At 42.1% G+C, this 144,179-nt stretch overlaps 1 protein-coding gene and 2 pseudogenes across 9 annotated transcripts; 2 read left to right on the top strand and 1 right to left on the bottom strand.

The window, feature by feature from the left end:
• The first annotated feature begins 49,486 nt into the window (after positions 1-49,486).
• LOC308563422 (nuclear nucleic acid-binding protein C1D pseudogene) lies at positions 49,487-49,903 on the top strand (annotated as a pseudogene). The gene has a single exon. The product of its transcript is annotated as a nuclear nucleic acid-binding protein C1D pseudogene (transcript).
• Positions 49,904-50,368: 465 nt separating this feature from the next.
• Positions 50,369-143,236, bottom strand: MFSD14B (major facilitator superfamily domain containing 14B). Of its 7 annotated transcripts, XM_081151486.1 has the most exons (13): positions 142,974-143,215; positions 120,363-120,458; positions 106,475-106,537; positions 91,771-91,912; positions 91,212-91,339; positions 88,700-88,814; positions 70,034-70,252; positions 68,484-68,597; positions 57,606-57,677; positions 56,164-56,276; positions 54,698-54,795; positions 52,740-52,882; positions 50,369-52,044 (listed from the first exon to the last, which is right to left on the bottom strand). In XM_081151486.1, the coding sequence occupies exons 5-13, from the start codon at positions 91,298-91,300 to the stop codon at positions 51,823-51,825; spliced, it is 1,185 nt and encodes a 394-aa protein (XP_081007612.1). In that variant the 5' UTR covers positions 91,301-91,339; positions 91,771-91,912; positions 106,475-106,537; positions 120,363-120,458; positions 142,974-143,215; the 3' UTR covers positions 50,369-51,822. The 7 variants fall into 7 exon arrangements, with proteins under 7 accessions (XP_081007612.1, XP_081007606.1, XP_081007611.1 ...); XM_081151480.1 differs by lacking the exon at positions 91,771-91,912 and having other exon boundaries at positions 142,974-143,236; XM_081151485.1 differs by lacking the exon at positions 142,974-143,215 and having other exon boundaries at positions 91,829-91,912; positions 120,363-120,389.
• LOC308564019 (large ribosomal subunit protein uL11 pseudogene) lies at positions 127,834-129,757 on the top strand (annotated as a pseudogene). The gene is made up of 2 exons: positions 127,834-127,851; positions 129,278-129,757. The product of its transcript is annotated as a large ribosomal subunit protein uL11 pseudogene (transcript).
• Positions 143,237-144,179: the final 943 nt, after the last annotated feature.

Below are 144,179 nucleotides of genomic sequence, written 5' to 3'. Positions count from 1 at the left end.
AGTTGATTATTCAGGATGGTTTTTCTCTATTTTAGTTGTAATTCTAGTTTGGTCCTGGGAGAATATAAGTGTAGCTTCCACTTAATCCACCACCATCTTGGAATCCCATGTATGGCCTTCATTATGTTGAGGTATGTTCCCTATATTCCCATTTTTCTGAGAGTTTTTATCATAAATGGGTGCTGAATTTTATCAAATGCCTTTCTCTGCATCTATTGATGTGATCATGTGATTTTTGTCCTTCCTTTTGTTTATGTGATGTATCATGTTTATTGATTTGTGAATATTGTACCAACCTTGCATTCCCGGAATAAATCCCACTTGGTCATGGTGTATGATCTTTATAATGTATTGCTGGATTTGGCTTGCTAGTATTTTGTTGAGAATTTTAGCATCTATGTTCATTAGGGATATTGGCCTATAATTTTCTTTCATTGTAGTGTCTTTATCTGGTTTTGGAATTAGGATAATGCTGGCCTCATAAAATGGATTTTTTGGAATAGTTTGAGAAGGATAGGTGTTAGATCTTCTTTGAATGTTTAGTAAAATTTGCTGTGAAACTATTTGGTGTAGGACTTGGGAGGTTTTTGGTTACTGCTTTGATTCCATTAGTTTTAATTGGCATATTCAGATATTCTGATTCTGTTTTTGAAGATTGTATGTTTAGAAGAATTCATCCATTTCACCCAAGTTTTTCAGTTTCTTGGCTTATAGTTGTTCATAGTTTTTTCTTAAAATCCTTTGCATTTCTTTGGTGGCAGTTGTTACTTCCCTTTCAATTGTAATTTTATTTATTTAGCTTCTCTCTCTTTTTTTCTTGATGATTCTGGTTAGTTATGTCAGTGTTGTTTATGTTGTTTATTTTTGCAAAGAACCAGCTGTTGGTATTTTTTACCTTTGGTTTTTTAGTTTTTGGTGGGTATTTTTTTGTTTTTTTGTTTGTTTTTGGTCTCTCTGTCATTTATTTCAGCTCAGATATTTATTATTTCCTTTTTTGTATTTACTGTGGGCTTTTTTGTTGTTGTTCTTTTAGGTGTAGGGTTAGATTTTTTATTTGAGATTTTTCTTGCTTCTTGAAGTGGGCCTGTAATGGTTTGAATTTCCTACTCAGGACTGCTTTTGCTGTGTCCCTTAGATTTTTTATTTGTTGTGTGTTCATTTTTGTCTCCAGGTAGCTTTTGATTTCTTCCTTAACCTTGTTGTTAACCCATTCATTGTTTAATAACATGTTATTTGACTTACTTGTGTTTGAGTATATTTCTGTTTTTATCTTGTCGTTGATTTCTAGTTTCACACTGTCATGGTCAGAGGAGATTTTTAATATGATTTTAATATTCTTAAATTTATTGAGACTTGTTTTGTGTCCTAACATGTGATTTATTATAGAGAAAGTTCACTTGTGCACTTGAAAATAATATATATTCTGCTGCTTTTGGGTGAAATGCTCTGAAAATATCAATTAAATATATCTGATCTAGTGTTCATTTAAGGCTGCTGTTTCCTTGTTTATTTTCTGTCTGGAAGACCTATCGATGTCCATGGGGTGTTAAAATTCGCTACTATGATTGTATTACTGTCAATCTCTCCCTTTATGTCCATCAGGATTTATTTTATATATTTAGGTGCTCCTATGTTGGATGCATAAGTGTTTACAAGGGTTATATCCTCTTGTTAGATTGCTCTCTTTATCATTTTGAAATGTCCTTTGTCTCTTAAACACTTTATTTGTTTGTTTGGTTGGTTTGTTTTGTTTTGTCTTAATCCCTACCAAGGATAATTTTTTCCATTGCTTTTCAGAGAGAGAGAGAGAGACATTGATGGGAGAGACACTCATCAATTGGTTGCCTCCCACTCAAGCACTGACTCTGGCCAGGGGTTGAACCTGCAACTGAGGTACATGCCCTTGGCCAGAGTCAAACCCAGTATCCTTCAGTCCAAGGGCTAACGCTCTAACCACTGAGCAAAACTGGCTAGGGCATATCATTTATTTTTTAATTTTTAAAAATATGTCTTTATTGATTTCAGAGAGAGGAAGGAAGGAGAGAGAGAGATAGAAACATCAATGATGAAAGTCATTGATTGGCTGCCTCCTGCTCACCCCCGACTGGGGATTGAGCCTGCAACCCTGGCATGTGCCCTGACTAGGAATCGAACTGCGATCTCCTGGATCAAAGGTCAATGCTCAACAACTGAGCCATGCCAGCCAGGCCATATCCTTTTTTTTTAAAGTCTATTTTGTCAGATACAAGTATTGCTACCCCTGCTTTTTTTCTTCTGTGTCCATTTATTTGCATGGAATATTTTTTCCAACCTTTTACTTTTATTCTGTGTGCATTTTTTTGTTTGTTTTGAGGTGGGTGTCTTGTAGACAGTATATATATGGGTCATGTTTCCTTTTTCTTTTTTAAAAGATTTTTTAAATTAATTTTTAGAGTGGAAGGGAGAGGAAGAGCGAGAGAGAAACGTTGATATGAGAGTGAGACATCTATTAGCCAATAGACATCTATTAGCCTTCCACACACACCCTGCCCTGGATTGAGCTCAAACCCTGGGCATGTGCCTTGACCAGGAATTGATCCAGCAACCTTTTGATGCATGGGACAACAGCCAACCAACTGAGCCACACCACAGAGCTGGTCTTGTTTTCTTACCCATTCAGCTACCCTATGTCTTTTTATTGGAGCATTTAATTTTTCTTTTACCATTCAGTCGTAGATTTGCCTTTTAAAAAATTACTGTGGGTTACACCATTGCTGCTTTCTTTTTATTTTTTCTCTTTTCCCTTAGTGCTTCAAAATTGTCATCTAGTTATGGCCTTATTTTATGATCTCCCATGTCTACAGTCTAATTGTGGACTTTGAGGGTACCATTCCCTACACTTGGGGACAGCTATTTGCTGTATGTTACATTAGTAATTATACTTACTGACATTCTGTTCCCTCTTGATCAGTATATTGCAACACTGACTTGGTCTTTCTGACCAATTCATTTATTTTGATATTTTACAAAAACTATTTGTACCCTGTGTGCAGGAAATTGAGTTAATTATAGTTTTCAGTTTGTCTTCAATGTTATCATCAATGTGCTTCAGATAAGATGGTCATTTCTTATTTATTTTTATCCCTTTTACTCGCCACCCCTCACACTCACTGTCATTCTCCCCAGAGGATAAATTTGCTCTGATACATGTGATATGGTTGCCATTTATCCTTGAATTTGTGAGGTATCTGTAAAATTTAAATTGTTGGTATTTTTTTTATAGAAATGGTACTGTGCTATATATTCTACTCAGTTTCTTTTTTTTCCCTTAACACTAAATTGATATTTCTGGTTTATTCTAACTGATGCCTCACTCCCTAGTGTGGAGGTACACCACATTTTACTCGTCCTGCTTCCAGCTGCGATAGTCAGTCCTGCAATAAATTCCTTCACAAACCATTTTCTTGTAGAAAGTGAGACTTTCTTGGACAAGAGTGAGGTTGCTTTATTACTGGATGTACTAATACTTTGTTTGACTAAGTATCACCACATTATTTTCTCAATTGGATGCACCATTCTACAACCCTCTCAGTGCACAAGGTCATAAAATTAAGTTCTTGAATTTATGTGATAGGGCAGAGGATGTTATTTTGCTGTGTTTCAGAAGGACTTAAATTTTTTTCTACTAGGAGAATTTAAAAGGGCCAATAATTGTAATTGGAAAGGGAAGATAACTGCATGAAATGTTTAAATTTGGGGGCTTTAAGCATTTGTTGTGGAACAATCTATGCCAATTAAGCATAGATTAAAATATCCAGCCTTTGTTTTTTTCTTTAAAGTTAAAAGAAATGAGAGTCTCCCTAGAGGTCTGCTGAGACGTCAGATTTGTTTTTAGAGCATAAAGCCCTAAATGACCCATGAAGAGCAACAGATTTTGAATAGGAACAGAGGATCAGAAATAGGAAGCTCAAAGGGAAAAGGAAAAAAATGTATCTTTGGATTCAGTAATAAAACAGACATGACTCGTGGAAGGACAGCTTGCATACACACATATCATTGGCCTGTTACTCTTTATTTTATTAGATGAGTAATTGAATCAGTTGTGACAGAGGCATTATATATAATAAATTTTTATCACAGGAGCAACATTTTTACATTGAACATTGTTGTTAGTAATGTAAATAATATCATATATAACAACAGGCTTATAAACCAAAGAAAGCTAAAGGTTGCAAAAAATCAAAATTTATGTTTAGAAATCCAGTGTTAGATCTATTAGGTGCCATTAATGTGTGTGATTAAAAATCTAATGTAACAGTTAAAGCATGCATTTAGGGATAGGCAAACGCCTTAGAAACAGAATGAAATAAATATGAGGTTGGACCGTGTGTTCAAGAACTCTAGTAGAGTAAGATAATAGTCTAATCTAGTTTTTACATAAATATGTACTGGGAGTTGATTACAGGATTGGAATATTAGTGGTTCTTATCTGGGCAAGAATGGTGTATTGGGGTAAAGCCAGGCTCCTGTCACTAAGAAATGTGAGAGCTTACTGCCCATGGTCCAGGTATGCTGGATAGCTCTGCTTCCTGTAGCCACTCAGGGGCAAAGTTTCTTGAAAGCTATCGCATCATTGCCTAGAGCAAGGACTGGCAAACAGATCCAGAAGTAAATACTTTTAGCTTTGTGAGCCATGTGATTGCTGTCATAGCTACTCAGTTCTGCAGTTATAGCCCCAAAGCAGCTGTAGACAAATGCATCACTGAATGGACATGACTGTATTTCATTAAAAACTTTGTAAACAGCCTGGCCGGGCGTGGCTCAAAGGTTGAGCGTCGACCTAGGATCCAGGCGATCGGGGTTTGATTCCCGGTCAGGGCACATGCCCGGGTTGAGGGCTCGATCCCCAGTCGGGGGCCTGCAGGAGGCAGCCGATCAATGACTCTCATCATTGATGTTTCTCTCTCTCTCTCCTTCTCCCTTCCTCTCTCTGAAATCAATAAAGATATATTTTTTAAAAAAAACAACTTTGTAAACACACAAATTTGATTTTCATATAATTTTTGTGTGACATGAAGTATTATTTTTCTGTTGACTTTTTTCAACCATTCAGAAATATAAAATCTAATTTTGGCTTTTGGGTGGAGGCCTGGAGTTAGCCTGAGGGCTGTAATTTTATGACCTCTGCCTAGGGCATTGCCAGCTGCTTAGAACTGGGTGCTGCCACTGGGAAAAAAGAAAGGTAGGGGAGATGCACCCAGTTTCTTAAGATAATGACCTTGTCACAACAAATACAATTTTTAATCCTATTTAATTGATGAGAACTGAATTATTTGGCTTCACTCAATGACAAATGACCTGCTGTTGTGAGTCAGCCACGTGCTTGAATGAAGGGAATAGATTTTGATGGACAGCTTTTAGTCCCTGCTTCTGGTGATTTTCCTCTATTATATGCTTCTGATTCGATGCATGTGTCTCTACCCCAAACCAGGGGCAAAGAGTTAAATCACGGACATTTATTTACTATGTGGCTGAGGATTACTGAAGTTACAGTAGTTTTACTATACATAAATAAATTGGTATTTAAGGAACAGTGGTTAATTTTTCCCCAGGAAGATTGGCAAGGGTTTACAGATCAAGATAATAATCTAGACTCAGAAATATGTCTTTTCAGCCACACAGTTTGTCACCTTGTTCTGACACCTTCCTGTGTGGTTCTGCTACATACTTGGAGCTGACGGGCTTCATCCTCCCTAATTACTAAACATTCAATTTGAGCAAATTACTTCACTCTTCTTGGTTCAGTTTACTTGTCTATAAAACACAGACAATAATAATAAAACAGTAAATTGTTGCGATGATGTTTAAATGAATTAATATATAACTTAGAATGATTCCTTGAACATCTAAATGTAATATCAGTGCTTATTTTATTGCTATATATTATTATATTACATATAAATAGGTCACTATGCATATGCTTATGTGTATTTCATATATTTTTATATATTTGTTATATTTACATAGAACTCTCATTTTCTGGCTCACGCTGAATGAACTCCATATTCTATTACTCCTGTGATCTGTTAACTGTTCTTTGTGTGTTTTATTTTTCTTTCTTTTGCAGATCAGGATATTGGTTCTGAAACTTCACAACAGGGAATGTCTGAAAAAGTTTCAATCAAGTCTGAGAGAATTGATCTTTTCACAAGAGATAACTCATATTTCATTTTAGAATTGTGGCAAGATAGTGAACAGACAGGGAGATATGAGGAAAACCAGAACAAACCTTTAAGTCACACTGTCTTCATCAACAAAGAAACACTAGCTAGTGAGAAGGACTATGGATATAAGGACATTGTAAACACCACACACACTTTAGTCCTACAAAAAAAAAGACTCTATAACTCATTTGGAGAGAGTTTGAAGCCTATTGTAAGCTTATGCAATTATAATAGAAACAATGTAACAGAAAGTCTTGATCAAAAGATTATTGGATATGGTAATATTTTTACTCATACAGATTCTTATACAGAAATGAATGCTTGGGAATGTAATCAATGTAAGAAACTTCTCAGTCATAAGCAAGCTCTAATTCAACATCAAAATATTCACACTGGGAAGAACCTTTATGGATTTTCTGGTTGTGTAAACATCTTCACCCAGAAGTCACACCTCTTTGCACATGATAATATTTATACTGAAGACAAACAGAATGATTGCAGCAAATGTGAGACAGTCTTTACTCAGAATTTCCAACTTGCTATACCTCAGAAGGTTTATACAGGAGAGAAATCTTATATATGCTCTGGGTATGGGAAGGACAGTTCCCTCAAGTCAAACCATGAGAAAAGTCATACTGCAGGAAATTACTATAAATGCATTGAAAAGCCTATATTCAGAAGTCAGATCTGTTCAGATGTCAAGGAATTCATTCTGGAGAAAAACCCTATAAATACAGTGAATGCGGGAGAAACATCTCTCAGCAGTCAAACCTCAATACACATAAAAAAAGTCATAGTGGAGAGAAACACTTTGAATGTACTGAATGTGGGAAAGCCTTCACAAGGAAATCAACACTGAGTATGCACCAGAGAATTCATACAGGAGAAAAACTGTATGTTTGCACTGAATGTGGGAAGGCCTTTATCTGGAAGTCACATTTTATTACACAGGAGAGAATTCATACTGGGGAGAAACCTTATGAATGCACTGACTGTGGGAAATCCTGTATAAAGAAGTCACAACTCCATGTGCATCAGCGAATGCACACAGGAGAGAGTCCCTTTATATGTTCAGAGTGTGGGAAGGTCTTCACCCACAAGACAAATCTCATTATACACCAGAAAATTCACACTGGAGAAAGACCCTGCATCTGTAATGAGTGTGGGAAGGTCTTTACTGACAGGTCAAATCTCATTAAGCACCAGAAAATTCATACTGGAGAGAAACCCTATAAATGCAATGACTGTGGAAAATCATTCACCTGGAAGTCAAGGCTCAGAATACATCAGAAATGTCATGCTGGAGAGAGACACTCTGAGTGCAGTGAGTGTGGGAAAGCATTCATTCAGAAGTCAACACAGTATGCACCAGAGAATTCATAGAGGGGAAAACCCTATGTTTGCACTGAATGTGGGAAGGCCTTCTTCCACAAGTCACATTTTATTACACATGAGAGAATTCATACTGGGGAGAAGCCTTATGAATGCAGGGACTGTGGGAAGTCCTTTATTAAGAAATCACAACTCCATGTGCATCAGCGAATGCACACAGGAGAGCGACCCCACGGATGTGCTGACTGTGGAAAGGCTTTCACTGACAGATCAAACCTCTTTACTCACCAGAAAATTCTTACTGGAGAGAAACCTTATAAATGTAGTGACTGTGGAAAAGCCTTCACTCAAAAGTCAGGCCTCCATATACATCAGCAGTCTCACACTGGAGAGAGACAATATGAGTGCAATGAATGTGGAAAAGCCTTTGCAAGAAAATCAACGCTAGTTATGCATCAAAGGATTCACACAGGAGAGAAGCCCTATATTTGTACTGAGTGTGGGAAGTCCTTCATCCAGAAGCCCCACTTAAATCGACATTGGAGAGTTCACTCTGGAGAGAAGCCTATGAGTGCCGTGACTGTGGGAAGGCCTTCAGTGAGAAATCACAGCTCCATGAGCATGAGCGACCTCATGCAGGAGAGACCACGCGCATGTGCTGAACGTGAAGGGCCTTCACCATCAGATCAGATCTTATTAAACACCAGAAAATTCACACTAAACAAAAACCCGATAAATGTAGTGACTCTAGGAAAGCCTTACACTGGAAGACACAACTCAGTATACATCCGAAATCTGGTACTGAGGAGGTGGAGTGCCCAATGCCACAATCGTGGTGTGGGGATAAAACGCTGTGAGGTGCTATAGCTTCACTAAGAAGCAGGCGGTAACCAACGCCACCTTTCCTCTAATCGTCAGCACAAATGTCTGGATCACACTGCTGATGTAGTTACACTCATGGGGAGAAACTTTAGAGACAGTGTCTAAGCAACATATAATGGTCTTGCTTGGCTAACGACAGACTCTGGCATCGTCAAGCTCCTGCAGATAAAGGTAAACATGTAGGAGATTGCAGCATTCTTTCTTGTTTCGCATTTTGGATAAACAGCTTGATGAATTCAGAGCTGTTGAGTGTTTCATGCCCTGGGTAGCAAAAATACTTAGGTATTTTAATTACTAAGCACCCTAAAGACACTGAGATCAAGGCAAAAGTACAATTTAGGTCTGTAATAAAGAGAAGCCAGAAGGTTCTGTGAAAATTGACATTAAAGCCTCTACTTTCTTTGGGAAATCACTATTTTTTACTGTAGTGATACTAATAGATACTAAGAAAACTTTAAATATACACTTTGGCTTGAGATTGGAAAACCAGAACCCCAGGCTTACCTGAATATTTACAGACATCTTTGTTTATTTAACCCTCAAGAGAGGATACTTTTTCCTTTGCTTTCCGGAGAGAGTGGAAGAGGAGGTGGGGAGGGGAGAGAGACATCAAGACATCAGGTGGTTGCCTCCTGCACACGGCCTGGGCCAGGGTCGAGCCTGCAACTGAGGTATGTGTCCTTGGCTGGAATCGAACCCAGGACCCTTCAGTCCACAGGCTGACGCTCTGACCACTGAGCCAAACCATCCAAGGCTTTCCAGGCATCTTTAGATAACCAATGTGTTCTCTCATTTATTAATTCCCTTCATGGCAGCAGGTAACTCACCCCCAACCGGTGTAAAGTGCTCCCCGACTATATTTCAAAAGTGACCAGTTGTGTAAGCCATTGACTACCTGTCACCTTATAACTGCCCTGAAATCATGGAACTTAACCACAGGTCACAGATCCAGACATGGGCACTTCACATTCTCAGCCTCATCCACAGAAACCTACACTTTTTTCTTTTTAAACTGATTCCTGTTCAAAAAAGAGACAATTTAGGAAAATGGCTCTGCCCCAGCCAGTGTGGCTCAGTTGGTTGAGCGTCGTCAACCAACTTTCATTAATGCCATCTTGGCAGTGGCCACGTACGAGTTCCAAACCCAGGCGTTGCCAGGCCCAGACTGAGCGTCACCCACGCACCAAGAGTCACTGTCCTGATTCCTGATCAGGTGCAGGGGGCAGCTGATCAATGTTTTCTCTTTCTCCCTCTCCCTTCCTTTCTCTCTAAAAATCAATAAAAACATTTTTTGAAAAAGAAAATAGGTTTCAAAACCCAGAATTCTTACCTTCCAATTTTGTTAAAACATTCTTTACATATTCATTACATGCTAGGTTATTATGAGAATCAATTGTTTTGAATTCAAGCGTGTTTTTTAATAAGATGTTAACAGCTGCACATTTGGAAGAATACTCCTGCTATCCCTTCTTAATCTTTACAAATCAATATTATTTAATTGTGTTTTCAAACCCTCTATATCTTTTGTTTCTTACTCCATCAGACACTGAAGTGTCTCATAATCTTTCAGAATAATCATGAATTTGTCTCTTAGATCTACCAATTTTGGCTTTACATAACTTGAATCTTCGTTTTTATATACATTTAAATTTAGAAGTTTTCCTTTTTTCTGGTTAATTGAAGCTTAATCATTATGAAAGTCCCTCTTTAATCTCTAGTGATGCTTTTTGCCTTAAAATTTACTATGTCAAATCATAATATTATTACAATATGAATACTTATTAAATTAATATTCACACCATTTTCTGAACAAGGTAATAAGTTAGAACATTAATTCCATTTATTATCTTTTTTACTTATATGGTGTTGATGTGATGTGTTTGAATTCTGGATGTAGTTGATATGGCCAGCCATTGTTTCAGAGTTAACATTCATTTAAATTAACCCACATATTTACCTTTTCATTAATTTTTTATTCCTTCTTCTAACTTCGTCCAGAATTATTTTTCTTCTGACTAAAGAACGTCCATTAGTATCTTTTTTTTTTTTTTTTTTTAACCCTCACCCGAGGGTACTTTTTTCCATTGCTTTTCAGAGAGAGTGGAAGGGGGAGGGAGAGAGTGAAAGATGAATGTCAATCAGTTGCCTCCCGTTGGGTGCCCCAACCAGAGATCAAACCTACCACCTAGATATGTGCCTTGACTAGTACTCGGATTCACCACCTTATCGGTGCAGGAGAAGGTGCTGCGACCAACTGAGCCACCTGGCCAGGGCTCGCCTCCACTTTTGAAAGACATTTTTATAGGTATAGAATTCTAGGTTGGCAGTGATTTTCTATTAGTATTTTGAAGATATTTTGTCTCTCATTGTTAGTTGAAAAGTAAGCTTTCAGTCTAATTATTTTTACGGTAATATGCCCCCCCCCCATTATTTCACTCCTTTAAAATTTATGTCTATGCCTTAGGCTGTTAGCAGTTGCACAGTGACATGCGTTGGTATGATTTTCTATGTATTTATCCTACTTGGGGTTTGCAGTATGTTTTTAAATCTGTAGATTAGTGGGGATTTTCTTTTTGCACATTTTTGGAAATTTCTAGTATTTATTGAAATTATGCATGTGTCAGACATTATATATTAAAAGTTGTAGAGCCCTGGCAGGTTAGAGCATCAACCCACAGACTGAAGGTTCCCGGGTTCGATTCCAGCCAAGGGCAGGTATCTCGGTTGCAGGCTCGATCCCTGGCCCAGGTCAGGGCACGTGTGGGAGACAACCAATTGGTGTGTCTCTCTCACATGATGTTCCTCTCTCTCTCTCTTTCTCCCTCTCTCTCAAAAAGTTGTAAGTTGGATGGTCTGGATGATATCATCTTCCTGAGAGAATTTACTTTTACTTATGACCTGACTAGGCTAAAAACACTAGCAATTCCCAATTACCTTTATCCAATCATGTGCTGAGATTATTGGAAATGGGGCTTCAGTCCCTGTGAAGGTTTGTCTTTTTTATTTTTTTTAACTTTTATTCCTAGGGGATACTCTTAAGGTTTAGAACTTTGAAAGAATTATCAGTCCCATCATTGGAAGGGCCTTAATTCTAGTATTTGTCCTTTTAGTCTCATAAGTTTGTTAAAAACTGTCTTAACCCTCTCTTGCTCAGTATTTAAGAATTTGCTTTGTAATAAACAGTCTTAAATCCCAGAGGTTGTATCTCTCATCTTATCCCTGCAGTGTTTTACTTTCTTGGTAGCTCTCCAATGCCATTGCTAAATTAAATGCATCTAATATTCTCTTCCCCCTGTTTTGTTCTCTAAGGGAGGACGGGTTTGTACCACTGGCTCTGCCATTAGCAGAAGCTTTCAGTTCACTGGGATAGATGTTCCTATTTAAGGAATGTGAAGTCCAGAAATATGTATTTTTTAATTACCCAAACTTTCCTAACTTAAATGTGAAAATGCTCTGATTTGCAACATTACTCTATTCCCATTTTTTGTTGCTAGAAGTTAAGGCATTTACTCTTTTGTTAAAGACTTTATAAACTTTGATACAGAAGAGAAAATTACTTCTGGTGGTGTCAAATTTTATTATAGTAGCTGCCAAATTTTAACAAAAGGAGATTGACCTACGAGCCTTTCGGATGTCTTTTTTAATCGTATGTTTTTCCCCCCTTTGGGTTATTTTTTTAAAAAGTTAATGAAGACTGGTCTAAGAGCCCACGGGTTTGAAATAGGAATCAGAGGTCACTTTGGTAGGATTACTGAGGAGGTGCTTCTCAGCCTTTTAATTCTAAGGACAGTTTAAAAATATAATTCTTCGTAACCAAGCCACCACCCCCCAAAAAATGAGAAAAGAGAAACTTTACCTTCTTTTAAAATCCTCACTGGAAATTTTTTTTTAATTAATTTTTTAAAAATTGGTTTGAGAGAGAGGGCGAGAGAGACACCGATGTGTGAGAGAGACATCGACTGGTCGCCTCCTGCACGTGCCCCAACCCGGGATGGAACCCACCACCTCTTGGTGCACAGGGCGGCGCTCCAGCCTCACCAGCCAGGGCAAGAAGCTTTACCTTTTGTCAACAGTTTTGATCTGTAGGAGAAGGGAGACCTTTTTTGTGTGGGCCTCTATATGTTTCAAAAGGCACTTGGGAGTTGGCTGAGGAACAGATAATGGAAAATTAGAAACTGACTAGGAGGCTGTGCCAGTTGAACGCCAAGGTCACCATAAATTGGAGGCACATGGGGCGTAGCCTTTACTGGGGAAAGTGAGTGCCCTGTCTTTTTATGCCAGCAGTGTGACAGTTCGTTTGTATTCACAGCAAAACTATTTTAAGTGTCTTGCAGTTTACATTTTTATTATTTATTGTTTTCATTCTAAGCTTTTTACTTTATTATAAAAGTCATGAGATGATTAATGGACTTTTTATTCTGTTTTATGAAACCATTTCTCTTAGGTAAATCCATACCTCAGGAGAGTTTTCTGTGTCCCAGCAAATCCTGTTTGGCCCTGGACACAGGCCTTCAGTCCCAGTTTCACAGCTTTTCCCCACTGATGTGCCCCTCTGTGTGTACCGCTCCTGTGGCCTGTACCTGTGTGTTCTTTTAAATTAAGGTATTGGGGTGTCATTGGTTCATGAAATTATATAGGTCTCAAGTGTACAATTCTACGATACATGCTTTTTAAATTAATTTTTTAAAAAGGAATCTCATTCTGTGAATTCAGTAAATATAAGAAAACCTTCACTCAAACCAACCAGAGTTTAATTATATATCAGATAATTCACTGGGGGAGAGAATTTTCCGTTTTAAAAATGTGGGTAGGAATTTATTCACAAATCACTGTGTTACATAGCAGAGAGGTCATGATGCTGGAGAGAAACCTTATGAATACATGACTAGAAAATCATTCATTGAAAAGTCAACTCCTTAACAGCAAATTCAGACATGAGAGAAATAACAGTCAAATCTCATTGTGCACTAGAAACTCATTTTGGAGAGAGAAGCCTACAAAAGCAGTGACTAGAAAACTCTTTACCTGGAGCTATTTTTTTAAATTCCTAGAAGGAGACAAAATATATGCACTTCATGTGGGAATAACTTCATTCAGAAATCAAATTTCAGTATTTATACATGAGTGAAATTGTGTATTTCCTGAAAGTGAGAAAGTCTTATACAAATGAGCACCAATCATAACTTATTCCTACTACAGAGAAGTCCTGTAATTATTGTATATTATATGTTGCATGTCAAAATATCTTTGTCCATGAATGACCCCTTACATCAAATTAATGACTGAGAAGAATATGCCGTCTAACAATTTTCTTAAAATGCCATAAAGTTCATACTGGGAGGAAACTGTAAATTTGATACAGTGGGGAAGAGTCTTTTTCTATAGAAGCAAATTCCAAGAGTAATATAATTCATTTTGTTCACTGGTTTATTTTCATGCCCGTGTCTTTAGAACCAGCGGGGACAAATAGACCAGTGAAACAATTGCCTTTCTTTTAATTAAAGAACACATATTTAAACACACACATATAACTTCGTATGAATGTGTTATATTTTATTTTGTGAAGTTTGTACTTTCTTCATTCTCGTAGAAACTGGGGCACAGCCGTTTGTCAGCCGATAAGCGACGCTAATCAGCATCGCGCTTCCCTTCCGCTCAGCCCCCGTGAGCTCGCCGTCTGCCCCCGCGCGCGAGCGAGCCTTCGGCGGCTCCAAGTGGAATTATAGCAGACACGCAGCTTTTGACCAGCTGAAGAGTCCGTGATTTGGATATGCCACAGTTTTTCAACCACTTTGCCAGTGTTGATTCACATTTCATCACGGAAACGAGCCGTCTGACAGTCACCCTCAGGGGTGGCACGTGTAATGGTTGGTGGTTAGGCTCAATCATGCCCTTACCTGCTGGAGTTTAAAAGGTTTTCTATAACATACTTCTAGACATGAGACTGATGGATCGAACTGTGTTTCCCTTTTTAAATAGAGGCGTCAGATTTCTTTGGAGTAAGACTAGCATTTCATATTTCCAACAGAGCATAAATGTACCCCTTTCCCTCTACTAAAAGCAGTGCTTACCCTAACCTTGTTAAGTTCTCTGATTTCAAAGTGATAACTAATTTAATTTACTTACTAATGTGCCTCCCTAAATCTTCGTTATTCTGTAAGTTGCCTTTATAAACCATTTCCTGCTCTGGCTTTTGGGATCTCCGCCAGGCAGGGGGATCGTTTATTTTCTTGGGAGGCGACATCTCCCCCGTGACTAAGTCGCCTTTGTTCTCGGGACACCATCCCCAGGGGGACTGCGGTTTCAGAGCCCGTGAAGGCCCAGCGCGCCCCCCACAGCCGGCTGCCGGCGGTGCAGCGGCCAGGGGTGGGGCGGCGGGGCGGGCGGGGGCGGCCGCGGCGCCGCCTGGGTGGCTTTGCCCCGCGAGAGCGGCTGCGGCTCCCAGGGCCCGGCGCCGTGCTCCGCAGGCTCGCGCTCCTCGCCGCAGCCCGCGGTCCGGAGAGGCGGCCGGCCTCCCGGCTGGAGAGCCCTTCGCGCATCTCCGCGGCGCCGGCCGGGCCGAGCGGGCAGCCCGGCCGTCTGCTCTCCCGAGCCCGCGGCCTCCGTGCCCGCCCGCCCCGCCCCCAGCTCCCGGCACTCTGCACTCGCAGGTGTTCAGCGCCCGGACCTGGCTCGCTGCTGTTGAGCAGGGAACCCTTGCGGCCTGTTTCCCTTCAAACAGTTGTAACTCAAGAGCAAAGACCAGGGGACCGGTCATGCCGCCGTTTATCTGATGTCACGTGAAATCTGTGTTTCAGAAACGTACCCGACCCTTCATTATTTTGGGAGGCGGATAAGTAGAAGCCCGCCTTCTGTTTCCCGTACGGAGTGCTAAAGCAGGTTTTACTTTCTCTAACCCCGGCTGGGGTTTCTGGAATCTGGGGTGGCGTCACCTACACTGTGGAAAATACCCCGAATTCTTGTGGGAGGCGGGCCTCTGTTGCGATGAGGTCCCCGGGGTCTCAGGGCTCCACCCCCAAGGGGCAGGGGGGGTGATGGGGCTTCAGGCTCCTGATGTAACTAAAAGCTGCCAGGGGTGCTGTCCTGCTTGAGACGTCCCAGGCGCGCCCCCGGCTTCCCTGGGGGGGGCAGCTGTGTGTGTGCTGAAACCGGCCCGCCTGCTCCCCAGTCCTCGGGGGCTGCAGTGAGCTCCGCGAGCTCTGGGCTGTGCCTGCGGCACTGGTTCTGTCCTCCCCCTGCCCCTTCCGTTTGCTTACATACACCTACCTTTAGATGCTTCAGTGCGAGGGTCTCTCAGACGTGTCTGTGTTGAGCAGGGAATTCTTTGTTGAATTACAATTGTCCAGTTTGTTGGAACTTCAAGGGGAGAGAGACCTGGAGGATGTCTCACACCGTCAAGATGCTGACGTCACTCCATGACAGCTGTGTGCTTTCAAAACTTTAAATATATTAATTTAAATATAAATGACTTTCTATGGAAAACAGTGTGGAGGTTCCTCAAAAAATAAAAAATGGAGCTGCCTTTCGACCCAGTGATTCCACTCCTAGGAATGTATCCTAAGAATCCTGAAACACTGATCAGAAAGAATATATGCACCCCTATGTTCATAGCAGCACAGTTTACAAGAGCTACGATCTGGAAGCAGCCCAAGTGCCCATCAGCAGATGAGTGGGTAAAAAGCTGTGGGACAGTCACACCATGGAATACTGTGCAGCTGTAAAGAAGAAGGATCTCGTACCCTTTGGGACAGCATGGAGGGACCTGGGGAATATTATGCTGAGTGAAATAAGCCAAGCAGAGAAAGACAAACATCACATGATCTCACTTATACGTGGAACCTAAAGAACTTAATAAACTGATGAACAGAATAGATTCAGTGACATGGAAACATGGATCAGACTGACGAATGTCAGAGGGATGGAGGACGGTGGGTGGGTGGAGGGGGAGAGAGTGACCAGAGAATTTATATGCAGATATACACAACCCAAGGACACGGACAATGGTGGGGAGAGGGACTGGGGAGGGGAAAGGGATAGGGTGGAACGGGTCATTGGGGAGAAAAAGGGACATCTGTACTACTTTAAACAAAAATAAAAATAAATAAAATTAAAAAATAAATGAAAAATAAATAAATTGTGACCCCCCCCCAAAAAAAATGTAAATGGCTTAAATGCTCCAATCAACAGACATAGGGTAACTGAATGGATTTTTTCAAAAACCAGACCCATATATATGCTGCCTACAAAAGACCCACTTTAAAATATAAGACACACTCTGACTGAAAGGGAAGGGGTGGAAAAAGATATTTCATGCATATGGAACAACAACAACAAAAAAGGCAGCAATACTTATTTTGGACAAGATAGACCTTAAAACAAAGGCTATAATAACAGACAAAGAAGGACATTTTATAACGATAAAGGGATCAACCCAACAAGAGGGTATAACCCTTGTAAACATTTATGCACCCAGCATAGGAGCACATAAATACATAAAGCACATCTTGATTGACATAAAGGGGGAGATTTACAGTAATACAATCATAGTGTTTTAAATGATAGCCTTGCTGATTTAAGTGGTCTTGGTTGTATGTCCTTGCTTTTCATAAATGTGAATATTTCATGCCAGTCCCTTCTGGCTTGAAATATTTCTGTTGAGAAATCAGCTGTCCTTCTTGCCCTGGCTGGTTTGTCTCAGTGGTTAGTGTTGGCCTGTGAACTGAAGGGTCCCGGGTTCGATTCCAGCCAAGGGCATGTACCTCGGTTGTAGGCTTAATCCCCAGCCCTCGTCGGGGCCCGTACATGAGGCAACAAATCGATGTTTCTCTCCTCTCTCTCCTTTCCCCTCTCTGAAAAGCATGGAAAAAATATCCTCGGGTGAGGATAAGAAAAGAAATCAGCTGACAGTCTTATGGGAGCTCCCTTGTGGGTAACTGTCTTTCTCTTGCTGCTTTTAAGATTCTCTTTTTGTCTTTAACCTCTGCAGTTTTTTTAATGATGTGTCTGGGCATGGGCCTCTTTGAGTTCATCTTGTTTGAGACTCCACTTCCTGGACTTGTGTGTCTTTTTCCTTCACCAGATTAGGGAAGTTTCCAGTCATTATTTCTTCAAATAGTTTCTCAATCCCTAGGTCTCCCTCTCCTCCTGTTGCCCCTATGATGTGGATGTTGTTAAACTTCATGTTGTCCCAAACATCCCTCAACTATCCTCATTTTTCTTAATTCTTTTTTCTTTTTGCTGCTCTGATTGGGCGTTTTCTGCTATCTAGTCTTCCAAATTGCTGATTCAATCATCTCCTTCTTCCAAACTCCTGTTGATTCCTTTTAGTGTATTATTCATTTCAGACTGTATTCTTCATTTCAGACTGGTTCTTTTTTATGATTTATATTTCCTTTTTCATGCTGTTGTGGTTCTTACTAAGTTCTTGGACCATCATTATAACCATTGTTTTTAACTTTACAGTGATAAATTGCTTGTCTCCATTACGTTTAGCTGTTTTTCTGGAGATTTCTTCTGTCTTTTCATTTAGAGCAAGTTTCTTTGCTTCCCCATCTTAGCTACCTTTTTGTGTTTGTTTCTATGTATCCCTGTCTTGTTAGGTGGCCTTATGCAGTATGTGTCCTGGGGGACCCAGGAGCACAGTCCCCTTGATCACTTGATCTGGGTGTTCCAGGAATGTCCCTTGTGGGGTTTATGTGGGCCCTCCTGTTGTATGTGAGTCTTGATTGCTAGTGGCCTGTTTGTTTGTGGGATCAACCCTCAGGCTGCCTGACTGTAAGGATCAAAAACTGTAAGGAGCAATCACAGTTGCTTTTGTGTAGGCGATGACCACATGAAGCAGAATTCACACTAACAGGGTCTGGTGCCTGCCAAGATCTCCCTTTGGATATGCCACAAGTGAAGCTTATTGGATCCTGCTCTGATCTTGTCTGAAGCTCACCAATGGATGTGTTGGTTCTAGGGCCTCTTGTGAGGGACTGTGGTGCAGGCCAATGTCAGACACTGCCTGTGACTGGCTTTGGGCAACCTGTTTGAAGCTACAAAGCGATCCACAGTTTGTGGCTGCTTCTGCTGGGCCTTGGTTGTGTTGAGAGGGACCAAGCTGTGCACCAAGGGTAGATTTTACCAGCACTGGAAACAGGGTCAGGTCATAAGAAGTCCCAAGGCACCACAACATCTGCCTTCACCTGCCTCCTCCTTCAGGCTGCCTGTTAGGTTCAGTCACTTGAAAGAGCCTCTGAGAGTACTCAAATTGTCTCAGCTTAGATTCTCAGTGAGTCACCAGGTAAGGGCGAATGATATTCACAAGACTGAATCAAACTTGGTGCCAGTGCTGGGTTTGAAGCCACTGAGCTTCCAGGGTATATCAAGGATAGCTGCCACACATTGGGTGCTCTCACACCTTTGTGGTAGAGCAGGGTCTCAGGGAGTTGTCAGGGCGAGGCCAGGAGAGTTTATTAGGCCCAGTTTTATGTAAATATGGTCCAGAATACACAAATATTCTTTATTATTGTGTTTTTTCAATCTGATATCCAAAATAAATTATCTTTTCACTTCCACATGAAACAAAATGAAAGTACTCAGCTGCCACTGTACCTACCAGCACAGGGTATTATTTTTCTTGAAAGGTCCTTGCTAATTTGATAATTAAAATGGGCACACCAAAAAAACTTTTTGAGGTATGTTCTTTAGATGTCTAAAGAGACTTATGCTTAGTAAATATTTGTTGAAGACTTATCTTTTCTGTCATTTAGACCACATTTATTAATCCCCTGTGCTCTTCCATTCAAGCATGGTGCCAACCTTCCTGGAGCACCTGTGCCTGTTTAATTTTGGCTGGCCAAATTGAAATGAAAGCAAGGCATCATATTTAGGCTCTTCCCTGAAGAAACTCACAGTCCACCAGAGACAATCCAGCAGCAAGGACATCAAGGCCTTGGGGAAGCTTCAGCCAAGTGGCTTATAAGCCAATTCCTACAGATGCATACACAACCAGTCAGAGTTGGGGGGGCATTCCAAGAGAACAATGCGTAAAGAGCTCCAAGCAGGAAAAGGCCTGGAGAGTAAAGATAAAACTCAAGAGATGAGTTAATTGCAGGAGTTGAAGCTAATGCCAAGTGAAAACCATGTCTGTCATTGATGAGCCCACCAGCGCACAGCTGTCCTGAGGAGATGCTGAATTTTACACTACTATGGGATGACATCCAGGACACCTACTTTATATCTCCTTTTTCCAGAGCTGCTAGGAAACTAAGGGCAAAGCTTAGTGGTTTCCTTAGCCTGAGTTCTGATTCATCCATTCTTCCCCTCTCTCTCACACTTTGGCTTCCTCCCACTGTCCCCTCTCCTCGGTCTCAAATTCTGGCAGGACCTTTCTTGAGTTGACTTTAAAAGTTGTGGAAGGTAAAAAGAGCATATCAGTGACTTCTCCTAAAATGGGGGGAGGGGGTTCTGTGGAGGCAATCATTGTATCACTCTCATTATAAAGATGAGGCACCTGGAAATCAGAGTGGTCTCAAGTGAGACAACCTACTATGGCCATGTCAAACTCAAACTCAGGTCTGTATAATTCTTTATCCAACAACTTTTACTTTTCATCACTGCAAATGACTGTATGCAAAAAACAGGGTTGTGATTGTGGGTAATACTAAAGAGGAGGAAACACACTGCATGGGACTATGAAGAGAAAGATTCTGGCTCCATCAAGGAAAGACCTAAAATCACAGTGATCCTCAGGGTTACTATCTGTTTCCTAAGGGAATAAGCTTCTGGTTCAGAAGGAATCCAGACAAAAGCTGGGCAACCATTTACTTTCACTGTGGTCCCGAGATCTCCACTCTCCTTGGGCCTACTGAATTTCTGGCTATCCTGCTGGCTGAATGCTTGCTCCTTACTGTTACCTCAGATCAGCTGCAGTGTTGTGATTCTTTGCAACTATGATTGCTATTTTAAACTACAACCCTGTGGACTCATTTTTTCAAGATTTAGTTCAAATCAAATTATTCCCCTCTAGCAGGGACGCTACTGATAAACAAGGCCCTGCCCTGCCTTGATATAACCATTGCATCACAGAGCTGGCCTTTGGTATAAATATCCCCAGGCTAAAATGTCATTAGCTCCCACTTTGTTCTTGTTTTTTTGTGTTTTTTTTTTTAAATACATCTTTATTGATTTCAGAGAGAGGAAAGGAGAGGGAGAGAGATAGAAACATCAATGGTGAGAGTCATCGATTGGCTGTCTCCTGCAAGCCCCCAACTGGGGATCGAGCCCACAACCCGGGCATGCTCCCTGACCGGGAATCGAACCCTGATCGCCTGGATCCTAGGTCGATGCTCGGTCTTATTTTTTTAGATTTTTTTGTTAATCCTCAACCAAGGATATTTTTTTTGCGATTGATTTTTAGACAGTGTAGAAGGGGGGAGGGGGGCAGAGACAGAGACATCTATGTAAGAGAGACACATCTATTGCTTGCCTCCTGCACAAGTCCTGACCGGGGCCGAGATTGAACCTGCAACATAGGACGTGCCCTTGACCGGGAATCAAACCATGACCCTTTGGTGCTTGGGCCGACGCTCCAACCACTGAGCAACACTGGCCAGGGTGGCTCTCACTTTTCTTCATGAGTTTCAGTAGTATTTCTTGAATAAATGACATTCAATTTGTTGTATGCACTTTCCAGGGCCATGTAGTGGGTTGTCCTGGATTGTTCGTCCCAGTTTTGGGAGAGCTGTTGCTGTGCTCCTCAGCCATCAGGAAGTCCCACCTCTAGTCCTCCATTTGGGCCAGCATGTATTTGTTGATATCTCCACTTCCACTTGCAAAGTGCTCATACCACTCTTTCCAGGAAGTGCCTGAAATCTTAGTCAGTTGGGGCTTTGAGCTCAAGGTCCTGAATTTCTGAGTAATGCCTGGTGGTCTCCACATCAGGTCCAGATGTGGCTTCTCTTTATTTGTAGGTCTGTGAACTACAAACAAACAAAAAGTCTGCTCCCCCAAATTCCATTTTTAACAGTAAAAAAAGGATAGCCAGGCTAGTGTGGTTCAATGGTTGAGCATTGACCTCTGAACGTAGAGGTCATGTTGGATTCCTGGTCAGAGCACATGCTCAGGTTGAGTCCTCCATCCCCAGTAGGGAGCGTGCAGGAGGCCGCAGGTCAATGACTCATCATTGATGTTTCTCTCTCTCCCTCTCCCTCTCCCTTCCTCTCTATGAAATCAATAAAGATATATTTACAAAAAAAAAAAAGATAAAGCAAACCTGGGTGGGTTTTGATACATAACTTGATCCAGTGGCTCATATTTTGTTTGGGATTTTGACATATTTCGTACTTATCTAGGATTGCAGAGACTATAAATTTATTTTCTTGTATTGCCCTTATCTAGTTTTGATATCTCAAAATTTTGTTAAAATTACTTTTAGAATTATCCAAACTGGTGTCGGTTTTTTGTATGTAGATTTTTTTTTTTTTAATATATCTTTATTGATTTCAGAGAGAGGAAAGGAGAGGGGGAGAGAGAGCTAGAAACATCAGTGATGAGAGAGTCATTGATCGGCTGCAGCCCGCAGCCCGGGCATGTGCCCTGACCGGGACCGAACCCTGATCGCCTGGATCCTAGGTCCGCGCTTAACCGCTGAGCCAGGCCCCGCCGGGCTGCATGGAGGTTTTAATTACTGCTACAAGTTCTTTAATATTTTTAAATTTCTTCAGTGAGTTTTAGTAACATTTTTAGGGTATTAATCATTTCAATCTAGTTTCTAAGTTATTTCTTATTGTATCATTGATAGTTATGTCCACATGTTCATTTATATGTATTTGTGCCCCTTTTTTGTGTAAATTAATCTCAGCAGAGCATTATTCTTTTTGTTAGTCTTGCCAAAGAAACAATTTTCAGGCTTTATTGAAACTGTGCAGTCTCTTTTAGTTTATTAATATCTACTCTAAATTACGGGGGGGGGGGGGGTTCTTTGCGGTTATACTTTTTAAACTTCTAGCTTTCTCCTTGATTTTCAGGCATATGTGTATGTATTTGGAAACATTTCCCCTTAACATCGCTTTCACTATGATTTCCTCTCACAGGGTTTGATATGTAACTTTATTTATCATCACTCAAATTTGTGCTCCTAACTGCTCATGATCACACAAACCAGCGGCGCAGAAAGGCCCGGGGACCCCGCAGCAGAGCCGCGCGGGGAGGGAAGAGGAACTGGGATCAATCGTTTTCACTGTGGGGGCCGCCTGAGCAGTAACGACGGGGGGCGCTGGGGGGCACAGAGCCCGCGGCTTCCCACGAGCGCCCGCGGGGGGCGCAGCCGGGCGCCGAGTCCCCGCGGGGGGCGCAGCCGCCGTGGCCGGGGCGCCCGGCCTGTCCTCTGGACTCTGCGGCTGGGGCCGGCTGCTCGGAGGCCCCGGGAGCCGCGGGGGGGTTTGCTCTGGTTGGGGCCTTGGGAGGAGCAACATCTCCCCTGTGACATCGGAGTTTATGGCCTTTCATTGGGCCAGTCACTTGGGGACCTTGGTCAGGGAGCCGGCTGCCCTCGGGGCGCAGGACGGACGTCGGCGCCGCGACAAGGACAGGCTGGGACTCGCGCCCGCGACGGGGACACGCTGGGCCCGGGGCGACCGGCGCCAGCTCCCGGGGGCAAGCCGGCGGCCGCGGGGAGCGGGCCGTGGGCGCGGAGTCGGGCGCATCGCGGCGGGCGCCCGGCTGGAGGGAGAAGGTCGCGGAGCCCGACAGGGAGAGAATTCGACGGAAGCTCGCTGCGGGAGCCCAGACGCTGGAATTTCTACTAGAAACTTTAAATCGACTCTTAACTGTGCTCCACGAGCCCAATAAACCCGCAGGCGAAGAGCGGAAGGATCAGGGGAGGGCGTGCGAACAAAATAAGAAGATTGCTACAGAGATTTCAGAATTAACACAGAAACTCTGGAGGCGGACGTTACAGTAACTGAAGTAAAAAAATGAATGGGTTTCGACCAAATTCGAAGACGCTACAAAGTGTCCAGTCTCCGGGCAGGAAGCCGTCTAACGGGGGAGGGGCGCGGGAGACCCCCCCCCCGGGGCTCCTGGGGAGACGGACGGCGCCCGAACCCGGGGGACGCGGGGCCGCCGCCAGCAGGACGGGGGGGCCCCGGGAGGCCCGGGTCGCGGTCGGAACCGGCCGGGGCGGATCCCGACGAGCAGCAGCGGGACTCACACGGGGCCGAGGCCGGCGGGAGAGGGGCGGGAGCGCGGAGAAGCCCCGAGAGGCGGGGGCGCCGCAGCCTTCAACCACCCCGTTTAAAACTGTGTGAAATACATGACATGAAATTCACTATGTATTTATTCAACGTTACTTATTAGGGTTTCACAGTGTTGCGGAACCACCGCTCTCCGCTCCCGTGACTTGTCTGCAACACGCCCCGCGCCCCCCCGCGCCGCAGCCCCGCTCCCCCACCCCGCCCCGCCCCGCCCCGCCGCCCCCGCCCTCTCCCGCGCCGCCCGGTCCGCACGTCTAGGGTTGACGCGGGCCCGGGGCCTCTGCCGCACCCGAACCGTGCGAGGCGCCGAGCGTTCCGGCCCCGCTCGGCTCGGCGTCGGCGCGCACGGGGCGGCCTCCCGGCGCTTCGGCTCCGCTGCGCCTGCCCCCCCCCAGGGCCAGGAGTAACCGTCGTCCCGACTCCTAACAGACTTTCCTGGTTTTTAACTTTCTCCACCTGGAATCGCTCCGGCCGCGCCCCTGCGCGGTGACGTCTGAGGCTCACGCGGTCCCGGGCTGTCCATCCGCCCCCCGCGCCCCCCGCGCCCCCCGACGCCGCGCGGCCCGGAGGCGCCCCTGCTGCACGTGAACGCGCGTTTCTCCCGAGTTCATACCTAGTAGACCTGCTGGGCCTGAAGGAGCAACAGTGGGAAACAGCGGACGCTCCCAAACAGCTTCTCGGAATAGTCGCACCAGTGTTCACTCCCAGCGGCAGCGTACGAGGGCGAGCTGCTCACAGCCCAGGGACACTGGGCACACTTCACGTTTCATTTTAGCCCTTCGGTGGGTGTGCATCTTTGAGCACATTTTCTTATGTTTGTTGGCCATTTGGTTATTTTGTTTTGTGAAGTGTCCAAGTTTTTGTCCATTTTTTAAATTGGGGTGTCTTTTTGTTAGAGATTTTAGGAAATTTAAAAATATGTATTTGAATATATTGAGAAATCCTTTGTTGGACATATGTATCCAGTCTGTGGGTTGCTTTACTGGTATCTTTTGATGACCAGAAGTTCTTATAATCTGGTCCATTTTATTGTTTTTCTTTATGGTTCGTGCTTTTTGATTAGGGTGACGGCCCTCAGACCTCAGCAGGGAAGCCAGCGGCTTCCTCCCAGCGCATCCCTGTGCTGTCAGAGACCCTGAGGGGCGCTCCCAGGAGGTCGCACCAGATGCCAGGGCTCGAGTCATGTCTCCTTTCCCCTGGGAGGCTGCTCCAGCAGGGACATGCCAGCAGGGCTTGGAGGGAGAGACCAAGGCCGCCTCCTCCATTTGGGGTGTCTGTTGCCTTGGGGGTTAGAGAGCTGCTCGCCTGCTCCTCCCTGGGCAGTGCGGTGCCAGAGGCCCTGTTGCGGTGCTGCGAGTGAGTCGGGTCTAATGTCCAAGCTCTGCTTTACGTTCCCTTCCTCTATAGACAGGGGACTAGCACTGCGGGGCCGGCAGAATCTGAGGGTGCTCATCTAACCCACCCTTGGATTGAGGTGGCCAGGTTCCTTAGCCCAGGACAGGGGGAGGAAGCTGCTCTCCCGTTAGCTCCACACCAGAGCTCGGGCAGGGCAGCTCCTCGGGTCCCACCGGATTTCACAGTTCTGATTTGTGACCCGTGTGCCCTGTGAGACTGCACCTGTAGGACGGTACAGGTAGGGCCTGGAGTAGTAGATGGAGGCTGCCCCCTCTGCTTGGGGTGACGCTGGCGCTTGTGGGGGTGGGAGAGAGCTTGTCGCCCCCCATCCCAGCAGCTCACGCCAGAGGCCCTGGTGAAGGCCTTTGAGGCGGGGGCTACAAACGTCCCAGTTCTCGTTTGCGTTTCCTTCTGCTGTGGGTCTGCCCGAGGGTGGTGGTGCTGCAGGCCTGGGGCCTGGAAATCCAGGCAGGCCTTTGCTGGGAGCGCTGCAGGTCCGCAGCAGGGTGGTCAGACACTCACTTTCTAGCGTGGCTGCTCCTGGCCAGAGGCCCTGAGCTTGCAAGCGTAGCTGATGCAGCCTGAGGCCCCGCGCAGGGCGCCTTCCCGCGGGGACTGCACCCACCTAACCTGGGGGGGGGGACTGGCTCTTGTTCCGCAGCCACTCAGTTCAGTGTTCGTCTAAAGCTGTCTACAGTTTCTCCGATGAAAAAGCACTGTTCAGGTCCCTTTGGGGGACAGCCTACAGTTCTCTGTGCCAGACTCAAGCCTGGCAGGGCGTGTCTCCAGTATTTGGAGGACAGGGTTAGTGCACTTCTCCAGCCCGTGCTGTAAGAATGGAAGTGGGAGTGGCCTAGGAGAGGGCACCTGGGACAGTGTGGGATGTTAGCTGGGGACCTCAGAAGCCTGCCTTCCTGAGCTCCGCGCTCTGCAACCCTGATCTCCTCTGGCTTCCATATGCCCTGAGCCTCCTTCCCTCCCCAGAGCCCCGGGTGAGTGCCTGGGAGCCAGTCCCCGTGCAGTGGCCTCTGCAGAGACCGCCGGGGTTCAGGCAGACTCCCTCCCCTTCCGGTGGACAAAGGCCTCACTTATTTTTGCTGCCAGGTGCTCTGCAGGCTCTCCTTCCCGCCCGGTGTTGTGGGTTAGGGTCCCGGCATGGGATTGAGACCCTCTTTCCTCTGGGGGGCTTTTGCTGCCACAGTATGTCTCTGGCTTTACAGCCGCTGTCCCTCGGTGGAGCAACCAGCCCTTTCTGTGCCTCCACCCTTCTTTTTATTTATGTATATATTTTTATTGATTTCAGAGAGAGGAGTCATTGATCAGCTGCCTCCTGTACGCCCCCTGCTGGGAATCGAACCCCCAACCCCGGCATGTGCTCTACCGGAAATCGAACCATGACCTCCTGGATCCTAGGTTGATGCGCAACCACTGAGCCACGCACGCTGGGCTGTGGCTTTGTTTTTCTAATTTCAAGGCGTCATGGTCAGGGATTATGCTTGGTACAGTGTCAATCTTCCTGACTTTGTGGGTGCTGGTTCCGTGACCCAGCGTGTAGTCTGTCCTTGAGAATGTGGCGTGTGCCCTGGAAGAGTGTACAATCTGATGTTCGGGGATGAAAGGCTCTGTGAATGTCAACTCTGTCCATTTGGTCTAGAGTTGCACTTAAGGCCGATATTTTTTTATTGATTTTCTGTTTGGTTGATCTGCCTGGAGCTGTCAGTGGAGTAGTAAGGTCCCCAACTATGATTGTGTCTTGATCTGTTTCTCCCTTTAGTTCTGTGAGCAGTTGCTTTATATATTTCTCCATCTTTGTCTCTTGTTATCTTTGTTGTCTTGAAGTCTGTTTTGTCAGATATAAGTGTGGCTGCACCTGCTTTTCGGTGGGTGTTATTTGCTTGGAGAATCATTTCCCACCCTTTCACTTTGAATCTACCTTTGTCTTTGCGGCTTAGCTGTGTCTCTTGTAGGCAGCATAAGATTGGGTTTTGTTGTTTTTTTGATCCGCTCTGCTACTCTGCCTCTCTATTGGTAAATTCAGACCATTTACATTTAGGGTGATTATTGATTATGAGGATTTCCTGCAGCCACTTTATCTTCTGTCTTCCGGTAGCTCTGCACCTCCGCTGGTTCTTTTCCCTGTGCTTCTGTTGTTTTGCTTGGTTGTCGTTGCTGGCATCCCATTCTTCTTTCCTCTGTTTCCTCTTTTTTGAAAGATATGTATATTTCAGTTTGGGGCTTTCTTGCATGTGTGGGTGCCATTAGGGTTAGAAAAGGGAAGTTTCCTAAACACAGCAGTCCTTTTCATCGAGTCAAATCTCCACCCTCTTTCCAAATTCAGAACTTTTCCTCCTCCCCTTTTATGTTTTTGTTGTAAAAAAATTACCCCTATTTACACTGTGAGTTTGTTGGCGATCTTACTCAGAGTTGTGTGTCCTTTCATTCTTTGTTTCAGGTACAATAATGCTCTCGAGTATTTCCTGTAATAAAGGTCTTCTGGTGATAAATTCCCTCAGCTTCTGTACATCTGTCTGGAGAAGACTTTATCTCTCCTTCGTATCTAAAGGATAACTTTGCTGCATATCTTATTCTTGGAAGTAATTTCTCTCATTCAGATGTTTGAGTATTTGGTTCTACTTTCTTCTAGCTTGAGGAGTTTCTGCTGAGAAGTCTGTTGATAACCTAATGGACATCTTAGAGAAGGGGTTTTTGGATTGAGGTAACTAGGTGTTCTGTTTGCCTTCTTGGATTCAAGGATCTAGCTCTTTTCATAGGTTTGGGAAGTTCTCATCCACTGTTTGTTTGAATAGACTCTCTGTTCCCTCCTCCCTCTCTTCTTCTTCTGATACACCTATTATTCTAATATTGCTTTTTCTGATGGAATCAGAGCATTCTCATAGAGTCCTCTCACTGCTTTTATGTTCAAGTCTCTTTCTTCTTCCATCTGCATCATTTCTAGATTTCTATCTTTGATATAACCAACTTTTTCCTGTATCTGGTTAGCTGTATTTCCTAAGCTCTCTAGTTCATTCACCTTTTTTACTGAGGTCTTCATCTCCAGGATTTCCATTTGGTTCTTTTTAAAAATTTCAATCGCTTTGGTTAGGTACTTGTTTTATTCGCTGATACTGTTTTTCAGCTCATTAAACTGCCCGTCTGTGTTTTCTTGTATGTTGTTGAGTTTTTTGAGAACTGCAATCTTGAATTATGTCATTTAAATCACATACTTCCATGTCTTTAAGTTTACTTTCTAGAGATTTTTCATTTTCTTTCTGAGCCGCCTCATTCCTTTGGTTATTCGCAGTATTTGATGGATTCCTTTTGTCTGGGCATCTATGTATGAGTGGCACCTCTCTAGTAGATTGATAAGAAGTATTTCTATTGTTTTCCAGCAGGTAGTACTGAATCATGCCATTTAGCTCTCTTGCACTTCTCTGGCTTTTCAGATCTCCACAGGGCAGTGGAAAATGGCCTTTGTTCCCTGGGAATGTGGGCGCCTCTCCTGTGATCTGCTTGCCCAAGTCCCAAGGTACTAACTCTGCAGGGCTATGCAGTGGGCAGTGGGGCTCCAAATCCATGAAATCTCAGTGCTGTCCTCTACAGTCTGATGCTGCCGTCAATGCAGCTGTGATGCATGAGGTGTGGTGACCTGGGGGAGCCCGGCTGCCTCCTTTATTGCTTTGCCTTCCCAGAAGTCTTGACTTGTGGACCTCCCGAGAGTCCCCCTTGTTCCTCCACCTGACCCTGGGATTAGTCGCAGGGTGTGCCTGTTGCTCAGGAAAAGTGTTTCTGTAGTAGTAGTTCTCGGGTTTGTGGATAATGTGTTCTATAAGCAGACATGAAGGGTGAGCGGAGGAAAGCTGTTGGGGAGGTGGCCAGGTTCTGTGGCTTTGTTTCTCTGTCTGGAATGCCAGTTGCCAGACAGCCAGGCCCACACCTTTTTGCTTCATTCCTGAACAGGTCCCTGGGCTCAGCTGCAGCTGCCCACTCCTGCTCATACTGTTCCCTGAATCTCTTTGCTGTGCCCAGCTGAATGGAGTGACAGTCACAACCTGATTCCTCCCCTCTCTGGCTGAGCCCCACAGTGAGCTCCCAGCTGCAGGGCTGCATCCCTGGCTCATCTCAGCTCTTCTCCCTTTACCTTCCCAGTTTGCTCCCACTCGTCCACCTTCAGATGCATGGATGTCTTAGACATGTTTGTGTGTTGAATCCTGTGTTGAGTTATAGCTGTTCAAATTGTTGAAACTTCAAGGGGTGAGACCAAAAGGATCTCCCATGTTCTTCTCTGTATTTCATATTACCCTTTTCATATATTTGTATAATAAAAGGGGAAAAGTAAGCTATTGGAAAGTCATTAAAAATTGTGGTATTTTCAATGTCTACTCAAGGATGTAAAAAAAGACAATATAAATACATGGTAATGTAGACTGTAAAACTGTAAATATGTATGAACATATGCTTACACATGAATTAAAACTACATTTGAATGAACTAAAACTACATCACAATGTTTAAAGTAGTTATATTTGCAGTTTTGGATTTTAATTTTCTTTGTTACTTTGTATCTTTTCCAAATTCTCTAAACAGGTATGTAATTTTTTATAATCAGAAAAAATACATTCAATAAAATAGACAAAACAGGAAAAAACTGAGACATTTGTGAAATTACTACCTGAATATTAGGGGAAGGTGGGTCACTGGGCTCTTTATGCTATCCTCTCCCCCAACATTTTTTCAAATGCTAAATACTAAAACCAGGTCACTTGATGGGCCTAAGTCAGGTGAAAAAAATTCAGAAGGAAAGCATCAAGGCCTGGGGGAAAATTATTACACAAAAGAAAACACAAATCAAAAAAGAAACACACACCAAAAAAACCCAAAAATAAAACAAAACACCAAGCTCCGCTGTAAGTGGCTTTGAGATGTGAACAGCCATTCCTCCCTCCTCTGGGCACCTCTCTTGTAGAGGCTAGAACTGGGGAAATGGAAAAAAGGATTTTCTTGCATCAGACTGACCAGGTTTGAAACTAACCACAGCCCCAGCCCCTACCCCAATGCCCAACACACAAGCCAGGGAGTCTAGGATCTCTCCAAATCCTGGTGTGCAGGAGAGGCCAGTAGGGGCCATGGGAAGCAGGATCCTGATAGCAGGGGTTGGAGGGACAGGTGCACATCACACCCATGCCCCCACAGGACCCACACCACCACACCACACAGTGTGGTAAAGGATCACAAACGGCCTGGGGCAGATGCAGCACCAGCCAAGCACATGGAACCACAATAATACACCTCGATCATGCCTCCTCACAGCAATCAGGACACCTACCTCCAACCCCACCTTGCACTGCCCCAGGACTCTGGAAGTTCCAGCTTTCAGCCTCCTCTGGGCCTGTTACAGAAGACCCAAACTGCCCTGGGGATCTGACAGTTTGTGCCCCAGAACCATCTGCCCAGGGAAGCCAAATTCTCCCACTAACTACAAAATAAGCACCAAGACCCTGTGGTAACAGTCGCTAGGACGCAGAGCCTAAGGAAACAGTACAGAGTGGGGCCAGTAACTCAAAAACTTGACTCAGATTATAATTTAAGCCTGATCACAAACTGCCATCAAGGCTGACCAGTTTACCATGATCACAAACCATTTAAAGATTTATTTTCCTGTTGTTTCACCACCATTATTTTTCACCTGATAATAAATCATAGAATCCAGTAGGGTAGCTGGGAATAAAATTATATTGATGGCATTATTAAAACAGCACATAGAATTCACCAAAAACCTATTAGAACTCATAAATGAATTCAGTAAAATAGCAAGATACAAAATTAATATTCAGAAATTGGTTGCACTTTTAAACATCAATAATGAACTATCAGGAAAAAAATTAAGAAAAAAATTCCATTTACAACTACATCAAAAAGATTAAAATACCTAGGAATATTTTTAACCATGGCAATAAAAGACCTGTACTTGGGAAACTATAAAACATTGAAGAAAGAAACTGAAGAAGATACAAATAAATGGAAGGATATACCATGATGATGGACAGGAAAAATTAACATCGTTATAATGTCCGAGCTACCCAAAGCAATTTACAGATACAATGCAATTCCTATCAAAATACCAATGGCATTTTTCACAAAACTAGAACAAAATAATTCTAAAATTTATATAGAACCACAAAAGACCCCAAATAGCGAAAGAAATTTTAAGAAAGAACAAAGTTGGAGGTACATTAAACTGTACCACAAGGCTATAGTAATCAAAACAACATGGTGCTCGCATAAAAACAGACATATATATCATTTGAACAGAATAAAGAGCCTAGAAATAAACTCATGCTGATATGGTCAGTCTATGACAAACATGGCAAAAATATACAACGGGCAAAAGACAGTTCCTTCAATAAATGGTGCTGGGAAAACTGGACAGATATATGCAAAAAAATTAAACTAGATGTCCCTCTTACACTATATACAAGAATAAGTACAAAATGGATTAAAGACTTAAGTGTAAGACTTGAAAACATTAAACTCCTAGAAGAAAACATAGGCAGTAAACTCATTGACACAAGCAATAATTTTTTTGAATATGTCTTTTTGGGCAAGGGCAACAAAAACAATAATAAACAAATAGGATTATATCAAACTAAAAATTTTTTGCACAGAATAAGAAACCATCAACCTACTGAATGGAAGAAGATATTCACCAGTGATACATCTGATAAGGGGTTAATATCCAAAATATAAATGAACTCATATAACTTAACACCAATCAACAAACCAACAATGTGATTAAAACAATGTGAAGACTGAGACAGACATTTTTCCAAAGAGCACATTCAAATGACCAATAGACATAAGAGAAGTTGTTCAGCATCACTAAAGCATTAAGGAAATGTTAATCAAAACCACAATGAGATATTACCTCACACCTGTCAGAAAGGCTACCATCAATATATCAACAAACAACAAGTGCTGGTGAAGATGTGGAAAAAAGAGAACTGTGTCCTGTTGGTGGGATTGCAAATTGGTGCAGACACTATGAAAAACAGTATAGAGGTTCTTGAAAAAAATACAAAATAGAACTACGGTATAACCCAGAAATTCCATTTCTGGATATTTATCTGATGAAAAAGAAAACAATAATTCAAAAAGATATATGCACCCCAATGTTCATTGCAGCATTGTTTACATAGCCAAGATATGGACACAGCCCAAGTGCCCATCAGTAGATAAGTGGATAAAGAAGATGTGTGTTTGTATTTCAGCCATAATAATGGAATATTGCCATTTGAAACAACATGAATGGACTTAGAGCATATTATGTTAAGTGAAGCAAGTTGGAAAGAAAAATGTCACATGATTTCACTTATATGTGGAATCTAAAAAAACAAACAGGTAAAAAACCCCACAAAAACAGAAACAAACTCATTGATGCAGACAGCAAACTTATGGTTCCCTGAGGGGAGATGGATGCGGGGGATGGATGAAAAAGGGGAAGGACAGGGTCCCAAGATGGTGGCAGACTGAGTGGGAGCTACACTGACACTCTCCTGGGACCAAATTGGAATTACAACTAAAATATAGAAAAACCATCCTGAATAATCAATTGCAACTGAAGACAAGCTGGAGAGCACCCTCATAACCAAGGAGGAAAAGTGGAGACCACATAGAGACTGATAGGAAGTGCAGACACAGGAGGGCTGCCTGGGCTCCCACAGGCAGCAACTGAAGGTCTGGAGGGATATCTCAGCTGTGAGGGGTTCCCACTGAGAACTCTGGGGTCTAAACCCCAAGGTGGGCTTCCCAGCCCAGAGCACCAGAACTGAGAAAGGTGTCCACATAACATCTGCCTTTGAAAAGCAGCTGCGTTTCTGTCTACCAGGAAGAAGTGGCTGGAAATGCAAGCACCCTCTTAAAGAGTCAACACACAAAGTTTCATGTGCAGCCACTTACCTTCGGCTCCAGCAGAGGGAGGGCAGAGGGGACTAGAGCTGGGTGAGGAGAATCCAGGGCTGCTGACTTGTTGAGTATAGCTCAGAGGGAAGCCCTCTGGATTCCTGTGCTGAGTCATTCCCCCCATAAGCAGAGGACATCTTTCTCAGGAAGACCTTTGCCAGGCAGGCAGCTTTTGCCTGGGGGAAAATAATAGCCCCACCTATTGGAAAACCTCTTGCCCCATCCTGTGGAGTTCCTACAGTCTGAGGTTCATTGAGAGACTCAGAATAGCAATTAGCCTCTGGGGGGTTTGAGTCTTTGCTTGATTTGCTTCTGGACCCAGGGCTTGGAAAAGCAGACCTTGGTGCTCATCTAGTTCTTTTCCAAACACACCTAGCCAGCAGAGAAAACCACAAGCTGTGGAATGTGGAAAGCTTTAAACAGGATACTCAAGGCCAGTCCCAAACACTGTCTGATACTGGCCTGCACCAGAGACCCTCCAAAAAGACTGGGAGTCCTAGCAGATCTACCTAATACATAGAAACAAATCCAAACAGGCAGCCAAAATGGGGAGACAAAAAAACAAAGCCCAAAATGAAAGACCAAAAGAATTCTCCAGAAGAAGAGCTGAGTGAAATGGAGATAAGCAATTTATCAGAGACAGAGTTCAGAATACTGATTGTAAGGATGCTCAAGAGCATGAGAAAAGAAATGAAATCTATGAAGGAAATTAAGAATGACATAGTAGAAATTAAAAAAAAAAAATGGAAGGAATAAACAGCAGATTAGGGGAAGCTAAGGATTGGATCAGCAAATTAGAAGACAGGGTAGAAAAAAATCAATCAGAGAAACAAAAAGAAAAAAAACAATAAAAAATAGGAGGACAATTTAAGGGAGCTGTGGGACAACATGAAAGTAACAATATTCACATCATAGGAATGCCAGAGAGGTTGAAAGTAAGCAAGTGTTACAGAACCTATTTGAAGAAATAATGGCAGAAAACGTCCCTAACCTGGTGAAGGAAAAAGTCACACAAGTTCACGAGGCACAAGAGTCCCAAGAAAGAAGAACCCAAAGATGCCTACACTCAGACCCATCATAATTAAAATGCCAAAAATTCAAGACAAAGAATCTTAAAGGCAGCAAGAGAAAAGCAATCTGTTACCTACAAAGGAGCTCCCATAAGGCTGTCTGCTGACTTCTCCACAGAAACTACAGGCCAGGAGGGAATGGCATGAAGTACTCAAGGTAATGAAAAGCAAGGATCTGAAACCAAGACCAGCAAGGCTATCATTCAAAATAGAGGGTGAAATAGAAAGCTTCCCAGAAAAGAAAAAAAAGGCTGAAGGAATTTAACCACCAAACCAGCATTGCAAGAAATGTTAAAGGAACTGCTGTAATAAAAAGTAGAAATAGAGAGAATCAGAAAGATAGGCATAAAGAAATAAAATGGCAATGGGTAAATACCTATCAGTAATAACCTTAAATATAAATGGATTTAATGCTACAATCAAAAGACATAGAGTATACACTGAAAGGTATCAAAAGCAGGCTCAGTGAAGCAGAGGATAAAATAAGTGACTTAGAAGACAAGGTAGAAAAAAATCATTCAGTCAGAGCAGCAAAAAGAAAAACAAAAAGCATAAGGACATTCTAAGGGAGCTTTGGGACAACATGAAGCGAAACAACATTCGCATTATAGGACTGCCAGTGGGGGAGGGAAGAGAGCGAGGGATAGAGAACTTGGTGGAGGAAATAATGACAGAAAATTTACCTAGGCTGGCGAAGGAGAAAGCCACACAAGTTCAGGAAGCACAGAGGGTCCCAAACAAGAGGGACCCAAAGAGACCCACTCCAAGACACATCATAATTAAAATGGGAAATGTCAAGGATAAAGAGAAAATATTAAGGGCTGCAAGAGAGAGACAAGCAGTGACCTACAAGGGAACCCCCATAAGGCTAACAGCTGATTTCTCAACAGAAACTCTTTAGGCCAGAAGGGAGTGGCATGAAGTTCTCCAAGTAATGAAAAGCAAGAACATGCAACCAAGATTGCTTTATCCAGCAAGGCTATCATTTAAAATTGAAGGTGAGCCCGGCCGGGCGTGGCTCAGCAGTTGAGCATCAACCTAGGATCCAGGCAATCCGGGTTCGATTCCCAGTCAGGGCACATGCGCAGGTTGCAGGTTGCAGCCGATCAATGGTTCTCTCATCATTGATATCTCTCTCTCTCTCTCTCCCTCTCCTTTCCTCTCTCTGAAATCAATAAAAATATATTTTAAAATAAATAAATAAATAAATAAATAAATAAATAAATAAATAAATAAATAAATTTGAAGGTGAAATAAAGAGCTTCCCAGACAAAAAAAGGCTAAAGGAGTTCAGTACCACCAAACCAGCATTGCAAGAAATGCTAAAAGGACTGCTCTAAGAAAAAGAAGGAAGAGTGAGAGAAAGGTACATCAGCATAAAGGGGAAAAATTGCATTAAATAAGTTTATATCAATAGTAACCTTAAATGTAAATGGAATAAATGAGCCAATCAAAAGACACAGGGCAGCTGAACGGATAAGAAAACAGGACCCAAATATATGATGTCTACAAGAGACCCACCTGAGAGCAAAAGACTCACACAGGCTAAAAGTGAAGGGATGGAGTAAAATACACCATGCAAATGGAAAGGAAAGGAAAGCTGGAGTAGCAATTCTTATTTCTGTCAAAATAGACTTCAAAATAAAGACCATAACAAGAGACAAAGATGGTCACTACATATTACTAAAGGGATCAATCCAACAGGAGGAAATAACCCTTATAAACATTTATGCACCCAATACAAGAGCACCTAAATATATAAAAAATTTCTTGGGGGACTTTAAGGGAGATATTGATAGCAACACAATCATAGTGGGGGACTTTAACACCCCACTGTCAGCACTGGACAGATCATCACGACAAAAAATCAACAGGGAAACACAGGCCTTAAATGACTCACTAGACCTAATGGACTTAATTGACATTTACAGAACATTTCACCCCAAAGCAGCAGAATACACATTCTTCTCAAGTGCACATGGAACATTCTCAAAGATAGATCACAAGGTGGGGAGAGGGACTGGGGAGGGGGATGGGACGGGGTGGAACGGGTCGTTAGGGAGAAAAAGGGACATCTGTAATATTTTAAACAAAAATTTAAAAAATTAAAAAAAAAAAAAAAGACATAGGGTAGCTGAACGGATAAGAAAATAAAACCCAAATATATGCTGACTACAAGAGACTCACCTCAGAACAAAAGACACACACAGGCTCAAAAAAATCCAAAAACAACTTCTGGAGGACTTTAAAGGAGAAATTGACAGCAATACAGTCACAGTAGGGGACTTTAACACCCCACTACACTTGACAAATCTTTCAGACAAAAAAAATCAACAAGGAAACAGTGACTCTAAATCACACCCTAGATCAGATGGATTTAATTGACATTTGCAGAACATTTCACCCCAAAGCTACAGAATAAACATTCTCCTGAAGTGTACATGGGACATTCTCAAAGACAGACCACATGTTAGGACACAAAACAAGACTCTACAAGTTCAAGAAGATTGAAATCATATCAAGCATCTTCTCGGACATTCACACCATGGACTACTATGCAGCTGTAAAGAAGGATCCCTTACCCTCTGAGACAGCATGGTGGGACCTGGAGAGTATTATGCTGAGTGAAATAGGCCAGTGAGAGAAAGACAAACATCACATGATCTCATTCATATGTGGAATCTAAAGAACAAAATAAACTGATGAACAAAATAGATCCAGAGACATAGAAGCGTGGAACAGACTGAGGGACGTCAGAGGGAAGGTGGGGTGGGGGAGATTAACCTAAGAACTTATATGCATATAAGCATAACCCGTGGACACAGACGATAGTGTGGTGAAGGCCTGGGGGGAGAGGTGCGGGGGTGGAGAGGGGATCAATGGGGGGAAAAGGGGACATTTGTGATACTTTCAACAATAAAGATAAATTTTTAAAAAAGAAACCTTCTGAATAGACTACAGTACATACATGTAATAGAATAGTAGGTAGCCATTAAAATTTATGTAGGTCTATATACACAGTGAATGAAAAGATATCCACAGAATTCATCATTAAAATATAAGATACTATGTTAGTCTTAAAAAGAAAAAGGGGAAGGAAATTAAGTACAAACTTTCATTTATAAAATAAGTCACAAGGATGAATATAAGCAATAATATTGTAATAACTATAATGGTGACAGATGGTTACTAGACTTATTGTGATCACTTTATTAGGTATGTAAATGTGAAATCACTATGTTGTATACTATTGTATGTCAAGTATAATTAAAAATAAATTTATAAAAAAAAGGAAGGGGAAAATATATCTAAATAAAGAATGCAAGAATATTTCCCAGAGCTGAGGGCATGGATTCTCTGATGTCAGGCCCATCACAGCAGACAGCACTGTGAATGAGACAGGATTCTCAACAAGGGATGTCTTCACGAAATTCAGAACCCAGGGATGGAACAGTTTGGGGAGAACGGAGGAAGGGAAGTGTGGGCTGATGGTAGAAGGGGGTGGAGGCAGGTAGAAGGAAATCAAATCCTAATTTTCCCATTAAACTGAGTATATTACACCCGAGAATGAAAAGTCAAAATTCAGGAGTATAAACTTGTTATTTTGAAGAAGCTGCTAAAAGAGGTGAAAATGACTGCTTCTGGGGAGCAGTGCTGGAGGGTGCGATAGGGGAAGCAGGAGACTTTTTAAATGTTGAAGAACTATTAAAAAATTTAAATATGTGCTGATGTTACCTTGTTAAAAATAAAATTTTAAAAAACTCAGGGAAACGGTGTTTCTTTTCTTGTTTTTAACTAATAATGCAGGAAAATAGATTCCAAATCTACTAAGACAAAAAGCTTTTTGATTCTTATATAATTGCAAAGCAAATAGCCATATAACATAAAGTTCACAAGCAATTTTGGTATATAATTACCTCTGCTGACAGAGTAAACTGTCAATCTGATACCCAGCAATTGGCCAGAAGCAGAACTCGCCGAAGTGCCCTTTGGTGCCTTAGCACACTGCAGAACAGCAAGGACAACGCTTTCTTCTTGAATTGCTATGATCAGAACAGAAAATGGATGCATATATGTTTCCCTCTTACACTCTTTTTATGTACTGTATACATTTAATGTGAAATTATGACAGACACCAAACATAGGAAAGGACAATGAAAAATTGAAAGGACAACTTGGACTTTTCAGTGTCTAAAAATCCTTGTTTTTCTATTGGAAAAAAAAAAAGGTTCTAATAGAACCTAGAAATGCTCCGTATTGGGCCAACCCTGGAAAACAGCTCTCTGAACACAATCACTAATCATTGCATTAACAGCTTTTTAAAAATGGTAACAATGATCATTAAAATAAATACAAATGTATCACATGTAAACAAAACCAAAATAACTAAAATACCTAAATATTCTAATGCATGTTAATTTTTAAAAATATATTTTTATTGATTTCAGAGAGAGAGGAAGGGAGAGGGAGAGAAAGTCAAAGCTCAGCCTCCTGCACCCCTGCTGGGGACGGAGCCCGAAGCCCAGGCATGTGCCCCGACCGACATCAAACCTCAACCTCTGAATCCTAGGTTGAGCTCAGCCACTGAGCCACGCCAGCCGGGCATGTTGGTATTTTGCGGTACATTTATGCTCACCTGCCTGGCACTGTTGCGCATGCTCAGTGAGTCCGTTTTAGAAGCCAATCTCTGGCGGAGTGGGAAACAAGCCATGTGTACTTAAGAATGAAGGGCCCATAACCTCCAAATCTCATGGGGTTTTTCATGACATGTTTTGAAGGTAGGTTCCATTTTACAGATTTTAGAAAATGCAAGGCTTTTTATGCTTCTTATCCCAAATGAATAGGATATAAAGTCGTGCTGTGGGCACTAGAGATTCACCCGCCTTAGTGCTAAAAAGACCTAGGGGTGCAGTGACTCCCGGGGGCGCGGGCCCGCGAGGCCCCGTGGCAGAGCCACACTAGCAGTAGGAATGACTTGCACGGCAGGAGATGTATGGGCCGGGCATCAGCCATATGAAAGCTTTTTAAAAATTTAAAAAGCAGGGGAAAAGGAAGCTATTGAACACAGCCAATCTTGAGAGAGACGGAGACCGATCCAAGATGCCCACTCCCTCCCTGCGCATCGGTCACGGAACGGAGGAAGGAAAAGGCAAGAGAGTGAGCGCAGACTCCGCGGCCAGGTCCAGCAGCTAGCCATCACCTGGACCGCGGCGCGAGGAGCGGCCGCCGGGTGCGGGCTCGGGGACCGGGGTGCGGTGCCTGGTCCCCAGGCTCGGCCGCCTGCCCAGGCGCCTGACTCGGGCCGCGGCCCGTTCTGCGCGGCCCTGCGGGTGAGCAGTGCGGGGGATGCGGCCGTGAGGCTGAAGGGCCGCGGGCATCCTCAGAGTCACCTAGGGGCGCGCGAAAACGACAAGAATAGTGACAGAGGGTCAGCGGTAAGTCCAGCAGCCATGTGTTCAACCCCGGCAGCCTAGGGGGTGCGTGCTGAGGGGCAGGAGGCGCGTCTCTCGCTGAGGAGAACCAGAGGCCAAGGGTCGCGGCCAGCAAGGGGCAGTGGCCTGAAGCTGCGCTGCGGGGATGCAGCCGGAGGCAAGGAAGAGCCCCGCCGCCCGGCGACCCGCCAGTGTTTCCCGCCCAGGCGGGGCTCCTGCTCGCCACAGGGAAGGAGGCAGCGCCCCCTCGGGGCCGTGTCCCGTGCCTCTCCGCGGGCCGCCGTCCCCACGGGGGCGCTGTGACCTTGTCCCGTGCCTCTCCGCGGGCCGCCCGTCCCCACGGGGGCGCTGTGACCTTGTCCCGTGCCTCTCCGCGGGCCGCCCGTCCCCACGGGGGCGCTGTGACCTTGTCCCGTGCCTCTCCGCGGGCCGCCGTCCCCACGGGGCCGCTGTGACCTTGTCCCGTGCCTCTCCGCGGGCCGCCGTCCCCACGGGGCCGCTGTGACCTTGTCCCGTGCCTCTCCGCGGGCCGCCCGTCCCCACGGGGGCGCTGTGACCTTGTCCCGTGCCTCTCCGCGGGCCGCCCGTCCCCACGGGGCCGCTGTGACCCCCCAGGCCCTGGCTCTCAGCCCGCGCTCAGCCCACGGGTTCCTTCGGCGCCTCCCGGGCCTCCGAGCAGACGCTAGAAGGGCAGAGATGAACCGCCGGCCTCGGGGGGAGTGGGCAGACCCCACCCGGACGCGCCCAGACACAGAATGAAACAGCACAGCAGCCCCTCGCAGGACGAGTCTTCACGGCTGACCGCTTCCGTTCCGGGCGCAGGGAAGGAAAGCGCCGCCCGGCGCAGCAGGGGCCTCTCCGCGGGCGGCCTCCGGGCAGCGCGGCTGGTGCTCGGACAGCCGAGCGGAGCCCCGGCGGCAGAGGGTGCGCGGGCCGATGACCGAGGGTTTCGGGAGGACGCTCAGGGACGGCATCACGAGAGAGGAACGAAAACCCGGAGGCGAAGGAAAACCCAAGCAGGCACCTGGCGGAAGGAGAGCGGGAGAAGGCGGGGAGGCAGGAGCCGCCTGGGGATCAGCGGCGGCCGGAGCGCGGGGCCGCGGGTGCGGGAGGCCCCGGGATCCCAGCCGGCGAAGGGCTGGAGGGGCTGCGCCCGTGACGGACAAGATCGGCCGCTTGTCTTAGGGCCCCTCTAGGTACCGGGCAGAGAACACATTGAAAAGGTAGCGAGGCAGCCGCTTGCTACGATAATCCACGTGGCAGTTACGCGGAATCAGAAATACATGTACCACCTTTTCCGTATAAATGGCTTTTGCACCTTGTAAAAAGTCATTTAGCCACGCTGTGCGGGCGTTCCTGGGTTCCCTGCTCTCTCTCATCCAAGACCACATTGTGATTACAGTGGCTACAAAGTGTTGTTTTAAACATCATTTTTGTTTTTTCAGTTACATTGATGCACATTATTTATTAGATTCAGGCGTACCCCCCGGTGATTAGACATTACCTAACTTAACAACCTATTTGTACTTCTTAATCCCCTCACCTTCTTCACCCATCCCCCTAACCCCCTCCCATCTGACAACCGTCAAAATGTTCCCTGTATCTATGAGTCTGTTTCTGTTCTGCTTGTTCATTTATTTTGATTTTTAGATTCAATTGTTGATAGATACGTATTTTGCCATTTTATTCATATTTTTTATCTTTTCTTTCCCTTCTTCGTAAAGAAGACCCTTCAGCTTTTCCTGTAGTGCTGGTCTGGTGGTGATGAGCTCCTTTAGCTTTCTCTTATCTGTGAAGCTCCTTATCTGACCTTCAGTTCTAAATGATAGCTTTGCTGGGTAGAGTCATCTTGGTTGTAGGTTCTTGCTTTTCATCACTTTGAATATTTCTTGCCACTCCCTTCTGGCCTGAAATGTTTCTCTTGAGAAATCTTATGGGAGCTCCCCTGTAGGGAACTAACTGCTTTTCTCTTGCTGCTTTTAAGATTCTCCCTTTGTCTTTAACCTTTGGCATTTTAATTATGATGTGTCTTGCTGTGGGCCTCTTTGGGTTCCTCTTGTTTGGGACCCTCTGTGCTTCCTGGACTTGTAAGTCTATTTCTTTCCCCAGGTAGGGGGAGTTTTCTGTCATTATTTTTTCAAATAAGGTTTCAATTTCTTGCTCTTTCCTCTCCTGGCACCCCAATAATACGAATGTTGGGCCTCTTGAAGTTGCCTCAGAGACTCTTTACACTATCTTCATATTTCTGGATTCTTTTTTCTTTTTGCTCTTCTGGTTGGGTGTTTTTTGTTTCCTCATGTTCCAAATTGCTGATTTGATTCTCAGTGTCCTCTGATCTACTCTGTAAATTGTTCTTCACTTCAGTTCCTGTGGCCTTCATTTCAGATTGGTCCTTTATTAGGTCATCGACTTTCTCAATTATTTTCATCACACTCTTACTAACATGCTTGAGCATCCTTATAACCATTATTCTGAACTCTGTATCTGTTAGCTTGCTTGGATCTATTTCATTTAGTTCCTCTTCTAGAGATTTCTTCTGTTCTTTCCTTTGTGACATGTTTCTCTGTCTCTGCATTTTGGCTGCTTCCAGGTGTTTGTTTCTATGTATTAGGTGGAGCTGCTGTGTCTCCCAGACTTGGTAGAGTGGCCTGTGTAGCAGGTGTCCCGTAGGGTCCAGTGGCTCAGGTTCCCCAGCCACCTGAGCTGGGCACTCCAGGTGCATCCCTGTGTGAGCTGTGCGCACTGTCCTGTTGTAGTTGAGCCTTGGTTGTTGTTGGCATCACTTGGAGGGATTGACCTCCAGGCCAGTCGGCTGAGGACCAGCTATGACTACAGTGGAGGAGCTGCTGTGCAGGAGTCAACCCCACAGAGCAGGATTTACTTGAGTGGGGCTTTGGTGCACTCTGAGTCTGCCCCCTTGAGTGTGTCGCTCGTGGATGTGGTAGGGTTGTAATCCGGTGTGAGCTCAGGGTGAGTGAGTCTGAGTAAATTCGTGCCCCGGCCCTCTAAGAGGAGCTGCCCGGGACTCGAGCAGCCTCCTTGTCACTCAGCCACAGCCCCTGCTGGTTTTTACAGCCTGAAGTTACAGGGATGTCTCATCCTAGCACTCGGACCCTGGGCTGGGGGTCCTGGTGTGGGGCTGGGATCCTTTTCTCCTCAGGGGGACCTACACAGCTGAGACATCCCTCCCGAGTAAAAAACATCAAACGTGGGTGTTGGACCAGCCTCTTCTGCATCTCCACCTCTCCTTCCAGTCTCGATGTGGCTGCTTCTTTAATTCCCCAGTTTAATGGAAGTTCAGCTAGATTTCAGGTGGTTCTCAATGATGCAGCCAAATTAGTTGTACTTTTTTGGTGTGGTTGTGGGAGGAGTAGTTTCCCTGCACTGCCATCCTGACCGGAAGCCCCAGGGTATTTCTTAACGTCGGGTAGACGTCCCCAGCCTTCTTCTTCAGTCTTTCCATATAAATTTTAGAATCTGCTTATGTACATGTGTAAAAATCCTGCTGGGCTTTTGTTAAGAATTACATTAAATCTTATTATCAGTTTTGGGGGATTAACATCTTTACCATGTCGACTGCAGGTCTTGCGTTCTCTCATGAGTGTTTTGTACTCTGCTTACAAATCTTTCACGTGCTTTTCAGATTTATACCTAATTTGAGGAGGAACTATTATAAATGGAATTTTTATTTAACTTCCAATTGTTCACTGCTAGTATAAAGAAGCGCGCTTTTTCCCCATTAAATAAAACTGTGCCATGAGACTTTAAAACAGTTTTATTATCATTGACATAATATTGTATGTATTTAGGTGTACAACTTGACGTTCATGATACTTAATGTAACCATCATCTCATGGTTTGAAATTTTAAACTTTAGCTGTTTCAAATATTTTATACAATAAAAACATTTTATACAAAGGATTTTAATCAAGAGAAACAATTCAAAACAAGTGAAAACCTAAAAACCACCAAAGACGGGGCTCTAACCGGCGCAGCGTCTGTTCTGCGTGAGCCGGCGTCCGGCGCGCGGGCCGCGCCGCCTCACTCCTGCCGCCCGTCTCCGGGCGCTGGCGGCTCCGGGGCGGTGATGCCGCTGCCCTGAGATGAACCTGCCGTCCGGCCTCCTCAGGAAACCGAGGCAGGAGGCAGAGGAGTTGCTGCCGTCGGCGGGGAGGGGCGGGCTGGCGTCGGGAGCTCGGCGGGTCTCGGAGGTGCCTCCTAGTCCTGCTGTGCCCAGTGGAAGAGCTGGCTGAAAATCACAGCGATCAGAAAAGGGGCAGGACTGCTGAGAGCCCAGGCCCCTGGGACTGGTCCTCGCCCCGCACCAGGCCGCACGCCCGAGCTGCAGTCGGGTGGGCGCCGGGCCGGGGCGGGGCGGGCGGGGCGGGCGCCGCACAGCCACCTCCTCCTGCAGACTGGGCGGACTCGGCCCCGCCTCCTGCAGACTGGGCGGACTCGGCCCCGCCTCCCGCACTGGGCGGACTCGGCCCCGCCTCCCGCACTGGGCGGACTCGGCCCCGCCTCCCGCACTGGGCGGACTCGGCCCCGCCTCCCGCACTGGGCGGACTCGGCCCCGCCTCCCGCAACGGAGCGGACTCGGCCCCGCCTCCCGCACTGGGCGGACTCGGCCCCGCCTCCCGCACTGGGCGGACTCGGCCCCGCCTCCCGCAACTGGGCGGACTCGGCCCCGCCTCCCGCACTGGGCGGACTCGGCCCCGCCTCCCGCACTGGGCGGACTCGGCCCCGCCTCCCGCAACTGGGCGGACTCGGCCCCGCCTCCCGCACTGGGCGGACTCGGCCCCGCCTCCCGCACTGGGCGGACTCGGCCCCGCCTCCCGCACTGGGCGGACTCGGCCCCGCCTCCCGCACTGGGCGGACTCGGCCCCGCCTCCTGCAGACTGGGCGGACTCGGCCCCGCCTCCCGCACTGGGCGGACTCGGCCCCGCCTCCCGCACTGGGCGGACTCGGCCCCGCCTCCCGCAACGGAGCGGACTCGGCCCCGCCTCCCGCACTGGGCGGACTCGGCCCCGCCTCCCGCACTGGGCGGACTCGGCCCCGCCTCCCGCACTGGGCGGACTCGGCCCCGCCTCCCGCAACTGGGCGGACTCGGCCCCGCCTCCCGCAACTGGGCGGACTCGGCCCCGCCTCCCGCACTGGGCGGACTCGGCCCCGCCTCCCGCACTGGGCGGACTCGGCCCCGCCTCCTGCAGACTGGGCGGACTCGGCCCCGCCTCCCGCACTGGGCGGACTCGGCCCCGCCTCCCGCACTGGGCGGACTCGGCCCCGCCTCCCGCAACGGAGCGGACTCGGCCCCGCCTCCCGCACTGGGCGGACTCGGCCCCGCCTCCCGCACTGGGCGGACTCGGCCCCGCCTCCCGCACTGGGCGGACTCGGCCCCGCCTCCCGCAACTGGGCGGACTCGGCCCCGCCTCCTGCAACTGGGCGGACTCGGCCCCGCCTCCCGCACTGGGCGGACTCGGCGCCGCCTCCTTCCTCCTGCTCACTTCACACGGGTTCGCTGGAGGCTGCTTTGCCTTTCCGTGAGCGTTTTCAGATGGGACTGTGAGTGGTTTGGGGGACAATCAACACGCCCGGTGACAGATGCCCGCTGCTGAAACGCTGCCTCTTCTGATCTCGCAGCGAGGGCGGGGATCACGGGCGGGGTAGTTCCCTCGTTAGGGGATCACGGGCGGGGTAGTTCCCTCGTTAGGGGATCACGGGCGGGGTAGTTCCCTCGTTAGGGGATCACGGGCGGGGTAGTTCCCTCGTTAGGGGATCACGGGCGGGGTAGTTCCCTCGTTAGGGGATCACGGGCGGGGTAGTTCCCTCGTTAGGGGATCACGGGCGGGGTAGTTCCCTCGTTAGGGGATCACGGGCGGGGTAGTTCCCTCGTTAGGGGATCACGGGCGGGGTAGTTCCCTCGTTAGGGGATCACGGGCGGGGTAGTTCCCTCGTTAGGGGATCACGGGCGGGGTAGTTCCCTCGTTAGGGGATCACGGGCGGGGTAGTTCCCTCGTTAGGGGATCACGGGCGGGGTAGTTCCCTCGTTAGGGGATCACGGGCGGGGTAGTTCCCTCGTTAGGGGATCACGGGCGGGGTAGTTCCCTCGTTAGGGGATCACGGGCGGGGTAGTTCCCTCGTTAGGGGATCACGGGTGGGGTAGTTCCCTCGTTAGGGGATCACGGGCGGGGTAGTTCCCTCGTTAGGGGATCACGGGCGGGGTAGTTCCCTCGTTAGGGAGGCAGTGGAGTTGGCTGGATCTGCACGCAGCTCACAGGTGCAGCAGGCGTTGGTGTCAGCGACTCGGTGTCACCGCGCCTCGGTCGCAGCCTGCCTCCCACTTGGCACACCCGCCCTGCTCCGCCAGCCGGCTCCGGCCCGGCGCCGCCAGGAGAGGGCGCTGCAGGGGGCCTGCCCAGGAAGAGGAAGGGGAGGGGCCGCAGTGCCGCTTCACCGGGTAGCGCCAGTTCCTTCCCGTAGCAGCAGCTGAGCCCAGCTGGCAGTTTTTCGAATATGTGCACACCAAGTACACGGTGCCAGCCTAGCCCCCAAGACCTTACCTTCAAGCCCAGAAACAGCGCCACTGGCCAGCTGGCAGCCCTTCCTCAGCAGTGAGGCCCCATCCCAGATTCTATGGCCCTTCCCTGAACTGTTTTAATAATTCAAACTTGTAGCCTTTGTTCCCTCAGCCCAGAGAAACTGTACTTCTTAGCCCCATGATACTTGGACCAGTACTTCTCAACTGTGGTCCCAGGACCAGCAACATTACCATCTCCTGGGAACGTTTTAGAAATGCGGATCCTCAGGCTCCACCCAGCCAGCACCTGGCAGCGCGACCAGGACGCCCGCTGACCCTGACGCAGGCTGATGTGCGAGGACCAGTGCCCACTGCCTTGGAGGTCTCACTTTACTCTTTCAGATAGCTAGTTACAGTATAGTTCATTATTCTTTACATTAAATTTTGTTTAAACTACTGGTGTGGAACACCTGACTAATACAGAATTTTACCAAACATTTAAGGAATTATGAACATCGATCCTTCTTTAACCCTTCCCAAAAAGAAGGGAACATTTCCCAACTCATTCTATGAGGTCAGCATTACCAAAGCCAGAGAAAGACATCACAAGACCAATATCCCTTATGAATATAAATGCAAAAATCCTAAAAATAGTGTACCAAGTTCAGCAGCACATTAAGAGGATTACACACCATGACCAAGTAGTATTTATCCCAGTACCAGAAGCGTGAATCACTGTATAAAAATCAACCAGTGTGATAGAGTTACACACTGTATTAATAGACTGAAGGGGAAAAAACCCCACAATCATCTCAACTGATGCAGAAAAAGCATTTGACAGAATGAAACATCCTTTCATGATTTAAAAAATCCACTCAACAAACTAAGAATACAGGGGAACTCCCCACAACATGATAAAGGGCATCTATTATGAAAAACCTACAGCCAACATCACACTCAGCGGTGAAAAACTGAAAGCTTTCCCCTTAAAATCAGGAACAAGACAAGGATCCTCGTTTTTGCCACTGTTATTGAACATTTTACTGAAAGTTCTAGCCAGAAAATTAGGCAAGAAAAATATAAATGAAACAAACCCAAATTGGAAAGGAAGAAATCTGTCTCTATTTGGAGACATGATCTAATATATAGAAAATCCTAATGAACACACACACACACACATGCACACACTTCTGGAGCTAAGAAATTCAACAAAATTGCAGAATACATGATCAACATACAAAAATCAGTTGTATTTCTATCTACTAGCAATGACCAATCTGAAAATAAAATTAAACTTTAAAAAAATCCATATTCATGGGTAGGAAGGCTTAATATTGTTAAGATGGCAATACCACCTAAAGTGATCCTCAGATTCAAAGCTATTCCTATCAAAATACTATCTTTTTTCCCCTCCAGAAATGGAACAGCTGATATTAAAATCTGTATGGAATTTCAAGGGACACTGAACAATCTTTAAAAAGAACAAGCTTGTTCTCCTGACTTCTGAAAACTTACTATTATAAAAGCTACAGTAATCAAAACTGTATGGTACTGGGCCTCAGCAGAGACATGTAGACTAATGGGATAGAAGGAAAAGTACAGAAATAAACCCACACGATCACTGTTAATCAGATTTTGACAGGGGGAAAAAGTCTCTTCAAGTGGTGCTGAAATCACTAAATATTCACATGCAAAAGAATGACACTGAAATCCTACTTCACACTATATACAAAAATTAAAGATGGGTCCAAGACCTAAATGTAAAAGCTAAAACTATAAAACTCCTAGAAGAAAACATATGGGTAAATATTCATAACCTTGAATTTAGCAATGGATTCTTAGATATGACACCAAGTGCACAAGTAACAAAAAAAATGAACTGAACTTCATAAAAATTAAAACTTTTGTGAATGAAAAAACACTATCAAGAAAGTAAAAAGACAACCCACAGAATGAGGAGAAAATACTTGCAAATCATATATCTGGTAAGAGTCTAGTATCCAGACTAAAGAACTCTTGCAACTCAACAACAAACATCCCAAGCAAAAGTGGGCAAAAGACTTGAATAGACATTTCTTCAAAGAAATTATACAAATGGCACAGAAGCATATGAAAAAATACTTAACATCATTAGTTATTAGAAAAGTGCAAGACTGTCTATAAACAACAACAGAACGGAAACTAGCCAAGCGTTGGCCAGGATGTGGAGAAGCAGAAGCCCTCCTACACTACTGACGGGAACGTTAAGTGCGGCTGTGAGAAAGGAGTTAAACAGACTCCACACGTAGCCCAGCACTGCCGTCCCGTCATAAGCCCAGGAGCTGAAGCATGTTCACACACACGCTCAGGACCAGACAGTTCTTCGCAGCATCGAAAGCCTAAAAGTGGAAACCACCCAAATATTCAGACATTTGAGCAGTAAGTTATCAACTGACAAATAAAGAAAACGTGCTGTGTACATACAATGGAATATTATTCAACTTTAAAAAGAAAGAAATTTGGCACATGCTGCGATGTAGATGAACCTTGAACCATGCTGTGTGAAAGCAGCCACACACAGGTCACATGCTGTATTCCTTTACATGGATTGTCCAAAAGAGGCAAACACAGACAAAGTGTACTATTGATGGGGTGGGGATAGGCGGAGTTGATAGTGACTGCTAATGGCTATGGGGTTTCTTTTTTGATATGATAGAGATGTTCTGGAATCATAGTGCTGTTAGCTGCACAACCATGTGGATAAGCTAAAAATCAGTGAATAGTACACGTTGGAATGGTTAAAATGGTGAATTTTATCTCAATTTTAAAAACCTACCTAATTACAAAAAAAAAAAAAAAAAGCCATTTGCTATATTGGATAAACTTCAATTTTGATAAACAGAGGTAAAGAACAGAGATGCTATGAGATCATCTTTAAAATGCTGGCAAACTACATTTTTAGTTCTGTGGCATTAGATATTCACATTGCTGTGTAACTATCCTCACCACCCATCTTCAGAGCTTTTCTCATGTTACAAAACTGAAACTCTACCCATCAATAACTTCCCGCTCCGGCTTTCCCCCAGTCCTGGCAACCACTATTCTACTTTGTCTCCATGAATTGGACTAGATTTTTCATAGAAGTGGAAGCATACAGTATCTGTCCTCTTGTGACTGGCTTAGTTCACTTAGCGTGATGTCCTCAATGTTCACCCATGTTGTATGTTGCATGTATCAGGATTTCCTTCTTTTGTAAGGCTGAATAATATCCCACACTGTATATTTTCTCTATTCCTTCATGGGCACTTGGGTTGCTCCCACCTTCTGGCTTAGTGAATAGTGCTGATAATCAACATGGGTGTGCACGTGTCTGTGTCCCTGCTTTCTGAAAAAAATAAAAAATATGGGCCTTCCCCAAGTGAGAATACAAGAAGTCCACAGCCTACAATCAGAAGAGGGTCCTCATCAACCATCCAGTTGGTCGTAATGGCAGAAGAAGACATTAATGAAGACTATCCGGTAGAAACCCAGGAGTGTTTATCAGCATTTGAGAGTTCCCCTGGTGCTGTCAATGACATGCTGAAGACCGTGATGTCTGTCTCCGAAATGAGTTGCTGCAGAACTTGGACCCACTTGAACAAGCAAAAGTGGACTTAGTTTCTGCTCACACATTAAATTCACTGTTTTGGGTTTACGTGGCGACTCGGTGAGTTAATCCCAATCAACAGCCAGTGAAGCAGGAGCTGGGAAAATCAGCAGACACGGAGCAGAGGCAGGGAAGTGACAGGATGGCTGCCCAGCCCGATGGGCAGCTTCCAGATTTGTAAAAAATTCCCTCTGGGAGCCAAAACCTAAAAATGTATCCAAAGTTGCCAGTAAGAGAAAAAGTAAAAAATAACCTTTTATTTTTGAAGTACACATGTTCAAAAAGTATATCATTTTTATTGTTTTATGCAAAACAGATGGTGAATATGTGGCAATGCACAGTTTAAATGTATTCCTTATTGAATTCATATATAAAATTTACATTTAAATTTGAAAAAATAAAATAAATAAAATAAAAAACATGCACTGTCCATGGACACAATAAGGTGGTGAAGGCCTAGGGTGTGGGGGGAAACTGGGTGGAGGAGGGCAATGGGGGGGGGAGGGGGGCATCTGAAATACTCTCAACAATGAAAATTAAAAAATAGTTATGATCTGTTATTAAAGGAAGATTTTTAAGGAAGTTTGTTAAAAATCAAACTTTGAAAATACACATATATTTCACATTAAGGGTTAGCAATTTACTTTAGTTGAAAGCCACCCAAAACAGAACCCAAAGATCAATGGTACTATTTACTTTAAAGAAACACAAAAGACATAAAAAAGTATCCATTGCAAATTTATTATGCATTAGGAAGCTTAACTTAAAAACCAACAGCACAGTAAAAAGATATGTCATTTCTGTTCATAGCAGAACAGGTTTCAAAATATATTTTCTTTTAAATGTATTGTTAGTACATAATCCTTTACAAAAGTTGTATATATATTTTTTGTCAACACCTTCATTACATTTATAAATACAAGATTTACACAGCACTCCATCAAAAAAAAAAAGGTTAAAACCCTTAAAAATATCTACATATATGTCGTACCCATAAAACTTTCAGAGGAGCGCTCTGTTCAACATAGGCCCTGTGAATGTAGATCTGTAGTTTCCTGTCTGTACATCATCCTGAAAAACTAGCACGACACTTACTGTGAAACGAAGCTTCCTAAACCATATTTTAGAAGGGATCTGATGTGCATATTCCCATGAGATTCAAAAGTCAGACAAGCAGGTGGAAATAAAGACCTACTGAAAACACATGCATACTGCACAGAGCAGTTAAGGCAGGAGTGTGGCGACTGAGAAAAGCTGAGGACACAGGAGACGTGGGGAGGAACAAGCAGTAATGCACTACCTGGGTCTGAACTTGGACGTCAATTCCACTGTATCCAGTTCCTAACTCTCACCCTTACTTAGGAATGTTTGCATTGTTGAAACTTTCTTAGAAGCACCCTCCAATTTCTGTGTTGCCGCCAGAATGCCTGATGTATCTTCTGTAAAATCACCCTGGGTCTGATCAAGACACTAGGGTGAGAAATCTGAATTGCTATTTTTTCATGATTTAAACTTATAAGAAAAATTTTCTTAACTGGTAAAGGATATCACTGATCAATATTATTAATACCCAGAGGTGTATATGCTAATTTCATTCTAGCCAAAAATATTAAGTAGAGACAGGAAAGGAGAGTAAGACTAGGCTTTTGTTTGACCTTTGAACGAAGGCAATAAATCCCTGATACTGAGCGACTCTAGGAGCAGCCACTCATAAACACCTACGGGCTAAGCGGGCACTTTTCAGAGAAGCAGGAAAGAGGAAAAGAAGGGATTCTTTACTTTAAATCTGGCCAGAGACGGCAGCCCCACCACAATCCTGCACCTTCTACTGAAAGGGACATGGGGACTGCTGTCACTCTTACTCGGCTGGTGATCAAGGAAACCCATCCTTTCTCACAGAGATATGACTTTTCCTATTTGAGTTTCAAAGTCTAGACTCCAGATCACTTTGAGTGTTGCATACTATTTGCAACAACGTATTTCCAATCTTAACTTGCTCCAATGTACAAACAGAAAAAGAATGGAAACGGAACGGGAGGCAGACGGTTACTTATCAAACTTGGCCCTAAAGGATGCCACTAGCATCTCCCCTCCAGCACCAAAAAATCCCCATGTGGTGTGGCTCCCAGGGGCTCGAGAGAGACGGCGTCTGCAGCCTCCCTCTGCCGAGCTCAGAGCTCGGTGCACTGACTCCCGGGCTCCCAGGTGCTGCTGTCTGGGAGCAGGGGCTCAATGTCCTCATCGTGGGCCCGTTCTGGGGTGCTGGTCACGCCGCTGCTGCCGTTGCTGTGCTTTTTAACTTCATTATACTCAGGGATGAATAAGGCAACCAGAAAAGACGTAAGGACGATACATGCCCCAACTAAAAACGGCGGGCCTGGGACGCGCGCTCCCTGGCAGGAGGAGGAAACAAATGGAGATGAAGAATCGGTTAGTCTTTTCAACACAAATTAGTTTCGGATGACCCAAAAAACCCCACACCACCTCAAAGTGAATAAATTTCCTCATGAGCAAATGTTTCATTAAGTGCCAAGGCAAACTCGCCCAGAGCCCAGGGTTTGGAATATGACAGGGCGACCAATCGCCGCTTCTCATCGCTTCTCAACAGCTGCCCCCCCGTGAGGGCAGAGCTTACCTCTCATCTCACCCTGGGACCTCAGGCATGTATTCTGTACCTGAACATTAATTCCAACTTTGTATAGAAATCTCTATTGAGTACTGTTTAGAAGGAAGGAGGGAAGAAATACTAAATAAAGAACAGGAAAAAGATTCGAGTTCAATTTCTAGCTGGAACTATAGGTCATCTTATATTTTATTGGCCTGGGCTTTACCAGAAGACAGCATTACGATTACAGTTATTGTGCGGGTGAGAACAGACTCTGAACAGAATTAAGAGAAATCTTTTATATAAGATATTAAATGACCGAAATGATCCCTCCCCAATCCCAGGGAGCACTGAACACAGCACTCACTATGGTCAGATCCAGTAGTCATTATACAAATAAGGACTCTCCAAATTTAAGGTCAGAGGATTTTGCTACAATCAGACATAATCATTGTTATAAAACTAAACTTATCACCACATTACCTGCAAAGCAGCATTGTTAGAATTCAATTCCGATTCCAACTCAGTCAGTTCCACATGGAACATGTAGAATATGAAGCCATAGAGTGCTGGCCCCAGGCCATTACACAGCCCTCTTATTCCAGTTATGATCCCCTGGGCAACTCCTAAGTCAGAAAAAGAAGGAAGCCAGTCTTCTCTGAAAAGCACGTCAAGACCAGGGACTTAAGAAAACTTTCTTACAAACTGTGATGTACCGACTCAGCGGGACTGAGTGTCCATGCTGAGGAAGGCAGGCTAGGTATTTCATCCATTGTATTTTCATTCATTGCACAAATGTGTTCTTGGTTCTACTATGTCCTTTTAATGTTGTCCCTCTGTACCCTACCACCCATGAGGAGGTGAAATGACAGTGACATTTCTGAAACCCCTTAGGGGCTGGATCCACATAACCGCTAGACAGTCCTATAAATGGGGAGTAAAACGAGAACTTTAATATCTCCACGTACAGACGATTTTCACTTTTCTGTGCTTTAAGATTTTCTTGCTTTACTCATTTAACAGTGTTTTTATAATAAAAATCTGCCCTTTGCCTCCTGCAGCCCTGCCCATGTGAGTCAACATCAGTCCCGATGCTGTGCGCTCCCAGCCACTGGGGCAGGCTGCTTCCCAAGGTGACCTCCGCATTTCTGGTGCATCTTCTTGTGGACCTGCACTGAAATAGCCCACAGGTGCCAATTTCTAGGTCTCTCTGGTTTCTAACACGGCAGGTAAAAAATTAGCTTGAACTGTACAAAATGCATGTTTCTGTAGGTCAAAAATGGTCAAAGATAATTCACCGAATACAGTATGTTGTAATAATTTTGTATGCTGACATTTAGAAACATCCATGCTAATCCATATAAGCATAAAAAGAACCAGAGAATTTATGTCATGAAAGACAGGATCGTGTCTCTCAGGTACCGGGCTGTCACTCGTCACACCTCTCCGAGGACGTGCAGCCAGCTGAGTTCCCACAGCAGGGGACACAGGATTTGTGGTCAGGTGGCACTATTTTGAAGTGTGGGTGTGAATAAGATGGCTGATTTCTGATGTGAAAACAGGTGCAAAAAATAAACTATCTTTTTGTTAAAACTTTTTAAAGGGTTCTAAGGCACTTACATTTTTTCCTTCTAAAAGTTACTACTTCCTGACTACAGTAAGGTGAGTCATTAAAAGGTGAAGGAGGATTAGTTCTAGCAGAGGGAATGCTTGATGGTGAATCCAGAGGCACAGGATGGAGTAAGTCTACAAGCCAGCCCCACAGTCAGCCTGGCTTTGCCTCTCACTGTCAGTTATCAGTGGCTGCGAAGGTTTACTCTTCACCCTCTCAGAGAACCATTCCCAAGTCCAACTAATGGACTTAGAGTGACTCCAAATAGAGATATTTCAGTGATTATAGTGATTAAATAAAAAGCTCACTGTTTCACTAACTAGTGCATCATTATTTAACAGACATCTGTTAAAATGTGACTATAGCCCAGCCGGCGTAGCTCAGTGGTTGAGCATCCAGGAGGTTGAGGTTCGATTCCAGGTCGGGCACAGGCCTGGGTTGCGGGCTCGATCCCCAGCAGGGGGCGTGCAGGAGGCAGCCGGTCAGTGACTCCCATCACTGATGTTTCTGTCTCTCTCTCCTTCTCTGAAATCAATAAAGACATATTTTTTTAAATGTAATTATAGTCTATTTAATTCTGATGGCATCGTACTAAAGAGGAGTCAAAACCAAAAAGAGAAAACAGTTCTATTTCTAATTCTTAGTACCCTGAACTGTCGAATCCCCATTTTAACAGCATGAGCATCGTCTCAGAGCAGGAAGGAAAGCAAGCCGGTGTGATGACCGAGAAGGGGCCACCTGGATGGGAAGAGAGGCTCAGAGCTGCTCATGCTTCCGGCAGGTACGTCTCAACTGAAGGAGGGCAACAGAGAGGGGACAGTGATCTCACCTTGCTGGTCGGACTCTGCATTCTGAGAGACGAGGGCGCTGACTGCTGGGAACGTGATGCTGGACATGGCAGCCACGGCCCCGGCTGCCCACACCATCCTGCAAGGACAGGACAGCCTCAGCTGGGCAGGCCAGCCCGAGAACTCGCTGCTCGAAGGACAGCAGTGGCAAAAGCACAAAACGCTTCCTGTTTTCTCATGTCAAGTTGTATTTCATTTTTCTTTTTTACTAAGGGATTTTTTTTTAACCTGCAAAGTTATACATCACTTCACAGGCTGAGAAAGTTTCATTTATTTTATTTCACCTCTCTGAAAACCTGTTCTCATCCCTGACTTCCCTATGACCGCCTTTCGATGTAAGCTCAATGAAGTTCAAAAGGACCTGTTTCTGTGAACACCACCTTCCTCCACCGATTTCCTCCTTTCCTTTGCAGTTCTCACGGGCTTGCCTGCACACTGCCCTTGAGCTGCTCACTTTGCTACCAGCGGAGAAGCAGCCCTGAAGTGCAGGACAGCATCCCGCAGACTCAAGCCTGCTTCCTTTAGACTTTGGGCCTTTTCTCAATGAAAGGAACTTAAGTGTGTATCAATTTAAGCGTTAAGTGTGAGGCCCCAACTGGGCTTAAAATCCTGTTGCTCAGACTTCCCTGGGGATGGTTGACATGCACATCCTTAAAAGGAAAAACCCTTCAGGCTGACAAAATCTTTTCCACAGCAGGAACTTGGCTGACTCAGCTACTGAACCAAAGTTCACAGGACTGAAATCTTAAGGGAAAAAGAATCATCTGCTGACCTCTGCAGCACGTCCAGTTTCCGTAGATTATGTAATGCATGCAAAATGAGGACTGACTCTAATATCTGAGTGATAAGAACTCCGGTGTTGGGTAAGCAGGCACATGGGGAAACTAGCCACATAACGAAACAGCACTCTGGATTCTCTTTTTACTTCTTCTGATGCCAGGGCTTATTTTGACCTTCCTGTTTATGGGAATATAATATGTTAGCAGAAATAACTGCCTCGGGATACACATGATTTTGGAAGAGATTAATCTAACTCAAATGCTTTATGTTATAAAGGTTTTGTTACTGCCCAAGGTCACTCAGCTAATTACAGCAACGAACCCTATCATTTTTCCTTGTCTTTTTGAGTATAAGTTATGTCCCTAAAAACTGACAAATGTGTTTAAAAGGTAGACATAACATATTTGGAAGGGCTGGAGAAGGAAGGACACACATTTAATTAAGAAACAACTTATTGAAAGCCATGAAGGTGAAGACAATCTTTACAAATAACCCCAAATTACCTAGCTCCAGCCTTCCCAAATTAAGTCTAAACAGTTTTTGAAATGTCAACTACACCAAGCTGGTACAATAACCCTTGCTTCCTTCATATTACACTCAATCACTAAAGCTCCCCTGAAAGATGCATCTTTCTGCAGGTTCATGAGACCCCATGAGAAAGGCTTACCAGGCCTGAGATCCAAAACCGTACCAGGCTAACTGGAGCATCTGGAAACCCAAGCCCAGCAGGACGGTGTTCTTATTCCCTAATGATCTCATCAAGATGGCAAGAACAACTGTCTGCAAAGCAAAGGAGAATACACTGAGGAACCCAGTCATGAGCCAGGGACCCCCTGAGCTGAGGCCGTGGAGACCATGTGGTGCTGACGCAGTTCTAAAGGGGGAACTTCGGCAGCTCTCGAACTAACCTGGGGCTCAGGGCCCTTAGCCTCCTCCCCCAAAGCTGCTCTTCTGGTGCTTTGCTAGCACTTCCCCAAAGGTTACCACAGCCATCCACCAGCTGCCATAATTGAGAGGGACACGGCCTCAGTCTCTTCTGAGAAACGCCAATCACTTAACCACCAGTGACCAGCAAGCCCTGCTGAATATTTACAGAATATGTGTGATTCTGCTGGAGGTCAGCTGTTCCTCAAAGTTGGACTTATATGAATTTGATTTTAACAAATATATACTCTGCTAAAAAACTAGTTGAGATAGTCTGGGCTAACTAACTAACTAGACTTAACATAAAAAAACCCAAACCAAATCACGTGCAAGCTGAACGTAATTTACATTTGCTGATACAATTTAACATCAACAACAAAAATAGAAGGTCTTTGTCTTGATGAAATCCTGTCAGCCTTGTCAATTCTAATATTTAGGCAAAACAGTTTTGCAGCTTTCTCATTTCTTGAGAGTTACCACAGCAGTGCTATACTTGGCCTACCACGCTTTACAGCAGTAAGTAGCTGTTTCAGGGAAACGGCCTCTAGAAGTCCTATATGATACAGTGAATGCCTGCCAGTGAGTTAATTTAAAGAACATATACGCTGCCTTTTGTGGTCCTGTATTTATAAAAGATGAAGACATTTCAGTGCTTTCTACTCAGTACACATACTCCACTGCACTGTCTCCCACATTTCTTCAGACCTGGGAGAGCAGAGGCTTGTATTTTTAGGGAAGGGAAAGGGATAAAGAGATAGAAACATTACTGATCAGCTGCCTCCTGCACAATCCCCGTTGGAGATCAAGCCCACAGCCCAGGCATGTGCCCTGACTGGGAATCGAACCGGCGACCTCTTGGTTCCTGGGTCAAAGCTCAGCTACTGAGCAACACAGCCAGGCTCTACTTACTTTTGAAAATTAAAATAATATTGAAACATTCGCCCAGCCGGGAGTGGCTCAGCGGTTGAGCATCGACCTAGGATCCAGGAGATCGCAGTTCGATTCCCGGTCAGGACACATGCCCTGGTTGCGGGCTCGATCCCCAGTTGGGGGCGTGCAGGAGGCAGCCGATCAATGACTCTCTCATCATTGATGTATCTCTCTCTCTCCCCCTCCTTTCCTCTCTCTGAAATCAATAAAGACATATTAAAAAAAAGAGAGAGAGATGAGTAAAATGACACTCACCTGAGCCACAATAGATAGAATTCCTACCATAGCTATGAATGCTGCAATTTTAACAGATCCAAAACCTATGACCTGTGAAAATAGGGGGGGGAAACACTATTGTTAATACAGATATTATAAAAATAAGAAATGTTATGTTCTAATAAAGCTATAGGACGAAACAGTTGAAAAAAGTTCATAAAACCTTGATAATGGTAAATTAATTTAACAAATATTTTAAAGACATTTTCTATTACAGGCCTATTGTTTCATCTTCCTTCCCATCCCCAATCCACCAAAAAACAAATATGTTATCAAGCATTAGAGAAAATATAAAGAAAAGAATTTGACTTTTATTTGATACAGAATTCAGAATTTACTCACTAGCAAATTCAGTGGCTCTCAACTTTGACTGCACATTAAAAGCACGTGGGACATAGAGAAGGAGGGAGGAAGGGAGAGGGGAAGGGAGCAATGAGACCCTGCAACTAACTGGAGACCAACTGAACCAGATCCTCTGGGCCTAGACACAGGTATGTTTCAAAAGGCTTCCAATGAGCAGCCAGCAATTTCTAAGCCTCTGAACCTTAACAGCTCTGAAATGCTTAAAACTGTAAGTTTTAAATATCAAGTTTTTAAAAAGTTAAATTCTTTCCCCCTCTATTAAATTCTATGAAATTCAGAAAAAGGGCTTTAAAAATTATTAATACAATAAAGACTAAAAAGACAATAGGGAAGATTAATGAAACTAAGAGTTAGTTCTTTGAAATAAAATTGACAAACCTTTAGTTAGAATCACACTCAAAAAAAGAGAAATGACTTAAATAAATAAAAATCAGAAATAAAAGAGATTTTACAACTGATACCACACAAAGGGTCGCAAGACACTACTATGAACAAATTATATGCCAACAAAGTAGACAACCTAGAAGAGTGGATAAATTCCTAGGACCATATAATCTAACAAGACAGAATCACAATGACATAATAAATCTGAACAGACTGATTACCAGCAAGGAGTTTCAACCAGTAATCAAAAATTTCCCAACAAACAAAAGTCTAGGACCAGAGGGGTTCACTGGTGAAATCCATCAAACATTCAAAAAAGAATTAATACCAATCCTTCTCAAACTGTTCCAAAAGATAACCCTTCCAAACACATTTTACAGGGCCAGCATTATCCTGATACCAAAATGAGACCAAAATGTCACAAAAAAATAAAATCACAGGCTAATTATCTATGATGAACATAGATGCAAAAATTTTCAACAAAGTACTAGCAAACTGAATTCAATAGTACATTTTTAAAAATCATACACTATGATCAAGTGATATTTATACTACAGAGGCAAGGACGGTTCAACATCTGCAAATCAGTCAATGTGATACACCACATTAATAAAATTACGGATAAAAATTATATGATCATCTCAATAGATGCAAAGCATCTGACAAAATTCAACATCCATTTATGATAAAAACACAACAAAGCTGGTATGGAGGGAAAGTAACCCAACATAATAAAGGTATCATATGATAAGACCAATACACACACACCTTTTCCTCTCAGATCAGGAACAAGACAAGGTGGTCCACTCTTGCCATTTGTATTCAGGATAGTACTGGAAGTCCTAGCAGCAGCAAAGAGGCAAGAAAAAAAAAAGGCATCCACATTGGAAATGAAGAAGTAAAATTGTCACTATTTGCAGATGACATGATAGTACTTAGAAAACCCCTAAAGACTCCATCAAAAAAAACTATTGGAACACATACACAAAGTCAATAAAGTTGCAGAATACAAAACCAATATAAAAAAAATATGTTGCCTTCCTATACACTAACAACAAAGTATCAGAAAGAAAAATGAAGAAAACAATCCCATTTACAATCACAACAAAAAGAATAAAATACCTATGAACAGTCTTAACAAAGGAGGTGAAGGTTGACTCTGTACCCTGAAAACTACAAGATATTGTTGAAGGAAACTGAAGACGCAAAGAAATGGAAAGCTGTTCTGTGTTCATGAATTGGAAAACTTAACATTGTTAAAATAGCCATATTACCTAAAGCAATATACAGACTTAATGCAATCCTTATCAAAGTCCCAATGGCATTTTTCACAGAAATAGAACAAAAAAATCCTCAAATTTGTATGGAAAGACCCCAGATAGCCAAAGCAACCCTGAGGAAAAAGAAAGGCCAAGGTATCACGCTCTCTGACTTCAAATTATACTACAAAACTACAATAATAAAAACAGTACAGTACTGGCAGAAAAACAAACACACAAATTAATGGAACACAACTGAAAACCCAGAGATAAATCCACACCTATATGGGCAGCTACTTTTCAACAAAGGAGCCAAAAACATACAATGGAAAAAGGAAAGTCAGTCTCTCCAATCAATGGTGCTGGGAAAACTGGACCACCACAAGCAACAGAATGAAACTAGACTGCTGACACCATACACAAAAGGTAATTAAAAATGGATTAAAGACTTGAATGTAAGACCTGAAACAATAAAATACATGGTAGAACACAAACATAGGCACTGAATTTATAGACTTTGGTCTCAGAGGGGTTTTTGTGAACTTGACCCTAAAGGCAAGAAAAGCTGGAAGGATACATGGATGGGACTATTTCAAACTAAAAGGCTTCTGTAAGGCAAAAGACACCACCAACAAAACAAAAAGGCAGCCAACCAAAGGAAAGGAGGTATTTGCAAATGATACCTCTGATAAGGTGCTAATATTTAAAATATATAAAGTACTCCGAAGTACAACTCAAAAACATAAAAAAGCAATTTAATTAAAAAATGGGCAGAGAATCTGAACAGACATTTTTTCATCGGAAAACATACAGGTACATGAAAAAATGCTCAGTATCACTAATTAGAAGAAAAATGGGTATCAAAACCACAATGAGATACCACCTCAAAACTGTCAGAACAGCTATTATCAAAAAGAAAAGATTTAACCCTGGCTGGCATGGGACGGTTGGCTGGGGCGTCATCCCAGAAGCTGAAAGGCTGCGGGTCTGATTCCCAGTCAGGGCCCGTACGGAGGCAACCAGCTGATGTACCCTCTCTCACCCCTCCCCTTCTAAAATCAGTAAGTATATCCTTCAGTGAGGATTGAAAAAAGAAAAGAATTAACAAGTGTCAGCGAGGATATTAAGAAAAAAGAACACTGTGAACTCTTAATGGGAATGTTAACTGATGCAGCCACTATGGAAAACAGTGTGATGGTTGCTCAAAAAATGAAGAATAGAGCAATCATATAACTCAGCAATCCTTCTTCTGGGTATCTACCTGAAAAAATTTAAAAACACTTATTCTTAAAGCTGTATGAACCCCTATGTTCGCTGCAGCATTATTCGTAATAGCTAGGACATGGAAACAACCTAAGCATCCTTTGAAGAATGACCAAATAAAGAAGATGTGGTACATATATAAAATGGACTACTACTCAGCCATAAAAAAGATAAAATACTGTCACTTGGGACAACATGGATAAATCTTGAGAGTACCTGTGTTAAGTGAAATAAGCCAGACAGAAAAGGAGAACTGTATGATTTCATATGTGAGATACAAGACAAACAAACAAAAACAACAAAGAGAAAACATCTCACAGACACAGACAGCAGAATGGTAGTTACCAGAAGGGAATGGGGGTTGGGGGAAGAGAGAAAAAGTAAAGGAGGTCAAATACATGGTGACAAAAGGACACTAGGCTTTGAACGGTGAGCACTATGCACTATAAAGTTGTACATCTGAAATTTATATAATGTTATTAACCAATGTTATTCCAATAAATTTAAGAAAAATAATAATAAAATTAAATACCTAAGGGGAAAAAATTGGTTGCATTTCTTTCTTTCTTTTTTTTAAATATATCTTTATTGATTTCAGAGAGAGGAAAGGAGAGGTAGATAGATAGAAACATCAATGATGAGAGAGTCATTGATCTGCTGCAGCCCGCAGCCCGGGCATGTGCCCTGACCGGGAATCGAACCCTGATCGCCTGGATCCTAGGTCGACGCTCAACCGCTGAGCCACACACAGCCGGGCTGGTTGTATTTCTTTACATTAATAATGAACTATAAGAAAGATAAATCCATTTTCAATTGCATCAAAAAGAATAAAATACATAGGAATAAATTTAACCAAGGCAGAGAAAGACATGTATATTTAAAACTATAAGGTATTAATGAACAAAGTTGAAGAAGACACAAAGAAATAGAAAGATATTCTGTGCTTATGGACTGGAAGAATTAATACTGTTAAAATTTCCATACTCTACCCAAAGAATTATACAAATCAATGCATACCTATAAAAATTCCAATTATATTTTTCCCCAAAACAGAAGAAACAATCCTAAAATCTGTAAGGAAACACAAAAGACCCTGAATAGTCAAAGCAATCTTGAGAAAGAACAAAGCTGGAGGCATCACACTCCTCAATTTCAAATATATTTAAACAGCATGGTACTGGCATAGAAACAGACAAATAGATTAATGGAACCAATTAAGAGAGCCCAGAAATAAACCCATGTATATATGGTCAATTAATTTATGATGAAGCCAAGAACATACAATGGGGAAAAGACAGTCTCTTCAAAAACAGTGTTGGAAAAATTGGGCAGCCATGCAAAAGAATGAAACTAGACCACCTTGTTACACCACACACAAAAATTAACTAAAAATCGATTAAGGACTTGAATGTAGGACCTGAAACCATAAAACTTATAGAAGAAAAGTAGGTGGTAAGCTCCCTGACATAGGTCTTGGCGATGACTCTGTGAATCTAACACCAAAATCAAAAGCAACAAAAGTAAGAATAAACAAGTGGGACTCTATCAAACTAAAAAGGAAATCATCAACAAAATGAAAAAGCAACCTACTGAATGGGAAGAAATAATTGGATGTCATATATCTGATAAGGGACTAATATCCAAAATATGTAAAGAATTCATGCAACTCAGCAGCAACAAACAATCCAATTTTAAAAATGGGCATAAAATAAATAAATTAATTTTAAAAAAAAGGGCATAAAACTGAACAGACATTTTTCCAAAGAAGACATACAGGTGGCCAACAGGAACATGAAAAGATGCTGAAATCAAGAATCATCAGAGAAATGCAAGTCAAAACTGCAATGATATTACCTAACACCAGTGAAAATGGCTATTATAAAAAAGACAAGAAATTACAAGTGTTGGTGAGGATGCGGAGAAAAGGGAACCCTCATGCACTGTTGGTGGGAGTGTAAATTGGTGCAACCACTATGGAAAATACTATGGAAGTTCCTCAAACTGTGGTAGGCAGTTAGACAAGAGCAGAGCAAGGAAAATGGGCCAGGTACAGAAGGTCACCAGGGTGGAGAGCCCCAAGTGCCTAGCAAACGACAATTTGCTCCCCTAGCATGCAGTTTGGACCCCCTGCCCTTTCCTCCCTAGAGATAACATCTAGGCCTCAGCTGTATTTCAGCCCCAGGCCTAGAAAAGCAGCAAAACCAGACAAGTGACACCAAGGCTAACCTCAGGACCAGCTGCCCTAGGGCCGACCACTCAATCAGTGGAGACCTAGACCCTGAAAGGACACACCTGGAAAGCTTCGACTATGCTATTGAGATCTTCCCCGGGACCTCCCCTAAAATCTCCACCCTTAAAACCCTTAGGAGAGAGGACCTCACCCACTCTCCCCCCTGAGAGCATGCTTATGCCTTTCCCTTCCCCTGCCCCCTACCCCTCTCCCCCAGGGCAAGTAGGGGCAGGTCCATCCCCTTTCCCTTCCTCACTTTTAAGCTCCAAGGGCCCTTCTTTTGCCTCTATATAAATTGTTTCCTAAGCCCATTTCTTCTACAAATTACTTTCTGTACCTCTGTGATTTTCCAAATAAATGTTCTCTTATGGTTTGAGTCTTGGCTCTGAATTCTAGCCAGAACTCAAGTACTGAGGTTGCTGAACCTAGGTCCAGCCTGACTTCACCGGTCAGACACCTGGTGCCGTTCCCACTGAAAATAGAACTACCATATGATACAGGAATTCCACTTCTGGGGATTTATTTGGGGTGGGGGGAAAAAAGAAAACACTAATTTGAAACAATATATGCGTCCCATATTCACTGCAGTGTTATTTATTATAGCCAAGAGAATGTAACAACCCACGTGTCCACTGATGGATAAATGCATAAAGAAATGTGGTTTGTATAAAATGGAATATTATTCATCCATAAAAAAGTGTCTATTGATGGATTTATAGGTAAAGATGTGGTACACACACACAGAAATATTATTCATCAACAGAATGAAATCTTGCCATTTGCAACAGCATGGATGGACCTAGAGGGCATTGTGCTAAGTGAAATAAGCCAGACAGAGAAAGCCAAATACCATATGGATTCACTTATATGTGGAATCTTAAATTTTTTAAAATGCTCATAAATACTGAAAACATATTGGTGGTTGCCAGAGGCAGCTGGGGGTGGGAAATAAGAAATGGGTAAACTTTTTTTTTTTTTTTTAGTTTAAATACACTGAAAAAAACAAATAAAAAAAACACTTGGAGATAAAAAGGCCAAGGGCTACCAGCCAGTTTGGCTCAGTGGTTAGAGCGTCGGCCTGTGGACTGAAGGGTCCTGGGTTAGATTCCAGCCAAGGACACGCACCTGGGGTGCAGGCTCGATCCCTGGCCCTGGTCAGGGCACCTGTGGGAGGCAGCCCTCGACGTGTCTCTCACATCGAGGCCTCTCTCTGGAACGCAGTGGGGGAAGCACCCTCAGGTGAGGACTAGGCAGGCCCAAGGCTGGAGCAGGGTGCAAGGGCAGGGAGGGAGCCCTGCTGCCAAAGTGTGCAGGTTAGAATAAAGGCGTTTGCAGGCAGAAAGAGTGCAGTGGGGTGGGGTGGGGTGCAGGGAGGGAAGGCAGGAAGCTGACTGATTTTATAAATGGCAGATATGCACTAAAGAAAAGATGTTCTAACAAACAAAATGAACTGACAAACAAAATAGGTCCAGAGACATGGAGACAGGGAACAGAGTGACGGATCTCAGAGGGGACGGAGAGAGATTAACCAAAGAACATACGTGCGCATATGCAGAGGCCAAGAACACAGGCAACAGTGCGGCGAGGGCTGGGGCAGAGGGAGAAAAATGGAGAAACCTGTGATAGTGTCAACAGTAAGAAAGAAAAGGAAAAAAGAAAAGGGCTGAAAGAAACTTTTTAAAAACAGATGCTCTTCAGCTAGAATGAAAGCAGTCTCAAGGATTTATGACAATGAAAAGCTCCTGAAATGGAAAACGTGTCAAATTTACCTCAATAAAAAAGAAATGGAGCCCGGCCAGCGCGGCTCAGCGGCTGAGTGTCGACCTGGGAGCCAGGCGATCGGGGTTCGACTCCCGGTCAGGGCATAGGCCCGGGGTGCGGGCTTGACCCCCAGCGGGGGGGTGCAGGAGGCAGCCGGGCAGTGACTCTCATCATTGATGCTTCTCTCTCTCTCCCCTCCCTGAAATCAATAAAGATATATAAAAAATAAAAAGAAATGGTAAATATGTAAATATATCTAAAAGAACATTAATTATATAAAACAATTATATGCACATTTGTTAAGAGTTAAAATATAATGACACAGCCCGGCCGGCGTGGCTCAGCAGTTGAGCATCGACCTATGGTCCCGGAGATGGAGGTTCAATTCCTGGTCAGGGCACATGCCCGGGCTGGGGCTTGATCCCTGGTGAGGGGCATGCAGAAGGCAGCCGATCAATGACTCTCTTATCATTGACCTATCTCTCTCCCCTTCCCTCTCTCTTAAATCAATAAAGATATATTAAAAAAAAAAAAAAAAAAAAAGAATCTCAAAAAAACGACACAGAAATTACTTGACAAGAACATACAGTGGTGGGCAAAAGTACTTACAGTTGTGAGTATGCAAAACAGAGTTTATTGATGTATTATTATTTATTAATTATTGTATTATGTATTTGTACAACTGAAACCTACTTTTGCCAACCGCATATAACTCAGGATGATTAAGAGAGTCAAAGGTCCTTAAATAAAGTAGGAAATGCCAATAGTATTACTTCATTAGAGGTCAATGTATCATAAGACACAAGAGGTAATCTCCAGGGTAGGCACTGAAATTTGCAGCCAATAAGCTAATGGAAAAAACAAAACCAGTTCCTTCACGGTTTAACAAAATTACTTTAAAGAGCAAAGAAGCAAGTATAAGCAGACAAAAGAGAACGCATGAGAAAGAAAGGGAAACAATTATTGAGGACATTATGCACCCTTATTTCATAAGCGACTGCCTCCTTCACGTCACACAAGTGCGCTAGATCCCGTTTCCCACATCAGTGCTGCTAACATTAACAATATTCTATTAGTTGCTAATCATATTTGAGTTTTAAAAAATTAGAAACCAAAAATGTGGTTTTAAGTATTATTTCTCTGCCTACATTTGTAAATGAGCATATTTTTAAAGTTCTATTGAGATAGAACATAAATGCTACACAATTCCCCCATTATAAGCGTACAATTCAATGGTTTTATATATTCAGAGTTGGACAGTGATATCACAATCAATTTTAGAAGATCTCATCACTCCTCAAAGAAACACCCCGTTCTCCTGGCCTACGCCTCCACCCAGCCAGAAATCTGCTTCCTGTCTCTATGGATTTGTTTATTCTGAGCATTTCATGCAAATGGTGTCATACAGTATATGGTCCTGGCTTCTTCCATTTAGCATGTTTTCAAAGTTCACTCATGTTGTTGTGTTATCAGTGCTTCATTGCTTTTTATTGCCAAGTAATAACATTCCATTGTATTGATATGCCACATGCCTTGATCCATTTAATGAGTCGATAGACATTTGGGTTGTTTCTACTTTTAGGCTGTTATGAATAATAATTTGCATAGTTTCTGTATAGACATGCTTTTTCCATTTCTCTTGGCTATATACCTAAGTCTAGATTTGATAGGAAGCCTACGACGAACACTTTGAGGACCTCCCAGACTCCTTCGCACAGTGGCTACACCATTTTACATTCCCACTAGATTATGAAGATTCCCGCTGCTCCATAGCCTTGTCATCTTCTTGATTAAAGCCACCTCAGCAGGTGTAAAGTGGTATCTCGTTGTTTCGATTTGCACTTCCTTGATGGCTACTGATGTGAAGCACCTTTTGGTGTGTTTATTGGCCATTTGCATATCTTCCTTGGAGAAGTAGCTATTTAAAATCCTTTGTCCAGTTTTCAGCTGAGTTAGCTGTCTTTTCGTCACTGAGTTAAGAGTTCTACACACGGCTCTGGTCGGGTGGCTCAGTCGCTAGAGCATCGTCCCGTGTACCAAGAGGTTTCGAGTCCAGTCCCCGGTCTGGTGCGTACAGGGGGCAGCTGATTGTTGTTTCTCTCCCATCAATGTTTCTCTCCCTCTCTCCCTTCCCCTCTCTCTAAAATCAATAAAAACATATCCTTGGGTGAGGATTAAAGAAGTTCTACACACACTGGATGTGGGCTCCTTATCAGATGCATGATTTACAAGGGTCAGGTGCCACTTTAATTAAAATGTGTGTGTTAGCTTCTTTAAAGCAAGCACAAATACAAAATAACAGAACGATTCTGGTCTGCTGTAATTATTGGTGGTGGTGATGGTGGTGACATAAGCATATGTATAGGAACAAAGGAGAGAAAAAATTATTCAGTTGTTTATTATACATGTGAAGGGATATGATTTTTCACTTTCTTCTTTGGGCTTTCCCATTTTTCCTACATTATATGCATATTTTGTTTAATGCATAATTTAATTGCCACCACTCTTCCCTCTAAATCTCTAGCTTCCACCCACCAAAAATGAGCAAAACAAAATAGAACTGCTTGAAAAAAGTTTTACTTTCATGCCACCATGTAAAGTATTAGTGTCACAACCTCAGGAAAACTATGAGAAAGGCAAATTTAACAAATTTCATTTGAAAATATGTTCAAAATAGAGGGATTTATCTTAAGAGGGCTGCTCTGCCAAAGTTGAATAAACCAGTAGGACTTCCAGTGAAATCAGTAAAATACCAAGGCAGGCCCTAGCCAGACTGGCTCAGTGGTTAGAGCATCGGCCCTTGAACTGAAGGGTCCTGGGTTCGATTTTGGCAAGGGCACGTGCCTTGGTTGCAGGCTCGATCCTCAGCCCTAGTTGAGGCTCGTGCGGGAGGCAACCGATTGATGTGTCTCTCTCTCACATCGATGTTTCTCTCTCTCTCGCCATACCCCCGCCCCCCCCCCCTTAAAAAGCAATGGAAAAACTATCCTCAGGTGAGGACCAAAAAAAAGACCAAGGCAGGATTATAATGGAAGGCAACTCAAGTCTCAGCAATCCCAGAGCCTGAAACAATTTCTGGCAAAAGGAACTTTAAAAAAAAATTGTCTTAAGTCAATTGCCTTTGGGGGGAATAAAGCAAAGTATAAATTTTTAAAGAGGAAATAAATCAGAAGAGAAAAAATGTTATTTTGATTATTGCTTGCAAGCCACCGTGGAGCCCACAGCAGCACTGAAGGGTGGCCTCAGAAGGGGCTCAGCAAGCTGGCAGGTACTTCTGAAGTCAGCTTTCCCTCTCTGCAAAATTTAATGGATGTTATTGAAGATTTAAAACATTATGATAAATTCTGTTTCTGCTAATTCTTTCTGTATAATTCTCGAGAAAATTTTTTCCACAGTAAACATTTCACTCTATTTTAAAACATCATTGTGTGAAAGGGTTCCTTCCTGCCTCCTAATTACATGTCAGCACCTACATTTATAACTTGAAGCAAGTTCACACATTTTTTTCCTTCTACCCTGTTTTCCCAAAATACCTTTGACAGATACCAATCTTTGATTTTCCTTGTGTTCAAAAGCTACTAGGCATCCACTACTCACCTGCCTAAGATAGAGAAAAAAACTTGAATACTGTCCAGCTTCAGGAAGGTAGGAAAGAAACACGGTGATGCAGATTAGTAACACGGTAGAATCTTTTCCAACTTTCTTCAGTGACTAGGAAAAAGCAGAAAGAGATAAAGGAACATACAGCTTGGGAAGAGTCGATAATATTCTAACAACTGTGCACGGTGTCAGATGGGGCAGAGATTTATCAGGACGGTCACTTAGTTCTATAATCAGGGGGTGTACACCTGACACTAATATAATATTGTATGACAACTGTAATTGAAAACTAAAAAGAAGCAAATAGAAACTAATGTCATTGCTATTCTGCGACACTGCCTTCACTGCTACCATCTATTAAGGCAAGTAACAGTTGAAGGGATTAACATTAAATCTATCACCATCTCTCTGTGGACGTTACAAATCGAAATCTCAGAAGTATGTGCCTCAAATATTATGCGTAGTGCGTACAGACACACACGTTTGCCCATCTTTACTTAACAATACTAGTTCACATCCTGACACAGACCCTGAACATCCTATAAAACATACTGGAAACATGTTACTCCAGGACCTTTTAAGAAAAATTCATCTCTCTTTTTCATTCATAATATAACTTTAAAGCCACAGAAAGGATAGGCATTTCATTACACATAAATTCACTCTATTCTTTAAAATGTTAGTATTCAATTTGCCAGCAACCAGGTCGACAAAGTAGGTGGGAGGCCTGGCCGAATCCCGGGTATATGCCCGGTTTCCTACTTTCTCCAGATGGCACAAATGGATGGGGCAGAAATAGTATGGGCCGGGTCCCCAGGTCATGCCCCACAAGGGCTTTCTGCAAAAGAACTTCTCATGAGTTAGTTTTCTTATTACACATATTTTCCTAAAAGGTAAGCTTGGGAGAGAAAAAGCAAGTATCAAATCCCTGGTTAATGTTTTTCTGCACATATTTTCTTCAAGAACAATTTCAAACCAAGAGGGGGAGCTAAGCCTCTTCTCCTAAGTACTTTTTTGAGTTGTTAATGGGACTATCCCATGCCAAAAATAAAAATAAAAAATTACAGAAAACAAAGAATCCATTCAATCTGCAAAATACAAGTTCAAAGCCTAAATTCAAGGTCTAAATGGATATATTTCAACAACTGAGAAAGTAAGTACTTTAGTCAGAACAAACACTTCCATTCTTTTTAACTTAGTGAATGAGAACTACTCCAAACAACCACCTCCATTTATTTTGTTAAAAAAGAAACGAAAACCACCACTCAAAAAGCGAAAAATTCTTTCCCTCATCAAGAATTAACTGGACATGTTTCCTCTCTCCTGTTGTGACAGCTACATCACGACTTAAGAAATATCAACTCTATATATTCCTTGGTACACAGTCTACCTCAGTCCCTTCCTTGCAATTAATTTCTTTCTATTTTTACTGGAGACAGGAATGGGATGAACAACTGCTGGGATGCCTGAGGTTGCAGAAATGTTCTTTTATTTGCATGGTTTGGAAAGATACTTAGAAAAGTAAATGTTTTCATATTTTTATTTACCGCAAAAGGGTCTGCTTGTTTCCAAGAAATCTGAGCTCCCCAGGAGAGTGGTCTCATTTTCTCTGAGAAAGATTCTGGAACAGCCAATAAGATGAAGCAGATGTCCAGAAGAGCCACCACTGTGGCCACTTGCACAACGAGGCTGTCTCCATATCTGGCTGAGAGGTATGCTCCAATGGCCGGGCTGCTGACCAGACTGGCTGCAAAGGTGGCTGAGACCTGTGGAAAAAGCACTCTCTCACTCAGCGTCCCACCTGCAGTAGTTTTAAACAAGACAAAGGAATGTGTTGCACATAAATTTTAAGAAAGAAAGAGTATTAAAGTCATTTTAAGAATTTTTTCACCTACTATTAACTAATTGGAGATATCCTGGAAAGCTACAAGAATTAAAAAAAAAATTATTAAAAATAAAAATTGTGACCCTGGCCAATGTGGCTCAGTGGGTGGGAGCATCATCCTGTACACCAAAGGTTGTGGGTTTGATCCCTGGTCAGGGCGCATGCAGGAGGCAACCGATTGATGTTTCTCTCCCACATTGATGTCTCCCTCCCTCTTCCCCCCTTCCCCTCTCCCTAATATCAATGAAAAAAATATCCTTGGGTGAGGATTGAAAAAAAAAATTGTGAAAACCTTCCCCATAAATAAAACATACATGCTTTAGTTTTCTTTGAGAAATAGGGCTGTGGGGAGAAAGGTATAAAAAAAATGCCTACAGAGTTTATGATAAAAATCTACAAATTACTCAGGGACTGTGTTTGATTTTATCTCTCAGAAATAGGCACTGTTTGAGCTTCCGGTCAACATGGCAGAGTAGGAAAACGCTGTCCTTGCCTCTTCCCACGACCACATAAAAATTACAACTAAATTACAAAACAATCACCATTGAGGACCTCCTAAAGATTAGCTAAACAGAAGTCCAATACCTAAGGATATAGAGAAGAACCCACATTGAGACTGGTAAGAGGGGCAGAGGAGCAGATTGGGCTGGCCCCACACCCACACGTGACAGTTAAAATCAGGAGGGTATCTCAGCTGCAGCGGCCCCTCAGAGGGGCAAGGGGTCACAGCCCCTAACCAGGCCCCCAGCTCAGGTTCCAGTGCTATGAAAACCAGCAGGAATTGTGACTGAGTGAGATGGAGGACTGCTGGAGTCCAAGATGGTCCTCTTCAAAGGCCAGGCATGAACTTACTCACTGACTGACTCTCTCTCTGAGCTCAAGTGCTGAGGTAGCAGCATGAAAGGCTCCGGAAATGTACAGGGAGGAACTAAATCGTTGGTGATCAGGGCGAGGGCTATAGGGGCAGCTTTCTCCCAGGCAAAAGTGCTGGCAGAGACCATTATTCCTTTGCTGAGCTCTCTCCCTCCAGATGAAGGTGGGCGCCATGTTTGAGTCTCCATCAACCTGGCTCACACTGTTCACCCAGCCCTGGTGATTCCCTGAGACTTGCCCCACCCAACTTGCAGGATCACCCAAGCCAATTCCAGTGCTGTTTCCATACAACTGGCCTAACTAGGCTTATGCTGCAGACTTTCCTAAATTCTGTCAAAGGTTCACAAACCTCAAACACACAGCATCTGGCCTCAGCATGCCCTGTACTTCCTGCTAAGAGGCCCCAGGCCCAGCATTAGCAGCAGTGGCCTCAGTTCACACCTTGGCCTCTCCCTGGCACCTCCAAGCCCAGCACAAGTGGCAACCATCTGGAAAACACTTTGTAGCTCATGCTGGGTAGGGTGCAGGCAGCAGCTGACATTGGCCTGCACCTACCAGGAGGCCACAGAGTCAGCTCACCCAGGGGACAGCTTCAGACCACACCAAAGCATAACCCAAAAATCTCCACGAGTGACACACTCAAGGGGTAAACTCAGCAGGCATCAGAGCCCCACTGAAGTGAATCTTGCTCCATTGGGTCAGCCCCTGCCCAGCATATCCTCTATGATGGTTGTGGCCAGTCCTCGCAGCCGATCAGAATGGGGGTAAAATCCCTCCTACTGATGTGCCAACAGCAATCAAAGATCGACTACAACAGGAAAAATGAAGATAGAAAACAAAAAAGAACCAGCCAGAAATAAAGAGTACAATAACTGAAAAGAATACACTAATTAAAATGAAGAATGCATTCCAGGGGGAGGCAAGATGGCTACAGAATAGCTGGAGGCTGAGTGCCTTTGCTCCCAGCCATGGACAAGATCTACAGCTAAAATACTGAGGAATCGACCTGAAGAACTGAGAGAAGTGTAACTAATTGGACATATTATATCCAAGGAGCACTGAAGAAGCAATGTAGAGACTGTAAGAGGAGGGGAGTCACAGAGAGGGGGAGTCCCCCTGAAGCAGGTGCTTGGCTGAGAGGTTGAGTGATATTGGATACAAAGCTCCCTCCCCTTGGGAGTGTGAGGTCTCAACCCCACACAGGGGTCCCAAACCTAGAGCAGCAGGGACTGGAAGAAGAGCCTGTGAAGCACCTGCCAGAGGGATGCTGGGTCCATCCCTTCCCAGGGAAGGAGCGCTCCTATTGCTAGCAGCCCACCCTAAGAAGTTCGCTCAGGATCTGACTGGTGGAAAGGTTGTGCTGTGCAGTGTTTGGGTTCATTGGAGGGGTCTGTGGGCTGTACCCAGAAGTGACTTTGAGGGACCCTCTATTTTCATGAAAGGCACTGTGCAGAGCCCCAGTTAGTGACTGAACTGGTTGACTTGGGGAAAGGGGAAGGGAATCTCCCACCTCCAGTGTGGGGTTGGAACCCCTCCCCTGACCTGTAGAACCTCTTAGAATGCTAATCCTGTGGGGTTAGTGGCAAAGAGGAGCAGGGCAGGCCTGGGAGTTTTGGCCCACACTGCAGAGTTGGGAGCACGAGTGCAGCTGGGAATTTCAGCCCCCACTCTGCTGAGACCAGCCACGTGGAGAGATCGGACTCCTGTAAGGGGCTGATTTTCTAACTGCTCCTGCTTGGACCTGTGGCGTGAGGGCACTGGTTCCACGCAGAGCTGGAAATTTTGGACTGTATTCCCTGGAAAGGCTTCTATGGGGAGACAGACGAGCAAGTGCTGGGCTCAGTGATGGCATGGTGGGGAGCCTTCTATTGGGGAGATAGATGGGCGAGTGTTGGACTCAGTGAATGCATGGTGGGGAACCTTCTACTGGGGAGATAGATGGGCGAGTGCTAGGCTCTGTGACTGCATGGTGGGGAGGCTGATCCAAATTCCCTGTGAGTTAGCCAGGCAGCCCCAGGAAGGAGAGGTAGAGCCCTCCTACAGGCTGTGAACACCACCCACAACAGGTTCAGCTCTGTGAAGTCCTGGATACCCCTACTGGGGCAGTTCTGTGGGGGATGAAAGAGTGGCTCAGAGAAGGACATTACAAGTGTGAGACCCTCAGAGGATGGAACCAGGAGGAAGTGCTTAGCCCCCTCCTGCAGGCTGGGCCAGCAACATTCTAATCTGGAGATTCTTTTGATCTATCCCTCTGAGCAAGCCCCCTAGGGGGAACTAGAGTTGGATATCTGATAGAGACTGAAGAGTATGGCTTTGAAGTAGAGACTAATTTGCCTTCATTGAGTACCTGACTGCATAACCTCTAAGCAGGGGAGCAACTTGCCTGAGCTAGGCTAACCTGGGTTGACCCTAAAGACTCTCCTCAGAAAGCACTGGAGGAAGATTAGGCAACCTTGGGGGGGGGCGGAGGAGCTGACAGGTGGAGGTGGACCTCAGGGAGCCTCACACCAACCACAGATCTGCACATAGCTCTAAGCTAAAAGAAGCCCACCCATTTACACAGACTGGTCTTTCTCATGAACACAGGTCTAAAAGACTCAGACACAAACACTGATCGGCGTTAATTACACACAGGTAGCCCAAGGCCAGTTACAAATGTCTGATAGTGACCTGCATCTGAAATCCACTAGAGGAGTTTGACCTAATTAGACACACAAACAGCACACCCAAAGGTGTATCCAGGAACAACCCCACCTGGTAGGTGAACCCCTTCACAGACACCCAGTCTGTAGGGTTAACGATTGTGCCACTGAGCCCATGAAGACAACTCGAGACTGCACCTGCACAGCAGTTTGCACACCATGGTCGGGATTGAGCCTCATAGTGAACAAGCCTGAGGGTTGACCCCAACCACAAAAGAACCATCGTCAATCAAGACCCAATTACAACAGGAGAGTCCAAACAACCCACAAAAGAGACATTCCTAGAACACCTAGCTCAGGAGATCAAGGAGACTGCACCACTGGGAGCCAGAGGACACCTACAACAGGTCACCCCACCAAGACGAGAGGTCACAGCAGTCCTTTCTAAAACATAAAAGCAAACTCAAAGAGACAGCCAAAATGGGGAGACAAAGAAAAAGGCCTGAAATGAAAGACAGGAGGACACGCCAGAAAAAGAGCTAAATGGAACAGAAGGGAAGCAATATGTCAGATAGAGAATTCAAAGTAGTGGTTATAAGGATGCTCAAGAAACTTAGTGAGAACAACAACAGCATCAAGGATATAGAAAACATGAAAAATAATCAGCTGGAGAGGAAGAATGTCATATCTGAAATACAGAATACACTGGAAGGAATAGCTAGTAGGCTGGACGAGGTTGAGGACTGAATCCGTGAATTAGAAGACAAAGTAGAAAACATTAAATCAGAACAGAAAAAAGAGAAAATAATTAAAAAGAAAGAGGATAGTTTAAAGGAACATTGGGTCAACATGAAATATAACAAAATATGCATCATAGGAATACCAGAAGAAGAAGAAAGTGAACAAGGGATAGAGAGCCTGTTTGAAGAAATAATGACAGAAAACTTACCCAGCCTGGTGAAGGAAAATGTAATATAAGTTCAGGAAGCACAGAGAGTCTCAATCAAGATAAACACAAAGAGACCCACACCCAGGCACATCATAATTAAAGTGGCCAAAATTAAACACAAAGAGAGATTAGAATCTTAAAGGCAGCTAGAGAGAAACAGTTACCTATAAGGGAGTTCCCATAAGGCTATTAGTTGATTTCTCAAAACAAGCACTTCAGGCCAGAGGAATGACATCAAGTATTGAAAGTAATGAAAAGCAAGAACCTGCAACCAAATATACTCTATCCAGCAGGGCTATCATTTAAAATCAGAGGTGAAATAAAAAGCTTCCCAGACAAAAGACTAAAGGGCACTGCAAGAAATGCTAAAGGAACTGCTTTAAGAAAAAAGAGAGCCCTGGCCGATTTGACTCAGTGGTTAGTGTTGGCCTGTGTACTGAAGGATCCCAGGTTCGATTCTGGCCAAGGGCACATACCTTGGTTGCAGGCTCAATTCCTCGTCCTGGTCAGGGCTTGTGTGGGAGGCAACCAGTTCATGTGTCTTTCTCACATCAATGTTTCTCTCCCCCTAGCTCCTTCTCTCTCTGTCTCAGACTCTGTCTCTCTCCTTTCCACTCTCTCTGAAAAGCAATGGAAAAAATATAACACCGCCCCCCCCCCCAAAAAAGAAAAGAAATACAGAGAAGAATGTAGCATTTATCAATAATAACCTAAAACGTAAATGGGTTAAATGCTTCAATCAAACATAGGGTAGCCAAATAGATAAGAAAACATGACCCATATATATATGCTGTCTACAAGAGACCCACCCCAGAACAAAAGATACACACAGGCTGAGTGAAGGGATGGAAAAAAACATTCCATGCAATAGGAAGCCAAAAAAAGCTGCGGTAGCAATATTCATATCTGACAAAACAGACCTGAAAACAAAGGCCTTAGCAAGAGGATGCAGAAAAACCATTTGATAAAATCCAGCATCCATTTATGATAAAAACTCTCAGCAACGTGGGAATAGAGGCCATATATGAAAAACTCAATATTAAAGGCCATAGATGAAAAACTGACAGCCAACATCATACTTGATGAGCAAAAACTAAAAGTGTTTCCCTTAAGATCAGGTACAAGACAAGGATGTCCTCTTTCACCACTCTTATTCAACACAGTACTGGAAGTCTGACCCAAAGTGACCAGACAAAAATAAGAAGTAAAAAGCATCCAAATTGAAAAGGAGGAAGTAAAACAGTCATTATTTACAGATGACATGGTATTTTTTATAGAATATCCTAAAGACTCCACCAAAAAACTACTAGGTCTAATATATGAATTCAGCAAAGTGGCAGGGTATAAAATCAACATCCAGAAATTGATGGCAATTTTATACACCTATAATGAACTATCAGAAAGAGAAACTAAGAGAACAACCCCATTTACTACTGGAACAACAACAAAAAATAAGGTACCTAGGAATAAATTTAACCAAAGACAAAAGACCTGAACTCGGAGAACTGTATGACACTGAAGAAAAAAATGAAAGAAGGTACAAATAGGTGGAAGCATATACCATGTTCAAGGATTGGAAAAATCAGCATCATTAAAATGTCCATACTACCCAAAGCAATCTATAGATTCAATGTAATTCCTATCCAAATACCAATGACATATTTCACAGAACCAGAAAAAATATGCCAAAAATGTATATGGAACCAAAAAAGACCCCAAATAGCTGCAGTAATTTTGAGAAAGAACAAAGTTGGAAGGCTTACAGTACTGCATATCAAACTATACTACAAGTCAAAACAGCCTGGGACTGGCATAAGAATAATAGGCATATAGACCAATGGAACACAACAGAGATCCCAAAAATCAACCCATGCCTTTAGGGTCAATTAATATTTGACAAAGGAGGCAAGAGCATACAATTGAATAAAGACAGTCTCTTCAATAAATGGTGTTGGGAAAATTGGACAGGTACATGCAAAAATATGAAACTAGACCATCTTATCTCATATATACGATTGAACTCAAATTGGATAAAAGAATTAAATGTAAGTCATGAAACCATAAAAATCCTAGAAGAAAACACAGGGAGTAAAATCTCAGGCATCTCACAGCAATATTTTTGCCACTCTATCTCCGAGAGCAAGGGAAACTCAGGAAAAGATAAACACATGGGACTACATCAAGCTAAAAAGCTTCTGCACAGCAAAGGAAACCATCAACAAAATGAAAAAAGAACCCACTGTATAGGAGAACATATTTACCAATGATACATCCAATAAGGGATTAATTTCCAAAATATATAAAGAATGTATACAATTTAACACCAGGAACACAAACAATCCAGTTAAAAAATGGGCAAAATACTAAAATCGAAACTTCTCCAGAGAAGACTTACATATGGCGAATAGACATGAAAAAATGCTCAGTGACACCAATCATTAGGAAGATGCAAATTAAAACCACAATGAGGTATCACTTCACAGCTGTAAGAATGGCTACCATCCATAAATCATCAAACAAGTGCTGGTGAGGGTGTGGAGAAAGGGGAACCCTAGCACACTGTTGGTGGGAATGCAGACTGGTGCAGCCACTAAGGAAAACAGTATGGAATTTCCTCAAACAATAAAAATGGAACTGCCTTTTGACTCAGTGATCCCACTTCTAAGAATCCCGAAACACCAATCAGAAAGAATATGTGCACCCCTATGTTCATTGCAGCATTATTTACAACAGCCAAGATCAGGAAACAGCCCAAGTGCCCATCAGCAGATGAGTGGGTAAAAAAGCTGTGGGACATTCACACCATGGAACACTAAGTGGCTGTAAAATAGAAGGAACTCTTAACCTCTGCAATAGCATGGAGGGACATGAAGAATATTATGCCAAGTGAAATAAATCACTTAGGTTAAGACAAACACCATATGATCTCACTAATATGTGGAATCTAATGACCAAAATAAACTGCCCAACAAAATGGAACCGGAAGCATGGACACATGGGACACACTGGCTAGTGCCCGTGGGGAGGGGGAGTGGAGCTGACCGCATAAAGAAGATGAAGGGATTAGCTAAAGAACACATATGCAGCCCCATGGACATGGACAATAGTTTGGTGAAGGCCAACCTGGAGGTGGACAAAGAGGGGTAAGAAGGAGGGACAACTGTAATAATGTCAACATTAAAAATTTTTAATAAAGAAAAGAATACATTATGGGAAATAAATAGAAGATGAAGCAGAGGCTCAAATCAGTGATTTGGAAGACAAGGTAGCAGAAAACACCAAATCAAAACAGCAAAAGGAAAAAAAATCTTTAAAAATGAGGACAGGTTAACAAGCCTTTGGGATAACATCAAGTGTACCAACATTTGCATCATGGGGAACTAGAAGGAAAAAAGAGAGAGCAAGGGATTGAAAGCCTATTTGAAGAATAATGACAGAAAACTTCCCTAACCTGGCAAAGGAAACAAGTCCAAGAAGCACAGAGTGTCCCAAAGAAGCCCACACCAAGACACATCATAATTAAAATGGTAAAGTTTAAAGACAAAGAGAGAACCTTAAAAGCAGCAAGAGAAAAACAGTTATTTACCTACAGGGGAGCTCCCATAAGACTGCCAGCTGGATTTCTCAACAGAAACATTACAGGCCAGAAGAGACTGGAACAAAATATTTAAAACAATGAATAACAAGAACCTACAATCAAGCATACTCTACCCAGCAAGGCTATCATTTAGAATCAAAAGACAGAAAAAAGCTTCCCAGACCAGAAAAAGCTATAATTACCACCAACCCAGTATTACAAGAAATGTTAAAAGAACTGCTTTAAGAAAAAGAAGAAAAGAGTATCAAAAACATAAATAATAAAATGGCAATAACCATATACCTAGCAATAATTAGTTTAAATACACAGAGATTGAATACTTCAATCAAATGAAATAGGGCAGCTAAATAGAAAACAAAACAAGCCCCATGCATATGCTGACTACAAGATACCCACTTCAGATCAAAAGACAGACACAGGCTGTAAGTAAAAGGTTGCAAAAAGATATTTCATGAACATGGAAATAAAAAAAAAATGGGGTAGCAATACTTGTATCAGCCAATATGGATTTTAAAACAAAGCCTATAACAAAAAACAATGAAAAATATTTCATAATGATAAAGTGATCATTCCAACAAGAGGATATAAACCTTGTAAATATATGTGCACCGAACATAGGAGCACCTCAATATAGGAAGCAAATATTGATGGACATAAAGGGATTTATCAACAGTAATATAGTCATAGTAGATGAATTTAACACTCCACTGACATCAATGGATAGATCTACCAGACAGAAAACCAACAAGGAAAAGGCAGTCTTAAGTGACAAATTGGACCAGATAGATTTAATTTAGATTGTAAGAATATTTCACAACAAAGCAGCAGAATATGCATTGTTTTCAAGCTCCCATGGAACAATTTTTAGGATAGGCCACAAAGACTGAACTTGCATCAAGCATCTTCTCTGACCACAACAGTATGAAACTAGTAACCAATTACAAGAAGAAAACCCTGAAAAACACATAAACACATGGAGGCTAATAACATGTTACTAAACAATGAATCACCTAATAAAAACATACAGGAAGGAATCAAAAGATTCCTTGAAACAAATGATAAATGGTTCCCAGAACACAACCACCCAAACTTCATGGGACACAAAGTAGTTCTAAAAGGGAAATTGACAGCAATACACAGCAATACCTCAAAAAATAATGAAAATCTCTGGTAAACAACCTCTCATTACACCTAGAGGAACGAGAAAAAGGAGAACCAATAAAGCCCAAAATGAGCAGAAGGAAGGAAATAATAAAGACCAGAGTGAAAACAAATAAAATAGGGTCTTAAAAAACTCCAAGAGCCGGTTCTTTGAAAAGATAAACAAAACTGATAAACCTTTAACGAGACTCGTCAAGATGAAAAGAGAGAGGACTCAATAAATAAAATAAAAAACGAAAGAGGTGGCAATCCCGGTGTGGCAGGTGGAAGAGACTAGAGGCTACAATCTGAACAGGAGAAGGCGGCCAAGGCCCAGGACCGTCCAGTCAACCGGGAGTACAAGTATTTGGACCATACAGTGGACATCCAGCTACACCCAGGGGAGACACTCTGGAGGAAGCACTCGAGCAACATGCCATGGCCATGCCTGGTTACATGACAGACACTAGAAGCGTGAAGCCCTTCTAAACAAGGGACACAGAAACACACAGAGAGATGACTCACGGTCCCTTTTGTTTCACTTTTTGGATTGAGTGGCTCTATTAGTTCAGTGCTGATGAATTCTTCATACACCGGGAAGTGAAAAGTACTTAGTATTGGTCAAAGAAATTTCAAATGATGGCCAACTGGGTCAGGAAAATTCTCCTTGTCCAAGCACCGTCAGGAAACAGAAGTCAAGGCTACAACATGTTCACTAATGCAGGTCTAGAACGAAGAGAAGCCAGAAGTTTTTGTGATTACTGATATTTAAGGTACAAAAAACCAAAAAAAAAAAAAAAAGAAAATTCCTCCTGTGAAGAACTGTTTTTTCTCTTCCCTTTGAGAAGATGCCATTATATAAATTCTACAGTATCTGATGCTATGCGATAATCTGCAGAACAGAAACTTCCGCCTTAAAAGTGTGACTTTCACAAATGGAAAATCAAGGCATAGCCTTGGTCTGCATTAACCAGGTATTCAAATGTTAAAGAATTCTCCTGCTGGCAAGTAGTTCCTCCTTTACTAGGTCCCTGCTGCTCTACCTGGGTGGTTTCTGTTCCCTTTTCCTCAGACTTGTTTCATTCCTCTGCTTCACCTAACCTCTGCTTTGGATTCCTTCTAGTGTATTCATTTCAAATGCCACATTCTTCATTTCTCATTGGTTTGTTATAGTTCCAATGTCCCTTTAATGCCTACTGTCTTTCCGTTTAGGTTCTCAATGAGTTCATCCACTCTCCCCCTAAGCTTCTGAGCATCCTTATACCCACTGTTTTGAACTGCGAATCTGGTAGGTCGCTTGCCTGGATTTTATTTAGCTCTTTTTCTGGGGATTTCCCCCGTTCTTTTGATTTGGGGCATGTTTCTTTGTCTCCCCATTTTGTCTGCCTTTTTGTATGTCTCTCTGTGCATTAGGTAGATCTGCTATGTCTCCCCTTGTTGGTATGCAGGTCTTACGAAGTTGGTGTCCTGAGGGGCTCAGAAGCACAATCTTCCTGATCACTTGAGCTAGGTGTTCCAGCAATGTCTCAGGTGGTTTATATGAGCCCTCCTGTTGTAGTTGTGTCTTGACTGCTTTCAGCCCATCTGTGGACTAATGCCCACGCTGGCTGGCCATGAGGATCAACCCTGACCACAGTGAATGAGCCGCTGTGTGGGACCTGCCCCCTCAAAGTAGGGTTGGCCCCAGTAGGGTCTGGCGACTGCTGAGATCTCCCTTTGAATGTTCCACTTGTGAGGTTAGTTGGTCGTGCTCTGGTTTGGTCTGAAGCCCATCCCTGGTTGTGCTGGTTCTGGGTCCACTTGGGAGGAACTCTGGTGCAGGTGAATGTCAGATGCTGCCTGTAAATGGCCTTGGACTACCTGTGTGGAGCTACACGTAATCCACAGACTGACTCTATTGGGCCTGGGTGTGTGTGAGAAGAGACAAGCTGTGTATAAACGTTGGCTACCAGAAGCCCAAGCCTGGGGGCAGATTACTAAATGGCCCAAATACCCTGAGATCAGCCTCCACCTGGCAGCTGCTCCAACACCCCCTCAGGTGGCCTGGACTTCCTCAAGAGTCTTCTGAACAAAGTCTGTAGAGTGGGCCCAGGCTGGCCACAGCCCACAGTCTCTTCCACAAAGTACAAGCTCAATACAGCGGGGCAATTGGGGTCAGAACAGGGCTAGTGGATCTCCTGTTGGCGGATGGGCACCAGTGGCGTGCAGAGAGGGAAAAATGGCCCTTGTTCTAGAGCCATACAACTCAGTATCTGTCAGAATCTCCGCCAAAATCTCCTTAAGAAAAAAACTTGCACCAAAGGTGCTGGCTGAGAGCAGCCAGCCAACGTGAGTTTGGCAGGGTGTGGCCACTGGGAATCAGAGGGACAGGGCCACTGGGAATTGTGGGTCTCCTGTTGGCTGACAGCACCAGTGCTGTGCAGGGGGTGGAAAAATGGCCCACCGCTCCAGAGCCACAGAATTTACTGACCGTCTGAGTCTCCGACAAGCACTGTGTTTGCCTGAATCTCCTTAATTGTTCCCCAGGGCAGAGCCCACTGTGCCCAAGCTGCAACAGACCTTTCTGCAGGTTACAAGCTTGGCCAGGTGGGGCTACCAAGAGCTGGAGGCTGGCGCTGTAAGGATAGTTAAGTGATTGAGCCAGGGAATATGGCGCCTGCGGACACCTAGATGAAGCAGAGGATCAAATAAGCAATTTGAAGACGAGGAGGCAAAAACACCCAGTCAGGAAAGTAAGAAGAAAAATTAAAAAAAAAAATAGATTAAGGGACCTCTGGGACAACATGAAGTGTAACAACATCCCTTACAATAGCCAAGATGTGGAAGCAACTCCAAGTGCCCATCAATAGATGAGTGGATAAAAAAGCTGTGGTACACTGGAGCATTACTCAGCCATTAAAAAGAAAGAATTAAATCTTGCCATTTGTGACAGCATAGATGGACCTACAGGGTATCATGCTATGTGAAATAAGTCAGTCTGAGAAAGACAAACACCATATGACTTCACTTATATGTGGAATCTAAAGAGTGATGGCTGTCAGAGTGGAGGGACTTTGGGGGACTGGTGGAAAAGGTGAAGAGGCAGAGAAGTACAGACTGGTAGTTACAGAACAGTCACGGAGATGTAAAGCACAGAATAGGGAATACAGACAATAACACTGTAATAACTATGTATAGTGTCAGGTGAGTACTGGAAATATTAGGGGAATACTGTGTAAAGTATATGATTGTCTAACCTTGATGTTGTACACCTGAAACTAATACAAAATAATATTGATATTAAAAACATATTTACTTCTGAATAAATAATCCCATTTATATCAAAAAAAACACCCACCTTAAAAATATATTTAACCAAGGAAGTCAACACCTTGTACTTCAAAAACTGTAAGATATTATAGAAAGAAGTTAAAGAACATAAAAATAAATGGAAGGATGTGCCCAGATTTTTAAAAAAATATATTTTATTGATTTCAGAGACAGAAAAGGAGAGGGAGAGAAAGAGATAGAGACATCAATGATAAGAAAGCCATTAATTGGCTGCCTCCTGCACGATCCCAGGGGATCAAGCCTGCAACCCTGGACATGTGCCCTTACTGGGAATCGAGCTGAGACCTCTTGGGTCATAGGTCGATGCTCAACCACTGATCCACACCGGCTGGGCTATATCCAGATTATTTTGATAAGAAGAATTAACATCATTAAAAATGACCATACTATCCAAAGCAATCTATAGATTCAATGCAATTCCTATCAAAATATCAATGGTATTTTTCACAGAACTAGAACAAATAATCCTAAAATTTATATGGAACCACAAAAGACCCTGAATAGCCACAGCCATCTTGAGAAAAAGAACAAGGTTGGAGGTTTCAACTACCCCATATCAAACTATAGCACAAGGTCATAGTAATCAAAACAACATGCTACTGGCATAAAAAGAGACACACAGATCAATGGACAGAGAAGAGAGCCCAGAAATAATCCATGGTCAATTAACATATGAGAAGGGAGGCAAGAGTATACAATGGGATAAAGACAGTCTCTTTAATAAATGATTTTGGGAAAACCAGACAGACACATGGAAAAGAATGAAACTGGATTACTTTCTTACACCATATGCAAGAATAAATTCAAAACAGATTAAAGACTTAAAGGTAAGACCAGGAACCATAAAACTCCCAAAAGAAAACAAGAGTACTAAACTCTTTGACATACAGTATCTTAGTGGTAGCTTTCCTTCAGCAAGGGAAGCAAAGAAAAAGTAAGTAAACTACAGAGTTGCTATACAGTGAAGGAAACCATCGCAAACGAAAAGATAACCTACTGAATGGGAGAAGATATTTGTCAATGATACACTCAATAGAGCATTAGTGTTCAAAATATATAAGGAACTCATACTAGTTATCGCCAAAAAAGCAACCTGATGAAAAAATAGGCAAAGGACCTGAACAGACACTTCTCCAAAGAGGACATGCAGATGGCTAAGAGACATATGAAAAAATGCTCAACGTCACTAATCATCAGAGATGCAAATTAAAACCACAATGAGGTATCACTTCACAGCTGTAAGAATGGCTCCATCAACAAATCAACAAACGACACGTGCTGGCGAAGATGTGGAGAAAGGGGAGCCCTGGTGCACTGCTGGTGGGAGTGCAGACTGGTGTAGCCACTGTGGAAAACAGTGTGGACGTTCCTCAAACAATAAAAATGGAGCTGCCTTTTGGCCCAGTGATCCCACTTCTAGGAATATATCCTAAGAATCCCGAAACACTAATCAGAAAGAATATATGCACCCCTGTGTTCATAGCAGCGCAATTTACAGTAGCTAAGGTTTGGAAACAGCCCAAGTGCCCATCAGTAGATGAGTGGATAACAAAGCTATGGGACATTTATGCCATGGAATTCTATGCAGCTGTGAAAAAGGCTCGATTAACCTTTGAGACAGCATGGAGGGACCAGGAGAGAATAAGCCAGTCAGAAAAAGACAAGTATCACATGATCTCACTCATATGTGGAATCTAATGAACAAAATAAACTGATAAACAAACTGACAAATCTCTGAGGGAAGGTGGGGATGGAGGTTTGTGGGAAGAGATTAACCAAAGAACTTATATGCATATATGCATAACCCATGGCATACACAGACAATAGTGTGGTGCAGGGGGACACCGGTGCAAGGTGGAAGGAGGGGGGAAAGCTGGGACACCTGTAATACTTTCAACAATAAAGATAAATTTAAAAAAGAAAATGAAATATTTAAACACATCATAAAGATAGCACACGCAAATCAAATATTTAAGAATAAATTGAACATAATGGGCAGAATACCTGAACAGACATTTCTCTAGAGATAGTTTGCATGCAGGTGGCCAAGAGACATACGAAAATATGCTGAATATCACTAATTATCAGAGCAATGGATATTGAAACTATAATAAGATATCAGCTCATACCTGTCAGAATGGCTATTAGCAATACATTAGCAAACAACAAGTGTTGGGAAGGATATGGAGAAAAGGGACCACTTATATATGGTTGATGGGACTGCAAATTGGTGCAGCCACTACAGAGGTTCTTTAGAAATTAAAACACTAATTTGAAAAGATGTATGCATCCCTACGCTCATTAGGGGGTGTACAGAATTCCGATTTGGGGAACAGAAACTCCTGGATTCAGTATTTACTGAATACTTCCTATGTACCAGATGAGTAAGAAGATAGAGCTCCTGTCCTTCAGGTTTTTCCATGCTATTCAAGACATCAAGGCAACGGCATAACGACATTATAAATTGCAATGACATGCAAACAGCCGAGGGATCACTGCTGCAGCACCTCACGCACTAAGGAACAGTGCTGCAGTGTCCTCGAGTGCACAACATACCTGCACAGCAAGGGTCAATCACTCATTTACTCATAAGTTTTCCATTATCTAATCTTCTCTGATTTTGTATGTAAACTGCAAAGATACTCTATCACACAACATACAGATAAACAGCAATAAAAATGTTAAATAACCATCTTAAGTTCAAATAGAAAAGCCATTTTCCAATCTCTCTAAAATATAGTCAGACTTATAGCTGCTAAATATTAGCTGAAACTGCTTTTTATAATCCAAAGCATTCCAAGTGTAAAGAATTTAAAGATTATAGAGTACACAAAAGAAAACACTCAATCATTATACCATTATTTGCCAAAAAGGCATTTTATCACAACTACCTTCTAGCTAGTTTGGACAATTTCTAAAATAACAACTGGTCAGTAACTTAATAATTTAACTCCATTGCTCTTAGTGACCAAATCTTATCTATGTAACAATGATTTAACATGTAAGAATACATATGATACATGAGTATAATACATGAATATAAAATGACTGCCTTTTACAAGCACCTAACCGCCCCCTCAATTTGGAGGGGATACAATAGCTACTTCGGATGTATAGGAGAAAGAAATATTGACTGTGAGATTAATGCTCATTATTAAATGGTGTGTTCCGAACCACTGTAACTGTAAAATTCATCTTTCCCATCCAGGTGGTGCACCTTGCAACAGTGTTCTAAGGAAGTGCTCCAATTATTTTCTGGTATTTCCGCAATATAAATATTTGTAAAGTGCCATGGAGAAAACAAAATAAAGGCAGAAATCTTGATGAGACTTTTTAAGTCTTGCAAAACAGAGGAAGAAACAAGCATTATTATTTACAAGTCCATGTACATGGAGAGTCAAAAGTTTCACACCTGAGTTAGACGGCACAGCAGGGCAGATGTCCTCAGACAGAGAGAGGCAGGCCCACCCTTACTACTGACAGCCCGATTCAGCTAGGGCATTCTGTGCTCAGGACTCCCTCCTGTCACCTCTCCCTCCACTACTGCCCACTTGTCCCAATCTTCCTCCCTCCATTATTAGAGAAGTGAGCCCTATAGTTCTGCCTGGCGCTTCTCTCGCTGACCTCTCAACACCCCTATGGACAGGTATTATTTTACAGATGAAGAACTCAGCTAGTGAGCGGAGCTAAGTCGCTGGTTCCAGAACTTTCTCTGAAATCTTTCCTTAAAGCCCTAATGCTCAGCACAACAGCTTTGTGACTGGTTTTTCTTCTGAAAGCAAGGAACAAAAATCTAGTAAAATTGGAGGGAAATGAGTATCTCAATGGGTGTTTCCTACAGTGTAGAGAACTTGTGCACAAGTGTGCTAAGAGGCTTTGGTACCCCTAGATTTCTCTATTGACTGGCCTCTAGGAGCCATCCTGAGCACCTGCCTCCCATGACGGTGTCTTACCTGCTCCCTCTGTACTCCACTCTGCACTCCAGAGACGCCCTGGTTTTAGGACATGACAGGAGACACTCAGGAGAGGAGGGAACGAGGAAGGGATGAGAGGGCAGGTAGTAGCTAGAGGGGAAGTGGGGTTGAAAGGGAAATTTTTTAAACTATTGAGGTCTAAAATCAACAAAGTAAAAATGGCTATTGTGTTTTGTGGGACAGCAGTAACTGACTTATATGTCCATCACTGATTTGTGCAATTATTCATTCAATCAGTCAACACTGAATGATTACTTACTATCTCCCAGGAAGTGGGATTTAGAAGAAAAGGTAAGACTTGGGAAAAGAGAGAAGTAACCTGGGTTTCTGGCATTCAATCCCCCTCCAAACTATTCAACAATCCAGCCAGGTAATTTTTCTTCTTCTACCTTCTTTCTGTAAACATTTTCAAACACAGGAAAGTGGAGGGAAGAGCACAGTACACATTAGGGGGAAGCAGAATATATTACCCCAAATGTGCCACATGGCATGTGGATTGTTCTGAGCTGAAGGCAGTTAAGACCCAAAGACTCAGGAGAAGCTTTGTACTTCTCCCTGGACAGCCTAAAATAAATTTAGATGGGGAGCCTGTACCAGAAAAAGGACCATGACCAAATACTACTTTTTGTATCAGAAAAACTCATCTGCATGGCAGGGCAAACATTTGTTTACCAATCATTTGCTCTTCTCATCTTTCTGCAAATTGTCTTCCTCCCCCTTTGAAGCCCCGGGACCCTATCCCCTTTCTCTTTAGCTCAGGATAACATATAAGCCTCAAATGTCTGACTGTCTTTGAGTTGCTCATGTCTTTGTGGGGCTCTTGTACACATAAAATTAAATTTGTTTTTCTCCTGTTAATCTGCCCTATGTCAATCTAATTATTTGGTCAGTCAAAGAACCTAGAAGGTAAGGACAGGAAAATTTTTCCACTCCAATAACACCCACACGTCCCAATAGGCCCACACACCCTTTTTTCCCCCTGAACCAGTTGAGCAGCTCTCAGATATGTGACACTCTGGCATAAACAGTTTCAGCCTGTCATCGTCTACAGGTCTTTCTTCACCTACATGATCACAATGCCATTATCATGCCTAGGAAAATTAGAAATTATCAATTGTCTAATACTCAATTATCCAAAAAGAAAAGGTATCCTGTAACTTTTGCATTGCTGTCAAAAATTATTTGCTGAGCTCAGCTGGGCATGGCTCAGCAGTTGAGCGTCAACCTGGGATCCAGGCGATCGGGGTTCGATTCCCGGTCAGGGCACATGCCCGGGTTGCGAGCTCGATCAATGACTCTCTCATCATTGATGTTTCTGTCTCTCTCTCCCTCTCCTTTCCTCTCTCTGAAATCAATAAAGATATATTAAAAAACAAAAATTATTTGCTGAATGAGTGTAGTCCTTTTCTGCAGCACTATATCCCAAATAAGTGACTGAGCCACACAACCAGTAATATAACAACAGATTAACATGTCTGAGGTTCTTACACCTCTCCAATTCAAATTAGGTGCACAGAGAATTCTAACCTATTTATTGTTTATGATTGTCAAGAGATCATCTAACAATAAATCAACTTTTAAAAAACTTTGCAACTGACAACTCTGACATTCCTGATAATCTTCTAACCCTAAAATCAGAGAATTAATAGTAATTTCTATCTTGCTATTTTTAACTTTTTTAAGTCTCATTTTTTATTTCAGTTACTTTAGATTTTCTTTTATATGTCAATATATACTACTTATTTTAAATCTCATTTTTCATTGAACTTTTAATAGAATGCTAATTAATTCTCTGGTTAAAAACCAAAATCTATTATCTTACCCATCCATAAGCAGTACTTCGCTCGTGCTCCTGAGTGACATCAGCTACATAGGCAAATATCACAGAGAATGTGACCGAGAAGACTCCAGACACAGAAATCATTGCAAAATGCCACCTATAAAAAGATCATTTCAGTTACCTAGGAGAGAGGTAGTATGGGTATACATTTTTACAACCAGAGTCAAAGATATCATGTAGATTATAAACCCAGAAAAAAATTTATTTATATCACACATGTATAAGATATAAAGGACAACTAATAAAATTATAATCAAGATGGAGAGAAAGAAGTAGAAAAATGCTAATTTTGTTACTGTGCAAAGGGTGTCAGTACATGCAGTTTAAATAAGTTATAGTTTTAAAGGAAGCTAAAAGAGAAATAAAATCTTTCTAAATTTCCTAGCTTTAGTTAAGAAAAGGACATATACAGCCCAGCCGGGCGTGGCTCAGCGGTTGAGCGTCGACCTAGGATCCAGGCGATCAGGGTTCGATTCCCGGTCAGGGCACATGCCTGGATTGCGGGCTGCAGCCGATCAATGACTCTCTCATCATTGATGTTTCTATCTCTCTCTCTCTCTCTCTCCCCCTTCCTCTCTCTGAAATCAATAAAGATATATTTAAAAAAAAAAGAAAAGAAAAGGACATATACAGCAAACGACTTTACAAGAGCTACACAAAAGCAGACAGGGTAACAAAAAATATCAATGTAATTAAGACCAAAATTTTTCATCACATGTATAGATGCTTTAAAAGAATCTAGCTAAAATACTAGCAAACAGAACTTTACAGAACAAAAAGTAGGGTTCATTCCAGATATAATAATGTTTCAATATTAGAAAATACATTAATATAATTCATTATGGTAACAGATCTACAGAGAAAAATCAAATGATCACCATTGATGCAAAAAAGGGATCTAATAAAATCTGACATCCAATCTTGATTTTAATAAAGAAAATCTTTGGATAAAACAGAAATGAGTATTTTTCAATCTAAAAGCTAACATAAAAGCTAGCTTAACACTTACTGACAGAACATTACAAAGCTTTCTTTATGAGGAAGGTAAGTCTGCTGTCACCACCTTTATTCACCATTATTCATTAGTCAATACAAGTGGTGAAAGTAGCATCATGAAAACTGGGAGAGAAGAGGTAAAATCATTTAAAGATCTAGAAAACATTTTTAAGGTATTCAGAGGACATTAAAAAAACAATGTGAACTCATTAGAACAGCATGTCATGCTCCTGGACAGAAAGACAATACCAAGAAGTACTTAAAAACTCTTCATCTGGTAGGAGATTAAATGCACGTCCAGGATGGGCACAAATTTAGGCCATAATGACTACGTTGACATAAAATCTCTATCGAGCCCAGCTGGGCATGGCTCAGCAGCTGTGCATCGAACCTATGATCAAGGAGAACATGATTCAATTCCTGGTGAGGGCACATGCCTGGGTTTCGGGCTCGATCCCAGGTCAGGGGTGTGCAGGAGGTAGCTGATCAATCACAACTCTCTCATCATTGATGTTTCTCTCTCTCTCTCCCCCTCTCCTTTCCTCTCTCTGAAATCAAAAAAGATATATTTAAAAATAAATAAAATCTCTATCAAGTAATAAAATGAGGGAATTTTCAAATGAGTAAATAAAAAAATCGATTAATTGCATTAAAAACCAAAACCCAAAAACCTTCCATTCTAAGGTGTGTCTTTCACATTGCTGAGATTAGCAACAGGAATTTTGGTCAAAACACCATCCTCTGTACTCCAGAAAAATAACCATGTTACAAGCTCAGGTGCGAATTCCAACCCATCTTTGGTAACTAACTAGACTTGTTTACATGCTAAATATTCTCTCCCTATTTATCACAAAAAAATGAGATCAAGTTAAAATTCATATTATGGCCCTGGCTGGGTAGCTCAGTTGGTTAGAGCGTGATCCTGATACGCCAAGGATGTGGGTTTGATCCCTGCACAGGGCACGTGTAAGAAGCAACCAAATAATGCATGAAAAAGTGGAACAACAAATCCATGTTTCTCTCTGTCTCAAAATCAGTAAATAAAAATTGTTTTAAAAGTTTGTATTATGATTTAGAATAGGTTACTGGTCTGACTACATTATGCACAAGTGACCCCTGTCATTTATGACATAAATTATGTTCATATCAGTGCCATAGACCGATGAACTGACAAAAACAGTTACATTTGCAAAGTCAACTGAGCCATACCGGTGTGTGGGATCCTCAGCCCTCTCCCAAGACCCAAATCCTGTAAATGACTTCATGGCAACTACAGCTTTTATTTCTATTTCTTCACCTCATACTATTATGTAATCTCTTCATCTCCCCATTATAATATGGGCAAGATGGCACCTGCCAAAACTGGCTTTCAGTATTACCAAAGAGATCAAATGAAAACACAGGTAAGACTGCTTTGAAATGGTTAAGAAGTGGTCTGCAGATGTATTATTCACACATGACCAAAACAGTCATGATGAAGAAAGGCTGAGCCACTCACCATGGGCTGATCCTCATCAGTGGAATTGGGAAGCAGGTAAAGAAGACAGTGCCGAGGAGAAAGGGCTTCCTCCCCCACACATCAGACATAGCTCCTACGAGTGGGGCACTCAGGAAAGAGAGCAGGCCCTGGAGAAGAAAACAAGCAAAGGTCAGATTTATGATGCAATCCCCTAATTACCTGTAATTCTTATTTTCTAAATGAATTTCTAAACGCTGCAGTTCATTTTGTTGGTCCCCAAACAGAATAATTTGAAACATTAAATACAAACTATCATTAAAAAAATTTCTAACAAAATTTCTAAACACACTGTTAGGGAAGAAAGGGATAAGAGCTTGTTTTCTGGGAAAAACTGGAAAAGTGGCATGAATGTGTGTGTGTGTGTGTGTGTGTGTGTGTGTGTGTGTGTGTGTGTGTGTTGGCCCTTAAGATGAATATACATCAAGCATATGAGAAGAAGCCGGGACTTGATTCATTTTAATAAATATGTACAGCACATCCGTTATGCACAAAGCTGTGAATTAACTGGTGCAATGAAGACACCCAAACAAATACACACCTTCTGCTCTCAAACTGCCTGTAAGCTGACAGGGTAAACAGAACAAGTATGCACACACCCAAGGTCCATAAGACAAGCTCAAGCTCTGTATCTTCCTGTTGGCTCAGGAAGGAGATAATGCAACTTGACAACAGAGTTGAGGCTAAGGAGAAGCAAGAGACAAGACCACACGTAAGCAGAGGAAATAAAGAAACACATTTACTATGTGCCAGTCACTTGCTGGCTGGACACTTCCGTATCAATTTCCTGTTTGACCTCAGGGTCCTCTGAGGTGATCACAGTCCTGATCCTCAGACCCTGCTGGTGCCACAGTCCTCATTTCACATGCTCTGTCTGCACATTACGAACAGATTTCCAATCTCTCTCTTCTGAGCTCCATATTTACAGCCAAATGGACTTCTCTATTAGGACATTTAAGATGCATACTATTCCCTTTACAGCAAGCAGTCCCCCCTTTATCCATGGGGAATACATTCCAAAGATCCCCAGTGGATGCCTGAAACCACGGATAGTACCAAATCCTGTATATGGCATGTTTTTTCCTATACGCACATACCCATGATTAAGTTTAATTTATAAATTAGAAACAGTGAGAGACTAACAATAACTAGTAATAATATATACTGTAATAAAACATGTGAATGTGATCTCTCTTTGTCAAAATATCTTATCCACTGTACAGTGTGGACACTCTGGACAAAGTATGATTTGCGTGCCAGGTGGGATTGTGCGAGATTTCACCATGGTACTCAGAATGGTGTGCAATCTAAACTTATGAACTGTTTACTTCGGCAGTTTTTCATTTAATATTTTCAGACTGCAATTGACCACGGGTAACTGAAACTGAGGAAAGAAGCATCAACCGATAAGGCAGGACAGCTGGAAACCTGACCACTACCCACACTTCCCACCCTAAGAAGCCCTCAGAAGCTTTTCACTTCATCCTTCCACTCCAAGGCTACTGTTTAGAGACAATTCACTCTTAATGATCTCTCTGTACCCATCTTCAGCACTGCTACCTGAGTTACAATAAAACCATCTTCTATCTGGCCCCTGACCCTGGTCCTCCCTCCCTCCAGTATGTTTATCACATATCCCCATGAGCAACGATGAGCTGCTAACCTCAGCTCTCTCACTCCTTAGAAACCCTGCTAAGTTCTCCATTGTGCAGAGTTTAAACTCTTCAGCATGTAGTTATGGTTGGAATAACGTGTCGCTTTTAAATACTAGAGATAAGAACGGCTGGGAGGACCAGGAGAGAGAAGAGTGGGGAATGTTGATAGACAGTGAAGCTGGACGATGAGTGCATGGGTGTTCACTACATTATTTTCTACTTCTGTGTATTTGAGTCTTTATAGTATGTTTTAAAAATTCTTCACCATAGCATATAAATAAAACCATCCAAAATCTGGAACGTAACACACACCCTATCTGTGCAATATGCAATATGCTTTGGTGTTGTGCCCGTGTGCCCTGGCACAGGCCATGCTGGGCCCGCGTGCACTCCCCACGTGGACCCTGTAAACTCCAGGCATTCTCACAGCCGTGGGTGAGGAGCACCTCCTCCTTGATTCTCCTAGCTGCTCAAGCAGAAGTAACCTGGTAATATCTGTTCTACTGTAATTGTAACACTATGAAAATTTACTGGTTATTTGTCTATCCTCTTTGTTGGATTAGAAATTGAGATTAAGGGCACAGGAAAGCTTTTCATTTCAGCTTTGTACTCTTGGGGACTGTCACGGGCCTGGTAAATAAGGGCTTTCTGCTGCCGTCACTTCCTCTGGGACACTGTCATCCTTTTCTTAGTAACCATTTCTCTCATTTCTGCTGATAAATTCATCTTCACTAAGTTCCTTTGGCTGCACATCTAAGAGTCTCTCCAACATGCCCCACTCAGCTGTTCCTTCTGCAACTCCACCGAGGTCTACGGGAATCTCACGTCCAGCACTGCCACCATTTTCACTGCACTTTCAACCTGCCGGCCCATTCCCTCTTTGAGGGCCCACGTCTGTACACTGCCATGTATTTTCATCACTGGGGACAGGTGGCAACACAACGCGTGCTCTGCTGTCTGCGTGTGAACTAAGAGATGTGTCGTAACCAGTCACCAACACACTGAAACGCCCGCACTGGCGACCATTACTCACAGTGCTCCGTGCGGGAGGAGCGAGCAGCCGTTCGTCCTCTGTGCGGTTCTGCGCAGCTGACAGCATGGTACCAGAAGCTTAAATAGTGCTGTCGGGGGAACTGGTGTGACTCACGTCAAAGTTCCTCTCTCTCTGCCTCTCCCTCCCTCCCTCTCTCTCTGTCCCCCCACCCCTTCCACTCTCTCAGAAAAAAGCCATGAAGGAAATATCCTCGAGTGAGGATTAAAAAAAAATTACGGCATAAACAAAAATAATCTGCAACAACAAAACCATACAAGGCGCGGGGGTAAAGGCCTGAGCCAGCAAAGGAAGATGAACGTGAGATGGACTCAAAAGAAAAAAAATACCGTAGCTATGCACCTTAATTTTATAAAACTAATGGTAGCTAAACACAAAACTCCCCAAACCAGGACACACAGCTTAAAAAAGAGGGAACAGAAGAACAAAGTATGGAATACCACGAAAAAATAATGACAGCCAGAAGCACAGGGGAAGGAACTGATGGAGGCACTGAGCTACCAGGAGACAAACGATAAAGTGGCTGCAGGGAATCCTCACACATCAGTAACTACTCTAAACGTATATGGTCTGAATTCATGAATAAAGAGGCACAGAGTAGCACAGTGGATTAAAAATCAAAATCCAAACATAAGATTCCAAGATGGTGGCAGATTAAGTAGAAGCTACACTGACATTCTCCCGGGACCAAACTGGAATGACAACTAAAATACAGAAAAACCATCCTGAATAACCTACTGAAGACGAGCTGGAAAGAACCCTCATAACCCAGGACCTAAAGTGGAGACCACACAGAGACTGGTAGGAAGTGCAGAGGCGAGAGGACTGGCTGGGCTCCCACAGGCAGCAGCTGAAGGTCTGGAGGGAGATCTCAGCTGTGGGGGTTCCCACTGAGAACTCTGGGGTCTAAACCCCAGGCTGGGCTCCCCAGCCCAGAGCACCAGAACTGAGAAAGGTGCCCACATAACATCTGCCTGTGAAAAGCAGCTGGGTTTCTGTCTCCTAGGGAGAGGTGGCTGGAAATGCAGGCCCCCTCATAAAGAGTCAACACACAAAGTTTCATGTGCAACCACTTACCTTGGGCTCCAGCAGAGAGAGGGCAGAGTGGACTGGAGCTATGTGAGGAGAATCACGTTTGGGGGCTCTGAGGATAAAGCTAGGATTCCTGTGATAAGTCATCCCCCCCTACTCCACAGGACATATTTCTCAGGCAGAACTTTAACACCCAGGGAGCTTTTGCTGGGGGAGAGGGGAAGCAATTGCCCCACATATTAAAAACCTCTCTCCCCACCCTGTGGAGTTTACACTTTACTATGATCTACAAGCTGATGCCATTAAGAGACTTAGAATTATAGGCAGCCTGCAGGCAAAGGCGGATGTCTGGGTGCTTTGTCTTTGCCTGATCTGCTTCTGGACCCGGGCTTGGAAAAACAGACCAAGGTGTGTATGTTGGTGCTTTCAAAACACACCCAGCACCAGCCGAGGGAGCCACAAGCTATGCAAGGTTGATAGCCAAACAGGGTACTCAATGCCAGTCACAAATAACGTCTGACATTGGCCTGCACCAGAGGCCATCCAAAAAGACTGGGAATCCTAGCTGATCTACCTAATACACAGAAACAAACCCAAACAGGCAGCCAAAATGGGGAGACAAAAAACCCCCTGTCCGGCAGGGTGTGGCTCAGTGGTTGAGCATCGACCTAGGATCCAGGAGATCGTGGTTTGATTCCTGGTCAGGGCACATGTCCAGCTTGTGGGCTCAATCCCCAGTTGGGGGCATGCAGGAGGCAGACGACCAATCACAACTCTCTCATCACTGATGTTTCTATCGCTCTCTCTCCCTCTCCCTTCCTCTCTCTGAAATCAATAAAGATATATTTTAAAAAACAAACAAGCAAAAAAAACCCCCAAAACCACACACAAAAACCAAGCCCCAAATGAAAAAACAAGAGATGTCTCCATAAGAAGAGATAAATGAAATGGAGATAAGCAATCTATCAGACATAGAGTTCGAAATACTGATTGTAAGGATGCTCAACAGCATGAGAGAAGATATGGAAACTATGAAGGAAATTAAGAAAAACATAGTAGAAATAAAAAATACATTGGAAGGAATAAACAACACAAGCTGAAGATCGGATCAGCAAATGAGAAGACGGGGTAGAAAACAAACAATCAATCAGAGAGAGAGAAACATAGGCATAAAGAATTAAAATGGCAATAGCTAAGTACATATCAATAATAACCTTAAATGTAAATGGATTAAATGCTCCAGTCAAAAGACATAGGGTAGCTGAATGGATAAGAAAAATGACCAAAATATATGCTGTGTACAAGAGACCCACCTCAGAACAAAAGACTCACACAGGATGAGAGTGAAGGGAAGGAAAAAATTTATCCATGCAAATGGAAATTAAAAAAAGCTGGGGTAGCAAGTCATAACAACAGAGACAAAATAGTCTTCAAAATAAGGACCGTAACAAGACAATAAAGGTCACTACTAATACTAAAGGGATCCATCCAAAAAGAGGCTATAACCCTGGTAAACATATATGCACCCAATATAGGAGCACCTACATTTATAAAAAACTTCTGGATGACACTAAGGCAGAGACTGACAGCAATCCAGTCATAGCAGGGGATTTTAACACCCCCCTGACTCCACTGGATAGATCTTCCAGACAAAAAAATCAACAAGGAAACAATGACCCTAAATGACACACTAGATCATATGGATTTAACATTTACAGAACATTTCACCCCAAAGCTGCAGAATATACATTCTTCTCAAGTGCACATGGGACATTCTCAAAGACAGGCTACATGTTAGGACACAAAACAAGTCTTTACAAGTTCAAGAACACTTAAATCATATCAAGCATCTTCTCATATCACAATGGTATGAAATTAGAAATCAACTACAACAGAAACAATCAAAAAAATTCAAACATATGGAGTCTTTAGAAAAAGCATGTTATTAAACAATGAATGGGTTACCAAGGACATTAAGGAAGAAGTTAAAACCTTCCTGGAAACAAATGAAAATGAACACACAACAACCCCAAATCTATGGTACACAGCAAAAGCAGTCCTGAGAAGGAAGTTCATAGCACTACAGGCTGACGTTGAAAAATAAGAAAAACTGTTAATAAACTAACCCTAAACTTAAAGACTTAGAAAGAGAACAAGAAAATTCCAGGCATATGAAGAGATATTTGAAAAAATGATCAGTCACTAATCACCAGAGAGATGCAAATTAAAACAATGAGGTATCACCACACATTTACCAGAATGGCTGCCATCAATAAATCAACAAACAACAAGTGCTGGCGAGGATGTGAAAAGGGAACCCTAGTACACTGCTGGTGGGAATGCAGACTGGTGCAGCCACTGTGGAAAACAGTATGGTTTGTTCAAAAAATTAAATATGGACCCAGTCATCCCACTTCTAGGACTATATCCTAAGAATCCTGAAACATCAATCAAAATGAACTTATGCACTCCTATGTTCATAGCAGCGCAGTTTACAATAGCTAAGATCTGGAAGCAGCCCAAGTGCCCATCAGTAGATGAGTGGGTAAAAAAGCTGTGGGACATTCACACCATGGAATAGTACGCAGCTGTAAAAAAGAAGGATCTATTAACTTTTGAGACAGCATGGAGGGACCTGGAGAGTATTATGCTACGTGAAAATAAGCCAGACAAAGGCAAATATCACATGATCTTACTCATATGTGGAATATAATGAACAAAATAAACTGATGAACAAAATAGATTCAGAGGCACAGAAGCATGGAACAGACTGATGAATCTCGAAGGGAAGGTGGGAGTGGGGGAGTGAGTGGGGGAAGACTAATAAAAGAACTTTTATTCATATATGCATAGCCCATGGGCACAGACAATAGTGTGGTGAAGGCCTGAGGGGATCAATGGGGAAAAAACAGTACATCTGTAATACTTTTTTTAAAAATATATCTTTATTGATTTCAGAGAGAGGAAGGGAGAGGGAGAGAGAGAGAAACATCAATGATGAGAGAGCCATTGATCGGCTGCCCCCGACTGGAGACTGATCCCGCAACCCAGGCATGTGCCCTGACCAGGAATCGAACCCCGATCTCCCGGATCCTAAGTCGACGCTCAACCACTGAGCCACGCCCGGCCAGGAAACTTTTTAATAATAAAGATTTTAAAAAAACACCTATCCATATACTGCCTACAAGAAACACATCTAAGCTGCAAAGACAAAGATAGATTCAAAGTAAAAGGGTGGAAAATCATTCTCCAAGCAAATAACATCCACCGAAAAGCAGGTATAGCTATACTTATATCTTACAAAACAGACTTCAAGACAACAAAGATAAAAGGGACACTACATCAAGAAAACATAACACTTCTTAATACATATGCACCCAATCAGGGAGCATTGAAATAGATAAAGCAACTACTCACAGAACTAAAGGGAGAAACAGATCAAAACACAATCGCCCTAGCAGGTCTTGCTCAGTGGTGAGAGTGTCAGCCTGTGGACTGAAGGGTCCCAGCACATACCGTGGTTGCAGGCTTGTTCCCCGGCCCTGGTTGGGGTGAGTGCAGGAGGCAACCAATCGATGTGTCTCTCTCACATCGATGTTTCCCTCTGTCCCTCTCCCTTCTACTCTCTCTGAAAAGCAATGGAAAAAATATCCTCAGGTGAGAATTAAAAAACAAAAACACAATCACAGTTGGGAACCTCAATACTGCACTGGCAGCAGCTTCTAGACAGATCAACCAAACAAAATCAATGAAGAAATGTCTGCCTTAAATGAATCGCTAGACCAAATGGACATAACTGACATTTACAGAGCCTTTCATCCCAGAACATCAGTTTATACACTCTTCCAGTGCACATGCAACATTCTCAAGGAGAGGCCATATGCTGGGTCACAGAACTACCACCAATGAATTCAAGAAGATGAAATTATACCAAGCATAATCTCTGACCTCAATGCCATGAAATTAGAAATCACCTGCAAAAAGGAAGTAAAGAAACCCACAAATACATGCAGATTAAACAACATACTAGTAAAATATGACTGGGTCAAAGAAGAAATAAAAGATGAGATCAAAAGAGTCAGAGAGGTGCCTGGCTGGCGTGGCTCAGTGGTTGAGCATCAACCTAGGATCCAGGAGATCAAGGTTGATTCCTGGTCAGGGCACATGCCCAAGTTGTGGGCTCAGTCACCAGGGGGAGCGTGCAGGAGGCAGCTGATCATTGACTCTCATCATTAATGTTTCTCTCTCTCCCTCCCTCTCCCTTCCTCTCTCTGAAACCAATAAAGATATATTTTTAAAAAAAAGATATATAGAGGCAAATGAGAATGACAATACAACATACCAAAACTTCTGGGATGCAGCAAAAGCAGTAATAAGACGGAAGCTTATATCATTATATCATTTATATCATTATATCTCAAGAAACAAGGGAAACCCCAAGTAAACAACCCAACATCACATCAAAAAGAACTAGAAAAAGAAGAAAAGCAGCTCAAAGTCAGCAGAAGAAAGGAAATTCTAAAAATTAGATATTAATACAACAAATAGCTTTAAAATTTTTTTTAAATAAAATTGACAAACCCCTGGCTACACTCCCTAAGGAAAGAAGGAAAAAGACCCATATAGGCAAAATCAGAAATGAGAGCGAAGTCACCACACACATCACAGATAGACAAAGGATCATGCTAGAATATTATGAAAGACTATATGTCACCAAATTCAATAACCTAGAAGAAATGGATAAGTTCCTAGAAATATATAACTGTCCTAGACTAAATCATGAAGAACTGGAAAAATCTAAATAGACCAACCAGCAGCAAGGAAATGGAAACAACCATCAAAAACCTCCCAAAAAATAAAGTCCAGGACCCAACGGCTTCACCAGTGAATTCTACCAAAGGTTCAAAGAAGAGTTAAAACCAATCCTCCTCAAACTCTTCCAAGAAATTGAAGAGGCAAAACTTCCTAACACATTTTATGAGTCCAATACCCTGATACCAAAACCTGGCGAGGATAACACACAAAAAAGAAAGCTACAGACCAATATCTCTGATACAGATGCAAAATTCCTCAACAAAATACTAGCAAATCGAATATAGCAGTACATTAAAAATAATACATCACGATCAAGTGGGGCTCATCCCAGGGGCGCAAGGGTGGTTCAACATGTGTAAATCAATCAGTGTAACACACCACATTAACAAAAGAAAGGATATGACATAGATTTTCTAAACCTGTAAAATAAGTATTTTTTATGGTAATAACTTTAAAAGATATCAATTAAATATAAAAGTTTTAATACTAAATATTTTATCTAGACTATAGAATTTTCCTTAATTTATGTAAGTATTTAATTTTTTTAGGCCAATAAAAGATTACAGCCTAGTAATGCCATTCAGAGACCACACATAATATACAGATGAATATGTATTATAAGAAGACCATACATATAAAGACCATATATATATATACATATATATATATTAAAAATTTGAGAATTAATTTTTTCTATTCTCTTAAAAATGCACTTCCACATTTTATATTTTCTATTAAAATTATATATTAGCTTAATTAGAATTTCTAACTTTTAGGAACGCTAATTTTTTTTGTTTTATTTAAAGTATTACAGATGTCCCTTTTCTCCCCAATGACCCGTTCCACCCCATTCCCTCCCCCTCCCCAGTCCCTCTCCCCACCATTGTCCATGTCCTTGGGTTGTGCATATATGCATATAAATTCTTTGGTTACTCTCTCCCTCTCCACCCACCTTCCCTCCTCCAACCCTCCGACATTTGTCAGTCTGATCTATGATTCCATGTCATTGAATCTATTCTGTTCATCCGTTTATTAAGTTCTTTAGATTCCACATATAAGAGAAATCATGTGATATTTGTCTTTCGCTGCCTGGCTTATTTCACTCAGCATAATATTCCCCAGGTCCCTCCATACTGTCCCTAAGAGTACGAGATCCTCCTTCTTTACAGCTGCATAGTATTCCATGGTGTGAATGTCCCACAGCTTTTTATCCACTCATCTACTGATGGCACTTGGGCTGTTTCCAGATCTTAGCTATTGTAAACTGCGCTGCTATGGACATAGGAGTGCATATATTCTTTATGATTAGTCAGAAATGCTAATTTTTAATGATAACCAAAAAAGTAAGCAATCAGTATTCCCTAGATTGACTTTTATGAACACATTTCATAACCTTTAGAAATACAGGTTTTTCTATTGGCAAATACACTTTCTAGAAATACAACTTTAACAAAGCATTAGACATTTACTAAGAGTTCCAAGTCCATTCCACAGCCTCTTTGTAATGAAAGTCAAAAGCAGGTGAAACTAAGACTTTTTTAGCAATCAATGTTTTAGTATTTAAGTTACTTAAAAATATCTAGATACTTAATCTTTATCAATTTTACTAACTTAGAAAGGAATAGTTTAAATAAGTTAAACTGATTTGATTTTTTTGGCCAATTAACAGGTCTGAATTAGCAACTAGGCTTGTTGGGTAGATTTTATTTAGGTAAGTAAGAACCTTCCATTACATTTACCATGGAAGTTATTATATATCCAGTTTGGTAACATTCCAGTTTATTCTTTAAAGACTGACTTATAAACCAAATTAAGTCAGCATTATTAAGGAGTTTCCTACAAATTGCAGAATGCAACTGTGGATGTCTTTATTCTGTAAAGAAAGTAGCAAAGTTGTTGGGTTAAAACTGTTATACTGAGTTTAAGTGAAATTAGGTGTAGAAGGCAAGAGCCAGTCAGCTAACAGAAGTGTTGAATATGAGAAGAATTTAGTGGAGATTTAACAGAATGAGGAACATGAACAAAAGAGAGTCCTTAACTTTGTTGTTGTTGTTTGTATAACACGTCTGTAGCAGAACTGGCTGTCGTGTACAGAGGGAGCCTTTTGGCTATTGACTTTAGTGGTTGACTATAACAGCCTGTAAGTCTATGATGATTTATATTTTTGAGTTAAAATTTTTATAATTAAGGTGTCCAAAGGTGGAAGTTTTAAATAATTTTTTACAGATTTTATATCTTGTTTTCCTTCTGGGTCGCACTGAATTGGATCAGTTTAATTTGATTTTAATAAGACACAGAGGCTGGGCTATTAATTAAAAATTTGGAACCCAACTGTGACAATATTCAGTCAAAGTAGGAATCCTCTATGCTAGTTTGCTACGGCTTTCCTTGGTAGAGGAAAAGATGGGGTTTATCTGAGTTTTTTTAGGGTTCATTAGTAGCCCATCTTTAGATATTAGATAACCAAAGTATATTACCTGGGATAAATAGTCAAAGCTTGATCTCTGATATTCAGGTCCTTTTATATTCAGGTCCTGTAATATGTTTCTTTTGGAGGTCTAGTAATTTTTTAGAGTATAAAATTAAATCACCTACATATTGGATTAAAGTGAAATTTTTAGGAAATTCAATATTATTTAAATCAGCTTTTAGTATCTAAGACAACAGGTGGGACTTTTTGTATATTCTGGGGTATTCTAAGTAAATCTGTAGTAATCTTCCCAGGTGAAAGCAAAGAGGTATTGACTGTCTATTAGAATGCTGAAAAAAGCATTATTTAAATTTATTACTGAAAAATATTGGCAGCATACAGGAATGGCTGGCTGATAAGGTAAGTGGATTTGGAACTGCAGAATGTCTGGGAATAACAAGCTTATTTATAGTTCTGAGATTTTGTATAAATTTCCTTTCTTTCTTCCTGGAAGGATGGGAGAATTATAGGGGCTTATACATAGAATTATAAGCCCCCTGTTTTTTACAGTAATTTTATTTTTTTCTAAACTATTAATAAGAAGGGGAAATGCCTGCTCATAATCCTGAGAGCAGCCCTATGCTTGTTTTTTTGTGTGTGTTTTTTAGTTCCATTTCAGCTATTTATAATCCTTAAGGTGAACAGACTTTTCTACAGGAGTTTTTTTGTGAATCTTATTAGTAATTCCGTTGCTTTTGTCTCCAGAAGTGAGTAGGTATATTAATTGGAATAGGTTAGAATAGTTTAGATTATATGTTTTAATAGTTAAGTTGCTTTGAGAGTTCATCAGGGTCCCATGGAAAATAATTTATCTGTGCTTCTCTGCGCAGCTTCTAATATTCAAATTAAGAGACGCTTTCCATTTATTTATCCAGCTTAATTTTAGAGCTGGCATTTTTCTTCCTTTTTTTACATGCAAAAAATTAATTTAGGCACCCAAAGACAACTGTATTTTGGCCATTTGAAGTTGATATTTTCTAGTTAAGTCTTCCCATTTTTGTAAAGCACTTGTAAGTAAAAGGCTTTTTTATCAGGAGTATTAATGAGGGCCACAGCGGGGGAGTTTCACGCCTTGGAGGAACAATTTTTCATGTTAATTTTAGCTTTGTATTTTTTTTATATTTGTCAAGTCTGAGTAAATCTTTTAGAGATGTTAAGTAGTGTGTTGGGGTTGAGTTCTACAAGGCTTTCACCCCTCTAGCTGTTCAACCCTCTTAAGTGCCTCGGTTTCTCAAACAACTGTGAGGACTCGGAGTGTTAGGTGACTAACCATTATGTGCATGTCCCAGGATGAGTCAACTGTTTAATTATAGCTGAGTTGGAATTTCGCTGTGGAGCTTCTGCATGTCATGAGGAATGACCTCCACAAAGACTTTTAGTTGCCTATTAACACCAAAGATTCAGCTGGTGGGAGGATGTGTCCCTTGTCTTTGGAACTGAACAAGTTCAGCTCTCATTTATACAGCAAAGGTTTTTGTTCAGACTCTCAGAAAGCAATCCAACTGAGAAGCCAAAGTAAACACCAGCCACCCATTTTTTTCTCCTGTCTCATCTTAGCCTGGGTTCTATTAACCCTTAACTTTAGTTTTATTTTGAGGATTTAAAAATAGAGCTTAAAGTCAGAGCCTCTACCACAAGCAATGGAAAGTCCTGGATTCAAGAGACATTCACCCAAGTTCACCCAATGTGGGAGGAGCAGGCAGGCTCAATGGGCCCAGGTCCCACTCCGCAGGGTGGTCCTGGGTGGGCTTCTTTGGAATCCTGCTGACTACTCTAAGTAAATGTCAATGTAAGAAACATTCAAACCTGTGAAGAATTTTTGTGACTTTAGATGAGCCAAACTGTTGACAATGGCCAAGAAGCAAAATTTCAATGGACTGAGATAATGCTCCAGAGAATGGCATTTTGCAACTTATTTTATATATTACAATCAGAAGAGAAGGGGTAAGTGGGCTATCTGAAATCCACTGGTGATGGATTAGGGAGGCAGGAGAAAGTACAGCAGGGAAACCTCTGGGATTGGATAAAAAATAAAACGATAGACACATATTTCTTTTATACAGGTGGGTATAGGATAGCTAACAGTCAGCAATTAACTCAATAACAATGAGAGGATTTGTGGTCTCCCTCTGGTGCAGCGCCTATGCCTCGAGGGTCTGGAAAAATGAAATTACTTAGGCATCCCAAAGGTATGCTATCATAGATGCAAAAAAGCCAACAGACAGGCTTAATTAAGGTAAAGTAACTTTTGTCAGGGAAGATTCTAGCCTAGGACATGACTACTTGTCATAAACTGCTTTCAGTAAATTTTACTTTCAGACCATCCTTTAGGTCTCTGAGTTCCCAAGGCCTCCACGCAGGCCTCCCCGAGGCTGTCCTGTTTTTTCAGCCACAGCAATCTGAAGCCATATTCGTTCCACTGTGCTCACATGCATATTAAGAGACCTTAATACAGCTATGCTTTGCTGTAGGATTCTATCATTAGGCCCCCGCCTCTGAAGCAATAACTATTGAAGTATACAAGTTGAAGTTCAACAGTTACTGGAAATGAGTAAGTCTGTCAAAGCACTTGAATCAAACAAAAAACCTTCTGTTTTACGTTTGTTTTTTTAGAATAACATCATGAATGTCTCTAAGTGAACATGTAGTATGCTAACTCAACTTCAAGGTGTAACACAGTTGGTTTTATTTTGCAGAATGAGACTAAAACACATTTTATTAACCAGTCCACAAGACAAAAGATCTATGGATTAACTTCTCCAAGACTCTACTGTAAGGATAAACTTACCTTATGGTTTTTATCAATGCTCTCTCTCTCATGCATTTAGTTTTTCTTTTTAACTACACTGGTGCTTAAACAGCCACATGGAGATTCTTGATAATATTCCTTTGTCTTCAATGAGTATTAAAAATTTCTTGTTTCAACTTTTAAACTGCCTTGTTTTACTTATGTTTTCATAAACATTCTGAAATTATTTTTGAAAACAGGCAAATAATAAAATAGTATTAATTACAATTGATGCTGTTCAAAGCTGGGAATTCAACAAATTCTTATGGCTGAATTCAGGAAATTATTAGGGCATAACTTCAGCACAAAGTAAAATTATGCACAAATTTATATGATCTAAGCTAGCAGGGCAAATTACATGCTATACTCATATATTTGACTATAAAGTGGAACTGGGATAAAACGTTGTATTTTACTATTTTATTTAAAATTAGGGATAGGGCTAATTAAGTTAAGAGGTTGAGAACTCATAAAGTCAGGGCCAGGACCTGGAGATTATTATTAAGCTAAGCGAAATAAGCCAATTAGAGAAAGAAAAATATCACATGATCTCACTTATTTGTGGAATCTAATGAACAAAATTAACTGACGAACAAAATAGGTCCAGAGCCATGGACACATGGAACAGACTGACGGATCTCAGAGGAAGAGGGCTGGGGGAGATGGGAAGAGATGAACCAAAGAACATATATGCAGAGCCCAGGGACACAGACAGTAGCATGGGGAAGGCCTGGGTGAGCAGGGGCTGGGTGGAGAACGGGGGAAAATGGAGGACATCTGTAATGCTGCCAACAATTACTTTTTTATTGTTTTTATTTTTTAATCCTCACCCGAGGATATTTTTTCCACTGCTTTTTCAGAGAGTGGAAGGGAGAAAGAGAGAGAGAGACGCATTGCCTTCCACATGCGCCCGACCGGGGCTGGGGCTGGAGCCTGCAACCGAGGTACCTGCCCCTGGCCGGAATCAAACCCGGGACCCTTCAGTCCGCAGGCCGATGCTCTAGCCACTGAGCCAAACTGGCCAGGGTGATACTGTCAACAATTAAGAAAAAAAAGAGTTGTGGCTAAACTATCAGCCTTGCCAAAAGTCTATATACTAAATCTTGATGCTTTCTTCTTCCTTGATCTAAAAGTAGTTTTCAGTTTTATTCTGTTGATAGGTAGAGAAATCAAAAGTCCACAAAATTAAACCCTTTATAAACTGCAGTGTACATGTTAATAAAAACAAAGTATTTCTTTTACCAGTAAATCATTTTATGTCTTACTAATTTGGATTATATTTTACTTTGACTTTGATAATCCAGCTAAAAATTTAAAATTAGGTCTCCAAAACAAATAGTAATTGCTTTCCTAAATCCCATTTAAACTTTCATAGTTAAACTACTAAGGATTCTCGGCTTCACTCACAATGAACCATACAAAAATTATTCTTACCTTTACACCCTGAATGAGACCATTCATGAGGAATATGTGTTGGGGAAATGTTTCATGTAGAACCTACAAAAGGCAAACAAACATCAAAACAAATTCAAAAGCAAATTAAAGGGAAAGATTTCTGCTTCTGTTAATGGCAAGCTAGGTGAGTTGGATGGAACCATGTAATGAAAAAACTTTAAGCATAGATGAAATATGAAAAATATCTAAAAGTATGAAAAGTTAACAAGACAATGAGGCAGAAACCTAAATAAAGCCAGAACCTAAAAAGGCACTCCAGTCACTTGACTGATCATACCTCAACGTAATAAAAGCCATATATGAAAAACTTACAGGCAGTATCATACTCGCCAAAACTAAAACCATTTCCTTTAAAATCAGTTTAAGACTGGGATGTCCACTTTCACCACTCTTATGCAACATAGTACTGGGAGTCCTAGCCACAGTGATCAGACAGGAAGAAATAAAAGGCATCCAAATTGGAAAGGAGAAAGTAAAATTGTCATTATTTGCAGATGACATGATACTGTACATAGAAACACTAAAGACTCCACTAAAAAACTGCTAGATCTAATAAATGAATTTGGCAAACTAGCTGGATACAAAATTAATATCCAAAAATCAGCGGCATTTTCATGTACCAATAACAAAACCTCAGATACAGAAACCAAGAAAACTACCTAAATAAGGTATCTAGGAATAAACTTAACCAAGGAGGTAAAAGGCTTGTACTAGGAAAACTACAGGACACTGAAGAAAGAGAGAGAGAAAGATACAAACAAGGGGAAGCATATACCATATCTATGGATTGGAAGAACATCATTAAAATGTGCACACTACCCAAAGCAATCTACAAATTCAACACAATTCCTACTAAAATACCAATGGCATATATCACAGATCTAGAACAAATATTCTAAAAATTAATATGGAAGCACAAAAGACCCCGAATAGCCTCAGCAATCTTGAGAAAGAAGAATAAAGTTGGAGGGATCACAGTAACAGATATCAAATTGTACTACAAAGCCCCTGTAATCATAACAGCCTGGTACTGGCACAACACAGGCATATAGACCAATGGAGCAGGATAGAGAGCCCAGAAGGCAAGCCACGCCTTTTTGTTCGTTTGTTTTTGTTTAGCCTCACCCGAGGATATTTTTTCTCCATTGCTTCTCAGAGAGAGTGGAAGGGAGGGAGGAAGGAAGGGAGGGGGAGAGATGGACACACACAAAAGAACTGGCTGCCTCCAGCACGTGCCCCAAATGGGGGCAGGGAGTGAACCTACAACCCAGGTACATGCTCTTGGCCAGGAATCAAACCTGCAACCCTGAGGTGCATGGGCCGATGCTCCAACCGCTAAACCACGCTGGCCAGGGCAACCCATGCCTTTATGATCAATATTTAACAAAGAAGGCAAGAGCATTCAATAGAGTAAAAATAGTCTCTTCAATAAAAGGTGCTGGGAAAATTAGGTACATGTAAAAAAATGAAACTAGTCCACCAACTTACACTATACACAAGAATAAACTCAAAATGGATAAAAGACTTCTATGTAAGTCGCGAAGCCATAAATATCCTAGAAGAAAACAGGAAGTAAAATCTCAGACATCTCTCAGAGCAGTATTTTTGCAGATATGTCTCCAAGGGCAAGAGAAACATGAGAAAAACTAAACTAAACATCAAACTAAAAAGCTTCTGCACAGCAAAAGAAACCATCAACAAAACAGAAAGGGATCCTACCATATGGGAGATAGTATTCATCAATGGCTGATCTGATAAGGGGTGATCTCCAAATAAAGGATGGGGCGAAAGTAAATTTACACTTGTGAGTATGCGACACACAGTTTATTCTTGTATTATTATTACTCGTTGTATTATTTTCCAAATGAACAAGTGTAAACCTACTTCTGCCCTACCCAACACCAGGAAGACAAACAATCCAATTAAAAAATGGGCAAAGAAACTGAACAGACTCTTCTCCAAAGAGGACATCCAGATGCCAAGAGACATATGAAAATATGCTCAACCACTAGTCATCAGAGAGATGCAAATTAAAACCACAATGAGGTATCACCTCACACCTGTCAGAATGGCTCCATCAACAAATCAACAAACGACATGTGCTGGTGAGGGCATGGAGAAAGGGGAGCCCTGGTGAACTGCTGTGGGAATGGAAACGGATGCAGCCACTGTGGAAAACAGTATGGAATTTCCTCAAAAAATTAAAAATGAAACTGCTGTTTGATGCAGCAATCCCACTTCTAGGAATATATCCTAAGAATCCTGAAGCACCAATCAGAAAGAATATATGCACCCCTATGTTCAGACCAGTGTTATTTACAATACCCAAGATCTGGAAATTGCCCAAGTGTCCATCAGTGGATGGGCAGATAAAAAAGCTGTGGGACATTTGCACAATAGAATACTACGCAGCTGTAGTAAAAAGCATGGATGGACCTGGAGAGCACTATGCTAACTGAAATAAGCAAGTCAGAGGAAGACAAATACCGTATGATCTCACTTATATGTGGAATCTAATGATCAAAGTAAACTGATGAAAAAAATGGAACCAGAGGCATGGATACATAGACTAGACTGAGAAATGTCAGAGGAGAGAGGGGTGGGAGTGACTGGAGAAGGGTAGGTGAAGGGATTAGCTAAAGAACATGTATGCAGAGCCCATGGACATAGACAATGGCATGGTAAGGGCATAGGCAGGAAAAGGAGGGGGTGGGTGGAGGTGGGCAATGGGCGGTATAGGGAGACATCTGCAATGGTGTCAACAATATAAAATTTAAATAAAAAAAGAAATACAAATCAATATTAGAACTGTTTATTTGTCACACACCTCAAAAAAAGGGGGTGAAACTTAAAAACACGGCAGTATATATATTTTAAAATATGTTTTCATAGATTTCAGAGAGGAGAGAGCATCTGTAAAGAAAACAGCAATATCCTACTCAAACTATTTATGATAGGTTCAAAAAAATTAAAGATATAAATAACTGAACTACAAAAGACAATAACTTACCATAATAAAGTAACCCTAATTATAAAAAGTATATTAAATATCTCAGATAAGATCAAAGTGTTAAGTGGGCCAGGTACAGAAACCTAGGTACAGAAGCTAGCGTACGGGGACTCACCAGGGCAGGAAGCCCCAGGTGCCTAGCGGGGCGAAACTGAGGAAACAAGAACCTTGTGCCCAGGGTAACCTTCCTCCCCCCGCACATCACTGGTCATTTGGTTTACACCCCCTCAGAGTTTCCTCCCTAAAGATAACATCCAGGCCTCAGTTGTATTTCAGAGCCAGGCCTAGATAAGCAGCAAAATCAGACAAGTGGTGCCATGGCTGCCTCAGGACCAGATACCTTGACTAATGACCCTGCCATGGCATCAGCCAATCAGTGGAGACCACAATCCTGAAAGAGCTCACCTGGCAAGCTGATGAATATTCTATTGAGGCCCTCCCCTGAGCCCTCCCCTAAGTTTTCCACTGGCAAGAAAGAGAGAAATAGGCTCAAGACAAAGGACCCAGAGCTTACTCCCCACCAGGGGAGCATGCCAGCACCATCTCCATCTCTCCAAGGAGACCCCATAAGACTGCTAACAGGGGAGCAATGGGCAGCCCCAGCTCCTTCCAGGCTTACTCCCTGAATCTGTATCCAAGGTCCTTAAACCAGTGTCCAAGGCCCCCTTCTCTCCCTGACTTCTCAGTGGCCAGAGCAGCCTAGCCTGGGCTCCCCTGTTGCTGCTTCTATGCCCTTCCTCGTCTCAAAGTCCCAAGTGTACTTTTGCTGCCATCATGGACCCAAAACCCTTGGCCTCAGTGCTGTGTAGCCCTTCCCTTTGGATACCCATCCCCTTTTAATAAATTCAGTTTTTCTTTATTCACCATCTGAGGTGGCTATTTAGCCTGCCTGCTCACCACCACCACAGACCCTTAGCCTTTCATGAAGTTTTCATTTTTAACATCCTTCTATATAAAAACAACTCAAGGAGCCCTGGCTGATGTGGCTGAGCATCATCCTGTGCACTGAGATGTCTCCGGTTCAATTCCTTGTCAGGGCACATATCTGAGTTATGGGTTCCATCCACAGTAGCGGGTGTGCAGAAGGCAGCCGATGGATTTATCAATGTTCCTCTCTTCCTCTCCCTTCCTCTCTCTCTTAAGTCACTTAAAACATATATATTTTTTAAAAACTCAAGGAAGCCCTAGCTAGTTTGGCTCAGTGGTTATAGAGTGTCAGCGTGAGCACGGAAGAGTCACGAGTTCAATTCCTGGTCAAGGGCACATACCTGGGTTGCAGGTTCGATCTCTGGCCCGGGTTGGGGCTTGTCTGGGAGGCAACCAATTTACACATCAATGTGTTTCTCTCATGTCAATGTTTCTGTCTCACCCTCCCTCCCTTCTGCTCTAAAAACCAGTAGAAAAAATCCTCCGGTGAGGATTAACAACAACAAAAAGCTGCTGACCTATATACTGGTCCCCAAGGTAACAATCGCAAGCATAGTTATCTGAAGTGGGATTTCTAAGTGGAATACTTGAAGAACTGAACGGCATGAGATTCCGAAAGGATAGTCCACCAGGTCACTCATTCATAGCTGCCAATGGCATGAAGCCCTACAATCACATGATAATTATTTTAGTACTACAGAAGAAATCCCAGATGGCCAAACTTTCATAAATCAAGAGCTCCTATAAAAAGCGCTTGGGCCTGGCCAGGTGTGGCTCAGCGGTTGAGCATCAACCTAGGATCCAGGAGATTGTGGTTCGATTCCCAGTCCAGTTGGGGCATGCAGGAGGCAGCGATCAATGACGACTCTCTCATCATTGATGTTTCAACTCTCTCTCTCCCTCTTCCTTCCCCTCTCTCTGAAATCAATAAAGATATATTTAAAAAAAAAAAAAAAAAAAAAAAAAGCACTTGGTTCCATTCTAAGGAACGGGACTTCCCATCAGAGCTGGAGAACAACACTGGCTACCAGGGGCATCCCTATCACAGGTGGCAAATTAGCAAAGTAATGCTTTGTTACTCATACTGTATTTTTCATATTGAGTTAGTTGTCAATCTGCAAACTTTATATGATTTTCTAGCATCTCCTAGGTAGTCATATAAGATTTCAAAACATGGGGCTTGAACTGCTATGTCACTGACGGCCTAAGTAGGCAGTGGCTGCTGCAGTAGAAGGAACATATATTCCAACTGTTAACACTTCTCACATTTACACAACTTGCCTAGCCCAAGGAGACATTTTCACAATCCCTGATCTACCCCCTCACTTATAAACCCTTATAAAATTCAACAAAAATTTTGAGAAAAACCACTGAAAGGTACAAAAAAAGAACACAAAAAGGAAAAGAATCTACTTCACTGTAAAATAGCCAAATTATGTTAGAAAACAGAAAAAAAAAAATTATACGATAAAATAAGTATAAATGTCTTCAATAGATTGAAGATGTCACATGCATTTAAAAAATGCACAGCCCTGGCCAGTGTGGCTCAGTTGGTTGGGGCTTGTCCCATGCACCAAAAGTTCACCTGCTGACTCCGGGTCAGGGCACATGTTCGGGTTATGGACTCAATCCCCAGTAGGGGGTGTGCAGGAGGCAGTCAATCTATGTTTTGCTCTCACATTGATGTTTCTCATTTTCTTTCCCTCTTCTTTACTCTCTTTCAAAAAAGAAAAATAATAAATTTTTTAAATCTTTAAAAAACACATACCAAAAAACAAACAATGCACTGCAGAGAGACGTGTTCCAAATAAAGCAAAAGAAAACTCTTCAAAAACTGATTGCAAAAAACCCTACAAAAATGCAAAAAGAGAAAGAAGAGCACTAGACTCGTTACATATCAAGGTAAATCTAACTGAATTCTGACTGCATAAAATATAACAACATATTGTAGTATTTAACAATAGAGTATTTGGCTACATAACAATAATGCGAAAGGTGAAAAAGAAACACATCTCTCAACAGAGGATAAAACAGGTAGACCAAAAAAAAAAATCAGTGACTATATGAAAGAAATCAAACATAATTAACACACTAACATGCTTAACATGTAGAGAACACTACTCCAAACACAAAATACTTGTTCTTTTCAAGTCATATAAAATATAAAATATTTATCAGAATTAACCATATACAAGAATATAAAATAAGTTTCAACAAATTTCAAAGAACTAAAATAATTCATAATAGGTTCTATTAGCACAATAAACTAGAAAATTCCCAAATGTTTAGAAATTAGACAATATGCTTCCAATAATGCATGAGTCAAAGAAGAAATCACAAGAAATATTAGGGAAAAAATTAACTAAATGTTAATAAAGATGCAATATGTCAAAACTCATGAGTTATATATATCTACATCAATGCTTGGAGATAAATTTAAAGTTTTAAATACTTAAACTAAAAACAAAAAAGGACTGAAATCAACCTTCTAAACTTTCATAGAAATAACCTAGAAAAATAACAGCAAATTTAACCCAAAGAAATAAGGAAATAAGGTAATGAAAAGAACAGAAATCAACCTAGCCGGTTTGGCTCAGTGGTTAGAGCACCAGCCTGTGGACTGAAGGGTCCCAGGTTCGATTCCCGGTCAAGGGCATGTACCTCAGTTGCAGGCTCAATCCCTGGCCTATAAGGGGTACATGCAGGAGGCAACCAACTGATGTGTCTCTCTCACATTGATCTTTCTCTCTCTTTCCCCCTCTCTCTCCCTCACTCTCTCTGAAAAACAATGGAAAAAATATCCTCAAGTGAGGATGAAAAAAAAAAGTCAATGAAATAAATTCAAAACATTCAATAATAATAAAAAAAAAAAAAGCAAAAAGTGGCTTTTTTGGAAAAGATAACTAAAATTGATAAATACTTAGCAAGACTGACTAAGAAAAACCCCCCATAAATTACGATTATCAAGAATAAAGATTCTGCCCTGGCCAGTTTGGCCCAGTGGTTGGAGTGTCGGCCTGCAGAGTGACAAGTCCCAGGTTTGATTCTGGCCAGGGGCAACATGCCTCTGTTGCAGGCTCAATCCCTGGCCCTGGTCAGGGCGCATGCAGGAGGCAACTGATGTGTCTCCCTCACATCGATGTTTCTCTCTCTCTCTCCCCCTCTCCCCGACCGCTCTCTCTGAAAAGCAATGGAAAAAATGTCCTCAGGTGAGTATTAAAAAAAATTAAAAAATAAAAGAATAAAGATTCTGCACAGCAAAATAAACCATCAAAAAAATAAAAGGAAAGTTACTGAATGGGAGAAAATACTTGCAAATTGTGTATCTGATAAAGGCTAACAGCCAAGGTAAATGAAGAACTCAAATAACTCAATAGCAAAAAAAAAAAACTTATTAAAAAAAGGGCAGAAGCACTGGACAGTGTGGTTCAGAGGTTAGGCACTGACCTAGGATCCAGGGGATTGCAGTTCAATTCCCAGTCAGGGCACATGCCCGGGTTGTGGGCTCGATCTGCAGGCAGGGGCGTGCAGGAGGCAGCCTATCAATGACTCTCTCATCACTGTTTCTATCTCTCTCCCCCCTTCTCCCTTCCTCTCTCTGAAATCAATAAAGAGATATTAAAAAAAAAAATTGGTGGAAGGTATGAATAGACATTTTTCCAAAAATGACATCCAGATGGCCAACAGGTACATAAAAAGGTGTTTAGTATCACTAATCATCACGAAAATGCAAATAAGATAAGCCTAACACAGTAAGATATGCCTAACACTGTTAAAAGGGTTATTATAAAAAAAACAAAAAATAAAAAGTGTTGGTGAGGATGTGAAGAAAAAAACCCTCATGCACTGTTATGGGAATGTAAATTTGTGCAACCACTATGGAAAACAGTATGGCAGTTTCTCAAAAAAATAAAAATATAACTACCATATGATACAGTAAATTCCACTTCTGGGTATTTACCCAAAGAAAATGAAAACCCTAACTTGAAAAGATATATGCACCCCCATGTTCACTGCAGCATTTTTTACAGTAGCCAAGCTATAGAAACAACAGAAGTGTCCACTAATGAGTAATGAGTAATGTGTGTGTGTGTATGCGTGTGTGTGTAACGGAAGATTATGCAACAACACAAAAGAATAAAATCTTGCCATTTGTGAAAACCAGGCTGGACCTTGAAAGCATTATAGTAAGTGATATAAGTAAGACAGGATGACAAATACCATATGATCTCACATATATGTGGAATTTTGTAAAAATAAAACAAAAAATAAGCTCATAGACACAGAGAACAAATTGGTGGTTGCCAGAGGCCAAATGGGTGAGGTGAGAAGTTACAAACTTCTAGTTATAAAATAAAGAAGTCATGGGGATGTTATGTAAAACATGGTGACTAGTTAATCCTGTGCTGTATGTCTGAAACCTGCTGAGAGTAGAAGATAACAGATCTACCTAAAACCCAGAAACCCAAACAGGCAGCCAAAATGGGGAGAGAAAAAAACAAGCCCCAAATGAAACAAGAGGATTCTACAGAAGAGATAAATGAAATGGAGATAAGCAATCTATGAGATATAGAGTTCAGAATACTGATTGTAAGGATGCTCAACAGCATGAGAAAAGATATAGAAACTATGAAGGAAATAAGACAGACATAGTAGAAATAAAAAATACATTGGAAGGAATAAACAGCAGATTAGGGGAAGCTGAGGATGGGATCAGCAAATTAGAAGACAAGGTAGAAAAAAATCACTCAATCAGAGATACAAAAAGAAAAGAAAATTTTAAAAAAGGACAGTTTAAGGGAGCTGTGGGACAACATGAAACATAACAATATTTGCATCATCGGAATACCAGAAGGTAAAGAAGGTGAGCAAGGGATAGAAAACCTGTTTGAAGAAATGATAGCAGAAAACTTCCCTAAACTGGTGAAGGAAAAAGTCACACAAGTTCAGGAGGCACAGAGAGTTCCAAGCAAGAAAAACTCAAAGAGGCTACACCCAGACACATCATAATTAAAATGCCAAAAATTCAAGACAAAGAGAGGCTCTTAAAGGCAGCAAGAGAAAATCAATTTGTTACCTACAAAGGAGCTCCCATAAGGCTGTCAACTGATTTCTCATCAGAAACACTATAGGACAGAAGAGAATGGCATGAAGTAGTCAAGGTAATGAAAAGCAAGAATCTGAAACCAAGACTACTCTATCCAGCAAGGCTATCATTCAAAATAGATGGTGAAATAAAGAGCTACACACACACACCCCAAAAAAAGGCTAAAGGAGTTTATCACCCCTAAACCATCATTACAGGAAATGTTAAAGGAACTTCTATAATTAGAAGTAGAAATAGAGAGAGAGAGAAACATAGGTATAAAGAATTAAAAGGGCAATAGATAAGTGCCTATCAATAATAACCTTAAACATAAATGGGTTAAATGCTCCAATCAAAAGACATAGGGTAGCTGAATGGATAAGAAAACAAAACCCAAATATATGCTGTCTACAAGAGACCCACCTCAGAACCAAAGACTCACACAGCCTGCAAAAAAACTTCTGGAGGACTTCAAGGGAGAGACAGACAGCAACACAGTCAGAGTAGGGACCTTTAACACCCCACTGACTTTACTGGATAGATCTTCCAGACAAAAAATCAACAAGGAAACAGTGACTCTAAATGACACACTAGATCAGATGGACTTAACTGACATTTACACAACATTTCACCCCAAAGTTGCAGAATATACATTCTCCTGAAGTGCACATGGGACATTCTCAAATACAGACCACATGTTAGGACACAAAACAAGTCTCTACAAGTTCAAGAAGATTGAAATCATATCAAGCATCTTCTTGGACATTTACCCCATGGACTACTATGCAGCTGTAAAAAAGAAGGATCTCTTACCCTTTGAGACAGCATGGTGGGACCTGGAGAGTTTTATGCTAAGTGAAATAAGCCAGTCAGAGAAAGACAAGTATCACATGGTCTCACTCAATTATGGAATCTAATGAACAAAATATATCCAGGGACATAGAAGCATGAAATAGACTCACGAATCTCAGAGGGAAGGCAGCTATGGGGGAGTAGGTGGGGAGAGGTTAACCTAAGAACTTACATGTATATGTGCACAACCCATGGACACAGACAACAGTGTGGTGAAGGCCTGGGGGAGGGGTATGGGGGAGGGGGTTAGTTGGGGGGGTAGGGGGACATCTGTAATACTTTCAGCAATAAAGATAATTAAAACATTTAAAAAAAGAGTTTCCATGTGGCTATAGTTAGAATTTTACTTCCTGGTCATGTGAAGTACAAATCACCCAATGAAGTACCTTTGTCTTTTCTCATCCCACCCACCTCAATTCTCAAGAGGAAACACTGATTAAGTGAAAATAAATAAATAAAGGAGGGCTGGACTGCAGAGCAAGTAAGGGGCTGACAAGATGGAATATGCTTGTTGAATAAAGAGGCACCTGTTTTGACAGTAAGGAAGCAGAGCTAGATCAGGAAAAGGAATATGGAACAAAGCGCTTAAAAGCAGAATTTCAGGAAAGACATGCAAAAGAAAATATGCTCATTGCAAGAATAAAATTCTTCACTCACAGAAACTAAAATTGCATTTATCTTTACTGAAGTAAGTGCTCTATTTAAACATATGAAGGCACTTAAATTAGTCTAATCAGATTATAGGTACTTTATTTATATCAAAATAAGATCAGGCTCTTAAGAAGATTTGCTTTTGACTAGAGAGTAGATGTCAGGCATTTCATTTTCTCGTACAAACTACTGCTACTAAAAGGTAAGGCCACTGTGTAAGGCCAATTTTAAAGTCTGCTTCAGAGTTTTAGGGATGAAGACCTTTCTGACTGTGCTTAATTAACAAACTAAAATTGTAATCCAGGACATGTCTACAGGAGACAAGAAGCAAATCTCATAGAGAAAATTACTAAGAGAGTAAACTGTTCTAGACTGCTTCAAACAGAGGGTCCTAATGAGTACTAGGATGTAGAGAAAGACTGGACAAATATTAATATGTTATGTGCTGTTCTACAGCTTCAAACCCTGATCTCAAGACTGTTTTTCTCACCCTGATGGAAACAAGACAGAGTGCTGTGCAAGTTAAAAAAAAAAAAAAAAAAAAGGAACACACCCAAATCACCACCACCCTAACAGTTACACAGTGGCAGGTGATAGACCTGGATGCCAAGACCTGGAAACCCAGAACAGTGCACCCCAACATGGAGGACAGGACCAGCTCTAATGAGATAAACCCCAATTCTGTCCTTTCCTTATCAAACAACCTCACATTATCACTTTTTTGTCCAACCAGAAACAGCAAAAAATGAAATGGATATGCCAGAGAAAACTGTTTTTTCAAAAGGGGGAGTGAACCATTCTCTTGCATTAAAAAACAAACAAAACAGCCTTGGCAGGGTGGGCTCGGCTGGTTGGATGTTGTCCCAAACACCAAAAGGTTGTGGGTTCAATTCCCGGCAGGGGGAAGTGCAGGAGGCTACCCATCAATGTTTCTCTCTCACATCAATATTTTTCTCTGCCTTCCTCTCTCTAAAAATCAATGAAACAATAACAACAAACAAAACAAATAAACAATAACAACAAAAAGAGCAAACTGTAATATAAAGGCTGAAGGACACAGAAAAATAAAGGACATTTGGCTTAACTTAGCAATGTCAAGAGCTTAGAAAATAAGAATAAGCACATCTACTAACTCGGCTACACTTCCAGGACACCCTAGAGTGTCAAAGTGATGCTAGCAACTCTGTGCAACTCACAAACAAATGTCCATTTTAATCAAATCCTTGCAAGCAGCAGAACTGCTTAGAAACCGCAGAGACAGGAGAACAGCATTTTAGCTGGCTAATAAGACTGCATTCTAAGGTCTAACAGGGATACAGAAAACCTAGGAAAATTATCTGCTTTGGTCAGCAAGGAGGAAGGCGCATCAGTCCCTGGGGCATATTAAAATTAACCAGTTTAATTAAAATTAAAAGGGATCTGACAATCTGGTCTAGGTCAAAAAGACCCAAGGATTTTAACCATTTAGAAGGAACTTGTAGAATTTCTGACAGGGTATCAAAAACACTTAAGTATTCTTCAATTCAATTTGAATTTTTACCAAATAATAATTACAGGATTACATGTATATTGAGAAACCTGCTGAACAACCACAGTAGATTATAAGCAAGTGGTTGCATCAGAAAAATACTATTTGAAACTCTTAACTTTGTAACCTAGAGAACCAGGGGGAGGCGAGACACACAGAGAAGTAGGGCCAAAAAAATCAAATAACACAGTCTCTTAAAATGGCGGCCTGATGTGTATATATTCAATACTAAAAATATGTGTTGAAGAAACAATCACTCGGGGACGTATATGTGTATACCTGCAACACATATTTGTTCAAAGAAAATAGATATTGAGTACCAACTGAGCCCCAGGCAACCCTAGGTACTAGGAACACAGTGATGCGCACAGCAGGCAAAATCTCATGACACCTGAAATGGGGACTGCTTATTCCTATTAGCCAGTTAACTTCTGCAGTAAAGCATTATGAAGAAAAGAGCAGTGCAATGAGAAAGAACAAAACAGAAGATTATAAACACGGGAAATTTTAAAAACTGTTCCATCCATGTTGTAATTTTAATGAACTATATTATATTTTAAATATGCCACAAGAATTAAAAACTTTTAAAAGTACACAGCGAGGCAGGCATGGCTCAGTGGTTAGAGCGTCGGCCTGTGCACTGGAGGGTGTCGGATTTGATTCCTGGTCAAAGGCACTTACCTGGGTTGCAGGTTCATCCCTGCCCCCCAAAAATCAAAGGAAAAAACGACTTCATTCCTTGGGTGAGGAGAAAAAAAAAAGTATATATAGCAAAGTGTCATGTAAGGTTAACAGCCACCCTCTAAAGTTTTCTATTTTCTAAACCTAACTTGGAAACAAAGTTTATTTGTATTCAAAGGGATTCTCTTGGCAAAATGGTGACTGGGAAGAGTTAATTCCCAATGATTTTTATTTTATTTATTTAAATATATCTTTATTCATTTCAGAGAGAGGAAGGGAGAGGGAGAGAGAGAGAGAGACAGAAACATCAATGATGAGAGTCATTGATCGGCTGCCTCCTGCACACCCCCGACTGGGGATCGATCCCGCAACCCGGGCATGTGCCCTGACCAGGAATCCAACCCCAATCACCTGGATCCTAGGTTGACGCTCAACCGCTGAGCCACGCCCAGCCAGGCCCAATAATTTTTAAAGAACAATTTAAGACAACTGAAAAATACCTTTATTAGGTATTTTTCAAGGCCAATTTCAAAATAACTTTATTAAAATTAAGTGTTAAATAGTTACTAAGCACCTAAAATTTGTGCCCCAATCTTTTCTTAGCATCTCCCTTCCCCCTAAGTACACATCAAACATCTAAATTCTTTCTAAGAAATTCAATACAGCCTCTGCAAAGATATAGATGTAGGTAAGCTACCAAAAATGGAAATTTGAACATTCTTACAATCATCAATTTCATTGTTACAAGGTACTTACCAATCTCCTATTTATTATGTTAAGTCCATGGCCATCGCATCCATATAAAGTAACTTATAATCTTCAACAAAGCTTTGTGATAACTTCCTCTAAGGCATCTTAATGATCTTTTTAAATATATATAGTTTATTCATTATGAACGAAGATTCTGATTCAGTGGGTGTCTTGCTACCCAGAAATATTTAATGAGCATCCCAAGTGTTTTGTTGCAGGTGGTTCCATCTAACACAGTAGAAAAACCTAATGGAATAAGCAGTCTTAAACTACTGTCAAGAACTACTCTCAAACATATATTTAGACATATGGTCCTGTGAACATATGCTTAAGCATTTTCCTTTGGCTTGTTTAAATGAGGACCCAGTTTAGCAATACTTACAGTTAACATTGGAGTTGTCAATAGGCCCCAAGCAAAGAATTCAAGGAAGATTACAATAGCAGCATGGTACACACTTGGTCGGCCAAAACCTTGTAGCTAAAAAAGGAAGAAAGTTATTGTGAAAAAGAGTAAAATTTTTAAAATCCATTATCCTAAAATGGTCAGTAGGTCAGTCGGTCTGTCTCTCTCACACACACACAGTATAAATTTAGAACCTATCTTTAATGTTTACGATAAAACTTCATTCTGCAATATCCCTGATTCTTTCATCTTCCGTAATTATAAAAGGTATCAAGATTATAGACATTCTACTAATCCCACCAATACAAATCACTGGAGCTTTGGTACAAAACCAACGGAGACTTCAAGAGACTGAGGTTCTAGGGCCTGACTATTCTGTCTCTTACTAAGTATGTTTTTCAGCATCCTGGCCTCTCTAAGTCTGAAGTTTCCCTAGCTAAATAAGGAAAGTAGGCATTGGAGTCATATACTCAAAAACTTTAGGGAAGTGCAGATGACTTAAATTAAGTGATGGGAGAAGAAACGTACTCAATTCCCAAAAGTGTTAAAATCCAATTTTCTGTCTGTTTTAAGACTGTGTCTACTCTGCTAGTTGTCTGCAGTTTGTGACTTCTGGAGATGAAATCTAAAATTCCTTTTAATTTAATGTTCTCTGACACTGTGACAATGCCTATTACATGATCAGGTGCTTTGCTAGCACTTAGAAACGAACTTACAAAAGACTCTGTAAAACCCACACCATTCCTATGTTTATATTTTCAAGTCTTCAAAAGGTAAAATTACACCTGCATGATTATTTAACTAGAATCTAATCATGAGAAAAGATCAGACAAATCCAGGCTGTGGGACATTCGACAAGACAACTGGCCTGTTCTCCTTAAAATATCTCAATGTTATAAAAGACAAAAGTAAATGTAGAAAGACAAGAGTCCTAATAACCAAACCAATGTCTTTTTTCTGGTCTTTTAAACACAAAACCCAGAACATAGAAAAAAACTGAAACAAATGGACCAGTTTCTTCAACAAAGAAACGGTATAAAGAAGAAAAAGGAAGGAGAACTATGTTAGTATATAGATTAAAAGAAATTTTAAAAATATGTGGACTTTCGGTTTTGACTCAAATAAACAACAACAACAAAAAGATAATTTTGAGTCAATCATGGAAATCTGAAAACGCACTGGGTATCAGATGATAACAAAAGCAGGAGAAGGGGAGCACAAAAAATAAATTCTTTTTAATCCCCATATGAGGATATTTTTCCCATTGCTTTTCAGAAAGAGTGGAAGGCAGGGAGCGGGGGAAGGGGGTTGGGGGGGGGAAGAAACATCAATTGGTTGCTTCCCACACTCACCCCAACCAGGGCCGGGGATCAAGCCTGCAACCGAGGTACGTGCCCTTGGCCAGAATCAAATCCAGGACCCTTTAGTCCGCAGGCTGATGCTGTAACCACTGAGCAAAATAGGCCAGGGCAAAAAAAAATTTTAAAAAGTAAATAGCCTATAGGCTTTTACTGGTAATTTCATAATTATTTCGTTGAAAATTCTGATAGTCCCTCATTCTATATCACAAAGCAACTGCTTCCAAACAGTCAATAAATAGCCTATTCCTCTTGAATCATTTGTTTTATTTATCAAATATCATGCATACAAGAATCTCAAAAAACTCTGAAAAACAGCTACAAGTAGGAAGCACAGGAAGACTACCCTATTTTTCAAGTGCAGTTTCTGTGGTTTGGTGCACTTTCCCAGGCAATGAAGCTTTATTTATCGAGATCATTGTGGCTGCAATACTGATTAAATGTTAAAAAAAATACATACTTTATTCTGTGTGCATATATCTTTATGCTATTATTTTTAAAACCTTGCAAAAACCAGACCACCCACCTTTTTGTTCCCACATTATATTTTTCTTAAGTAAAAATTTTAAAAATCTCTTCTAAAACGCAAATATTACATTATTACTGTCCTTGTTACATAAATTACTTTTAACTGAACTATCATGCATCTCTAGGCAATAACAGTGATATCTGAGAAAATTGCAACAGGTAGGCCTTGGTATGGTGGGAACTCTGTGTGGGCAATCGGACATAAGGTAACGGAAGTCAATCTTCCTTACTTCCAATTATTTCTAAGTTCTTAGTGGCCAGTATGCTGAGGAAAAAAAGGGTAATAGGTTTCTCCTTTAAATTATCTGAGCTAATTAAGAAGGCTTTATAAAAACTTAACCAATTATTGCCCTGGCTGGGTGTGGCTCAGCTGGTTAGAGCATCATCCCATACACCGAAGGAGTGCGGGTTCAATCCCTGGTCAGGGCACATACCTCGGTTGCAGGACCAGTCCCCAGTTAGGGTGCATACAAGAGGCAACCACTCAATGTTTCTCTTTCACATTGATGTTTCTCTCTCTCAAAAAAATAAAAAATAAAATCAACAAACATATATTCGGGTGAGGATTAAAAACATTTCCAGTTGAGCCTGACCTAGTACAGCCTCTCAGCTCCGCGTCTCCCCTCTCCATTTTGTTGCCCTTTTATAGACCAGTACAGAACATCCTGAGCAGACGATGAAGCGTCTTCACACTCACATTACCATCTCCCAGATGACTACCATGGCCTCTGAATCCTGCCCTGACTCCTCTTCCCTGCCCATTTCCAAATCTTTCTTGACACTACACACAGAGTTATCATTCCGAAATACAAATGCCATCCCATCACTCCTGCACTAGGCTGCAAAAAACAGCCCACAAATTCCTCCTATTCTTGTACATACATTTTCACAACGTCACTGTGCTGCCGATTCCATCAATAGGCAGAATCCATTTCTGTACTTTCCAGGGTTGGGGCTGGCTTAACCAACAGATGCCAGGTGAAGTGACAACATGAACTTCTGAACTTAGACTTCAGAGGCCTTCAAGGCCCAGTGGGGAAATCCCCTAGAGGCACAGGAGGATGAGAGCATTTGAAGCCCTCCCAACTGATGCTCCTTAGACCAATCACAAAACAGCCATCATCAATGCCTGGCACAGGAGAGCAAGGCCATCTTACATCACCCAACTCCAGTCAGCCTGCAGATGACTGCAGAAGCCTATTTGCAATCAAATCTAGGGAAGACCCTCCAGCTAATTGTGGCCCAAATGCTAACCCCCAAAACTGTTATGAATGGTTGTTGTTTTAAGTCACTAATTGTTGGGGTAGTTTCTCATGTAGCAATTATTAAATGATACAACCCTGTTCTGCATCAAATGATACAACCTCATGATTAGATTTAAACTTTTTAAAAATATATATCTTTATTGATTTCAGAAAGAGGAAAGGAGAGGGAGAGAGAGAGAAACATCAATAATGAGAGAGTCATTGATCGGCTGCCTCCTGCACGCCCCCGACTGGGGACCGAGCCCGCAACCTGGGCATGTGCCCTGACCGGGAATCGAACCCAGATCTCCTGGATCCTAGGTTGCTGCTCAACCGCTGAGCCACGCCTGGCCGGGCTAGGTTTAAACTCTTAAGACTGCTTTGAGTTCCTTTTGTAACTCTCCAATTTCGTCCCTCAGTCCAAACATAACTCAATAAAATATTTGTGAGATTAAAGAATAATATTCATTCAGAAACCATCTTTTGAGCTTTTATTTTAAAGATTTACTAGTTAGGTATTATAGACATTTGTGGTCAGAAAGGGCAACAAAAATTCCTGAAATATCACTTTTTAAAGAACAGACTAAAAAAAGAATAGTTCACAGTATTAGTGGGGGGAGATAGGAGAAACGGAGAGGGTGTTACCTGACTTAAAATATACGCAGGTGAAACATGTTACATCATGGATGAGCCTTGAGAACATTATGCTAAGTGACACAGGCCAGTCCCCAAAAGACAAATATTGCATTATTCCACTGATGTGAAATATCTAGAGGAGTCAAACACATAGAAACAAAAGTAGAATGGTGGTTGTCAAGGGATGGGGGGAGGGGGAAACAGGAAATTGTTGTTTGATGGGTCTAGAATTTGTTTTGCAAGATGAAGTTCTAGAGGTTGGCTGCACAACAATGTAAATATACTTAGCACTACTGAACTCACATTTAAAAACAGTTAAGATGGTTAATTTTATATTATGTATATTTTACCAAAATTAAAGAAAAAAATGTACGTATTTCCATATACAGTAGTCCCTCAGTATCTATGGGGGATTAGTTCCAGGACAACCCCCACCACCCTCCCATGCCACCCAGATACCAAAATCCACAGATGCTCAAGTGCATTATATAAAACGGCATATTTGCATATAACTTATCCTAGGTTGGCTGAGCCCACAGAAGCAGAACCCACAGGTACTGAGGGCTGACTCTATGCATGTGGAACATCCAAATCACAAGAGCATCCTCCTCCTTCAGAAAAAAGATTTTCAAAAGCAGTTGACACTGAAGGAAAGGAAAGGAAGCCTGTGTAATTGAAGATGACAAGACATCCATATGGAGGATTAAGACCCACTTCTTCCAAATACAAACCCCAAATAAAGCCAAGAGCAGCTGCAGGTCTAGACTTGTCTTTGAGCTGCCTCTCACACATAGGGTGCTCAAGGGTGCTAAATGCAGGGATATTTTAATTAGTGACAATTTTCCTACTATATTAGAAGTTAGCTTTTGGGTGAGTAAAAGGCATGGTCTCTTTGCCTGAGAAGAAAAACAACTTCTAGACTCAGCTCTGTTAACTAAAATTACTGTGATTCTCTCCTAAGGAGAGAGGTGACAAAGTTTAACATCACTATGGCTACAAAGAAGTTTGTAATCAGTCATTAAAACAAGGCACTGTGCAAAACTGCTACACTCTGGGATTTCATTCAAAGTAGGACACAGCAACCAATGAATCACTGCACAAATATTCCTAAAAACTCATGGAAGACAAGCAAACAAACAAAACACTTACGAAGGACAATATTAAGGGAACTACATACTTGGACATAGCATTTCTCTTCCACCTAATATTTTATAAAACAGTAAAGACAAATGAGTGTATTGTGTTTTTGCATTCTTTTTTAATGAAATACATATGCCTTAAAAAATTACAACTGTGCCTGGCTGGCATGGCACAGCCGTTAAGTATCAACCTATATGATCCAGGAGATCGAGGTTCTATTCCGAGTTTCGGGTTTTGGGCTCAATCCCCAGCAGGGGGCGGGCAGGAGGCAGCCAATCAATGACTCTCATCATTGATGTCTCTGTCCCTTCCTCTCTCTGAAATCAATAAAGACATATTTAAAAAAAATAAAACTGTTCCACAAATATATGTTGTAAAACTTTAAAGGGAATAAGTATGTTCTATTCTCCATAGGTAATGACAATGCTAGAAATTTGTTACATATTTTTATGAATGGACATTAATAGGTAAAAATATACTTTTATATTAATGGTAACAGAACATGCACACTACCTTTTTTACTTTAATCTATCTCTTTCTATGTCACAGTACATATGCAAATCCTACAGAAAAGTAAAAAACCAGTGCAGAGTTCCTGTTTACACTTTACCCAGCTTCCCCAAACTTTATCACCTTACATAACTATGGTACAATGTTTCAAACCTAGAAATTAACATTGCCACACACTACACTACTTTAGCTAATTTACATAACATTTGAATTTCACCATTTTTCTCACTACTTTTTTCTGGTTCAGAATCTAATCCATTTCATATTGTATTTAGTTCTGTTTCCTTGGGTTCTGATCTGAAATAGTTCCCAAAACTTACTTTTTACTTTCATGATAATGACACTTCCTCTAACCAGTTATTGTGCAGAATGTTCTTCAATTTGAATTTGTCTAGATGCATAATGTCATTTTTAATATTTTTTTATATAATCCATGTAGCATAAAAATACACTATTTTCAAGTGTACAATTCAGTGGTTGTTAGTATATTTACAAAGTTGTAAAACTATTTCCACTATCTAATTCTGGAATATTCTCATTATCCCCCCCAGAAAAATCCTGTACCCATTAGCAGTCACCTCTATTCTTCCCTCACCCCACCCCTGACAATCACTAATCTACTTTTTGTTTCTATGGATTTGCCTTTTCTGGAATCAAATACAACTGGAATCATACAACATATGGCCTATTGTGTTTTGCTTCTATTCAGCATAACATTTTCAAGGTTCATCTATTTTCACTGTTCAATTTTATGGTCAAATACTTCACTGTTTAAATATACTGCATTTTCTTTATTCATTATTCGTCAGTTAGTAGACACTCAATTGTTTCTACCTTTGACTATTATGAATAATGCTTCTATAACATTGGTGTACAAGTTTTTCTAAGAAGATATGTTTCCAGTTCCCTTGGCTATATACCTACAAGTGGAATTGTTGGGATAATTAATATCCTTTTATATATACACAACTGTACAGCATTATATGATAAATTCCTAGAAGTGAAGTTGCCAAAAATTATCACATTTTAAATTATAATCAATAAGAACCAATTACAGTAAAAAAGCTGTACAACTGGGTGAAAAAATACTTCAAATTATTATGTCATCTAATCAACTAATCTCCAACATAAAATGCTTCTAAAAATCAAGAAAAAGATTAACAATTCATAGAAAGCCAGGCAAGAGATATGAACAAACAGTTCATAGACTAAGACATCAAACAGCCCTTCAACAAACATATTCATAATAAGAAAAATAGAAAATTAAGCTATACTCATATACAATTTCTCACCATCAGAATGGCAAATATTTAAAAGTTTGACAATATGCTTTTACACTGCTAATGGGAATAAAAAATGGTACAATGAGGCAACATCTAGCAAGATTACATATTTATCCTTTGAAGCAACAATCCCACTTTAGGGATTTGTCCCAAAGACAAAATTGCAAAAATATGATATGTCATTATGCACAAGACTATGGCAACACTATACTAGCCAAAAAAAAGGGGGAGGGGGCTCTGTTCATTCAGTAAAGTACAATAAATCCCCACACTGGCATATTATACAATAGTAAAATGGAGATCTCTACATATTGCTTTGAAGCAATGCCCAGGATATGATGCCAAGTTAAAAAACAAAACAAAAGCAAGATTCAAAATACTGTGAAATGTATAGTAGTTTTTATTTAAGAAAGGGTGAAAGAATATGAATACCTAGGACACACATATATTTGCTTGTATTTAAAACAAAACACAAGTTGGAAAGAAAAAATAAGCAACCAATGAAAAGTAGTTACATACAGAAGAAAGAAAAGGAGTGAAGGCAACAGAGATGGAAGCCAAATCTGGGAGCTAAATCATCCCTTTGTCCAGAGCATCCAGGATGTAGGCACTACCTGCCCATTAATCACTCAGTAGCCATTTCAGTTATGAGAGAGAAGGAGAGACCATATTTACATGACTTTTATTACAGAAATTGTTACAATTATTCTATTTTATTATCAGTCTGTTACTGCAGACAGTCAGTCAGAGCATGGGCAGCAACAGCAGGGTGAGCACAGGTGGCAGGGTGAGCAGTCCGGCTGGCCACTTCGGAGGGGTGGGCCACATGGGGGGCTGTGCTGGGATCCAGGGCTGTCCTGCAAACTCTAACCTGCGGGCCCATGTACCTCATCGGGAGGCAGGCTGACAGCTGCAGCATCTCCAGGCTTCCTGATGGCAGGTCCTGCAGCCCCACCACCACTAGCCCTGATACCATAGACAGTCAGGGAGTGCCCAGAGTCTCCCCCATTGGCCTAGATAGCACGGGGGGGGGGAGGTTCTTACACTGATCACCACCAGAGGCTAGAAAGATGAATCTGGATAGGGCCTGAGTGTGCCAAAAGTTTGCAAGATAATTGCATAGAAAAAAAGCCCACTCCTCCTTATCCTTATTAGAACCAGGCATGAGCAGGAAAGGGAGATAGTCTTTGAGTTTGGATTCCACCATTCTCCCAGGTGGCGGAACCTGAATAATTTCTTTCCTTTTGCACCAGTACCCGTCTCATGAGTTTGGCTTTTGTTGCAGCAGGCAGTCAAACCTGCATTTTGGTTACAAGTTGTTACTGTTAATCTCTTACTGTGCCTAATTTACAAATTCAACTTTATTACATAGAGAGAGAAAACAGTATATATAGGTATGGTACTATCTGCATTTTCAGGCATCCACCGGGGGTCTTGCAATGCATCCCCCATGAATAAAGGGAGACTACTACAGAGTATAGTAAATAAGTTACTATGCTATTGTCACTAGGAACCAATATTTTCATTGTAAGAAAAAAAGACACAAACAAAATCTAAGTAAAAACTTGAAATTCTAAATTTGGTCTATAAATACCAATACAGATAATGATTATAAATTACCTTAAAAAAACAGGATTTCCTAGTTCTACCTACTGAAAAGACCTAGAAAAAAATAAGCAACCCAATAGAAGTGAGCACCCCTAGGGCCCAGACTGTGGTCTTGAAATATCATTTCCTACTAAAAGAAAATGAGACTTTTTGGACAAATATCAGATTCCAGATTTAGGGGGAAAATATTATATATACATGCTCCTGAAACATATCTTGCCAAAAGCAAGGATGCTATCAAAGACTACAGTTTTATCAAAAGGATTCAGGAGCCAAACAGAAGGAACTCTCACTGAGCAAAAGCTGTTCAAATTTGTAAATCCATTAATATTTGAAGGATGTTAGAAAACCAAGTCATTATTCTGAAAACTGGTAAATGAGAAGGGGAAAAAAGGAAGCATTTATTTTGCTCTTTTATATTTCAGGGTAACCAAATACCTGATCAGGGAAAGTTTAAGAATTTCAAAGACTTTGGGCTTTCGGCTCGGAGGAGGCTTAGGTGCAACTTTCTTTGGTCGCCCCTAATCCAGGTTCATCCGACACCAGCTGCTTCCCCAATGAGAAGTTAGATCCCATGCTGCCCAAAGTTCAGCCCCAACGAGATCAAAGTTGTACACCTGAGGTGCACGAGTGGGGATGTCAGTGCCACATCTGCCCTGACCCCCAAGATCGGCCTCCTGGGTCTGTCTCCAAAACAGTTTGGTGATGACATCACCAAAGCAACCAGTGACTGGAAGGGTCTGAGGATTACAGTGAAACTGTCCATTCAGAACAGACAAGCCCAGACAGGTAGCGGCTTCTGCCTCTGGCCTGGTCATCAAAGCCCTCAGAGAAACACAAGACAGAAAGAAGCAAAAGAATTAAGTACAGTGGAAATAACACTTTTGATGAGATTGTCAACATTGTCCAACAGATGCAGCACAGATCTTTAGCTAGAGAACTCTGTGGAACCATTAAAGAGATCCTGGGGAATACCCAGTCTGTGGGCTGCAATGTTGATGGCCACCACCCTTCATGATATCACAGATGACATCAACAGTGGTGCAGTGAAATGCCCAGCTAGTTAAGAACTAGAAAGGAAAATATTTCTAATTTGACAGCCAAAGACAAAGAATTCCAGTAACAAATAAAGAAGGAATGATTAACTTACACCCCTGGACACTTTGTAACCTCACTGAAATAGTGAATGTAGGCAAAAACCATTAATGGCTGTAAAAAACATTAAATAAAAACTGATGAGGCATTTTATAAGGGAATAATTGAACTGACACCTGAACCCTGATCAATCAAACATCGCAAAGAAAGTCTCTGCTGCATGATGTGATATAACAAGAAATAGCACTACATAAAGTATTCTTGCCCCAAATAAACAGAAAGCTTGGATTCAATTCAGCTGATACTTAATGACCAGTTTACAGAAAATGCAGGTGAAATAAAACTGGCCTTGTAAGTTTCTAATTGTTGAAGTAGGGTGATAAATATGGGGGAGTACTCATAACAAAATATAAATTAAAAAAACAACAAAAAGCTTTAAAAAGGTTGTTGAGCCCCAGCTGGGTGGCTCAGTTGGTTGGAGTGCCATCCTGTACACAAAAAATAAAAGGTTTCAGGTTCTATTCCCAGTTGGGGCATGTACTGGAGGCAACCAACAGATGTTTTTCTCTTTCTCTTTATCCCTTCCTCTCTCTCTAAAAATCAATAAACATATTCTTGGGTGAGGATTAAAAAAATAAAAAGTTTGTCTAAAATATTTAAATGAACTTGTAGTCTCATTAACAGTGTCTGAAAAGACCTGTCTCCCCTTGCTAATTAGACTTCACAGTTGTCTCATTTTATTTTGCATTTCCCTGATTACAAGCAAAGCTGAGCTTCTTTCCTATGGTTATCAGAAATTTATATTTTTGTATGAATTGTTTGCTCATCCTTTGCACATTTTTTATTGGAGAGTATAATCTTGCACAGTGATTATAGGACCTCCTTAGAGTCAATATCAAAGGTATTTATATTATGCCCGGCCAGAGTGGCTCAGTGGTTCAGCACCAACCTGTGATCCAGGAGGTCATGGTTCAATTCCCGGTCAGGGCACATGCCCAGGTTTCAGGCTCGATCCCCAGCAGGGGGTGTGCAGGAGGCAGCCAATCAATCAATGACTCTCTCATCATTGATGTTTCTATCTTTCTCTCTCCCTCTCCCTTCCTCTCTCTGAAATCAATAAAGACTTCTTTTTTTTAAAAAAAAAAAAGGATGTTAGATTATGCAACACATTCATTTATTCTCCCTCACCCACTGGCACCCATACCCTTTAAAAATAAAGGAACAAAAAGACAATTCAACAATAGTTGGAGACTTCAAGACCCAATTATAACAATGGATAGAACAATGAGATGATCAACAAGGAAACAGATTTCAGTAACACTGTACACTAACTAGACCTAATAGACATTTGTTGAACACTACACAACTACAGCAGAATAGACATTCTTATGTGCATATGGAAAGACCATAAAACAAGTCTGAATTAATTTAAAAGAACTGAAATCGTGCAAACTCTGTTCCTGACCACTATGTAATCAAAATAGGAAATTTAGAAAATTCGCGAATATGTGGATTTTTAAACAACACACTCCTAAATAACCACAAGTCAAAAAAGAAATCACAAGGAAAGTTATAAAATTCTCAGGTGAGCAAAAATGAAAACATACAAAGCTGTTGAATGCAGCTAAAACAGTGCTTAGAGGTAAGTTTACAGCTGTAAATGCCTGATTATAAAAGAAGATCTGAAATCAATAATCTAACTTTTCATTGTAAGAAACTAGAAAAGAGCAAACTAAATGCAAAGCAATAAGGAAAGAAATAATAAAGATTAGCAGAAATGAATGCAATTCAGAAAAACAACAAAATTAAAAGTTGATTTTATAAAAATATCAAAAAATTGACAAGTCTTTAGTGAAACTGACCAAGAAAAGTAGAGAGACTTAAATTACAATTGGAAATGAAAGAGGGGTTATAAGAGCAATTGTTAGCCAATAGATTAGATAAATTAGATTAAGTGGACAAATTCCTAGAAAAAAGTCTACTAAGACTGAATCATGAAGAAACAGAACATCTGAACAGACCTAGTACTAGTAAGGAGATTGAATCAATGACCAAAAACCTCCCAACAAGAAGAAAGCCCTGAACCTGATGGCTTTGCTGGTAAATTCTATCAAACATTTAAAGAAGAACTAACACCAATCCCTCTCAAACTCTTTTTAAAAACAAAGTGCCTGGCCAGTGTCGCTCAGTGGTTGAGCATTGACCCATGAACCTGGAGGTCAAGGTTCTATTCCTGGTCAGGGTACACGCCCCGGTTGTGGGCTTGATCCTCAATCCCCAGTAGGGGGCGTGCAGGAGACAGCCAATCGATGATTGTCTCTAATCATTGATGTTTCTATCTCTTCCTCTCCCTTCCTCTCTGAAATCAATAAAGACATATTTAAAACAAAAACTGGAGGGAACTCTTCCTAACACATTCTATAAAGGAGCCATTACCTGTACCACAGCCAAAGGCACTAAAAGAAAAGACAGTTATAGACTAATTTTCCTTATGCTATTGATGTAAAAATCCTTAACAAAATACTAGCAAACCAAATTCAGCAGCATATTAAAAGGGTTATACACCATGATCAAGTGAGATTTATTCCTGGAATGTAAGCATAGTTCACATATTAAAACCTATCAAAAGAACACCATGATAAAATGAAGGGGAAAAACATATGATCATCTCAATTTATGCAGAAAAAACATCTGAAAACACTAACACCCTTTCATGATTTAAAAAAATCCAAAAACTAGGATATAAGGAAACCACATCTCAATATGATAAAGTCCGCACATGAAAAATCCACACCTACCACCACACTTAACAGTAAAAGGCTGAAAAAACTTTACCTCTAAGATTTGGAACAAGAAAAGAATACCTGCTTTTACCACTTCTATATAACATAGTACTGGAAGTTCTAGTCAGAGTAATTAAGGAAAAGAAAAGAAATAAAAAGCACCCAAACTGGCCTTATATAAAAAAAACCTTAAGGGTTTTACACACACACACGTGCACACACACAAACTGTTCGAGCTAATAAGGGAATTCAGCAAAAATAATAGAGCTACCATAGGACCAAGCAATCCCCTTCTGTTTACTCGAAAAATCTGAAAACACATATTCACAAAGATATATGCACCCCTGTGTTCACTGCAGCATTACTGACAGTAGCCAAGACGAGGAAACAACTGAAGTGTCCTTAGCTAGATGACTGGATAAAGAAGTTGTTGCTCAGTGGCTGAGCATCGACCTATGATGCAGGAGATCCCAGTTCCACTCCCAGTCACGGTATGATAAACAGATTGCAAATCAGCATATGAAAAGATGCTCAACAAGTCATTAAAAATGCAGGAGGCAGCCTACTGATGTTTCAATGTTTTTCTATCTCCCTTCCTCTCTCTCTAAAAATCAATAAACCATTCTTTAAGAAAAAAGAAAGTGTGGTAGGCAGGTAGGCATGAGTAGAGCAAGGATGATGGGCCAGGTATAGAAGATCAGCAGTGGGGAAAGCCCAGGGTGCCTAGCAACGGGCAAAACTGGGAAACCGACCACCCCCGCCCCAGGGTGACCTTTCCTCCCTAGCCCGTCACTGGTCATATGGTTTAAACTTCCTGACCTTTCATGTCATTGGTCATGCAGCTCAGGCCCTCCTCTGACCTTTCCTCCCTGGCATGCCACTAGGCATATGGTAGACCCCTCCTGGAGGTGGACTAGGGGATGAAGAGTGGCATCATGTTACTCCCATGAGGGCCCTTGCACAACCACTCCCTTAAGCTAACCCTAAGGATAGTATCTACGGATAGTATCACTTCTGTTTCAGCTCAAGGCCCAGAAAAGCACCAAAACCAGACAAGCAATGTCATGGCTGATGTTTAGCATAGACTAAATGGCCCCATGCCCTGGCACTGACCAATCAGTGGAGACCACAATCCTGGAAGGACACACCTGGAAAGCTAAGTAATATGCTATTGAGGTCCTTCCCTGGGACCTCCCCTGCAATCCCTGCCTTCAGAAAGCAGATAAATGCCTTCAAGATGAAGAGCCCAACTCGGCTCTCTCTATGGAGCATGCTATGCCTTCCCCCAAGCATGTTTTCCTTGCCTCTCTCTTTCACCTAAGCTCTAATGGCCCTTCTTTTGCCTCTGTAACTTGAACCCATTTCTTCTATGGCTCACTTCTACCTCTGTGACTTTCTAAACAAATTTTTCTCTTATAGTTTGAGTCTTGTCTCTGAATTCTTTCTTAGCCAGAACTCAAGTACGGAGGTTGCTGAACCAAGGTGTGGTCTTACTCCACCTGTCTAACACCTGGTGCCGTTTCTCAGCGGAGAAAAGGGAAAAAAGGGACACTTTTCAGTGGAGACTAACAGACAGAAGGTTAACATCAACAGTGATATGTATCCTTCATATGATGTAATAAAAATAGTATTTCAATTCAGTGGGCTTCCTTCCCAAAACCTATAAGCCCATATTAATCACTAGGAAAACATCAGATGAATTCCAAAGAAGGAACATTCAACAAAAAAACCTAACCAGAACGTGTCAGTTGTGAAGGTCATCAGAAACAAGGAAAGCATGCCCTAGCTGGTTTGGCTCAGTGGTTGGAGTGTCAGCCTGCAGACTGAAGGGTCCCAGGTTCAATTCCGGCCAAGGGCACATACCTGGGTTGCAGGCTTGATCCCCAGCCTTGGTCGGGGCGCGTCCAGGAGGCAACCAATTGATAAATCTCTTTCACAGCGATGTTTCTTTCCCTTCCTCCCTCCCTCCCCGCTGCTTTCTCCTTCCCACTCTCTCTGAAAAGCAATGGAAAAAATATCCTCAGGTAAGGATTAAAAAAAAAAAAAAAAAAGAGGAAAGCCTTAGAAACTATCACAACCCAGAGGAACTTAAGGAGACATGACAACTAAATGTAATTAAGATACTAGAATAGAAAAAGTGTATTCAATAAAAAACAAGAAAATTCAAATAAAGAATGGGCTTTAGTTGATCATAATGTATGGATATTGTTTCATTAATTTTGACAAATATCCTATACTAATGTAAGATATTAATAATAGAAAATGGGTGGGAGGCATACAAAAACTATACTCTTTGTAATTTTTCTGTAAATCTAAAACTATTCTAAAATAAACTTCATTTTAAAAATAAGTGACTAAGGATATAAAACATCCTGGAGGAAAAGGGGAGTAGGGAAAACTAGTGCCCTTAAATATCAGAGCAGGGGTCAGCAAACTAGAGACCACAGCCCAAACCCACAGCCAGATTTTGCAAACTGTTTTACTGAAACTGAACACTTATTCATTTATGTGCGTCTATGGCTGCTTTTGTGCTACACTGGCAGAGCTGAGTAGCTGTGACACAGACTATATGGCTGCAAAGCCTAAAATATTTATCATCAGGTTCTTTACAGAAAAGTTTGCCAACCCCAATGTAAGTGGCATACAAAGTGGAGTTCACAAATATCAGTAACTTGATATAACATCTGAGAAGCTGCGGGCATTTCTTTTTTTTAAATACATATCTTTATTGATTTCAGAGAGAGGAAAGGAGAGGGAAGATAGAGACAGAACCATCAATGATGAGAGAGTCATTGATCGGCTGCCTAGCCCGCAACCTGGGCATGTGCCCTGACCGGGAATTGAACCCCAATCGCCTGGATCCTAGGTCGACGCTCAACTGCTGAGCCACGCCCAGCCAGGCGAAGCTGCGGATATTTCTTGTCTTCCCTGAGTAGAGGAGGTGCTTTCCCACCACATCCCCACAGCCTCCTCTTCCATTTAACACGTTTCCCCCTATACCACACACCACCACTCACAGGCAGGTACCACACAGCATTTTTCTAAACATACCCTGAACTCAGCAGATAATAGGTTTCTGTGGCAGAAAAGGTTGATTTCTTATAATGCCCAAGAGATATTTGCTAACAAATTCCTAACTGTGTCATGTTTCAGCAACTGTGTGCTTGAGCTAGTAGTCACCTCCTCAGGATCGCTGGCTAGAGAGCTCTTCAGGCCCAGGCGTTGAATCTTGACTAGTCAAATTGATAAGGATAATTCGATGACCTAAGTTAGGAATGAGCTACATGGCCCAAATATGGCCAATGGAATATGAGGAAAGGTAAGTGGGAAGGATTATAGACCTATCTCCACTCTTCTAGGGGCATATTAAAAAACACTACTGTTTCCAGTTTGGGGGCACTGTTGTGTAAGGAGGTGACCTTAGCGCTGTCAACCATCTTAAGACCAGAGGGGGTCAATTCTAAAGACCAAAAGCCAGTATACTGGGAAGACCAGAACATATGAGTGTAATGAGCCCAGGTCCTTGGTGATACTAAGCTGCTAAACTAAGCACACTATTTCTGGTGTTTCTATTATGTGCAATAATAAATACCCTTATCATCAAGTACATCATCACATCATGCACAATGTTAACCTATTAAATATGAAATACCTTAGTTTGAATTGTATGAGTTTAAGGCTAAGGAACCAAAATTATAACTGTATAAACTGATGGCTCTATTTTACTTCTAAATAGGAAAAATTTTTACTTAAAAATATATTCTAACTGAAAACTAGTACTCCATGGTTGAAAAGTGCTGTCACAAGAGTCCGTCAGTCATTTCTGCGTTACTACAAAGACATATATGAACACTATGTTTTACTATAAACTCTATTTTAATAATTCACACATTTGCTACTTTTAATCTACATCATTATTATATCTATCTAGTTAGTAAAATGCTCCATCAAAAATAAAGCTTTCGCCCAGCCGGGCGTGGCTCAGTGGTTGAGCGTCGACCTCGGATCCAGGCGATCAGGGTTCAATTCCCGGTCAGGGCACATGCCAGGGTTGCGGGCTAGGCAGCCAATCAATGACTCTTCATCGTTGATGTTTCTATCTCTCTCTCTCCCTCTCCGTTCCTCTCTCTGAAATCAATAAAGATATATTTAAAATAAAGCTTTCAAAAAGCTTTTTAAATATACACACAAGAATGAGGAACACAAATGGTTTTTAAAACCAATAAATGACTATACTTGAAGGCCTTGCTTTTCTTCCTCATGATAGTATTGGAATAAAAGTAGAAAAACAATTTTATTCCTTATTTCTCCAGATGACTTTTCCACAAAAATTATAAATATTTTCTCAGGATAACATTAAATAGTTGGATAAATAAGATGGCTATCATGCTGCACACACTAAGCATTCATTAAATATTTGTAAAATAACTGCTTTCCACTCAACTTTTCAAAGTCTTAATATACCAACCACCACCCAACTGAAAGCAAACCAAGATGCCCAGAACTGTGTTTTAAATATTCCTCTCTTGCCCTGGCCAGTTTGGCTCAGTGGTTAGTGTGTTGGCCCAAGGACTGAAGGGTTCTGGGTTCGATTCTAGCCAAGGGCACGTACCTTAGTTGCAGACTTTATCCCTGGCCCTGGTCAGGGCACATGCAGGAGGCAACCAATTGATGTGTCTCTCTCACATCAATATTTCTCTCTTGCTTCTCTCTCTCTCTTCTACCCTTTCTAAAAATCAATGGAAAAAATATCCTTGGGGGAGGATTAACAAAATAGAAATAAATAAATGATTAAATAAAGGTTCCCAAAGTCTCGGGTCCATTAAAATAAAAAAAAAAAAAAAAATACTCAACTCCACCTGATTAATTCATTCAACACATACTTGCTGAGCTCTACTATATGTCAGCTAGATGCTGGGGGCAATAGTAGCAATAAAAGAAACTATCCCTGCTCCCATTTCATGGATATAAAATTAAAAATGAAAATAAACATTCTGAAGGACAAGGACAGTCTATTACAAGGAATCCTGAGTATACCAGGGCAAAAAATGATCCTGTAATAGCAGCAACAGACACTGTGCCAAGTGCTGATCAAACATATTACACGTACTATCATTTTATCCTCACTACAGTCCTGAGAGAATAACTATTATTATCCCCGTTTTACAGATGACAAAACTCAGATGAGGAGAATTTACTTGTAACTTGCCCAACTCAAATGGTTAGTAACTGCCTAAGCTGGTATTCCATCCTGAGTCACATACTTCCAGAGAGTGTGTGCCACTAACCACTGTATTACTTACACTGACTTTCTCTTAGCCCAAATTTCTCCATAATCAGAACTAGCACAGATATACAGCAGGTAGCCAGGACTGCAGCAAACTGAGTAAGAGGTAACAAGAGTCAAATGTAGACAGCTCCTTAAGCAAAGCACAGTGCAGATATTTACTTACCCACCTGCCCCTTTCCCCACTCTAAGGAGTCTGGCCTGGCTAGTGTGTAATTGGGCAAAAGGACAATCTCTATTAACTCCCTCGCCTGCTTTCTCAACATGACCTGGAAAGTTCAGATAAACTAGGGCACAAGGCTTTTTTGTTAGTCAGGTCATCTGTTGTGAGTTGGTAAAAGATAAGGTTGAAAGTTACTCCCACTTGTTTCACAAATGATCCCAGTAAACATCAGTGACCTGCTAACATGTTAGTAAAAGACAGAGAGGATGTCATATACACTAAGTGAATAAAATTGAAAGTCCACAAAAAACCCATATATGTATGTCCAGCTGATTTCTGGCAACAGAGCCAAATCCATTCAATGCGGAAAGAACAGTTGCTTCAACAAAGAGTGCTGAGACAAGTGAATTTCCACTTACAAAGAATAAAGCTGGAGCCTACCTCACACCATATATAAAAAGTAACTCAAAATGGATGAATGACCTCAGCTAAACCCATAAAACTCCTAAAAGGAAACATGGAGGTAAATCTTGGGATTTAGTAATGGATTCTTAGACATGACTCCAAACTATAAGCAACAAAAGAAAAAACATATGGGCTTCATCAAAATTACAAACTTTAAATTAGACTTGATCAAAAGTTAAAACATCTGTAAATCAAAGGACACAATCAACAGAGTGAAAAGGTAACCTGTGTATCTGATGAGCTAATATTCAGAATATATAAGAAACTTCTACAACTCACCAACAAAAATCCAAATAACCTAATTTAAAAATGGGCAAAGGACTTGAATAGATATTTCTCCAAAGAAGATATAAAAATGGCCAATAAGCATATGAAAAGATGCTCAACATCATTTATTATTACATAAATGCAAAATCAAAAGCATGAAATATCACCTCACACCTATGAGGATCACTACTATCAAAAACAAAACCAAAACAACAGAAAATAACAAGGTTGGTGAGGATGTGAAGAAATTAGAACCCTGTACACTGTAGGTGGGAATGTAAAATGGTGCAGCCATATGGTAAACAGTATGGTGATTCCTCAAATGATTAAAAATAGAATTACTCAGTGATCCTACAATTCCATTTCTAGGTAGATATCTAGAAGAACTGAAAGCAGGGTCTCAAAAAGATATTTGTATACTCATGTTCCAGGAGCACTATTCACAAGAGCAAAAGGCAGAAGCAACCCAAGTGCTCATCAACAGGTACATGGAGAAATGAAAAGTGGCACAAACATAAAATGAAACATTATTCAGTCTTAAAGAAGAAAATCACGACGCATGCACACAGCCCTGCAGCAGTGTTGATGACAACATGGTCCACAAAAACAACCATGAGGACAGCACACCTAAGTAAAACAAGCTAGTCACAAAAGACAACCAGTACATGATTTCACTTATATGAGGTATCTAGAGTAGTCGAATTCAGAAGCTGAAAGCGGAATGGTGGTTACTAGGGGATTTGTGATGGAGAAATGGGAGTTGCTGTTTAATGAATGTAAAGTTTCAGTTTTACAAGATGAAAAAATTCTGGAGATTGGTTGCACAACAGTGTGAACTAAATTAGCACTAATGAACTACTTAAAATGGTTAAAACTGTAAATTTTGTTACATGTATAATATGGCAATTAAAAATATTTCTTAAATCAACTCTATTTCCATATTGACAACAAACCAAATTTTTTAAGAATTTACATTTATATTACATTTACATTACATGTACAACAGCATCAAAAATAAGAAATAGGGAATAATCTTACAACTGTTGTGGAGGACTTATACACTGAAAAGTACAAAATACAACTGAGAGAAATTAAAGAAGATCTAAAGTAAATGGAGAGATACTGCACTCGTGGATCAGAACACTCAATATTGTTTTCAATTCTCCCCAAACTTATCTTCGGAGTCAACATCATCCCAAATGAAAATAACAGCAGGCTTTTTTTTTTTTTTTTGGTAGAAATTCATAAGCTGATTCAATACTTCTAAAATGCAAAGAACCCAGGATAGTCAAAACAATTTTAAAAGAGAAGCGCAAGGTCGTAAAACTAACTCTATTAGTTTTGTCTTATTATGAAATTCCAGTAACAGAGACTGAATGGTACTGATGTAAAGATAAGCAAACAGGTCAATGAAACAGAATCCAGATCAGACTGGCACAGACAAGGATAACTAAATTCTGACAAAGCTACAAAGGCAATTCAGTGAATAAAAGTGTCTTTTCAACAAATGATACAGTAACTGGTTATCTACATGCAAAAAAGAACTTCATCTACATTCTGCACCACATAAAAAATTAATTCACACCTCCCCTTCATAGAAGGCAATAATCCCTTGGAGTAAATACTTGATTCCCTTCTATTATTCAGGTCAATACACCTCTTTGCCAGACAAAGTAGAAAAGAGGAGTCAGCCAATTCCTTGTACACGAACAGTCTTTCCCTACATTAGTAGCATCTTAAGAACCTGAAACCATGAAATCAAGCTATAAGGAAATTCCAACACATTAAAATAAAATCAAGTCCTGGGAGCTGTAGACAATAGCACCTGAAAGTGATACTAAACAGAAGCAGCAAGCAGGAAAGATGCATAATTTGGAGGTACTGTCATACGACATGAACATCTACAATTAAAGGCATTCACTGCTTTCACAGCCACCACACATTCCAAAAAGCACCAGTGGCTGGATCCTGCCACCTGCCCATGCTAGTTATATCACTAAGTACAAGTACATTAAGCACCGGGAAAACTCATTTTCAGTATTCACTGTAATTTATTAATAGGTACTGCCTGTATGCACCCTCAGAGACTGGACAGGAAATCTACTTGTGCCCAAATTACCATCAGGATTCACAGGAGGACTCTAGGAATAAATTGTCTAGGTTTCTTTAAATAAACATTCTTCAAAAGTTCCTGCTGTAAGCACATAATTAACAATTTTAAGTTTTAGAGTGGGTTCTAGTTCCTACATATGTTAGTATATGAGAGAACTGAATACTTTTGTCAGGGAACCCTTACACATTCTGACCGATCATTCATGCCAAAAATATTGAGAAATAAGAAAAATAACAGCTAATATTTATTGAGGACTTATTGGGTGCCAGGTTGTGGTAACCCTCACAATCCTCTGAGGTAAACACAATTAATTAGGAGAGGTAACCTGTCCAAATATACAGTTAATTAAGGTGGGACCTGGGATTCCAAGCATACTCATCTAATCACCATGCCAAATGCTTCAACCTGCCAGATTATTTTTCTATTCTGTAAGCCACAGGCGGGGAACGTCCGGCCCTCGGGCAGAATATGGCACCCAAAATCATTTGGTCTGGTCCTGCCAAGGCACTACAGGCAGGACTTGAAATTCAATAAATCTAGGACTTTCTACAGCTAATTTTTAAGCTGATAATTTTGTATGGCCCTCTAATGATGTTATAAATATCCAAATGGCCCTTGGCAGAAAAAAGATTCCCCGCCCCTGCAAGGCAAAGGGAGCCAATGAAAAAAAAATTGAGAGCAGTGATCATCTTTACATGTTAGGTCACACGGATACACGCTGGGGAAGGCAGACTGATGGTGAGGTAAGCCAGAGTTTCAAGAGACAGTCAGAATCTAGGTCAAAAATGCTGAGGAACTGAACCATAGGAATGCAGGAGGGCAAAATCTAAAATCTTTACCCGGCAAACTCAGCTAGACTGACTAACGTGTTGAAAGCTGTAGGTATGTGAAGGAATGAAAGATACTGCCTCTTAAGTTGTTCGTTGGCCCTCGTTGGTAATTACTGTCTATCAATTCAAAAAAGACGGGAGGAGCAGCTGGCAGTTTGGTTTTGTTCAGGGGCAGGAAGATAACCAACCTACTTTTTACATAATCAGAAACAACCAGAAAAATCAGTTCTATAGAATATCCCTCCCCTACCAAGATAAATTTCCCACATTCCAGAAATATTATATTTGAATGAGGATTTCCGCCCCCCCCCCTCCAATGCCTTTCAAAACTAAGAAGGCCCTTTGCAGGGCGCGGCCTTCAGCACGACCAGGCTCTTCCCGCGGGCGAGGCGCCGAGCCCGCCCAGAGGCCGGGGGCCCGCGCAGAGCCGGGGGCCCGCGCAGAGCCGGGGGCCCGCGCAGAGCCGGGGGCCCGCCCAGAGCCGGGGGCCCGCCCAGAGGCCCGGGGGCCCGCCCAGAGGCCCGGGGGCCCGCCCAGAGCCGGGGGCCCGCCCAGAGCCGGGGGCCCGCCCAGAGCCGGGGGCCCGCCCAGAGCCCGGCGCCGCGCCTCCTCCGGGCCTCCCGCGCTACTAATGGAGGCTCACACCATCGAATACAATGACTTACAAGCAAATTTAGATCGGTAAATTAAAAACCTTAAGTTCATTACATATATTTAATTTTTCCAATATTTTTATTTTGCTTTAGAAAAACGTTTCCTTGGTGTTAGGGTTTCTATTCACTGTAATATTTCTATATTTCCTGTCCTAACTAGGCAGACGAAAAACAGAAAGAGAGAGAGAGAGAAAGAGGGAGGAAAAGAGGGGCAGGGGCAGGAAAGGTCGGTGAGAAACGGCAGGCTCTGCGCGCAGGGATCCGTCACGAGGAGCCCCAGGCCCGCTGACAAGACCCGCCGGGCCGACCCGAGCCGGTTTCAGGCGCCATCCGCGCCTCGGCAACCCTGGAAGGAGACCGGCCTGGGCGCGCTCCCGGCCGCCAGCGGCCCGCCTCCCCCGACCGGCCCCGGGCAGGTGCGGGCGGCCGGGAGTCACCACGAGAAGGACTTGGGCTACCTCACGCGTGGAAAATTCAGAACGAGCCCCCCAAAGAAGTCCCTGTCCGGCGCGTCTGCAGCACGAACCAGACCGCACAGCTTCGTGCAGCGGCGCCCAGGCGGGCAGCGCCCCGCGCCCGCCCCGCGCCCCCGCCGCCCGGCCGAGCGGAGCCGGGACCCGCGCTCACCCAGCTGCCGCGGGCCGCCCGCGCGCCGCCGCGCTGCTCCGACATGGCTCCCGCCTCGGGCTCCGCGCTCGGGCCGCGGCCGCGCCGGCTCCGGGAGGACTGCGACCCGCGGGGGCGGCGGCGGGGCCCGCGCGCTCATGGGCTCCGCGCCGGAGCCTGCGGGGGTGGCAGGGGCTGCGGGAGGCAGGAGCGAGCGGAGAGGGCGGTGCCGGCGCGGGACCGGCCGCCAGCAGCCGGGTCGCCGCCCGCCGCGCCCGCCGCCCGCCAGGCCCAGGCCCCGCCCCTGCGCTCCCGCCGGAATCACGTCATCGCCCGGGGCCCCGCCGCCGCCTGCCAGGCCCAGGCCCCGCCCCTGCGCTCCCGCCGGAACTGCGTCATCGCCCGGGGCCCCGCCGCGCCCCTCTGCAGCGGAGGAAGGCGGCCGCGCCGTGTCCGCAGGCTTCGGTGGCCGCGGCGCTCCCGGGCCCTCGGAGGCGGTGGCCCCGCCGGGCCCTGAGGTGGGGACACCTCCCCAGTGCAGAGGAGGCGCCGCCGCACCGGCCGGAAGCCTCGCCTGGGGGAGCTCCGGCCGGCGACCCACAGGCTGGGGGAGCGGGTCTGTGGGGGTGCGGGCAGGGCGAGGGGGGGGGGAAGCGGGGGGGGGGGGAAGCGGGCGGGGCCGTGGGGGGAGCGCAGCCTGGGTCGGCGGGAGCGACCCCCCCGCAGCCGGAGCCCCCTGAAGCCCCTCGGCAGCCCCGCGCCAGGTGAGTTAGGGGGCCAGGCGGGAAGCCCTGCGCCCAGGGGGACTGGGAAACAAGAACCTTGTGCCCAGGGTAACCTTCCTCCGCCAGCACATCGTTGGTCATTAGTTTACACCCCTCAGCGTTTCCTCCCTAAAGATAACCTCCAGGCCTCAGTTGTATTTCAGCCCCAGGCCTAGAAAAGCAGCAAAACCAGACAAGTGGCCCATGGCTGCCTCAGCACCAGATACCTTCACAATGACCCTGCCCTGGCATCAGCCAATCAGTGGAGACCGGGACCCTGAAAGAGCTCACCTGGCAAGCTGATGAATATTCTATTGAGGCCCTCCCCTGAGCCCTCCCCTAAGCTTTCCACCTGCAAGAAAGGTAAATAGGCTCAGGACAAAGGACCTAGTGTGTGCTTCCCACCAGGGAAGATGCCAGCTCCATCTCCATCTCTCTAAGGAACCCCACAAGACTGCAACCA

The sequence above is a fragment of the Miniopterus schreibersii genome, assembly GCF_964146895.1.
Source record: "Miniopterus schreibersii genome assembly, chromosome: 11".
Taxonomy (NCBI): Eukaryota; Metazoa; Chordata; class Mammalia; order Chiroptera; family Miniopteridae; genus Miniopterus; species Miniopterus schreibersii.
The sequence above is the reverse complement of the archived record's forward strand: the minus strand, read 5'-3'. Positions and strand labels throughout refer to the sequence as shown.

Bases quoted from the DNA above. Each gene is read 5' to 3' on its own strand.
- MFSD14B (XM_081151480.1), bottom strand. From the start codon at position 143,018: ATGTCGGAGCAGCGCGGCGGCGCGCGGGCGGCCCGCGGCAGCTGG. The intron at 120,459-142,973 runs GTGAGCGCGGGT...TTCCTTTTTTAG, and splicing joins GGGCGGCCCGCGGCAGCTGG to CTACAAGGTTTTGGCCGACC. The intron at 52,045-52,739 runs GTAATGTGGTGA...TCCTCCTGCCAG, and splicing joins CTAACAATGCTGCTTTGCAG to GGAGCGCGCGTCCCAGGCCC.